At 30.9% G+C, this 143,284-nt stretch overlaps 15 protein-coding genes across 32 annotated transcripts; 4 read left to right on the top strand and 11 right to left on the bottom strand.

The window, feature by feature from the left end:
• Nucleotides 1-1,365: 1,365 nt before the first annotated feature.
• On the bottom strand, nt 1,366-4,501 carry LOC106760820 (WAT1-related protein At5g07050). Its single transcript, XM_014644249.2, has 7 exons — nt 4,172-4,501; nt 4,013-4,075; nt 3,811-3,927; nt 3,223-3,484; nt 2,961-3,122; nt 2,721-2,872; nt 1,366-1,823 (listed from the first exon to the last, which is right to left on the bottom strand). Exons 1-7 carry the CDS (start codon nt 4,378-4,380, stop codon nt 1,619-1,621), a joined length of 1,170 nt encoding a protein of 389 aa, XP_014499735.1. The 5' UTR covers nt 4,381-4,501; the 3' UTR covers nt 1,366-1,618.
• Nucleotides 4,502-17,049: 12,548 nt separating this feature from the next.
• LOC106761192 (RING-H2 finger protein ATL52-like) lies at nt 17,050-18,322 on the bottom strand. 2 transcript variants are annotated; one of them, XM_014644717.2, is made up of 2 exons: nt 17,292-18,322; nt 17,050-17,206 (listed from the first exon to the last, which is right to left on the bottom strand). In XM_014644717.2, exon 1 carries the CDS (start codon nt 18,068-18,070, stop codon nt 17,339-17,341), a length of 732 nt encoding a protein of 243 aa, XP_014500203.1. In that variant the 5' UTR covers nt 18,071-18,322; the 3' UTR covers nt 17,050-17,206; nt 17,292-17,338. The 2 variants fall into 2 exon arrangements, with proteins under 2 accessions (XP_014500203.1, XP_022637206.1); XM_022781485.1 differs by having other exon boundaries at nt 17,050-18,164; nt 18,258-18,278.
• A 1,742-nt stretch (nt 18,323-20,064) lies between these two features.
• Nucleotides 20,065-35,935, bottom strand: LOC106762553 (DNA replication ATP-dependent helicase/nuclease DNA2). Of its 4 annotated transcripts, none has more exons than XM_022781481.1 (34): nt 35,391-35,929; nt 35,023-35,188; nt 34,661-34,794; nt 33,521-33,589; nt 32,797-33,006; nt 32,643-32,696; nt 32,501-32,562; nt 32,235-32,367; nt 31,505-31,615; nt 31,244-31,340; nt 31,013-31,095; nt 30,419-30,484; nt 30,046-30,201; nt 29,844-29,899; nt 29,703-29,760; nt 29,409-29,519; nt 29,269-29,325; nt 28,591-28,725; nt 28,253-28,492; nt 25,976-26,050; nt 25,755-25,870; nt 25,578-25,650; nt 25,376-25,480; nt 25,095-25,262; nt 23,645-23,714; nt 23,408-23,559; nt 22,977-23,054; nt 22,801-22,893; nt 22,571-22,708; nt 21,931-21,970; nt 21,776-21,849; nt 21,050-21,199; nt 20,729-20,848; nt 20,065-20,453 (listed from the first exon to the last, which is right to left on the bottom strand). In XM_022781481.1, the coding sequence occupies exons 1-34, from the start codon at nt 35,748-35,750 to the stop codon at nt 20,295-20,297; spliced, it is 3,969 nt and encodes a 1,322-aa protein (XP_022637202.1). In that variant the 5' UTR covers nt 35,751-35,929; the 3' UTR covers nt 20,065-20,294. The 4 variants fall into 4 exon arrangements, 3 of the variants coding, with proteins under 3 accessions (XP_022637202.1, XP_014502014.1, XP_022637203.1); XM_014646528.2 differs by having other exon boundaries at nt 20,066-20,453; nt 34,637-34,792; nt 35,024-35,188; XM_022781482.1 differs by lacking the exons at nt 34,661-34,794; nt 35,023-35,188; nt 35,391-35,929 and adding an exon at nt 34,526-34,630 and having other exon boundaries at nt 20,067-20,453.
• A 1,463-nt stretch (nt 35,936-37,398) lies between these two features.
• LOC106761250 (sister chromatid cohesion protein DCC1) lies at nt 37,399-42,375 on the bottom strand. 2 transcript variants are annotated; one of them, XM_022781484.1, is made up of 5 exons: nt 42,224-42,375; nt 39,981-40,153; nt 38,955-39,878; nt 38,774-38,875; nt 37,399-37,607 (listed from the first exon to the last, which is right to left on the bottom strand). In XM_022781484.1, coding segments are annotated over exons 2-5 (1,188 nt in total). In that variant the 5' UTR covers nt 40,142-40,153; nt 42,224-42,375; the 3' UTR covers nt 37,399-37,606. The 2 variants fall into 2 exon arrangements, with proteins under 2 accessions (XP_022637205.1, XP_014500267.1); XM_014644781.2 differs by lacking the exon at nt 37,399-37,607 and having other exon boundaries at nt 38,663-38,875; nt 42,224-42,373.
• A 15,318-nt stretch (nt 42,376-57,693) lies between these two features.
• Nucleotides 57,694-59,149, top strand: LOC106759924 (probable carboxylesterase 15). Its single transcript, XM_014643310.2, has one exon. It carries the CDS (start codon nt 57,925-57,927, stop codon nt 58,933-58,935), a length of 1,011 nt encoding a protein of 336 aa, XP_014498796.1. The 5' UTR covers nt 57,694-57,924; the 3' UTR covers nt 58,936-59,149.
• A 3,060-nt stretch (nt 59,150-62,209) lies between these two features.
• On the bottom strand, nt 62,210-66,818 carry LOC106761051 (TMV resistance protein N). Of its 2 annotated transcripts, XM_014644527.2 has the most exons (5): nt 66,242-66,818; nt 65,001-66,102; nt 64,606-64,875; nt 63,714-64,517; nt 62,210-63,641 (listed from the first exon to the last, which is right to left on the bottom strand). In XM_014644527.2, exons 1-5 carry the CDS (start codon nt 66,742-66,744, stop codon nt 62,283-62,285), a joined length of 4,038 nt encoding a protein of 1,345 aa, XP_014500013.1. In that variant the 5' UTR covers nt 66,745-66,818; the 3' UTR covers nt 62,210-62,282. The 2 variants fall into 2 exon arrangements, with proteins under 2 accessions (XP_014500013.1, XP_022637201.1); XM_022781480.1 differs by having other exon boundaries at nt 62,210-64,517.
• Nucleotides 66,819-70,442: 3,624 nt separating this feature from the next.
• LOC106762124 lies at nt 70,443-77,832 on the bottom strand. Its single transcript, XM_022781479.1, has 4 exons — nt 77,682-77,832; nt 71,994-72,755; nt 71,788-71,904; nt 70,443-71,704 (listed from the first exon to the last, which is right to left on the bottom strand). Exons 2-4 carry the CDS (start codon nt 72,741-72,743, stop codon nt 70,973-70,975), a joined length of 1,599 nt encoding a protein of 532 aa, XP_022637200.1. The 5' UTR covers nt 72,744-72,755; nt 77,682-77,832; the 3' UTR covers nt 70,443-70,972.
• Nucleotides 77,833-78,704: 872 nt separating this feature from the next.
• LOC106761271 lies at nt 78,705-81,640 on the bottom strand. 3 transcript variants are annotated; one of them, XM_014644804.2, is made up of 3 exons: nt 81,496-81,640; nt 79,796-80,092; nt 78,705-79,373 (listed from the first exon to the last, which is right to left on the bottom strand). In XM_014644804.2, exons 2-3 carry the CDS (start codon nt 79,904-79,906, stop codon nt 78,921-78,923), a joined length of 564 nt encoding a protein of 187 aa, XP_014500290.1. In that variant the 5' UTR covers nt 79,907-80,092; nt 81,496-81,640; the 3' UTR covers nt 78,705-78,920. The 3 variants fall into 3 exon arrangements, with proteins under 3 accessions (XP_014500290.1, XP_014500291.1, XP_014500293.1); XM_014644805.2 differs by having other exon boundaries at nt 79,796-80,191; nt 81,496-81,621; XM_014644807.2 differs by having other exon boundaries at nt 79,796-80,071; nt 81,496-81,589.
• A 1,145-nt stretch (nt 81,641-82,785) lies between these two features.
• On the bottom strand, nt 82,786-87,112 carry LOC106761141 (50S ribosomal protein L15). Of its 2 annotated transcripts, none has more exons than XM_022781478.1 (6): nt 86,981-87,112; nt 86,800-86,861; nt 85,744-86,213; nt 84,039-84,122; nt 83,855-83,944; nt 82,786-83,408 (listed from the first exon to the last, which is right to left on the bottom strand). In XM_022781478.1, the coding sequence occupies exons 3-6, from the start codon at nt 86,143-86,145 to the stop codon at nt 83,142-83,144; spliced, it is 843 nt and encodes a 280-aa protein (XP_022637199.1). In that variant the 5' UTR covers nt 86,146-86,213; nt 86,800-86,861; nt 86,981-87,112; the 3' UTR covers nt 82,786-83,141. The 2 variants fall into 2 exon arrangements, with proteins under 2 accessions (XP_022637199.1, XP_014500140.1); XM_014644654.2 differs by having other exon boundaries at nt 86,808-86,861.
• Nucleotides 87,113-91,032: 3,920 nt separating this feature from the next.
• Nucleotides 91,033-97,434, bottom strand: LOC106761828 (RING-H2 finger protein ATL46). The gene is made up of 5 exons (XM_014645396.2): nt 96,758-97,434; nt 93,240-93,291; nt 92,300-92,434; nt 91,128-92,210; nt 91,033-91,075 (listed from the first exon to the last, which is right to left on the bottom strand). The coding sequence occupies exons 1-4, from the start codon at nt 97,282-97,284 to the stop codon at nt 91,764-91,766; spliced, it is 1,161 nt and encodes a 386-aa protein (XP_014500882.2). The 5' UTR covers nt 97,285-97,434; the 3' UTR covers nt 91,033-91,075; nt 91,128-91,763.
• Nucleotides 97,435-101,398: 3,964 nt separating this feature from the next.
• Nucleotides 101,399-108,919, top strand: LOC106760877 (probable choline kinase 2). Of its 3 annotated transcripts, XM_022781477.1 has the most exons (10): nt 101,399-101,588; nt 101,672-101,735; nt 102,598-103,521; nt 103,769-103,890; nt 104,065-104,260; nt 105,242-105,359; nt 105,454-105,501; nt 105,815-105,915; nt 106,632-106,764; nt 108,666-108,919. In XM_022781477.1, exons 3-10 carry the CDS (start codon nt 102,673-102,675, stop codon nt 108,764-108,766), a joined length of 1,668 nt encoding a protein of 555 aa, XP_022637198.1. In that variant the 5' UTR covers nt 101,399-101,588; nt 101,672-101,735; nt 102,598-102,672; the 3' UTR covers nt 108,767-108,919. The 3 variants fall into 3 exon arrangements, with proteins under 3 accessions (XP_022637198.1, XP_022637197.1, XP_014499799.1); XM_022781476.1 differs by lacking the exon at nt 101,672-101,735 and having other exon boundaries at nt 101,400-101,588; XM_014644313.2 differs by lacking the exons at nt 101,672-101,735; nt 108,666-108,919 and adding an exon at nt 106,874-107,010 and having other exon boundaries at nt 101,400-101,588.
• A 2,559-nt stretch (nt 108,920-111,478) lies between these two features.
• LOC106761815 (protein RADIALIS-like 1) lies at nt 111,479-114,347 on the top strand. Its single transcript, XM_022781475.1, has 2 exons — nt 111,479-113,191; nt 113,316-114,347. The coding sequence occupies exon 2, from the start codon at nt 113,641-113,643 to the stop codon at nt 113,899-113,901; it is 261 nt and encodes an 86-aa protein (XP_022637196.1). The 5' UTR covers nt 111,479-113,191; nt 113,316-113,640; the 3' UTR covers nt 113,902-114,347.
• Nucleotides 114,348-116,764: 2,417 nt separating this feature from the next.
• Nucleotides 116,765-119,200, bottom strand: LOC106761454. Of its 2 annotated transcripts, none has more exons than XM_014645007.2 (3): nt 119,048-119,200; nt 117,024-117,230; nt 116,765-116,942 (listed from the first exon to the last, which is right to left on the bottom strand). In XM_014645007.2, exons 2-3 carry the CDS (start codon nt 117,210-117,212, stop codon nt 116,847-116,849), a joined length of 285 nt encoding a protein of 94 aa, XP_014500493.1. In that variant the 5' UTR covers nt 117,213-117,230; nt 119,048-119,200; the 3' UTR covers nt 116,765-116,846. The 2 variants fall into 2 exon arrangements, with proteins under 2 accessions (XP_014500493.1, XP_014500492.1); XM_014645006.2 differs by having other exon boundaries at nt 119,058-119,200.
• An 832-nt stretch (nt 119,201-120,032) lies between these two features.
• LOC106759887 lies at nt 120,033-122,992 on the bottom strand. Its single transcript, XM_014643267.2, has 3 exons — nt 122,613-122,992; nt 121,258-121,395; nt 120,033-120,563 (listed from the first exon to the last, which is right to left on the bottom strand). The coding sequence occupies exons 1-3, from the start codon at nt 122,781-122,783 to the stop codon at nt 120,195-120,197; spliced, it is 678 nt and encodes a 225-aa protein (XP_014498753.1). The 5' UTR covers nt 122,784-122,992; the 3' UTR covers nt 120,033-120,194.
• A 4,236-nt stretch (nt 122,993-127,228) lies between these two features.
• On the top strand, nt 127,229-137,558 carry LOC106761194. 6 transcript variants are annotated; one of them, XM_022781469.1, is made up of 13 exons: nt 127,229-127,358; nt 128,054-128,152; nt 128,627-128,770; nt 129,442-129,538; nt 129,629-130,320; nt 130,803-130,890; nt 130,980-131,053; nt 131,598-132,657; nt 133,008-133,294; nt 133,986-134,092; nt 135,207-135,357; nt 136,672-136,824; nt 137,312-137,558. In XM_022781469.1, exons 1-13 carry the CDS (start codon nt 127,302-127,304, stop codon nt 137,444-137,446), a joined length of 3,144 nt encoding a protein of 1,047 aa, XP_022637190.1. In that variant the 5' UTR covers nt 127,229-127,301; the 3' UTR covers nt 137,447-137,558. The 6 variants fall into 6 exon arrangements, with proteins under 6 accessions (XP_022637190.1, XP_014500204.1, XP_022637189.1 ...); XM_014644718.2 differs by having other exon boundaries at nt 129,445-130,320; XM_022781468.1 differs by having other exon boundaries at nt 129,442-130,320.
• The last annotated feature ends 5,726 nt before the right edge of the window (nt 137,559-143,284 follow it).

Genomic DNA, 143,284 nt, shown 5'->3' with positions numbered 1-143,284 from the left:
TTTACACCTATAACATATCAATTAATTAAATTTTAAACGTAACTATTAATTAATTTCACCCACTTATTTCATGACCTCAATTTCTGGCATGTCACACATACATGTGATCCGAATCATGCATATATATATATATATATATATATATATATATATATATATATATGGATTTTCAAATGATGTTGATTTATATAAGTACTCTTAATCATTCATATTTAGATGCATGTATTTTGGAAATTTGGCATAAGAAATTGAGATTGATGCACTGAGACTAGATTCACAACAATGTACAATGTTAAGTATCAATTCACAAAAAGTTCAAACCACTATCACCCTCGGTGGGATCTGAATCAGGGTGTCAGCTTCCATTAAAATGGAAAGTTGTAGAAAAAAAAAAATCCAAGATTGTTCAGACAATAATACACAGATAAAGATAGATATAGAGATAAACTTCATGATTAATTAATATCTATTTTAATTTATAATTAATAGTGGTTGCCTACAAAACAAAAACCTTATTCATTCTTTTTTATTAGGGACGATTTCAAAACTGTCATAAAAAAATGTAAACTTTTTATATCGTTTGTAACTACAATGGTTGCATCATTTGTTGTATTAATGAAAGTATAACATGGTGACATGCATGAAAAAAATAAACAAATGAAAAACGCCATCAAATTTTTAAAATAGGATAATAATTTTTTTCCAAATTGTTTCAATTACAAGATTGAGGTTAATTACTTAATATATGTCTTAAAAGTTCAATTTCTTGTCTTTGTTATCGTTTGTCTTAATTATTTGATCAAATTAAAAAGTTATCTGCAAATAATTCAATGTTAAAATTATTCAAGATACAACTGTTTGAGTAATTAATAGGTATTAAATATAATTTTTTTTGGGTTAAATATGTTTTTAGTCCCTATATTTTGGAGCGATTTTGGTTTTAGTCCCTCTTTCAAAGTAAGTTACAATTTAGTCCTTCAACTTTAGAAAACTCTGTTTTTAGTCCTTTTTACCAAATTTTTTTAACTTTATTTGTTGTTTTAAACGCGTTTCTCAGTTAACATTGAAGCAAAAATGTGTCAAGCAGTGTAAACAATCCAAATGTTATAATGAAACGTGCTTAAAACAACAAATAAAGTTAAAAAAATTTGGTAAAAAGAACTAAAAGCAGAGTTTTCTAAAGTTGAAGGACTAAATTGTACCTTAGTTTGAAAGAGGAAATAAAACCAAAATCACCCCAAAGTATAGGGACTAAAAACATATTTAACCCTTTTTTTTTTTATTTCAGACTTGTATTTACAATTTTCGAAATGAATTTTAGATTAATTATAATATAGTTACGAGCCAATTACTGGTAATGACACATTGCTCTAAGCTAATTAGTGTTATTGATAATTTCATGATACTCAAAAGACCCATCAATGACAGATGGTTATCCGGTCTCTCGTATAAACCTGACCGTACAGTCATACAAAAACTAAATAAAAGTACACTTATTAGAGATTTGCCGATAGATACTAAACATTGAGAAAACAGATAACATGATGATAAAAGAAATGAAAACAAAAAGGCTGCTCTATTCACAATTGAACTAGCTCTTATGTTTTCAAAGCTTGTGTTAACTGTTAGATTTGAATGGAGGTTCAGTGGTGACATTAATGACAAGTGAAGAGATGTTGTTGGAATCTGGATTATTTGATTGAAGCATTGCACCCTTTAAAGGCAAGGGAATATCCTCCACCACTTTATTTTCCACTTCTTCTTTGTGCTTTCCCCATAGAACTGAATATAACCCTATAACGATCAAGATCGCACCAACCACACTGCACACAAAGTCAAATTCATTCTCCAACAAGATTAGTGCATCATTATTAGGAATCAAATAATTCTTAAATCTATGCTCTCAACTTCTCTTCAAAGTTTCAGAAAGAGTCACCGTTTCATTCAATAAATAACTTATATATGTAATCGGCCATTAAAATAATAACTTGGGAAACCTTCTTTATTTATGATACTTGTACAAGTTTTCTTTTAAAAATAAGATCACAATGGCGGTCCTAATATATATGTTTTCTCTTTCTCTGTGTATAATCTTTGTGCTACAGAAAAGGTTGTGTTTTTTTTCTTAAGGTAAACGATTTATAGATGTAATTAGGAGTTAATCTTATGCATTTTAAATATTAGTGTTAAATATTGTTCTTTTGGGGATTAAGAAAAGGTAGTAAGTACCATTCATTCAACATTCTTTCTTCAAATGGGTATATTAAATTTTATATATATTCTCCCCACCGGGTTTAGGGTTCATAATTTGTCTCCATATTATATATATATATATATATATATATATATATATATATATATTCTTTTAGTTGTAAGTTTTTTTTTTTGTGTTAAATATATATGTATATACCTTCGATTCCATTGATAGAATTTAAGAGACAAAATTTTGTCAACATGTAAATACATATAGTTAGAGCGAGGCAAAAGCCAACAAGGGCAAGCAAAATTAGTGGTTTAATTTTATTTATTTATTTTTGGTATGATACAAATTATTAAAGACATTGCGTGGTTTTTTACTTAAGTTTTGGTGCATAGTTGACCTAATTTAATTTGAAAAATTGTTTCTTTTTTAATACTTTCGTTTAAAAGTAATTATTTTTGTGAGAAAGATGAGTAAAATAGAAGGAAAAAAGAAGAAATTAATGATGATAGAAATTTACCCTCCAAGAAAAATGTGTTCTGCAAGGATAAAGGAACCCATTATGGCTACAATGATCATCATGAGAGGGCTGAATGCAGTTGCAAAAACAGGCCCTTTCTTCTTAATCACCAACCCTTGAACATAGTATGATATGCTTGATGTAACAATCCCCTAATACAAAATTATTAAACTAATATTAGAGAAAGAAGCTATTAATTATATTATAAAAGCATCCAAAAATAAAAGAGTTTATTCTTACAGCATATGCAGCAGCAAGCAAGTTCATATCCCACCCAATAGTCCACACTGATGGATCGTGTTCCATAACAAAAGTAACAGCAATAGCTTGAATAGTGCCTAAGAAGCATATCAGTGATGTCAGGCTTAGCTGGTGATTTTTGTAGGTTTCAATAGCTTTGGCCTGTTCGTTAAAACATTAAAAATGAATCTCTCAAGTGTTGTGATAAAAAATAGAAAAAAAAAAAGATTAATATTTTTGATATATTTAGAAGTGGTCTTACTTGTAAAACAAAGAGGGATGCCCAAGCAAGTGTGGCAATGATTAGGAGAATGGAGCCTATGAGCCAATCTTTGTCTGAAGGTGTTGTTCCATTATTTGTTGTTGCATTATTGGTTTGGTTCTGATTAAGGGCATGTTTGGTCCAAACCATTTCCACCAGAGGTCCTTTGTACAAGGTCATCACCATGGCTCCACCCACAGTCACCAATGTTCCCACCACCTTTGCTTGGCACCTCACCTTCTTCATGTTCAACTTCTCCATCCTTCAGTCAAAAAATCATCAAATTTACCAAAATCTTCATCTCAGAATTAAAAGTTGATGTTTCTGTTTCAGTTATGTTAAGAAATAGACTTTAAACTTAACTCAATCATACCAATCTACAAACGGTAATGCATAATATGTGTAATACGAAATTTACACTCACTTGTATACTATAAATTCGTTTTATTATTAAAAGTTTTACATCAATTAAGATCATATTTAGAGTATATAAATACGTGTAAATCTTACGTTACAAATCAATCTTCTGAAGTTAAATTAGGTTTAAAGTTGAGTTTTTAACCTTATGCAATTATCTTAAAATTTTACCTGCATAAAACTGCCATTATAAAAGTCATGGCTGGAAGCACATTACTCATTGCACAGGAGAAAGTTGGAGAAGTTAATTTCAATCCAGCATAGTAGAAGTTTTGATCAATCACAGGCCTGTTAATACAGTAGCAATAAGCAACATATTCATACATTAATTAATGTATTTAGTTCTTTATATATATGGAATTATGGAACTAACCCAAGCAGAGCAAGGATGAAAATTTGCATGAAAATTCGGAATGTGATCCTTGGTTGAGCTTTCCTGTGGAAATTGAAACCAGGCATTAGCATTAATGTTGTTGTTTTGATTAAAAAGCATCATGTGAAAGCATATGCACATGTTTGTGCTATGATGAACCTTTCAAAGATGAAGGCAAATGGAACTATGACAGCAGTGGCAAAGGCATGGCGATAAACGACAAGAACATAATGGCTCATTCCACGGTTGAGGGAAACCTTGGTGATGATGTTCATGCCGGCATAGCCAAATTGCAGAGCAATCATGGCAAAGTGGTGTTTGGAGTTCTCAAGGAAGTTTGCACAATATCTAAGCCTTTGAGTGGCCATTTTGGTTGATGTTTTTAGAGAATTTGGAGAGAGGCAAGTTTTGATGAAAAGAGTGAAAACGAATAACCAAAATGAGACTAGTGTAGCATAATGGGAACAACACTTGGAAGAATCAAGGATTGTGTTTCTTCCTAGGAATAGCATGTGAAGGCACCTAGTATTTATACCAACATGGAATCAATTGTCTACGTCATATAATTTTTAAATTTGATGGCCTTTCTTGTCTAGTGGGATGGACGTAGGAATCACTTTCATGGGGCAGGTCAATATCCATATATTGGTGCTTCTAAATGCTTCAAATCTCACACATCCATACTCATAAAGTTAATTTAAAGACTTAGTTATTTGATCAACAAATATTATTATGATAAACTCTAACATAGTTTTGATATGTTAAGGAGTGAATTTAAGTCTAACTCAATCCCGAAAGATTTACACTCACATATATACTATAAATTAATCTTATCTCTAGTTGATGTAGGACTTCTAACAAAAACAATAAAAATAATTCAACATAAAATCTTGTTAAAAATCCAAGTATGAATCTAAGTTTCACATTGGATAGAAATGAGAAACTAGAGCACCATATAAGATTGAAGATCTATAAATCCATTGTTTTAAGGTTTTGGGTAAAGAATCCCTTATGTAGTTAAGCTCACATTTTATTGGTGTTGTGTATCTCTAATGGACCTCCTCCTGGTAGGCGGAATGGGTACTGGTGGGTAGAGATGGCAAAATAACTCGTACCTGCGAGTAAAATGCGTTACGGGTATTCAATACCCACGGGTAGCGGGTATTTTAATATCCGCTTGTTAACGAGTCGGGTTCGGGTATTACACTATCCGTACTCGCGGATACCCGCTATCCGTTTGAATAATGAAATTACAATTTTGTCCCAATAGTTTTTTTTTCTAACTCTTTAGTTTGTTGCAAAAATTGACCAAAGCTCAAATTCAATTTTAGGATTTTCTCTTCATATTAGAATAAGGAAAAAGAGTTGTCCCCATTCCTTCCCATCTGTAGGGCTGTCGTCAAACCCTAAGGAGTTGCCCCCATTCCCATTCTTTCTCCTTTGTTTTCCTCACTTCCTCACTAATTAGATTTTCCCCCATGTTTTCCGAAAAACGTAAGAAATCTCTCTCGCTCTCAAAGATGTTGCCTTTCTTCTTTCCAAAACCATAAAACCCCCAAAGTTTCACTTTGAAATCATCTAGTTTCATCCTCTCTCACCCTCGCGATCAAGTCAGCATCTCCTCTTTCCATTCTCTTTCTCACACCACACATCCCTCCCAACATCTTAGGGTTTGCGATTTTCGAAGAGAAGAAAAAGAATGAAACGAAAAAAAAAATGACTAGGATTTGCTTTTCTCCCCATAACTCTCATAGGATTCTCTCACAGGCGGTGTCAGCGACAGTTTAGGTCGACCAAAGGAGAACACGACGCTTCTAGGTGGATGGAAGACAATCAGTGAGTGGAGAAAAAGACGACTACTCTCTTTGAACTGAATACCCTAGGGTTTGTGAGTTCTGAATAAGAAATGAGAGTAAAGTTTGGGCCAGAATTTGGGCTTGGTAATAGGAAAACGGGTATATAACGGGTATCCACGGATTTTTTTTATATAAGTATCTGGTAGGTAGCTAGGCGAGTAATAAGTACAATTTTTTACATGCAGGTCAGGTTGTAGATAGACACTATCTGTACCCGACTTAACCCATTGTCATCCCTATTAGTGGGTCCTAATGTGAAAAAATGACTCTTCTTTAAGAAAGAGTTTGTATATTCAATTTATAATTGACTATTGAAAAAAAAATACTTATTTTTATATTATGAGTGTAGAGTTTTTTTTATTATTATTAACAAATCCCAATATGTATAATTGAATCAAGGGTAGATGATTTCTTCCAATGCTAAAATGAATTGGATTCTAAAAATAAATTAGGTTGGATAAAGTTTACTTTCATGATTTCAGTGTTCCAAAACCAATTGAGAATATCTCACTAAAAGTAAACCAGTACATTAAGGAGAAGAACATCGACCAAACTTCCATGTATACTTTAAGAAAACAAGCTAAGTTCATTTGAAAAAAAAAAGAAAAGAGATTATATATTTCTCTTTAGAATAAAGATTTCGTTTCAAAATATTCCATGGGAATAATTTGAGCATATCTAGTTCGTGAATCTCTACTGATTTTGAATTAATTATTTTATAACCTTTTTCTATTCATTATTTGTAAGTGACCCACTTCTCTAAGCATTCTCACAAAATTAACTAGTGGAGGTTATAATAATTGATAGTACTTTTTGTAACATTCGACTATTTAATTATTTTTAAATTAAGATTTGTAAAGTTTTACGTAGAAGAACCGGAACGAATCAAACTTTAAATATTAAATTTTAGTTTGTAAACTCTTAATGACTAAAAATACTTTTTTTTTGTCACTATGTTATTAATGTGAAATATTATTCATCACTTTTCACGATGGCTTGATATTTTAATGGAATATTTTCTTCTAAATTATTTTTTCTCTAACCTTAAAATCTAAGATATGCTTAAGAGATTCAAGCCTAATTATCCTCAAAGCAACGAAAGGGTGGTTTTATATAATGTTAACATCCGAATATTACACTAAAAAGTTAAATTAATTAAAAATTGAGGTTGGGTAAGAAAAAGGGTAAACTCATCCCTTAATCATATCTTATTTCTTATTCTAGGATACTATTTTAGAAAAAGAAAAGTATTAAATAACATTTCTTAATCATACTATTTTTTTTGGCATTATTGAAATGATTTGATTATCATAAAAATATTTAATAATAAAATACACAATTAAATAATTTGAAATTAAAATTAGATATTGTTAAAAAAAAACTATAAATACCTATTTATAATTTAATTGTTCAGCATAAAAAATATCATTATTCAATAGTATAATTAAAATAAGAACATATTCAACAATAATAATTAATTTTCTTATTCTTTTTCATTATCTTCATAATTTGGTACGTTTTCTTGATTAAACACTTACAATATAAAATAATAATTAGTCAATAATATATAAAAAAAATATTTCATAAATTTAACAATTATAATGAAAATAATTAAAAAATGATAAATTGTGAAAACAATTCATCTGATAATTTTATAACATAAATGTTATTATTATTTTTATTTTCTTAACTTATGATGTCAATAAAAATACTCGAAACAAAGTTTAGAAAGACAAGAATTAGAGGAAAAAAATAATATTTCATTCATAAACCACCGAAAATTTATTTTAAAAAAAATTCCTAACTTAACTACTATTTTAATAAAACCACAAAATATTTTTGGAGATTTTGCTGAAAATAAATCCCTCTTATATTACATTATTTTTTTGTAGTGTTTTTTTTATAATGAAATTATTATGAAAAAAAGTAATCTTAATTTTATATATAAAAAAATCTACTATATATCATTTTTCTTCTATAAATAATCATATAGGAAAATTTATATAGTAATAAAAGAATGTTCGTCTTTAATTAGCAAAAGATAAAGTTACCTATGCAAAGAGAAGAAAACTTATAAAAATAAAAGACCCCAACCTATGACTCATCAAACATATAAACAAAGAAAAATGCCAAATAAACATTGTATATACAAAAAAGCCAAAAATGAACATTGTGTACAAAATGAAACCACAAAATGCACAGTGACAATAATTGAGAAAACAAAATGTGGATGAACTGTTTCTTTCTCTCTCACACAAATGATGTCAGAAATGGAAGAAATCTTAATAAAATGATAGTAATAGGATGTTTTCTTAAATATGTGTTAAATTCTAAACATAGTTGTGGAGTCTGATACACCTTCAAGTGGATGACCAACATACATAAATGACCATCTAATCATCTTCAATCATTATTCATCATATGGTCCCAACTATAAAAGTCCAACCCTACATACACACCCATACTCATCTCAAGACAAATTACTTATTATTTATATTATATTTCTTTTCACAAAAACAGATAAGAACCAGATCAAAACATCATACTACCATGTCACAGATTTCCACAACCCACTTGGTTATATATAATGTTTGATAGTGTGACACCGACTAAGGTAAGGAGTGATTGTCGGTATAAGAGGTATGAAATATAAGAGATAGGAAGTATGAAAGATATAAACAAAGAACGATAGGTTTTCAGTACAAAGGATACATAAAATAATCAAATATACATTAAAATAAAAAAATCTATAGACAATATAAATATGAAACTATACAACTAAAAAGTAACTTAAAAAAATTGATTTGATTATTGATATAAACAAAATACATTTGCATTTGCATAGCATTTTGTTCTCTATTTACAAAAATAAATAATGATTAAGTATTATAGTTTTATATTTTTAAAAAGACTGGTTTGTTTTTAGACAATGTTATTTCTCCTTTTTCTCTCTAAGAATTAGATAATAAATGTGTAATAAAATGGATGATTGTATTAAAAAAATGTTATTTTGTCGATAATTATATTAATAAATATCAGCTCATAATTTTCTAAATGACGCCATCGCTGATTTAATAAAATAATTAAATGTTGAATCATCATTACTTTCTCATTTTACATCCTTCAAGCTGAAGCATTAATAGTCATGGAAATTATAGCTTTGTGTGACCTTGTGGAACATCTTTTATCTACTAAATTATCAGGCTTTAATTTTTATCCTTCATGTTACCAAAAATAGGAGCCTATAAAAAAAGTGTATTTTGATTCTAATTATTAATTATAAATAGAAAATAATAACCTGTTCTTAGTATTTATGTACCATTAAACAAATTTGTATAAAAATAATTAATAACAAGTAAATTTATTTCATTTTCTATTTATTTTGACTTTCTTTAATCTCACCTGTATTCTAATTTTCTTCTTTTCTTTCACAAACATATGTAAATGTTCCTGTTAGTGCTGTAAACAGACTTCACTTACACATCAAGTCAGCAAATATTCAAATGGTAGAGATAAAAAGAGAAAGTAAATACTGGGAATAAATGTCTATTCAATGTAACCAACCATCTCCTACTTTTGATCACATGTTTATAGTTGTTACCATGGATATGGGATTAGTAAAATTCTAATCATGGTCCATAGCTGACCCAATACTCCTAATCTCGTTTCACCTTAATTTAATCTCACTGTTTTTCTCCTTATGACCGGCCACTTCAAGACAGATCCTTACCTTCGTCAATTGGATCATCTCATATTTCTTCATAATCGACCACTATCGATCGTCCGAACCTTCCGGTACAATATGATTATTAGTTCAAAAACTTATCGGCAATATATAAACATGAAGACTAACAATCCTCGATTTCTAAAATAGTTTCTAAATTTGTCTGTAACAAATGTTTTTTTTTTATCTTGAAAAAAACTTTTCTATAATAAAATTTTTGTAGTCATCCCTTCAATTACAATACGAAGACATAGAAAATTGATGTTGTTGGTGTGGTCGGCCACCGAAACGAAGGAGATGGAAGTATAAAAATGACCACAATTTTTGAGTATGTGTTGGAAGCCATGGTGATACCACAAACAACAAACACAAGCTTGTGATTTACACTGTTTTCTTTCTAAGTGTACATGTCCTACTTATCTTTCTAGTCACTAGCACATATGTGTCAACCTATCTAGGGACAATTAATATATATTAATTAAAGTGATATTGATAATTTAATTTTGAAAAATTACATGTTTTTAAGATAATTTTATTACCTGGAAATGTATCATTATCTTCCATCTTTATATACTTATAATCTTTATTAATTATGTTAAATTATTAATGAAGGTTAGATCTGTTAATAAATGTTTTATTTTAATGATAAATAATCTCATTTTTATGTTGTTTAGACTGACATAATGGATGTTGTTGATTTTAGACCAACATAATCTATTAACTTTTATGTTCCCAACCAAGCTAAGACTTGGTATGTTCATGTGATACTAACCGAAGTTATCTCAGTCTACTACAATATATATATTTATATAATTTTTATAGATTGTTAAATCATCAATAATTTTAAATAAAAAAAGTGAACTTTTTTCAAACCAATATTTGAATCATATATATTATTAATTATGAATGTTTAAGTTTCATATTTTTAAAATTAAATAATAACAAAAAAGAACAAAGTGATTTATATTTTGAAAAATATATATTATATCCATTTTGATTTATATGAATGAGCATTAAATGAGTTTAGATTAATATGAAACATTTTTTTGTATAATTTACGTGAAAGAAATGTTTAATTGAATGATTTTTTTTGTATAATTGTATAGTTTAGATAACATTATTAAGGTCCATAAATCTTATTATAAATATCATTATAGTATGAGCAGTTTTAGAACTTTGATAAACTGTCTCATAATGTTAAAATACTTGAGACATCATCTGAATAACAACACCTATGAAAGATTAAATTCAACATTGAACTCCGCTTTAAAAGAGATATTTTTCTTCTAAAACTTCATTTAAGCATTCTTAGATTGGTACTTAAAATGTGAAACTTTGTGTATGAAATTAGAGATAAAATTTCTGAAAGTGTAATGAATCAATCAATCACGTTATCTTTTCCAAATTTGACTAAGCATATTTTTGAGTTGAAAGAAAGCAAGTTTTGAAATAGTGATGCATGTATAAATTATTCCTAACTCCAAAGGAAATAAAGTTCCTTTATGATCCACGTTTCGAAAATTTGTGTCATTGAAGTAGTAGTTTCAGAAGAAAATGCCAATTTCAAAAAATTCAAAAGTTATATGGTCAAAGATTCTTGTCTAAAGTTATATGGTCAATTATAAAAACTAAATTTTACCCAATTTTATGGGTCATATTCATTTATTGTTAAAATTCAATATTATCACTTTTAGTGAATAAAACATTATATTCTCTTTTCTTGTTTCCTCCTTCTTTGGAAGTCTACCATTACTTTCATAATGTCCAAAATTTCTTTATAGTAAACCATGTGAAATTAATTAAAAATTCATTCAATCTAATACACTATTATATATTTTTCTCTTTTTATGTAAATTTGGCCTAATGTATAAATATTATTTTCTACATTTTCCTCATCCTCCTCTAATTAGCTAAGGCACCCAAATATATATTTGAGTACTCTTAATTTTATTCATTTCACTTTAGAATTTTATTTAGTCAAATAATCACTAACGGGAAAATGGATTAATTACCTCACATGTACAATAGAGAATTAAACTCTGTATAAATGTGTCGTGATATTTTAGTAAATAAAAATAACTTTATGTTTATGATTAAATGTAAAAAGTTTCATTTACATCAAAATGCCTAAAAGTAAAAAATACAAGTATAAAATAAATAAATAAATAAAAAATATTATAAGTAAGATTCAAATTCAAGATCTCATTCTTCAACACACAATGCTTTTAACCAAACAAATTATCTCAATCTTTTAACATGATAATAATAATTTAAAAATTTATTACTATCTATTATCTATTTTATACCATATAATTATTTTTTATAAGTTTTACATTAAATAAAAAGAAAAGTAGAAAGTAAATAAAAAGAAAAGTTTTTAATTGATTTGATAAGTATGATATATAAATAAACATTTTTATTAATAAAATTGTAAGATTACAATTTTGTCCAAGTAATTAAAATTAATTTAAAATAAAAGAACGGAGAATTGATTCTCTTTATTTTTAACTTTGATTGTTCTTCATGGTTACTTGTAAATTAAACGATAATTTCATATTTTTTATGGTTGTTCAGTTGACTTTTCCTCCTCTTTCAAAAAATAGTGAGGTTACTGTCTTTATATTTCTCTTTCTCTGCTCTTACTTTCTTGTAAATTATTAAATATAAATATGTGTAAATTGATCTCGATGAACAATAAATCATACTAAAAGAACTTTAAAAGTTTAGTGTTATACATTGGTATAATTTCCCACAATGTCATTAAAAATACATTTGTAATTTTTAAATTTATTATCTAAAAACTATGGATTTTAAGAATCATTTGCTCTATTTGTACTTTTATTGAACGAACTCTAATAAATTTAATTTTTTTATTTATTTCTTGAGTGCATATGCAAAATGAAATCCAACTAGACCTTTGAACTTGTCTTGTCTTAGTGCATAATTAAGTCACATTAATTAAATCATGGAAGATCTTCCTTCTTCAAGCATATTCAATTAAAACATTGTAGTATAGATATCATTATTGAATAAGTCTTGATTTTTTGAACTAATTATGTAAGTACAACATAATAACACACGATCATATAGTATATTTATAATGGCCAAAGACACTCTAAATATCAAGTTATATTTATTTAAGTTTTTGTTGTTGATAAAAAAAAAAAGCATGTTAAATAATATTGTGGTTAACTAGAAATTACTTTTATTAATATTAAGAATAAAGTTAAATTATATAAAAAGAAGTACAAACCTCTCATTTTATAAGTCGATATATTTGTAAAATTGAGTTAAAAAAATATTAGTTTTAACTGAATTATATTTTAACAATAACTATTTTATTGATTCTTATATTTATAACGGATCAATCTTATACTGCTACATAAGTAATTATAAAAAATTATAAAAAATAATTATTAAGATAGATTTTCCTTTACTATATTTGAAATTAGACATAAATTCCCCACCAATATGTGAAACACAGTCACCTATAGATTTTGTTCACCTATATAGAAATTTGGAAAATATGGAAAGTAATTATTGCCCTAGGTTTCCTAAAGAGGTATTATGAGTCATCCATCACTATAACCCTATTTGAAAGGCAAGGCTTATCATAATGGAATTTTCTTTCTTAAATTTTCTTTATGGGATTCCAATAAGAAATAAAAAAGGTTGGATTGAATAAATATAATATAGAGTATATGTCAACTTGTTTATGTAATTAACGAAATTAGTGGTTGTAGTGGAAAATAGCTAATTTTGTTCCAAGTGTCTCTTCGTTATTGCTTCTTAGTCAACTGTATAGTTCTTCTCTTATCCACACATACACACACTGTTTTATTAAAATATATATTAACTTTCATTAAAATAATAAACATGGATAGTCACCTAATTCGAAACAAAAGTTCAGGTACTGAGTTGGATTATTCATATATTATAAGTAGCTACTTTTGTTTTCTTTTTTTCTAAAATTATATTGCACAATGGCGTCACGTGATTTTACATAATTTTTTTCTGAAAATAATAAATAATAAGAAATTTTGAATTATATAGTGAGGAGAGCATAATTTGGTTACAGTGTTGGAGACAGAGACATATGAATGTGTGTTTGTAAAGTGCAATTGAAGAACAGAAGCAGCATTTGGATAATTTGAGACAATAAGGAAAATGATATTTTAACACTTTGATACCATTTTGACACTGTATAGGTATCAAAATATGGTTGGACGATTTCAAATTAAAATAACAAACTTTGGCTTTTCTCTTCCAAATATACTTCTGTCTCAAATTAAAAAACAAACTTTGGCTTTTCTCTTCCAAATATACTTCTGTCTCAACTTTTTTAATTTGAAATTGTCCAATCACATTTTAACACGTGTACAGTGTCAAAATAGTGTTAAAAAATGGTGTTAAAATATATTTTCCTTTCAGACAATATCTTAATCCAAGAAAATTGTCACTGTCATAATATCTTTAAATCTGTGTTTTGTGATGAATCACGTAATTAAACAAAAATAATAATAATGTTGTGGTTTTGGGTAGTGGAATGCTCACAATTACCACCTCTTGCAGTAAATTAAGATAGATTTACTTTCAGAAAATGACAATGTTTTCATAGTGCTTCAATGATTAATCCCTTTTTAATACCAATAACAAAGTAAATATAACATCTAGTGTTAGTGTTAGTGACTTCCCACACATTCCATTTCATCTCATGCCAATATTCTTTATCATTTTGCTCACAAAATCCACATATTAATTACATTTTTTTTTTTACTAAATTGGTTGAAATCTTTAGTGGTAGTTTAGGGTAATATTTGTATCTATCTTTGATTTTGGAAGGTTTAGATTACCAAGTGCAACTGTCAAAATAAAGATATAAAGTCATAACACTGTGTTATAGGTAATATATTCCATTTTAATATTATAAACCACTAAACATAATTAAATATTTTGATGATTCATAGTAGCTAGGTAGATATATATGTATATATAAATAGATTATTTACCTTATGACTTACTCATACCAAGCAAGAGGATTTCATACCAAAATCAAGCAATCATGCCATTACAATATATAATATTAACAAACTCATTTACCTTGATTCAACATCTGAGTTAATCTAATTCAACTTAAACATACCAATTCAAATTATAAAAGTAATAAAACAGTAAAAAAAAAATATTTAGTTTTCTTTACTTGTCAAACGACCTAACAATTTTATAGAACTCCAAACAACTCTCACAAATCAAAGAATTTTATCTGTACCTACAAACGACGGAATCACGATCAGGATATACCATTAGAACCACTGATTAATAGAGAACTTAATGGAAGATTCATATGACACATACAACAGAAAAAAAAAAATTCTCACATGCATTGGGAAACGAGAAAACTAGAGAAAAGAATAGAAACTAACTTATTATTTTGTAATACCTGATGGAGTAGAGAAGTTTTAGAGAGATAGTATATTTTTAGATAATAAAACTAGTTAACTAAAATTCTATTTATACTTTGAACTTTTAATATTAAAATAAATGAGTCTCATTATTTAGTACATATTATTAATTCTAATACACTATTTTCTAAGTCTTTATACCATATTTATCTTAACCATCACACAATGCTATATAAATTAAAAAGGTAAATATCATATTTTACTAAATATAAGCATGGAGCTTCATTATAATTGTATTTAAGGCATTGACTCACGACAACCAGTTATATAAAAGTATAATTTTTGGAGTTTATTAGTAGTCTCTTTTGTATTATTCATCATGTCCTTGTGTGACGAGTGTATGAGTAATATAGAAGAAAATGAAGAAAAATACATTATTTATAAGGACATCACAAGCAGTTCAAAATAAAGATGTTATTAGTTAATAGAAAGAGTTCTTTTTTTTGTTAGGTATTCTATATGCTTGTAATTTTTATTATTTAGTTATTATATTGTCAGGTGTATATTTAAAGGAAAATGATATTTTAACACCAATTTTTTGACATCATTTTGACACTGCACATGTGTCAAAATATAGTTGAACGATTTTAAATAAAAAAAAAACTTTAGTTTTTCTCTTCCAAATATGTCCTTACCTCAGCTTTTTTTTTTTTTAATTTGAAATCGTCCAATCACATTTTTTAACATTATACAGTATCAAAATGGTGTCAAAAAATGATGTTAAAATATCATTTTCGATATTTAAAATAAACTTGGTTGGGCTTTCTCAAACCAACAAAAATGCAAGAAGAAGAAAAAATGGCCTAATTGAAGACCACCAAGTTCCATAAAAGGCATACCAAATAGAATAAAAGGAAGTATGAGAACTAGGAATTCATTCATTGTTAGATGAAGTTGATTTTTGGAATGAAGTTGAGAAATGATGATTCTCATTTTCAAATGTTGGATTATCTAATGAAGAATTAAGAAAGTGATAAAACCTAAATAACTATGTTTCCACTAAATTTTGTAATATAAATGTGGATTATCATAGACACAAATCAATTATATTCAAATTCAATATATTCCATGAAATGTGAATTATCTTTTGAATTACAAAAGAATGTCAAAAATTAATAAAGCATCCATAGATCCTTAGGTTTAAGCATTATGAATTATCGTATTAGTTTAAGATTGAATTTCGAAATTTAATAATAATCAATATAGCCCTATAATTCAATCAAACCGATTCAGGAACCAAAAGGAAATATCATCCAAATTAATCTAAAATATTCATCAAATTGAGCTATCAATTAATTACCTAAGTTCACTTTCTAACTCCCATAAACGCAAATCATTATCATCATTTAACGAGTCTGGAGTTAATGAGAAAATAAAAAAATAAAATTAGATAATTGTGAAACAAAAATCAAACTCTTATGATTATAAATTGATTGACGAGAGAAAAGGTTTTAACCTAAAACTTGAAAAGTCTAAAATGAAATCAGAAAAACTTCATTCTGACTATATGTAACTTCGTTTATACTACTAACACCTAACTTGATCCAGTGTAAGTAATTAGACCTTTACTAAGCCCATTAATGCATAATACAATTGGGCCAAAAGTCCAAAAATACGAAATCAATTTTTTTTTAGTAAATTTCAAACTTTATTATTTTAATTATTTGAAATACATTTCTTAAAATTCTTAAATTTTAATTTTCTTATCCAAACAACTGATTTAAAGATTTAAATTTACCATAAGTGAATTATTGGATGTAGTAAAAAAGTTTTAATAAAAAAAAAACAATTGATTCTAAAAAGTACTTTCAAAAATTGAAAATAAGTCAATACTCTATAGTTATCGTATCGAGTAATAATATTATGACACACTTTTACATTCATTATTATTTATTATTATCTAAAGGTAAAATGGTCTAAAAAGTATAAAATTTTGTAATTTTTCGAGAGTAAAAAGTAAAGATAGTATCAAATGAATGTAAAAAATTTAGTGTGTGAAAGAATCATTTCTTTGTTTCGTTTCCAAAAGGAGATTGATCAAAGCTTGACAAAAATTATCTACCAATATTCAGAACTATACAGAAAGATGTAATGTAAGGACATTCAGAAGAAACTTGATACTTGTGGAGTTCCTCTTGCCTAAACCAACTCTCTGCAAATTCACATCAACAATGATCTTCATGTTCAACAATTTCTGTCATATGATACAGATTTTACAGAGAACAATTGGTACATACCATGAATTTGGAAGAACAGAATCTTATGAACATAGATCTAAGTTCATCTACCCTTCAGTCTCATTGAAAGTGTGAGAATCAAAACTTAGCACCTTATGCTGCTGCTCAGAGCTCTGAACAACCACAACAAGAACATGGCTACTTCTATGCTGGTATTCCAAGGCATTAACAGTGAGTGTTGGTGGTGGTTCCATGGCAGGATTTGGGCAAACAATGGTGATGGTGGAACGGCACAAGGGGCAAGTGGCATGAGATTTGAGCCAAGGATCAATGCAAGGGAGATGAAAAGCATGGTTGCATTTTGGCAACAATCTCAAACTCTCATTCTCTTCAAACTCACTCAAACAAACTGAACAATCATGAGCCTCCACCACCCCTTTTGTGTACTTGCAGACTTTGATGGATTTGATGAGAGCCTCATCCAAACCAGAATTTGAGGAAGAAGAAACCTGACCCAGTTCACTGCTCCCATCTTCTTCTGGTGCAGAATCATTTGATTGCATGGTGCTGCTGCGTCTGCAGAACCTTGAGATGATGGTGTAGTATGTGACCAAGATGAAAGTGCTGGCTAATATTCCAATAACAGCAACTATGAGAGGAGAAAACTCAAATCCTGAAGGATCATCAGCATCAGAATCAGCACCAAAGAAGAGAGAAGGAGGAGGAGGAGAGTAGACTATGTAACACCACTGGGGGCAGTAGATGCTGCAGATTCCTTCAGAACAATCCTTTGGAGTCCATGGATATGGATTTGGATTGGAGTTACTTGCAGAACCCATTTCTGTTACTTTGTTCTGTGAATGAAGCTAATCATTCATCCATGGAAGACTCAATTATTGGTTTTTCTTCTCTTCTGTTACCCATTTTTTGGATCTTACAAGAGAAAGAATCAGAATCAGAAGATGGGAAATTTAGAGTAAAGTAATTGAGAAGAAAAGCAAAGATAGGTGATCACAATTTGCTTACTCATCTTATCTTCTTCACCTACTTTTTCATTCTACTTTCTTCTTTTTCTTCTCAAAATCTATACTCATAATTATGCTTTATAAAATTTATGAGATTATAATTAATGTGTGTTGAATGTTCATAATATATAGGTACATATAAGTGCTTAAAGTACAATTCATACTATATAAATACATATAAACGTTTTCTTATAAATTGATTTCAAATTTAAAATTTACTTTTTAATCATTTTCAAGATTATATTAACATTCTAATTTTTCTTTTAATTTTTTTTTTGGAAACTAAATGTGAAAAAGTAAAACACAATATAAAATTAAAAATTTTGGATAGAGAATAGTGTTAACTTTTTATTAATATATTTTTAATAGTTTGGAGATTGTTTTATTTATTTTAAGTGGTTGTACATAATAAAACAATGTCAAGAAGCTGCAAAATTAATTGATAGTTTTGTCCATGTGACAACTTAATAATTGCTTCTAATTTAATATATAAATGTTATAGTTGAATATTTTATAATTCAATCTAACCTTATCACATGGCTAGATCCCAATATTATTTATCAATTCTGCTACGTCGGTTTTTGTCGGCGGGGAAGATCGTCATTCTATGTACTCCACTCTCATAAAAAAAGGTTTAAAAATCTAAATTATACTAAAATAACTTTTTAATGTAACTTTATATAAAGAGAATGGTTTATATTACCATGATTATTCATATCAAATTTTATTATAGTTAAATAAAAATGAATTTAAAAATATGCATTATTTGTGTTTTAATATATATAAAGATGATATTAAATAATTTTATATGAATATAAGTATATAGTGATCAATGGGGTATTTGTTTGTTAGTTGAAGTAGGCCATGTTTGTTGATCTATATATGTAGCTTTGAGTAGTCTTTAAGACATGGTTGGTATGATCACACTCAACATTTTCTATATATTTTCATTAATTTGTCTTATATGTATGATATTTGTATATATTATGGACATTTTTTTTCCCTTTTTTTCTGATGCTTATTAGAAAAAAATGGAATGTCTTCACACCCACTGTGAAAGGGAGAGGTGTCTATATATCAAATCCATAGACTTTTTCAGGATGAATTTATTGTAATTTTAAATCACTTTCTATTGAAATTTCTTTAATCTAAATAACTCTTCAATCATTTTCCTTGACTTTGTTTTTCCTTTCTCTTAATTTTCTTTTAGTCAGTCAACCTTTTCACTTCCTTTTTCTTCTTTCATTTTCATCTCAATTCAAATCAAAACTTAATAAATGTTGGAAGAATATGGTGTATAAGCTTTAAGAGTTGAGATTTCATATGTATGATTGAAAGAGTTAACTTGCTTCTTCTATGGTTAGGCAGAGACCTACTAGGTGGTAGCATCTTAGTTCTGTATGATTGATACAACTTGAGATTACAATTTATAGTGATAAAACATATTTTTGTCAGCATATAGTCATAAACTTAGTTAACTTAGAAGTACTTGAAAAAACAATAGAAGGTAAAAAAGTAAGTCACAATTTTAGATGAAGTTATCAAGATTTACACAACCTTTTTAAACTATGTTGGGTTTACTTACGTTAGGATATACTTAGTACAAATTCATTGCGTAATAAAATATTTAACTTACAGTAACTATTTACCGAAACATAGAACTAGGTAAAAAACTGCTATAGCTTATATTAAACCAAACCACTTTTAAATTTATAACTAGGTCAAAAACCTGCTTGTACTAAATTATAACTTAACTGGGCTCACGTTCTAAAATAAATACTATTCATATTATGACATTCAAAGTGTACAATCAAATATATAAAATACACTATTTCATGTTTATCTTTTCCTAATTTTATACTTTTGGTTGCATTATTAGATCAGTAACCAATAATATTAATTTTGGAAAAGCAAAAATTGGAAATTGGAAAATGGTTTTGTACATTATGTACATTTACATTTCTAAATCACATAATGGATGTGATTTGTATGATAATGCAATAACCTAAGAAAATATGAATAAAAGAATTTGCATTGATCATCTGAGTTGGGAACATCTCTTGAGCTCACCTTTTCGATATATATCCTTGTTAGACAAACTTAAAATTCCAGATTGCTCCTCAACTTTGCTTATAAGAAGTTTCAGTAGAGGAACCTTTGATAGGGTTCTCCGAGACCCTACCATGATCAACTTTTTCTGTAAGCAAAAATCAAGGCCAAAACTAGTTCAGACAAAAACATGAATAGTTTTATATAACCAAACCCCTACGTAGGTTGATTTACAAAGTTCTTGTTATGACATGAATAATTATATATTAAAGAAAAAAAAATCATTTTTCAAACATTTTATGTATGCGTTTATTCAATAATAAGCCTAAAATGAATAATCGAGCTTAATTATGACAAAACATAGTGAAAATTGCTTGAGGGAAAAGTAAGAAACTAGAAAATGTTTGAGCCCAAGAGAACGACCTTAGCACGAGTAAGAGCCACATTTATCCTGTGCCAGTCTCCAAGCAGAGAAGCAGCACAGCTTGTTGGGTTTTCGGTAGACCTTACAAAAGATAATAATATACAGTCCTTATCTCTACCCTGGAAAAAATACAAACAAATGGCCATTTTATTGTGAGTGAGGAATGGGGATCTTTATCAGTGCAACGAGAAAAAAAAAATTAAATGAAATGAACAGAAGGAAACGCCGAAGTGATGCCTTAAATGTTAGAGAAATATTAAACAGTATTCGGTTGTATGACTTAAATTTACATAATACTTTGATGCTTGCTTGAGCCTAACCTGGTATTTGTCAATGGTATGTATCTCCAAGGAAGTCAGTATCGCCAAGGAAGTCGTGCAGTGGCGGATGACGTTTGCCTGTGAATTATATGGAGTAATAATGCCAATGTGTTCTTTTCCGATTCCATTTTTAACTAATTCCTTTGCAATCTGCAACATGAATAAATGAAAAAAAAAACTGATTTTATGGACAAGAAACAGACAAATGACACGAATCATTAAACAGTTAAGGAAGAAGGACCAAGGCAATCAACCCACGAAGTTCTTCAACTTTGGGGTTGTCATGTATACCGATATAATGTTCAAGTGTATTTTAACCAAACATAGAGCACTGATAAAGCAATAAGAAAATTTAACCAAATACAAAGACATAAAACCAATTGATTAGTTAAAAAGAGGGACAATAAAGCTATTTTATCTGCTAGTATATAGTATAAAAAGAGTTTCGTTCTTAAAGCATAATCACTGAGTTAAATCACTATTAGTTTGGTAAACATACTCAGACGACATAGGGTTACCGTAATATAAAATACAGGTTAATTAATTTTGTTTTTGTTAATCAGAACTATCAATGAATCGTAATTTTGGAAGAAATTACTCCTTCACAGTACAATCAATTCCTATGGTCTAACAGTCCAGAGTACCAAGGCTAGGGCAGCTTCACATGAAAAACGTATGAATTTGCTCGTAAAAAAAAAATCTATATCATCTTTGAAAATGACCTACCTCAGCAATTATTTGAGCTTCAATAGGGTTATTTACAACCTTCTGTTCTCTTGCCTCTAAAGCCGGCAACTTGTCTATGATGAAAAAGTAAATGTAAGCAATCTCATTTACAATGAACTAGAGGATAAAGGATGTAAAGGAAAATATGTTCAAACCAGTATCAATAAATATCACAGGTCTTCGAGGATTCAAAACCTGCACATGGTTATGCAAAAAAGAGACTTAAAAGACATGATTTAACTTATCCAAGCATAAACATTGTTATCGTATCTGTGACACTGACAATTTTTCCCTTAAAGATTGTTTATTTCACCCGCTCAAACTTTACCCAGAATACATTAATAATACAGCTTAATATCTATATTACACTATGACTATTCAGTATCTATATTAAGACTGACAAATACAGCTCAGCATAATTTCCCAACCTAGACTCTATTTGACACTGACAACCAAAGGTTGATATCAGCGGAAATGAGTTTCAGAGACTTTTAATGAAACATGGAAGAAGGATTTCTACATATTACTATTCAATTTTAATTTTTCAAGGTGAATTACGTTGTATAGACAATGCTAATAACATAATAAAGAGACAATGCAAGAAGAAAATGACTGTTAACAAAAATAAATAAATAAACAAGCACAGAAAAAAGGAAATAGGCTTTTCTAAAGCGTACTATCTGTTATAATAATTTTCAAGGAAGATCAAGCTCATATGAATAGATAGAATTAAGCAATAAAAGCAAAAATCATCCATCTATAATATAGTAAGAATTCAGATAAAAAAAGCCTCACATGTTCTAGCCAAGGCAAGTCACAGCTTAAGTCTGAAAACTCAAGTTTTGCATTAGCTACCTCCACTGAACCACACCTCAATCTGTCACCATATATCAAGGCATTTGAAAGGTCCATAATGTCTTGACACATACGATACTGCATATACCAAATAAGTCAAGCCACTAGACAACGGATCAAAAGGAAAAAAACAGAAGATTGTAATCTAATATCCATTAGCCATAACATACCTGACTCTGTAAGGCTAAAATAGCCTGTGGATGTGCTTCTGAGAGCCTACAGAACAAACTTATCCCCATGCCATTCTCTCGGGCTTCTGTACTCTAGGAATTATCAGATTAAAAATTTCGTAAGATCATATTATAGAGTTTTGTACAAAGAAAGAACAAATAGTTTAGGCACATACATTGACAAGTGGTGGCAGTTGATAATGATCCCCAACAAGTACAAACGCCGAAGCAAATGTCAGAGGACCCAAGGACACCTGCAGTGGAAATATTTACAGCCTAATTTTTGTGAAAGCATACAACATAATAAATACACGTGAACAATTGTTTCCTTTCTCTCAACGCTTCCTTATGTCATGCTTTGTGCCAATTAAAATTATGGAGTTTTAAATGCATAGGGAGGAAAAGAGACAAAAAAGAATAAGACATGAATTGATACAAATTGAGGTGTATCATATTTACCGTTATTTATACTAATCAAATCATGGTAAGAGAAGGAAATACAGAAATCAAAGAAAAAAATGATGAAACTAATCCAAGAGGACAATATAATTTACTTTATCTTGTGGAAAAAGTACTGTAAAATATACAAAAGGAAAAATAAGCTTACTGGTAAGGTTGTCTGTCCAGCTTCATCCATAATGCATACATCAAACCTTTTGTTGGCAAGCAAGGGACTAGAAATGCCAAGACAAGTAACTGCAACAACTTTGACTTGTTCCAACCTTCTTTTGATATCTTCAACACCTTGTACACTCATTGCTGAAATAGAAACCACTGTCAAAAGATTTATTACAAATCTTATTATAATTCAAATAGGGAGTGTACAAGCAATAAATTGGCAAACCTGAGAGGCAGTGTTCTCTGACCACCTCATTCACTACTTCTTGTCTTCCAATTCGTACAAAATCAATCCCCTACATCCACTTAAATTATAATCACATGCAATATATGACATCTAAAAGTAGACATTGAAGAATATACAGAAATAATAATCGTAATCATTTAGAAACAAGAGAGGCACGCATCAGTAAAATTGGTACACCATGCAGGACATCAATCAAATCAATTTAGAACAAGTTTCATGCTGGGATTTAGTACAGCAGAATTCTCAATTGAAGGAAGGGACGTGGCAAAAGCTACAGGTGCAGACGTAAAGTGACAATAGATTAATTTTAAGAGATGCCAATGATCCTGTCAACAATTCTCTAAAACATCACCAATGTGGACATGGCTGAGTATTTGTTGCCAGGACTTGAACCCCTGGTCTGCTTTTTCTTCTAGGTTCTTTGATGGTTGGGTTTTGATTGAATTTTCTCCCTTATCTGAGGGTTTCTTTGCTTTCTTGATGTCTTGCAAAATATCTTTCTCAGCATCCATACTTATCTTTCCCTCTTTCTTTCCTTTCAAGATATCTTGTAGAAATTCCTCTCTCCTTCCTATTTTTCCACCGTTAACTGAATTTTGATCTCCATTTACAGACCCTTGGTTGCCTTCTAATCCTTTTTCTTGGTTCTTGATCTTTTTCGTGAGAGCCCTGATCATGTCCATGACTTTTTGATGTCTCTCTCTAATCTCCTCCCTCGATTCCTCCAAAGACCTTTCCAATGTGCTCACTCTCCCTTCCGTTTCCCCCTCCAAGATCCGGCAGCTTGGACCTATTTGTTAGATTCCTAGATAGAGGAATCCAAGAACACTGCTGCAAAACACCCAAACTCACTGAAAAGATCCGGTATTATTGATTCTAGGCACCAAGAACAGCAAGAATGCCTCTAAAGGACAATGTTCCCTTCACACAGGATGCCAATGATCCTGTCAACAGTTCTCTAAAACATCCAAAAACCTCCCCTGCCTACAAAGAACCCCCCACTATATAAAGGAAGTCTCACTCAACCTAACAACCCAACTAATAACTAATTTTTAATTTGTTTCCTCTATCATACACATAATATCTTATCAGTTTCACATAGAGTACATAGTAAAGTTCACAAAGAGAAAAAAAAAGTTGGTAATTCAAGTGGCATTTAGTTCAGGTGTTTAGTTCATTTTAAGTTTTAACCAATCCTAGATGTTGAGTGCACTCTGACCTATATCCAAACTGCCAAAAACCTCTAGTGATCTCCATTTTACTTTGTTATACTTTTCTAAGCAATCTATCTTCTTCAGACTTATGGACTATTGAGAATAGCTGACAGTGGACAATTTAAATAAATGGTGTGGATTCTTTTCCAGCAGCATGGAGCCATATTTAATTATATGATATGATACAAGATGTTATAATATGTGGACATGGATACCTGTGCTTTTAATTTGATGAGTAAATTATCAACAGCAGAATTTGTATAGGCGGTTAGCAAAATGGATGTTCCTCTAATCAACAAGGCTTTCACGGCATGGACCAATGTGGAAGTTTTCCCTGTTCCAGGCATCCCTAATATAAGTGCATAATCTTTTGCTGTAAGTATCTGAAAATTAATAACAAAGCATAGTGACAGAAAAATCATTTTAGTGATAAACTAAATCAACTTGCACACTAAACTTAGAAAAGGAAGTCAAGAAATTATTGCTTCATGCGGACCTTGAGAATTGCTCTACGTTGGTCATAATTCAAACTCTTCTCAGAGCAAACATAGGATATTGCAGGATCCTGGCTAAGTATAGATCCACTGTCAAATCTAGGAGCCTAGATCCAGAAGACATCAACAAAGAGAAAAAGATGAAGTTGTTAGTCATACAGAAATATAGTACCTAATTCAAACAGCATATAGCAAGTAATCGACCTCAAGGTCAACAATCATTCGCCGCAAATGAGCACTTCGATCATTTTGTAGAAAAAGTTGTACAAGATTAAACCTACAAAAAAAATGCATAAATAATCATATACTGAAATAACTTTCAATAACAGAACACACTTTGCAAATTAAATTTGTGAAAGAAGCGGCAGTCAGAGAAGGTACCTCATAGTTGCAAAGGAAGTCACAGCTTCATCCTTGTCAATTCTCCAAACCTGCTGAATGAGATCATTTACAGTGGAAGAACTCCTGGGGATTCGTAATCGCTTTGAAAAGGAAACCTAAAGGAATTTGACAAAGTAAATAATTTGACAAGACATAGCTTTCCAACCAAGGATTGTGATGATAAGGCAATACACGAAAGAAACAATTAATAAAATACTCACAGATACATGATTTGGACTAATATCAGATATCACCCCTTTAGCAATAATTTGATGGCTAGATTGATTACGCAGTATCTAAGAAGTAAACAAAAGGTAGTTATAATTAAAAGATAATAGTACATATCAGTAACAAAATAAGATGCATAACACAACCCTTTTACAAAAGGAAGTTCTTAAAATATCCATTTGCTGGTAGGAAACAACATTCTCTCCTGAGTAGTATTACTTGCATGACTGACTTAAGGACTAAATCAAATAAAATGTCTAATGGATTGTCTAGAATGCAAAGCCAATTTCAAATCTTTATAAAAAAAATAACAGTGAAAATAAACAGGCAATCACAACTAAGTTTTGTATGATATAAAGTTGCTCTGAGCATTGCCAAAAACCCAGTTCTTTAAGATAGAAACTAAGCATGTGGAAATTCAACAATTTAATAAAAGAAGATTGACTATGGTGATAAAAAACTAAGAAAGAAGGAAGCTTAAGACTACATTTGGAATTAAATAATAGATTAGGAATTGTATAGTATATTGAATTGGGCCTTTGCTGGGATTATTTTAGTTGTTTCTATGTTTTGTAATTAGAACCTCTTATTGGGCATTGTTTATTTGTAGGCTTCTTAGATAGCTTGTTGGACCATTAGGTCTATTCAGTTAGATGGACTTAGTAGTCTTAGGTCCCCAGTAGTCATTTTAATTTTGTAAATGAGTCAATGAAAATTCACCATAAAAATCTCAATCTTTGATAACAATAGTGTTATGACAAGAACCAAGAAAATCCTCTCTCAATGAATCCAAAATTCAAATATTGACTATCAAAAGCTTTAGGCTCTTTGAGTTAGGATTAATCTCCCTTGTAAAGCACACATAAGATAATATATTTATAATAAAAAATGATACAAGTATATATGACAATCAACTATAAATCTACCAATATCAAACAATAGCAAAGGTCTGCACTTCTCTAAGAACCTAGAGTTTCTCTAAAAAAACATAAAGTTTCATTTACAAACGAGTTAAAACTTCTTAAACAAGCCAACACATGGCTACCAATACTATGGACCTTAAACTACTAGGCTCGTTTAACTAATTAGGCTCAATGGTCCAAAAAGTTATATTAAAAGCTAACTTAATAAATAAAAGCTAAGAGATCCTAATTACGCAAACATAGAAACAATAAGAAAAAGCCCAACAAAGACCAAATACAATAATTTATCAATCCTAATCTATTATTTATCTCCAAATGTAGCTTAAAGCCTCCTTCTTATGTACCTTCATGCATCCAAAATACAAACATTTAAAGTAAAGCTCTTCTAAGGCCAAGTTATAAGATTGTTGGAGATCTCACATAGACAAAAATAGCATGTTAAAGATCTCATGTCAACCAAAGATATGACTAAATTATAATACATTTAAGTGAGAGCAAACTTCATCTTATAAACCAATTTTGTAAGGTTGAATTAAGTTTAAAATCCACTCTCTAAGGAAACATTAGATTAAATTGATAGACATTTATCACCCGACTTGAGGGGAAATGTCAATCATAGAGCCTCAATTTTGGGAAATTCATTCCAACCTTAATTTTAGGAGATTCATTCAGGTTCACAACATCAATAGAATTTTCCATTTGATGATGTACCTTTATACATTATTTCGGTCTTCAGTTTGTTGCCTACTAAACGAGAATATATCTTCGAAATTTTGGGCATAAATTAACATACAACTATTCATCTAATCCATATTTTATATCTAGAACATGTAATCAATTATTCATTATGGAATGAACGTGTTCTGCAACACTTTTATGAAAATTGTGATGTGATTGATCTAATTCTGCTAAATAAAACTGATGATTAATGATTGTGAGGAGTGGCAAATGGGAGAAACTATGAACCTAAATGACAAATTTGATAAACCAACCAAAGCATTTTTGGGGTTGTCAGTGACACACTTATCCGATTTTATAGGGATGATTCATAGTACATGGCTTACCTAGATGTATTTTGTTTATATTATATTTACCCACTCTTGGGTTCTAATTATATATTGTATACATATAAACTAAAACCAACTAATTATGGATATTTATTTTCTAATTGTTTTCTAAACAGACTCAGAACTTCGGAATCCCTTGTGTACATTCTTCACTACAAATGCTGTGGGAATTATTATACCTTCTATACCGCATTGCAAACTTTACCTTGATCTTGTTAAACAACCAGATATCACAACTACAGCCAATTATTTCCATATAGTAATAGGAAAGTATACATACCACATGATCTCCACTTCGAAGTGTGGAATCTAAATCATTTTCCAATGAGACACTAGAAGACACATTGGAAACTTCAGAGAGGTTAGAAGAAGAATCTTGTTGTATGAAACGATAAGTGAATTGATTATCTTTTAGGGATTTCTCAAGAGGTATTCCTAGTGAGTCAAGAACAATAGAAGAAAGACCACTCCTGTTTGAACTCTTTGAACTCTGTGATTGCCACACCTCTTTCCTTAAAATCTGAAACAATGAAGGAGAGAAGTAAAAAAGAAGACTTTTAAACTTGTAAATTGATTAAAATAAATTTCAAGGAAAAAACAAAAGCACAAACTTCAAACCTCAGACTCTTTAGCTTCTAAGTCAATCAATCGATCCCATTGGCGGAGAAACTTAGAATGCGAAGAAGTCATGTGATTAGTTAGAGAATAAAAAATTTCTCCCAACCCACTGATTTCTGTGCTTCCACCATTTGCCTAAAGCATTTTATAGTAGTGACAAAAGAATAGACATGTTACCCAGAATAGATTCTTACAAAAATTAAGCAATAACATTATGATAAACTTCACAAAATTATTGTTTGAGATCTTTTTAATATCCTCATTACTATATTAAATATCATATTATATAACATTGTGCAGAAACAAATCAGTGCGCAAGATTAAAACACTATTTTCAGTAATAATGATCAGAACGGAAAATAATGCAGCAATTAACATTAGTGTACTGGTGGAATTGGCCAAACTAACAGTAATCTTACAGGGTTCTTAAATACAGAAGTAAAAATGCAATTGCAAAAAAAAAAAAAAAAGCTTCTAATTTATGTGTAGAAATCAGAAGAAAAAATAATCAATCTTAGTCACCTATGGTCCTATCCATTGAGAACATATCTAAGTAAAAGATGATTTCGAACCTTAAAATCACCAGCAGAAACAACCATAATAACCATAATAGGGTCTATGTCAGAAGAGGTAACTGTTTGCAAAGATTCTGCACTTCCCAAGGTAAAGAAGAAGTACCTTGTGATAAATGCTACAAACATTAAGATGGCGACAACCTCTGCAAATGCTAGGGCTCTACAATCAGCAAATGAAGGCTTGTAAAGCCAATACAATGAACTTGTTAAAAATACTTTATAAAATTATGAAAAAACTAGTACCTGTAACATTGGAGGTAGTTGTTGCAGAGTCAACGCCTTAAGAATATAACTTGCTAGTTCATTTCGTTGCATTATTAACCCAGTTAGGTCAGATCTTTGAACCACGATGCCCTTTGACAATAAAAATAAAACAATTGAAGTTTATTTCCACATAATTAATCAGAATATTGACTCCGTTAATCTAGGAAACAGCTGGATATGGACCTTTCTATTATTGGCTCAATATCCAACAACAATATTACCTTCTCTTAGCAGAAATAAAAATAACTGATAACTTAAAGGAATGGATTTTACCTGTGTTTGATCAGATTGGAGATAATATAGAAGACCAGAATCAACAGTTGTCTGATACCTATTAACATAATCAGGACAAAATAAACAAAATTTCAGAAATTTTTTCTATATACTGTTAGAAATTAATAGTTCGGTTTGCACCTTTCAGACATCAAGAGAGTGTACAAAATTACTTGGGCACTGTGCTCAACTGATGACTGCAGATATGAAATGGAAGAGTTGCAAGTGAAAAATACCACAAGTAGGTATTAATAAAATATTTCTAGTTCTTGTAATGTGCTCATTGGAGTATCTATCTGATTCACTTTTTATTGACTGAATTTAAGTGAGGACCACAACTTGCCTGGCTATTTGGTGTTTTTCCAGTCTTGAACTCTACTGGCATGATTTTTTCCTCTTGTTCATCCCTTTGTGATTGAATTTTCACTCTGACTGAAGCATCAATCATCCCTTTTAATCCATATTTTGGAGCCCACACCATCTCTTCAATATCAATTACCTAAAACATTAATTACGAATACTAAGTTTAAGAGAAACAAAAGGGCACAACAATAACCAAATTTAAAAAATAGATGCATTTTTGTGGACAAATAAGCAATTCATCATTAAAAGCTAAAATGCTCCCCCAAAACTTGTTAAGCTATAACAACTGTGCATCATCTACAAAATGTATATTCTCTGGCTAAACATTCTTTGGAGAATAGATTGGAGCTTGCCTCAGATATGCCAACATTCTTTGGTCCATTATCAAATCCAAATTTGACATTCGGCTCTTTTCTTTCCTGCCAAAACACTAAGTCATCAGTCACAATACTCAATGAATAAGAACTAGAGCAATAAGTGACAGGTTTAATATTTTCTAGTAACTCAGATTCCTTATGTATTTTTGGGATATGGTCCAAGAGCATTGTTCAGTTGATTCATTTGGAGATCACCTTTCTCAAAAATTAATAAAACTTCCCCTTTTGTTTGATAGGTATTACATCCTACCGAAGCTAGTGTCAAAACAACCTAAACTTCCCTTCTACCCTTTCTTTTCAACAAGAGAATATTCTTTCCAAAACATTGAACGCCACAAATCTAATTAGTAGGACACCTAAGATATAATGTAAATTATTTCTATAAATGCTATACCTATTGAGATTGCCACATATCATCAATCTGAAAATACATATTCTAGAAAAGCTACAAAGATACAATATGGCCTTGAAGTATCCAGTTACATTTGAAAACAGCAAAGGAAACACTTCTATGACAAAAGATAACGATAAATAAAGTTTCCGAAAAAAGGATAAAATGTTTTGAAGTACCTCCATATTTTTAAACCGCATGATCCAACTTAGTAATCTAGGAATAGCATCTCTCATGGTTTTGCGAATGTCATTCTCATTTACTGCAACGTACATATGCAAAAGAAATGATACAAAGTCAATATTCGACAAGTTATATTGGAGAAACTTTTGTTGGCAAAGTTCCAAACTTTAAACGAGATGTGTACATACAAATTTAAATGTCATACATATAAAAACACAATACCACACCTCCACATGCATACAAACTTTCAATGTTTTTCTTTAATACCATTTCCGCATAATCTTCCATGAAATTTACTGTAGGATGGTCTTTTGTTAGCCCAGCCTGCACCAACATACAGCACCGCAATACAAGATAAAATTTTGAAGAATAAATTTAAAAAGATAAAAAGAAACAGAATCTTACAGTATGATTCAACAAAATGAGAACATGTGTGTGTTTGTATGTATTTTACATTGTCTTATGGGGTACGGATGAATTTTAGAGACCTGGAAAATTTGGTGCAGCATTGTTCCAGCTAATGCTGCAGTTGAGTAATCATTGTTTTTCAGCCTCTCGTCTAAGACAGTTCTCCTTTGGCAGCTAAAACTGGAAGCAACCTGGAATGAAGTATCACGTTAGAAGTAAACATCCACAAAAACACACATAAATATAGGTCATAGAATACATTGAGCTGCATATAAAGAGCATTTACCACTCAAAACAGCCTGGAAAGAGTCCATTTCCTTACATTTCAAAGTCATGAATGGTGAAAGACGATTAAATTTCAACTAGAAAATAAATTGAGCAAATTTTATAAGACTATACGAATTGCACTTGACATATTAAAATAATAGTTAGCAGGAATGCAGGTTAATGTAAACATCTTTGTCAGAACTCCCCTTTTGCTATGCACTATATTACAATACTATTTACTAATAACATCGCTTTTTTCTCTGCTTCCTTTCAATAGCATGCTTAAGTTACTAATAGAAAGCTATGAGGGACTTCAAAGTGGAAAATACGCTAACAATAATAAATACATCCAACACTATCTTTGAATGTCTTCAGAAGCACAGAAATAAGTGATGTAAACAATAGTAACCCTGCTCGGTTAGAAAAACTGACACAAATAAACCTTTTAACATTGTCATGGCAAATCTATATCATATTTCCCACAGTAAATCAAGGCTAAAGTCTGAAGTCATAAATGGAAATGAGAGAGTAATAGAAAACTACCCGCGTTCCAGACATTAGAATATCTGGGTGTACAATCAAAAAGTTTTTATCACGATCAATATCACAATTACCCCCTTCATCAAATTGTCCTATTACATGCACAGTATCTCCAGGTGAAATTACACAACAAGACCTGCGATCATATATTTAGAAGAGGAATTAGAAATACTAGAAATATTATAAATAGAAAGAGAAAAACCGACAGTAATAATTATAAGATAGGTACTTCGATATATGCTTAAGTACACTAAAGCACACCACCTTACCACTCATTCCGTAGGTTTACAGCTCGCTCTTCCCCAGTTTGTTCATTTAGCAAACGTAGCACCTGGAAAGCAGTGGACCAACTAGTATTATTAGTCAGATTCACAGAAGTAGTAGAAATTACAGCAATGATCCTCACAACACCTTGTATGATGAGCATTGAGCAGCAGATGAATCAGCAGACCTAAGTTCAGATACCTAAATTAGAAAGTAAATAGCAATAACCCTATCAGAATTTGTTTTCTTTTCTTTTTGTGAACCCAAAAACCATTACAAAAGCTTAGTTCCAAAATCATACCTCCAAAACCAAATAATTAGAATTGGAGAAGACATCAACACCATCTTTAGGTAAATATGATTCGGTTCTTTCTACTACAGGTCTGACTTTGACAGGGAGCTCGTAAGCTTGATTTTGAGGTACTTTAAAGGAATAAGTGTTACTATTGAAAACTGGAGCATCATCAATAGCAATGGCATCTTCAACTTGATCTAGGAGTTCAAGCAAGGCCTATAAAAGTGAACAATCAAATTAATAAGTGGCTTCCAAAGTGCTGAAGTTTAAGCATTTCACAGAATGACAAGTAAAATGCCAAAAAGACTCCTCCATGAAACAAAAAACGCCACAATGATTCAGACTTCAGAGGGGTCCTTTTCATAGTAATACGGGAAACAAGTTTTATTAAACTAGTTTTCATTGAATGGTAATAAAAATACAGTAGCTCATTGTACAACTTTAGTAGCACAAGGTTGACAAGTTCAAAAATATAAATGAGGCATGAAAATGTGCTAAAGCAATTGAGTGTGGCTTTGCTATCCGTTCTTTTCAGGTTCCAGTTTCTCTCTCCAACTCTATCATGCCTAATGGTTTTGGATACCATTCTCTAGAACTATGTTTCAGTCATATTAAAACTTATATCATGCTCACTTTTATTCCAAAATTAAATAATTTTTTTCTTCTCAATCCAAACCTTTCTTTAATATCTTCTTTACCAAAAGGTATATGAGACCAGACCTAACCTAACCTTTTTGTTCTGTCTTAGCAAAGGCTGGTCGCACAGTCTCTTGTGTTCAATATCCTTGCTCCGCTGCACCTGCAAGAAACAAACACAGAAGAAACTCAAACGAAGTAGTCATTTGATTCACAAGAAGAATACAACAAATATTCATGAGCATTAGTCAATCAATGAAAAGGATCATTAAGCACCCATTTCATTCAAAACAAAATTCCATGAACAACAGTCAATCAGTAAAAAGGAGTGACTTTCCAAAAATTCTGCAAGAGTGCAGTGGAATAACCAGAAATAAAGGCAGAGTGATGTGGGATCACCATAAATAAGATTTAGGCCCTTGGCTATTTTGTTGAAATGCATAAAAATTGTGTTCATTCTCCAATCAGAAACCTGTGTTTTCTATCCCAAAGTACAAAATTGCTACAAGACCCAGAAAAAGGGTTCAGCCTTACACAGCATCATGTGTAAAAACAAGATTTTTCCCCAGTGAAGAACAGCATCTGATATGGCCAAAGTTCTCAAGGATGCCAGTAGCAATTCAAATGTCACTCAAACAATTCATAAAACGCAACCCGTAACTCCACTAAAATTTTTTGTAAAAATAAACTAAAATTAGCACAAGAAAAAGTCTGCAGGTAGCTAACAAAGCTTTTCCACATCAATACTAAAGGACAGACTAAAAGCAATCCATGCCAAAACCTTAGAGAGAGTGATAAAAAGAGAGGGACGATGATGAAAAGGCTTAGAGGGACGTGACTGAAATTAAAACACCTACAACTACCCAAAGCCCCTGTGTTTCTCCTTCGTATCCCTATTCTATCCCTCCTAAAATATTTAACTGTTATTTTTTCTAAAAATAATCCAAACATTCCCAACTTGAAATTCCTGAGAAACCAAAAGCTTCCTTCTTATCACACACCTCTTAAGGACAGGACAACAACTTCAAACGGAATCAACAATTTCAGAATTACAGCATACCACCACCCAATCCCCATACCCGTGCAACATGGTTCTCACCTGAACAAAACCAATACTATAATTCAAACCACAAAATGGAAACTCCTGTTGTACAAAACAAAATTCCAAGACCATTACTTGATCAAGGAAAACGAACATGTAAGCACCCACATTTGTACACAGGACATCAACCACCTTGTCAGGCCGATAAGACAGAGACGGTGGAGTTCTGAAGGGGCTCTGTCCGATCACATCAAGGGCCGAGTTTATCCTTTTGAAGCTCAACGGCACCTTGGGAGTTGGCGAAGCAACCTTATCCAGACAAGTCTGCACCACAATCAAATTCATTCACTAACATTGATAATTAGAATATGCTAACAAGTAGCAACATACTCGTTGACACACTCTGGTTAAGACACTTAATTATGGGTTGAAATATAAAACTTCAACCCACCAAAAAATTGATTTTCAATAACTTTCGGCCAACAATAAAAGTGTGTTGCAAGCATTTCTCACATCAATAAATATCAAATTAAAAGGAACAGAGAGAAAAATTGCCTCGCCACTGTCATTGCGAATTGCCGACAAGTTCATTTTGGAAGAGGCAGCCAACGCTTTGATCACTTCAGGCGTGTGTTTGGAAACAGCGAGAAGCCTCTCATTCACGGGAGATATTTTCCAGGTGACCTCGTTGACGGCGTCATCCTGGCTCTGCTTCACTAACTGAATTCATACAATGTAGTTAATTTCCGAAGAAATCCAGAAAATAAAAATAAAAACGGTCACTGGAATCGTGCTAGAATCCGTTTGGATGCAAATTAAAAGAATTTTTTGAACTCTATATTTCAAACAGATGAGCTCTCAAAGTACTTTTAGCTTTATATCCAAACAAACCCTTAGTGGGTTAGTTAGTTAGCTGTGCTACCATTCCAGGGGAGAAGTTGAAACGCGACTGCGAAGACACTTCGTCGGGTTGTTGTGGCGAATTGATGGTGGAGGTGGTGGTGGAGGTGGCTACAGCGGTGCTGGTGGAGGTGGCGACAGGAGTGCTGGTGGAGGTGGCAACAGCAGTGCTGGTGGAGGTGGCGGCAGTGCTGATAGATGTGGTGGTGGCGGCAGTGCTGGTAGAGGTGGCGGTGGCGGCAGTGCTGGTGTCGGTGGCGGCGGTGGTGGTGGCGGTGTGGGGTTGAAGGTGGTGGTGTTTCTGAGAGGCGCGATCGAAGAAGTGCTGGATGCCGAACTTGGAAGGTTGCTGAGGATTGAGTTTCTTCTTCTTGGGAGGCATTTTCCGATTACTCTGATCAATGAATGGATGCAAAGGTAGGGTTTCGACTTCTTCTTCAGCCCGCGAAAAGACACGTTTTGGTTTTTAGTATGTTTTGCTTTGTGTTTTTTCCCGCCTGGATTACACCTCTCTGTGATTACGAGATTGTCCTTTGTACTTCTTTCTTTCCCTCCCAAATGTTTGGGCTTGATGTTGGGCTTTTTCTTTTCTCAACGGCTATGTTATCGGGTATTGCTTCCTGCACCCTATCAAAGTTATAAAATACCATCGCGATGGTGTGGCGCTTCCCTCAACGTTGACGATGGCTGGTTTAAAGTTCTCAGCACACATTTCTGCAGTAGAGAAGAATGATCATTTTCAAAATTTTGTGGTGCACATAGTAATTGTGGGAGGGTAACACTAAAAATATTAGATATCAAAGATAATAAATTATTAGAGTGTTTGCTTGCTTCCTGTTACAAATTGGTAATAATAAGAGTAGCGTTTAATGAGTTAAGATCTAGTTACACGTTTAAATAAACTAATGAGACGTGTTTATTTAGTATATAAAAATACAAGTGTTTATCAATTATATATTATAAAAAATTGCAACATAGATAGGTAATAAAAGAATTTCTATGTTTCAAATAAGGATTATTTTTTATTTATAAGGTACACTGTTATACTTAATCATAGTTATTGAGATCATTATAACAAATGTATCTTATGATTAAACTAATCCAACGATATTTTTGAACATTAAATATTTTATATATAACATGTTTATTTAATTTATTAAATTTTATGAAATATTAATTACAATCATAATTAACGTGACTCAATTTATAATAAACATTTATTGTAATGATAATTAGTATATTAGTAATGATAAAACAATGTGAACTTACCTTGAATATCGTAGTGTCATCATTGTGAATTATTAATTCAATTATATATTTTATATTATAAAAGAATGTGGGCAAATGTCACATGTTACCATCATATTCAATTTTTTTTATTTAAACATTATCAAATTAGCATTTGTAGTTTTTAAAATTTTATCATAGGATTATACTAATTACAGTAATTATAAGAAATTGAGTGTATTACTTGTATTTTGAATTCGCTTTCTATTTGGGAGTAAAACTACCAGAGAGATGAAGGGAAATTTGATCACGCTATCTTTTACAAATGGTGCAATGAGAAACTCAGGAAGGGAATCCAAAACCTTGAAACATGTGCATATGAAGTGTTACAAAGATAACACAAAATATACAAAAAAACATATTGCAAAAATTTTAAATTAAATTTAATATACATACACACACACACACACACACACACACACACACACACACACACACACACACACACACACATATATATATATATATATATATATATATATATATACATATAAAATAATAAGAAAAAAACCATTCTTTATATATTAAAGTGTGTTCCAAGTAGGGCATATATCCATAAGAGTAAATACTATAAACAAAAAAAATAAATGAAGAATAATAATATTTAAATAAATTGGGTAAGCACAATAAAAAAAATATGATTATAATATGATCAACTCAATGTAATAAAAATACAAAATACAAAAGAAATATAAAAACATAAATGCAAAATCACTTACACTGGTTTAAATAGTATGTTTTATGATATTTATCACTTTATACTAGTTTCTAACCTTTCTTTTATCATATATATACTCTGTCTTTAAAATATTGATTAAATTTCGCAACTTTTTTTTTTTTCTGTATGGTATAATTTTAACTTATCCTATTTCTTAACAGAGCTAACTCTATTCAATAAAATATGACAACATAAAAAGCTGCAGAGTCTTCAAAGCGCATGTGACCATGAAGCCTGAAATATCACATTTAATTTGTATAGGATCACAATGAGATCAAACATAAGAGTTTTCTGTCAGTCCAAAAGATTTTAGCATGCAAAAACAGGCAAGTAATAGAAGAAAAGAAGAAATGACTATCATTTAAACCAAATTCAATCTATGATAGTCTTATGGATCTTGAAAAATCCTCAACAGGCACTATCTAGAACAAATTCAAGATGTTGAGACGCAGAACCGGGCACAAAGAGTTCTGACAAATGGTTAAAATGTAAAGCTTTCGAATTGCAATTCTGCTTTTGATCACCAAAGCATGTTATGTTTTTTCAACTTACAGTTACAGCACATGTGGAAGCTGTTTATGCTTGCCCCGATAATAGATAAAAGAAAATTAGACCCCTAGTTATGACAAATTATTATAATAGGATATGTACATCAAAATAAAGACTAGACAAGAAAAATGGTATATTATCAGAAATAATTATCTGCATTCACAGATTAAACATTTATCTTAAACAAAGACTTGAACCTAAACTATTCACGGAAATTATGTGCTCGTCTATAGTACAGTTTGATTAAATATCTAACTTCTCAAATATAATCTAATTATTCAATACATGAACAAGACAGTTATTTTTCCATGAAATGATACTTTGCAACAATGACAAGATCCAACATTAAAACATAGACTATATAGAGACGGACTCTGACAAGAGTAACTTCATTTCCATAAGTCCGGGGATAGGCCATTGAAAGTTTGTGTCAAAAATAATAAAATAAAAGGCAGTTATACTATATCTATGGAACAATTATGATTTTAGATGTGGCAGTTATTTTTGGTAACAATAGGCAGTTATTTTCTCAGACAGGGGTAGACACAAAGCATATCACCACATGATATTTCTACTAAGCATGTTTTAAATAGTAAATTATCGTAACAAATCTTGATTTCACAGGCACGAGCTACATACATACATATACATACACATACATACATACATATATATATATATATATATATATATGTGTGTGTGTGTGTGTGTGTGTGAACACACATGAATATAATAGGAAATAGTAGAAATAGAAAATAATTATAAACTTTATATAAAATTACTGAACAAGGTCAATCTAAAGTGAGGAGCAGGGGGGAAATAATGACGGTTGAAAGTACTTAAGTACATACTATCTTGCGCTGAAAATTGGTTCCGCATCAGGTGATGGTTGTGTCCTTCGAGTGTATTTGAGTAGCAAACCTTCTGAAGAAAGACCTGGTATCTTCAGATCTCTGAAACATCTCAAAATAGGTTAACTCAAAGGCAAGATATGACACATTTTAAGGTAAAAAAAAATTATGGCATGTTCACCTGACATATGGCTGCAGATCTTTCCATTCCCATTTTGTCCTCTCTCTGAAAAGAATGGCAAAACGCTCAGCCGGAGTTGAAGGCAAAGATGCAACGCTGAAGGCACGAACCCATGTCTCAACTCCAACTCTCTCTATTAATACCTCTCCTTCCACAAGATCAACAGTGGGCTGCATTCCATCTGGAACCTTCTGCCTCCATTCATCCAAGAAACTCTCTAACTTCCTTTTACCCCCTTTCAGGATTTCTCTTGCAAAATGTATACATACTCGCTTCTCGTCCAATTTCCAGGCACAGCCAGGCATGCCTTCATTTACTTTGGTGCCATATGTACGCAAACAATGCCTTGCTAGCACCCCAGGAAATCCATCTGATACCAGTGTACTGACAACTTCATCTTCGTTTAAAGCATTGAGTGACCAATCATTTATCACCGAATTTTTCAAAAGCATTCCAAGAATCATGTCCATGTAACTCCCATCTACTAATCTCCAATATCCATTAATCTCCACTGCAGAAAGAGCCTGCAGTCCAGACCTTAACTCCTCATCACTAGCTTGGATATTGTCTACAAGATCATTCCAGCTATATAATCCTATTGTAGATTCCTGGTTGTCTTCTAAATTTTCCATATCATATTCATCAAAATTGTAAGTCTTTTCTAATAGAAAAGACTTAAGTTTATCAAGTCTGGGGGCTGCCTCGACAAGCTCAATATTACCAGATACAACTTTGATTACAGGTGCAACAACTTTCTCTTCTTCCTTATTACTATCATTGTTTTGTGGATTTTCACAAAATTCTGAATGATTCGCTGGTGGTATAAGCAGAACCGAATTGGAAGTTCCAACAAACTTCATAGCATATGTTTTGGATTGAGTACAAAGAACTGCATCTTCATCAGGCTGTCCTCTCAAGACCACCCTGAAATAGAACAAAAATCGTATTAAAGCTAAACAAGTACAAGTTGGGAAAGCTGAGGGCAGGGAAAGAGTTACAGGCAACTGATTTTCAGTTAATGAATACCTTTCATGCAGAACATCTGGGAGAAGTTTCTCATCAAGCTCTAGAAGGATGAGGTCATCATGAGGTCCAAAAAGTGGGTGATATTTAACAGCAATAGATGAACCAGGAACTACGTGTTTAAGAGCTTCTGCTCCTCTTGAACCTGGCTGTGGCGATTCCATTACTCCCTCTCACTAAGTACAAAGTATTGGTTAAGGAAAAACATGAAGATTTCTTCACATACTACTCTATATTGACATAAGTTAAGGAAAGAAAGGCACAAGTTTTCATCTATAGCATAGTATAGTATGGGCCGTGCTATTCAGCAAGAATACAATGAGCATGAATCATACGAAACAAAACGTGTCTTGCAGAGATATTTTTAAACAAAATTGATTATTAAAAATTTAAAGAATTATAGTTTCCTTAAATACAAATCACCCTTGGTCTGCATTGCAGAAATATTAATTCGCAAAGTTTACCAATTCCCTTGAGTATAGAGGCTTGGTTCCTTCATTTCTAGATGCATCTAACAACTTTACAGAAACACTGCATAGTTATAATGCATAGAAATCTATGAATTTCTGTTTTCAAAGTGTATATAAATATATCATTGATATTAAAATCAAAATAATGACTTAAACATGTCTTTAGACTTTGCATTTGAATCCTGTAGTTTAAAAAAAGTTTTAGAGTCTCTCTTTTCAAACACCGTTTCTAGATAAACAAAGTCAAAATGAATATATGTTGAAAATAAAACAAACAAATAGTAGGATGTTCAATGATAAGAATTCAAAATCAAAGAAGGTATACAAATTATATAAGTGAAATCCTTAACCCCAATTGGGCAAAGGGACTAAATAAGAATTTTTCAAATTACAGGACTAAAATATATCAATTTTAAATACAAAAAAAAAAAACTCTCTCAACATATTCAAACCTTAATAGTTTGTCTTGGCTGTAAAAAATGAAGTTTTTCGGAAGAAAATCATCAGAAACTCAAACGACAAAAATTAATACTATTAAAGGGGTAGCAAAACCATCACTCAAACTCTCCCCGCAACAACAAAAAATCAGTCTCCTTTGTCCACATCATCAACAGATTCCTCTTTTATTTTTTCGGTACTAAAATTTGAAACACTCGACTTCTAAATCCAAAAGAATTAGAACTATTACAGTGTTATTCTTTCAGTTACACAATAAATTACCACATGAATATATGTAATGCTATCAGTCTTGAGGGATAAAAAATATTTTACAAAAAAAAAAATCAATTTGAATAAATAAATGAACAATTGAATCAAATTTGAGGAAATATATGTGTGTGTATCTAATGTAGAGTTATTGATAATGGACTTATTTTAGTCCAGCTCGTGTATAGCTTATATGTATATGGGTGGTTTAGGGGCCTCCACAAAGAGGTGTTGGATTCAAAACTTCGTGTGGTATGGTGATGGAAACATAAAAAATTCTTGTTAATATGAGCTTAAAATCAAAATATTGACATAAGTAAGTCTTTAGTTTTTCAATTTGAGTTAAGATTGGTTTTGGTCCTTTAGATTTAAAGTTGTTTTGTTTCAGTCCAGCAGTTTGAAAATATATGTGTGTGTATCTAATGTCAAAATGAATACACTGAAAAGAAAACTAGTATATAGTAGGATGCTCAGTGATAAGAATAAAAAATCAGAGAAGGTTATCTTATATAAACTAACTTTAATTGTCTGCCTTATAAGTGAAATCCTCAACAGTAATCAGGACAAATGGTCTAAATAAACAATGTTAAAATTACAGGCGCTGAAATAAATCCATTTCAAATATGAGAGACGAAAAACAAACTTAGTCAAACAGATTTAAATCTCAATGGTTTATCTGGGCTTTAACCATTGAAGATTATCAGAAGAAAATCACCAGAAACTCAAATGAGAAAAATGAATTAGATAAGGTATAGCATAACCATCCCACCAGTCTCCTTTGTCCACATCATCAACAAATTCCTATTTTATTTTTTTTCAGCAGTAAAATTTGAAACACTGGACCTCTAAATCCAACAGAATTAGAACTATTGCAGTGTTATTCCTTCAATTACTCTAATCCGTGCACGTTTATTAGTAACATTTTAAAATTACTTGACAGCACAGCATAGCAATAATCAAGCACAGAAACATGCGATAAATATAAGCGTTCCTTCAAATATCTCAAATTGAAGTACAAGGATGCGTACATGTATGCGTGTTGGAGGAAAAAGAGAAGAAAAAAATAAGAACCTGAGATTAAGAAACGAGATTAGGTTGAGGAACTTCTGTTAACGGCGAATTCGAACGGAGAAGAAGAAAACCCTTCTCAGCTAAAGGAAGTGTGTGTGATTTTCTAAACGCGCCACTTTCCCTCTCGAGATATTTCGCTTTCAAAATCATATATAATTTTGGAAATTTAAATCATATTTCCAAAATCTTTTAAAAATGATAACTCTGTAAACTAAAAAGGGCTATTTCAGAATCAAATAACTATTGAAATATTAAAGGGACAAAACGATACTCTTAAACTCTGAGATTACGAAAGTTTCTTCCAAATTTGATGAATAAAAATAATTTTAAAATTTGAAGGATTGAATAGATCACTTTTAAATTTAAGAAACTAAAACATCACTTTTAAATTTAAATAACTAAAACAAGTCTTTTAAATTTGAAAGATTATAAATTTGCTTTTAAAATTGAGATATTGAAAAAACAACTTTTAAATATGAAAAACTGAAATACTAATTTCGCTTATCGTTTTGCAAATTATTTGTTATTGTTTTGCTTGTGTAGCAAAGGCATATGCAATGAGATTCCTTGAGCTATTTTACGACAAATTGGTCTTTGAGTGTAAAATCCAGTTTTAGTGACTTTCGCTACGAGGTTGAAAAATTCATTAGGTTGAATGATTTCATATTGTGGTGATAAAAAGTGCATGTTCTTTTGTTCATAATGTAATTGTTTTTAACCTTGGTGATAAAGTGTCTAGGCAATTTTTGAAAGAGAAGATAACATTGTAATTGTGGGTAAAGGTTGAGAGGTTGTCTATGACAAAATTTTTTACTTACCATTTGCATTTAAAGCAAATGTTTTATTTCTAATGAAAAGATAATTGACGAACATATAAATGAATTCAACAAGTAACAAGTTGATTTTTATCCTAAAGAATATCGACTTTCATATTGATAATGAAGATGAAATATAGTTGTTATGTTATTATCTTAAGATGCATGATCATGTGAAGGAAATCCTCTTGTGTGGAAGATAGAATCTTTCTATCAAGGAGGTTAAGGCTAAGTTGAATAGTGAATTTGATGCAAAGGATCTTGGAGTTGCTATGAAGATTATGGGTATTAAGATCATCAAATGACATGATGTGAAGCATTTGTATGTGTCTTAAAAGATACCTTCAAAAAAATTCTTCACAAGTAAGGGACGACAAACTTAAGTTGTGTGTTCACACCTCTTGATTCTTACTATAAGTTAATTAATGAACAACTTTCTAAGATGGTGAATGAACATAATTACGGGGATGGTATTTCGTACGTAAACATTATTTGTTTTATAATGTCTGCAATAGTTTGCACTTATCCTGGCATAGTCAATGTTGCGAGTGTTGTTACCAACTTCATTGGATTGAATGATTTCATATTGTAGTGGTAAAAGGTGTGTTCTCTTGTTCATAAAGATACTGTTCTTAACCTTGGTGACAAGGTGTGTAGGAAATTCTCAAAGGAGAAGACTACAATGTGATTGTGGACAAAGGTTGAGAACATGTACATGACAAAGTCTTTGATTGACCATTTGCATCTAAAGCAAACATTTTACTCATAATACAAAGGAAATTGGCAAACATATAAATGAATTCGAAAAGTTTATTCTTAACCTGAAGAATATCGACTTTTATATTAATAATAAAGATGAAATATAGTCATTGTTGTGTTATTATCCTAAGACGCATGATCATGTCAAGGAAACCCTACTATATGGAAGCGAGACTCTCTCTCTTAAGAAGGTTAAGGCTAAGTTGAATAACGAATTTGATGCAAAGGATCTTGTAGCTTATAGGAATATTATGTGTATTAAAATCATCAAATGACATGATGTGAAGTATTTGAATGTGTCTTAAGAGATACCTCAAAAAAATTCTTGACAGGTAAGGGATGACAAACTTGAATCTTGTATCCACACCTCTTGCTTCTTACTATAAGTTGATTGATTAACAATTTTCTAAAATGGTGAATGAACATAGTTATATGGATGGTATTCCATATGCAAGCATTCTTTGTTTTATAATGTATGCAATGGTTAGCACTTGTCCTGGCATAGCCAACATTGTGAGTGTTGTTACTAGGTTCATGTCAAATCCTGGATAAGTTTTCCTAGATATATTAGATCATTAGATATCTTAGATAGATATATCATCCTTTATCTTGAGTTTTTTGTTATTATTCCTTACTTGTAATTTAGGCTTAACCCATATTTCTTCTATTATAAATAAAGTACCCTATATGTATATTCAACATAAGTGAAATTAATCTCATACATAGTTTTTACTATATTGAACAATCTCTCTAGCAAGTTCTTGAGTGGATTCTTTGTCATATAAAATAATCTTTTTAAAGGTTTTTTGTTTAAGTGAGAGTTAAATAAACTAGAAAAAATGCTCCCATAGAGGATTATGTTGACTCAAATTATGTTGGATGTTTGCACACTAAAAAATCTCTCACGAGTTATTTATTTATTGCATATGGTACAATAATAAGTTGGAAGACTAGTCTACAAAAAAGTAATGGCTTTGTTAACCACTGAAACAAAGTACTTTGCCATGACAAAGCATGAAGAAAGTATCACTTCTAAGAGGTCTAGCCAGAAGGCTAAAGGTGTAGGACCATGTTGTCACTATTTATTATGACTATAACAACATTCTACAATTATTAGAGTAGTTCTGTGTCATTGTGAATTGTGTGTTGGGTATGTGATGCTTGGATTAATGGTTACAATAGATTAGAGGTTTATCAAGTTCAACATATAATTGTGTTGTTTTCCCTTGTGCATATCAATAGGAATTGCAGCTTTGTAGTTGCAGAGTGCATCTATAGCGCAACAACTCCATGCCGCCTTACAACAGATGGAGACAACGAACTTAACAATTGATCTCAATAGCAACATATTGTTGCTCTACAATAGTTGGACGCTAACATGGCTATAGTTGGGGCTTGTCAACCCTAAAACTCACAAGACAAGTCAAATTAGTGGATGGAGAATTTGAAAAGGGTGTTTAATGCTAAAAGATGCTTTAAGGAGAACCAATTAGCTTATTTTGTGTATATGCAATTAGGTGAAGCTGAACATTAGTGGGCAAGCATGAGCTTATAATGGAAGAATAGGGAGAGGATATTTCTTTAGAGATTTTCAAGAAGAAGTGTTTGGAGGAATATTTCCAGTAAGTGTTAGATACTCTAAGGATGTGGATTTCCTATAATTGACACAAGGAGAGATGATTGTGGCAGAATATGCAAAAAAGTTTAAACATCTAACATATTTCTATAATTTGCCCATAAATGAAGAATGGATGTGTAATAAATTTAAGAATAGGCTTAAGTCAGCAACCAAGAATGCGGTGATACATCTCTCTATTAAAGAATTCCTAACTTTAATAGAGAAAGCACAAATTATAGAAAAGCTGAAGGCAGAAGATAAGGTGCATAAGACTCCAATCGGAGGATCATCTAGGAGTAAGCCTAATCATGAAGAGAAGAAGAAGCCTTACTCAAGGTCATAACCTTAAAGGTTTGAACACTTCCCAGTAATTCCAATAGGGAAATTTTCAGTGTCATTGTTGTGATGGACCTTATTTTTTGTGAGTGCCCTCAGAGGAGAGATTACAAAAGGTGTAACCTGTGCAAAAGGAAGGGACGTTATGGTAGGGATTGTCTCATCAGGGGCATCCAACGTGCCAGTTCGACAACAACAGGGTAGAAGAGGGGGTGTCAGACCCCAAGCAGCAGGCAAAATGTATGCAATCTCTAAAGTGAAGGCTTCTAGGATAGGTAATTTGGTTTGTAGGGAATGTATGATGTTTGGTAGAAGCTTGAACATTTTGTTTGATTCAAAGGCAACACATTCTTTTACGTCTAAGGTATGTGAGAGATTTGAGTTTAACAATCAGAAAGTTGTTGTATGATTTAAGTGTATCAACTTCAATTTCTAATGTTTTAACCATGACTTCTTTTTATGTAGAATCTCCCATTGTCGTAGGGGGGCGAAGGTTCAAAATCAATTTGATATGTTTATATCTTCATGGCTTGGACATAATCTTAGGAATGGATTAGTTATCTATCAATCATGTTTTCATAGATTGTGACCAAAAGAAAGTGTTATTTCTAGACTCTAAGAAATTTAATAAGGTGTTATCGACACAACAAATTCTGGAAGAATTAAAGAAGGTACGTCTTGTTATATGATCTAACAAAGATGGAAGTTGAACATGAGAAAGGGGATGATTAGGTAGGAGAGTGGTTGAAGAGTAAATGGATGTGTTTTTAGATGAAGTTTGTTTTAGCTATTTCACAATACGCCTCCCAAAGAAGAAGTTTTAGTTGAACTAATATTTTTACCCAAAACTAATCAAGCAACAATGACGAGACACATGGAGTCATCAAATTGACAACGTGCTTATGAAAGACATTCTTTTTAAGCAAGTTGCTTCTTATAAATTGATTTTAAAAGTCTAACTCAGTCTTATAGAACTGGCTAATAAGATGGAGTTTGTATCCACTTATTATCTCTTAAATTTTTCCTGTCTCTGATATATATGTGGGATCTTCAAAAACCTTTTTCATGTCGAAGAATATACCTATTGAGCATAAAACTATTTATTTACAAGTGATTCGATAGCAGCCGATAACTAATGATATAATAGATCCAACAAATAACATATCTCATTGTAATATATTTTTAAATGACTCTAATATCATCTTAAGAACTAAACTCTAAATCTGATTCAACCTTACATAATTAATTTGTAAGTTGTGGTTATCGTATACTTATATAATATAAATTTACCTTATTTTTAATTAAGGTGAGATCTTCAATACTACTAATGTTTCTGGTTGCTTTCATTAATTTTGAAATATGTTTTTTTCAAAATATGAAAATGTGTTTTTAAAGATTGATGAGAAATATTGTAAAAACATAATTTCAATTTATGCACCACATTTTATAAGGTTTTTGTTGTCTTAAAATTCAATTTTGAAGAGACACTAGACTGCTCCCTACATTTCTTTTAGAAGTTAGTTGTTCAGTTTTGAAATGGTATTGTCACAAGTCCAGCCGTTGAAGCCACAAACTAAGGTACACTTATTCTTTTTAGAGGAATCTATGTTTTAGGAAGGTGATGTTTGAACACAGTCTAAATATGGAGAATATTATAACGTTGTTTCTGTTTACTCTTATCCACAGCTTTAGACACAATGCAATCCACATATATAATTGCCCTAACATCTCTAGTTGACGCTCGTTCACCATAAAATAGAGAGAGAATGAATGAGAACCCATGAATGCATATACAAACATGTGTTTCTTTTGATGTATATATATAGAGAGAACGAATTCTATTATATGTTTTAAGTAACAGTGTGAAATAGAAAGCCTGAAAATATTAGAAAGAATGCAAGCTGTGAAAGAAAAGATAATGAGTTTGAATGCTACACGAAAGGCAAGACAAGAAGCAAGAGCAGAAGAAAGGGTAATAAACATATATACTCTATCTCGAATGAATGTAAAAATGGAATGAATGTAAAAATGTGTCATGATATCATTACTCATATATTTACGAATGGTTTTGTAGGTTCGAATGAACGTAAAAATGTGTCATGATATCATTACTAGTATATTTACGAATGGTTTTGCAGGCTGAGAAAGAGATAGCAAAAGCTAGAATGGATGTGGCTCGTGAGATTAGGTTGGCAAAAGAAGCTGAAGCAGAAATGGATCTTCATGTGGCAAATGCAGGAAAAAGGGTTAACCAAGAAATATATAAGGTCGCTGCTAATAATCCTGGTCTCGTTCAAGAAGCCACTCTCATGGATCAAGCTGCAAAATCAAAGCCTGCAAATGTTACCACTTACACAAACTAACTCAAAATCATGTATATATATAGATTAATTAACTTATTTTAAACAAAATATAACTACATGCTTTATATATGTAAATTAAGACAAATCTCGATGTACTCCACCTATCAAATCTTTTTGTAATCTTATCACTAATCACTGTCTTTATATTCTCTCTATAAATGTATATTCCTTTCTCTTTCTAACAGTCTTCTTTTCTTTTTCTTTTTCATTTACAGATGAATTGTTAGCAAAAATGTGTATATATATATATACAACGAGGTTTAAGTTTATTTGAAAAAACTATATATATTTTTGTCAACATCACTATTTTGCTCGAAAAATTCATAATATTAAGATAATAATAATATTAAGATAATATCATTAAGATCTATCATTATGTTTTAGATATTTATTTATTTTCATAAACTCTTATTACAATTATAAAAATATATTAAATTTTTAAAAATATATTTAAATTATTTTTTGATCTCAATTTTTAAAATGATATGAAAATATATATATATATATATATATATATATATATATATATTAATTTCATATAAGAAGGTTGAAATAAGTTTTACACCTATTTAAATGATAATTGTTTTTTTTCTAAATTTGATAAATTATAGAATTTTGATTTAAATATATATGAAAAAAATGTTTAGCTGTATTTTCTTTTTCAAAATATTATATTATCCTTTTCAACTTATTCTTGAAATATTTTAAAAAATTTATTTTAGTCATTTAGAGCCTCTCTTTTTTTATCCTAACAACCACATGTTCATCACTACATGTAATAACATAACATGATGCATACAATTTTTTCATACTTTGGATTATGTAACGTGTTCTACTACCTGCCACATAAACAATAAAATTGAAATAGATAACAAAAAAAATTAAAATATTTATTTATTAGACATCTCAAAAAAGGGAAATTATTTTATTCAAAGTGAAAAATTGATCATATATCAAGGACTTAAAATTTCTTCAAATCTAAATTATTATCTCATTCCGTGCAATCAAAGAGACTTTTTTTTTTTTCATAATGTTTGTTTTAGACTTTCGATTAAAAAATAGCACCGACCAGACAAGACAACAAACTTTTTCAAAAAGATTCCTCTTTTACTTAAATATATTTGCAATAGCGAATCACTTTCTTTTTTGCTAGCAAAAAATTGCTTATTAAAACGTAATTTACTTGAAAAAAATTAAATTGTTTAACTTAATTATCAAATGATAAATTATCTTATAAGAAATACTAGAACACTCATTAGGCTTAAACTAAATTGGTAGTAAATTCACCACATTAACATACTAAGAGATTGATATCTAGCAATACGGATAAGATGAAATAATACTTTATATTCTTTTAAAGAAATAAAACAATATGTCCTAAAATCTTCATAATTTTAAATTAACTCTAAAATATGGTTTAATCGTAAAATTTTATTAAGTTGATATGTACTAAAACAACAAATATTAATTGTAAAATCACATTTGATAATATAAAATTACTAAATAATATAAGGTGGATAAAACAAAATAAATAACTAATATAATATAATATATATATATATATATATATATATATATATATATATATATATATATATATATATACTCTTAATACAATTATCTCAAAATAATAACCATAATAATATAATATATATAAATAAACTTGACTTTTTAAAAAGTAGGTCCTATACAAAAAGATCATTATACATGTTATGGAACTACTTTGTAGTATCACCAATATTTTTTTAGAGACACATCACCATCTATTTTCTCATCTGTTTACATTGGTAAGTGATCATTGCAAAAGAGACAAACAAATACAACACACACTGAAAGATAAACTAGTAGAAAAAACTTATCTAATACTAAATAAGTCATGTTATAGATGTATTTAAACACAAGACTAATTAATCCAAACTTAATTATCTAAATACATGTTATTGACATCAAAATTCACTAAAGGCGTACGCTTGTGGTGGTCTCTGGTGCTCTACATAGCCATAACCAAAGGGGTTATCATCCTACCACGCAAGGTTAATCTCCTTCACGCATTGGGCCAAACAAACTCATAAATTAAGATCTTCTACAACTTTCACCACAAAAACAAAGGTTAGAATTTGACTCCCCTTAAACCAAATCCTGACTTGAAACCAAAATTGTGCTATTTGTATAAATATGATACACATTATCCTATATGGTAAAAAAAAAATCCACATGCAACCGATAATAGAAAAAAACTAAAAAAAGGATTAAAACTCAACTTACAAACGAAGAAACTAATCGATCCAAATTGAATAGCTTAAGGATCAACCCTACTGTCTGAGTTCTTTAATCAAATGAACAGATAGAAATAAATCTTAGAAAGAAGTTAGAGAAGTCTAGAAAAATGACTTTTAGAGATATGATGACCAAACTTGTTTATACAAAATTATTTATATAAAAATATTATACTATTAAAATAATCAAGTCTCATTATTTTTAAATTATTATTTGAAATCGTAAATCATATTAGTTTGTGTATTGAGAAGTTTATATCCTCCATGAAATAACCTCCTAAATATCATTTGATTTTTTGTTTGAATAAAGAAAAGTAAAATATATAAAGATGAATGAAAATAGATAAGTATTAGAATTTAAAATGTATTTTCTACTTATTTTTTTTCCTATTGTACCAAATGATCAATGTAACTTTCACTTCCTTGTTTCCATTTCTTCTCATTTTCATTGTGTCAAAACTTCATTAGGATCTTGATCAAAGTTTTTAAGTGATACAAATATCATATTAATTTTAATGTGATAAAAATGATAGTTTCCGATAAAAATATTATTTTTACTATCTTCCGAAATGAGAAAAAAAAAATGCTCTAGATCATGTAGAATTGAGAATTGTAATAAAGTGGCTTTTGGAAAACGACGAAGACCAAGACTGAAAATGATTGAAGTAGTTGGTGGCGACTACTTAGTTTTATTTATTTTTTCTTTATGATATTTTGGAATTTTAAAAATAATTTATTTATTTATAATCATTGTGATTAACGAAAAATAATAGAAAATAGTTTATATTTATTTTTAAGCTAAATTATGATTTTGTTTTCTTTCTCATCCTATATTTTAGTTTTTATATTGCCTATATTGATTTCCAGATTTTAAAAAATATTCTTTCTTATTAAACCTTTTTATATATTATTTTTAATTTCTTATAACTTTGTTTAGTTTTTGGCACATAAATTCCAAAAGGTGTTTATACGCTCAAACACATTGTTTTGTAAACTAAAAATAAATATTAAGTTTAATCGCATATAGCTATGATCAATTTAAAAAAATATATTATTTTTTTAATAGTTTCTGCCTATTATTAGTTGCTGAAAAAACATATTTTATTATAACTCAATAAAATTTTAGAGCATAATTAATATGACTTTTTCTAATTATTTTATAATTAAACTAAATATCAATTTTTATTATTGAATAATAAGAAAAAAATATAATTGTAGTAATTTGTGATCTTCGAACTTAATAAAATAATTTATAATACCAATAACTGATATATGTAACAGTTTATTAGTTATAATTTATATTATATATGTTTTATGACAAAAAAAAAATTTACAAAAGAAAAAAACAATATATTTATTTATTTATAAAATTGGTCCTAACTTTTCCTTTCTTCCAAATCTATGGGATCAAAACGTAAAGAAAAAAGAAAAAGTAAGAAAGAAACATTTTTCGTATGTTCTACGCAGCCTCTCAAAGTCTTCTCCCACTTTCTTCCATGAAAGTGAAGTGTGGAAAATCTCACTTATTCAATTAATTTATTCATAATAATTAACTTTTGCTCTGATTTGAAACAAATGTTTAATAAAAAATTTTAATTTATTACTATATTAAGCGATTTAATAAATAAAAAATTCAGCCGTTTAAGTAAAAGATAAGTAAAAATATTTTTTGGGTTCTTAATTGGAATAAAAAAATTATTTTATAAAATTTCACAAAAAAAAGAAGATAAATAATTCTGTTTTGAAATGCTACATTAATGGAAGTTACTTCTTTTAAAATGTATGATGAAATAAATCGTGCTAATATAATATTTATAATTTGACGAAATAATAAATATATAAAATGACTAAATAGTTTTATTACGTAATTTATGATTTTACGAAAGCTGGAATAGCTGGTGATAATTATTAATTGAAAATGAAGAGAAGGGGAATATAGAATAACACTAATTATATTATAATAACGTGTTAACGAAGTTTGAGAATTTAAATTATTTATAGGCTTAAATAACTTTATGTTAGCAAATATTAGTTTTTTTTTTCGAATATTCAATAATTTTTTTAAAACTTGATACCTTATAAATTATAAAATTTTTGTTAAAAAAATATTTATTTACATTATTATTATTATTATTATTTTGAATTTCTAAATTTATCCTGAAATACTTCTAGATTTTTTAGTTTATCATAAAAATATTTTTATCATAATAATTTTCTATTATATACAGTTATGCACTATGTCAGAGAGATCACTTTTACAAATATTAAAAGACAGGGTTTAAAGTTAATTAATAATGATAATTGAGTTTTGATTTAAAAATATTATATACGAACATTATAAAAATTGCTTTTCATTAAGTATTTTCTAAAACTTAAAATTTCTAACTTTTTTATTTTATTTTCTTTATTTATTCTAAAGTTTCTTTATTATCTTATTTCTTTTTTCTAGGAATGAATATTATTAAAATTGATTGTAAAATTTTCTCCGAAAATCTATTTTCTAATCATACCAAGTTACTTTCTATATCCTGTATCATTAAGTTATCATACATCTAATAGTTGAGATTATTAATCTTTAGAATTTTAAATGTAGTATCAAAATATAATTTATTGGATTATTGGAAAACCATATAGAATAAATGTCCAAATCTTTGTAAAGAGATGGAGTTTAAAGTTATTAGTATTAAAAAAAATTATAGTACTGATAAGTTGAGTAATATATAAACTCAGGAAATAGAAAGATTATTAAATGGTGTTTTGTTTTATTTTCTACGTTTAATAGGTTCGGAGGTCCCTATATTTGGATGTTTGTTTCAATTGGGTCCTCCAATTTTTGAAGTGATCAATTAGGTCCCTAATTTTGTCAATTTGAATAAATAAAAGTCTTTCTGTTAAATGCAGTTAACGCCGTGAAGTTTTTGAACATGTGGCACGCTGACGCTTCCAGGTGGCATCATTTCAAGTGCATAGGTGGACTATAAAAGGATGAAATCCTAAATTAAAAGGGTGTATTTGAAGGTGAAATCCCTAAATTAAAAGGGATTTCACCCTTTTATAATCCACCTATGCACTTGAAATGGAGCGTGCCACATGTTCAAAAACTTCACGGCGTTAACTGAATTTAACGGAAAAACTTTTATTGATTCAAATTGACAAAATTAGGGACCTAATTGATCACTCTCAAAATTGGAGGACCAATTGAAACAAATCCTCAAATATAGGGACCTCCGAACCTATTAAACCTATTTTCTAATATTAGTATGAAAGTTTATTTTGTATTATTTGATTATGAATTGTTTTGTCCGTCACGATTGTTTATTATTTATTAATTTTTTATTAATATTTTTTATATAGTAATGAATGGTAAATATAATTTGATGTATCAAAATAGTTAAATGTGAAATTATATAATCATACCTAACATAAGCATTTCTTATTGTCGTTTTTTAAAACACATGTCTTTTTATATTACATATTTTTAATAACAAAAGATAATGAAATTATAATTATAAAAATAATTATATATAATTTTTATTTATTTAGTAGATATTTTTTATTTAATTTTAAAAGTAACTAAAAAATTTAAATAACACTGTAATTTAAAAATAAAAATGAAAAAAAGAAGAAGTGGACATAGAAAAATCTCCTTCATATAGATAAGATATCAAGTGACAAAACTGAACCATACGAATAATGCAATTATGTGAAACGTGAAAAGTAAAGAAAATTGTAATTCACATCCACATGTTTAACATGTCGTTTGTTGTATACTATTTCATGAAACATGTAGTACGATTTTTTTTTTTTCCTTCAGATTTTAGAACGCGTCAATATTATTATTATTCTATTTTTTTTCAGATTTTAGATTTTTTTTAAAAGTCTAGAAAATAGAATATTATAAGTGGTAGTGTTTTAAATTAAGACATTCACTTATTTCAATATTAAAATAAAGATTCAATACCGTCCTTTTTTTTGGGAGGGTTTGTTTATAGTGATTCTCTTTTTTTTTAAAAGTTCATTAAAATCTCATCTATTTTGTACAGTTTTTGTAAAAAGTGGGATTTTAGTGAATTTTTTAAAAAAGAGACCACTTTGAACAAACTCTCCCAAAAGAAGGACAAAAATATGTATTAAACCTAAAATAAATAATGTATAAAAAAAATTCTGGTTAACGATTTTATTATCTAAAAACACTTGATTTCTTTAAAAAAACTATTCTCTGAGAATTCTTTATCATTTCTCTTATATTTCTAATAGTTGAATTATTTTTTTAAGATTAAGGAGTGTCTTAGTGATTATTGCGGCAAGATATTCATTTCTATTCGATACTTGTTGCAAAAGAATAAGTAAGTTTTTATTTTTTTCTTGAGTTTGTTCGTTTTTCTATGCATGTGAGCAGTTCTCAATTATATTTGTCTGTCTAGTCTTTTATTAGGTTCTCTATTGATTAGTGGTCTCAATCACGTACCCTGGTCATGATTATGTGGTTGGTAAGTACAGATAAAGTCTCTTGATATGGGAAAACAATTTTAGGTCCTTTGAAACTATTTAAGCATCTAACAGGTAATAGAAGCTAAATATTTTTTTTCTTTTGATAATTTGAGGTAGTATGTTGGAATTGTATGAATTCATTATTGAAACTTGTTTGAATTTTATGATAGTTTATTGTGTGACATGTTGAAATTGGTAATTGATACGGTGATATCTCGTTGTAAACAAGTTGATGAATTGTATATGATTCTTGATGATATGAGAATGTTGATTGTTGTTTAATTGGTCACTTTTGTTGCTGAATTTTGGTTTGATAATAAGTTAGAGTAACGGTTGGTTCTTTTGGTCTAAATTTTTGGGGTTTTGATAGGTGAAATTCTATAGGGATTGTTCTTTGAATAAGTTTGACATTTGGATCAATTTTAATCGATTAAATTATTTCCATAATCGATTAAAACAGAGAGCTAAGCTTCCTAGTGTGCATAAGAAAATTTTAATCGATTGAATTATTTTTTTAATCGATTAACATTTACACAGTTTTAATCGATGAGATAAGTTTCTTAATCAATTAAAACAGAGAGCAAAACACTAATTTTGACTACTCAGTTTATATCATCATACAATCAACACATATTGATAACACATACATTTTAACATAGTTTTAGAGCTTTTATTAATCAAGCCAGGAACATTATTCAACATTATAAAATAGAATCATTCAATTATCATTAAACCGAGTTAAGAACATGTTAATCATTTAACCATTTAGGTTACTTGTATTTAATGGCTCCCTCTACCAATATTCTTTTTCCCTTAATTTGTTGGGCGAGGGGTTATCTCGCTAGGCAAGAAACCATGCTCGTTGGGCGCCAAAATCTTGGCACTAAGTGCCCTATTTCAGGTCTTTTAGATGATTTCCTTGCTTTTGATTCCTTGTTTTATTTGAACTGGTTATTTTGTTTCAGTGTATAATTGTTGGTACTTATGGATATTCTATGAATGGTAATAATCAATGTGTAAATGGATTAAGTATGTGGTGAAAGGGATTTCATGGAAAAAATTCTTATGTTGTGCTATAATGTGATGTATTGTTGTAGGGACTTCGAAATGGGAGATGATCCTGACATTCCAATAACTTCTCAAACTCAAGTAGAGAAGGATGGTTATATCATAAGGAGTAGCATGAGGTCCCAGCCTAATGATATTTCTTGGTTATAGGTGACGAATTAATTGTGTAGTAGCTTGGGTGAGCAAGTTGTTCCACCACACAGGTGTAGGTTCCTCAAGAGTTCAACATCAATACATATATCTATATGGTTGAGTCTAGAGTTTATGAATTTTCTTCTTTAGTGTTTGATTTGAGAGTTATTTGTAATATTCTTGATTTAGAGTTTTATGTTTACTTCTTTATAAAAATTAGCTCACTCCTCTCCTTGTATTTGTAAAAAAATTAAGTGGAGTAATTGTTGGGTAGCAATGATATAAATGTATAAATGGTTAGAGTATATGTTTGATGTTTTGGGAAATTTTAGTATATGGATAGACTAATCTTAGTTAAAAAGTTTCTTGTATATAAAGTTTGATATTTTAGTTATGATTGGATGATTGTAATTGTTAATTTATATGTTTTCTTTTAAGTTAAATATTTTTGCTTAATTGGATATGTAATGTTTTCATAATAATGTTAAAACTATAAAATGTTATATTTTTTTATCTATATGAGTTACCTTACTCAATTTTTTTTGTCATTTTTTGATTTGTTTCACAAATATCCTGTATAATTTATATGTATAAGTTCTTATATAAAACCATTTTGCATCTTATTATTTCTTCTATTTCTTATGCAATCTTAAATTCACCATAATCAGGACTATCAGTCATCTTAGTTTATATTTCTTATAATTATATAAGAATCTTATATAAAAACACATTGTGTATAAAATTATTATTTCTTATTATATTTTTGCAAATAAATTGTATTGTCCATGCTCTTCAAATCTGTATCCGACTCATTTATTAAACCTATCTTAGTTAGAAAGCTTGAATTTGGTTTACCAAAAAAAAATTACGGTTGAGCGTGAATATTCTTTAACTCATTTATAATATTTAATTTTTTATAGGCAAAAAAAAATTATAATACTTAAATAATTTTATTTTAAGGATTTTTTTAAAATTATTTTCCAACTTATCAATATTTTAGTACTACTCTAGTAATAGAAAATACGCATAAACTTTATATATAAAAACGATTCATGCATTAAAAAAAAACCCGAATATTTTACTCATGCAACTTAATAATAACTCAGATTCTGAATTTGAAACAAATGTACAACTTCTCAAAAAATTTAATTTATGTTTGTGATCGTATTCACCATTAATTCAAGTGGGTTGTTTGACAATGACACAAACGTACACTGTGGTTAAAATTGGAAAATAATGCATTATTCCATCACTAAATTCCAATGAGATAAAAAAATTTGGTCAATAACACCCTTGCAAGATGACAAAATCCAGAAAAGCTAATCAGAAAATGACACAACTATATAATAAAAAAAGAAGTGTCGAGAAAAGTTGATTAGTCAATCATGAAGATAACCACTAAATTTGTTCATACAATTAAAATAGGATTATCCAATTTAATCATATTTTCCCCGTTCCAATTTATTTATTCATCTTTACATTATAACAATACTTAATTCCATTAAATTCTCCAAAAGGGTGTGCATTAGAAAAGCTAATTATTAATTAGAATCGAAATTGCTTTCGGTTTCTGGTGATTATATAATTGGTGAATGATTACATGAATTTTCAAACCAAACAACACTACATAGTATTTAGTGAAGACTTTGATTTTCTTTACAATGTCTAAGTCTCACACACCTTTACTCGGAGAATTCCAAGAAGCTTCACTACTTTATCCCACTTTTCACACCAAAGCCTAAAACTCACATTTCTTCACATTATATAAGACCAACCCAAATTGGCTTAAACTACTACAAAGTTTCTTTCAACAATCCAACCCTAAATTTTCCATTACAAAAACATGGTGCAGCAAAAGAAGCTAGTTGATGAAGTCTCCGGTTGGCTCAGAATCTACGATGACGGTTCGGTCGACCGGACATGGACCGGACCGGCTCAGTTCAAGTTTTTGGCTGATCCGGTTCCTTCTCATGAAAAATTTATAGATGGTATCGCTGTTCGTGATACCATCGTTTCTCATGAAGGCCATGACCTCCGTGTTCGATTATACTTGCCGGAGAAAGCGTTGGAAAATAAAAAAAAATTACCCATCATTCTTCATTTTCAGGGTGGTGGGTTTTGCATCAGTGAACCGGACTGGTTCATGTACTACCAAATTTACGTTCGAATTGCCCTTTCAACTCAGGCAATTGTGGTTTCTCCTTTCCTCCGCCGTGCACCGGAGCACCGTCTCCCGACCGCCATTGATGACGCCTTTGACACCCTCCTCTGGCTCCGATCTGTGGCCCGGTCCGGTTCGCGTGAACCGTGGCTCGAGCAACATGGGGATTTCAACCGGGTTTTTCTCATAGGGGACAGTTCTGGCGGGAACGTGGTGCATGAGGTGGCTTCAAGGGCCGGTTCGGTGGACCTAAGCCCGGTTCGGGTTGCAGGAGCGATCCCGGTTCACCCCGGGTTTGTCCGGTCGGAGCGGAGCCGGTCCGAGCTGGAAATGCCGCAATCACCGTTTTTAACGTTGGACATGCTCGACAAGTTCCTAGAGTTAGCACTGCCTGTCGGGGCGACGAAGGACCACCCAATAACGTGCCCGATGGGAGCGGCGGCACCGCCGCTTGAAGGGCTGAAACTGCCGGCGGTGCTGCTGTGCGTGGCGGAGATGGACTTGGTGAGGGACACGGAGATGGAGTACTACGAGGCCATGAAGAAAGGCAACAAGGACGTTGAACTTTATGTGAGCCATGGAATGAGTCATAGTTTTTACTTGAACAAGGTTGCTGTGGACATGGACCCCAATGTTAGTGCAAAAACCGATGCTTTCATAACTAGGATCAAGGAGTTCATTCAGGAGCACTGAATTATTGCATAAGGGTTTCATCAACTTCATTATTCAGTTCCAGTCTTAAAAAATATAACTTTTTTACCACCTTCATCCAGAATAACTGTTTCTAATGGAGGATTACATATTCCTTAAGGACTTTTTGAGTATGGAATAATTTTATAATAATGGTACGAAAGCTCTTAAATTTTGTGGAGTATCAAGGATGTCTTGATATTTGTTTTGGTTAAAAGAAGATAAGTTTGAAATTATATTTCATTATTATCTAACTCACAAGAAATATATTATTGAAATTTTTTTATTTCTAATAATGTGTAAGATTTTTTCAAAAGACAAAAGTAGAAGAGACAGGTAACACTTTAAGTAACAATGATGCAGAGAAAATAATTGATTGAGAATCGTTAATCAGCACACATTTTTCATTTCTAATTTATAAGATTTTCAACTCATATTTATATTTTTAATAATTTGTTGAACTAAATATAAAAACAATGAGTTTGATTTATCACATATTACCAGTTAATAAAGAGGTATTTTTAAAATAAAAGAGTTATTATTTTTTATAAACTTTAAATTAAAGAATTAAAAATTCTGTAATAAATTTAAGATTTAATAGGTTCAGAGGTTCCTGTATTTGGATGTTTGTTTCAATTGAGTCCTCCAATTTTTGAAGTGATAGGTCCCTAATTTTGTCAATTTGAATCAATAAAAGCCTTTTTATTAAATGCAGTTAATGCCGTGAAGGTGCATAGGTGGATTATAAAAGGGTGAAATCCCTAAATTAAAAGAGTGTATTTGAAGGTGAAATCTCTAAATTAAAAGGGTGTATTTGAAGGTGAAATCCCTAAATTAAAAGGGATTTCACCCTTTTATAATCCACCTATGCACTTGAAACTTGCCACCTGGAAAAACTTCACCGGCGTGCGTTTAATAGAAAGGCTTTTATTGATTCAAATTGACAAAATTAGGGACCTAATTGATCACTTCAAAAATTGGAGGACCTAATTGAAACAAACCTCAAATATAGAGACCTCCGAACCTATTAAACCTAAATTTAAAATTTTCTGTGTTTTAATATTACTTTTATCCATCATGTCATTACATAAATTATAATTTATTTCATCCATATTATCATCAAGCAATTCCTCAACCTAATAAATTGACTTCACTTTAGTTTTGAGCCATTAACTTAGCATCAAAGATGTGAGTGATTACTTTTTCTTGTGAACCAAATTGTCTGAAAACAAATCATATACAGTACTCACCAATAATCACACATATTATATTCAACTTTATTAGTATGGAAAGGATGGAGGATGATGGAAGAGTGACAAACTACAATGCTTTTTCATTCATTTGGTTTCGTAAAAATAGACAAAAAGAAAAAGTTAAATTGTGATACTTGATGATATTTTTTGTGATGGGTGTTTCGACAAATGATTATGTAAGAAACATAATCAAATTTACATATAAAATATTAATATTATTCTAACAAAAGGTTTAAAGAAATAATTTTTTATATTTATTTTTATTTAATGTGAAAATCAGTCATATCTAGATAGATAAACAATTTTTTCTTTGATTACAAGTTTTTTTTTTATTTATATTTTTTTTTCTTAAGTTAACAATGAATATTTCTTTATTTATATTGTTGTTCACCATGAGATACGTTTGTCCAACTCTTTATTAAAAAGATTATCAACTAGTTGACAACGAGACTTATCTTTCATACCATTAATGAGTTTTTTAAAAATAGATTTTTGAAAAGATACAACATCAATAAGATACAAACCAAACACCATTAATGAGTTATTTGAGAACAAATTGTTGGAGAGAAAGATATCAATGAGATACAATTCAAATACTATTTCCATCCAAAAACATTAAAATAATGATTTATGTGTCTTCTTCTCTATAAGGTGCTCAATTTTCTCAACTTTACTAAAAGTGAAACTTAGACTCATACTTTAATAACCCAACAACATCCTCCTTAAAGTGTGAATCCCTTCACATTACACTTCCTCTCAAGCTAACCATGTGTAGTCAACAAGGCACGCTTGTCTGACACTGTATTAAGAAGACTTTAGATAGAGAGAGTTGTTTGAGATGTCTACCAAGACTAACCTGAATTCGATACTACTTATAAGTCTTTCAAAGAAGAATTGTCACTGAGATACAAAATCAATAAGATATAAATCAAATCTACGTAAGAAATTGACACTACCTTTAATAAAAAAACAATGAATTTATGAGATTTCTTTCTTATATGATATTATTTTTTTTATAATTTTTACTCCATATAAGATTTAGATTCGTATTGAGTAACCCAATAATAAAATATTAATTAACTACTTTTTGTTAGATAAAAAGAATGAAATAATTATTCTAACTTAACTATGATATAAAGTTGATGTATCACCTAAATATATAAAATCACTTATATTTATCCATCTTAAAATGAATATTAGATATTACAATTTTAGAGTGATAAAAATCAATGAAAAATACTTTCTCAAAATTAAAATCAAAATCCACATTTTTTATTAGAAGAAAAAAATGATTTTAAATTTTTTAAATGAAAAACAAAAGGATCTTTTTATTATAGAACCAAAAGCCAAAACTCATAAATTTGATTGGAATTAAATTTAAAAACATGTCTAAGTGTAATTTTAAGGACAATGTTGAAATGAATTTCTTTTCATATGTATTCTTTTAGAAATTAAGAAAAAGAAACGAAAGTTTTTTATAAAATAAAAATTAATGTAAATATATAAGTTGAAAAAATATACTTTGAAAACATAATAATCTTTGTAATAAAAAAATTAATTTTAATTTTCAAACTTATTTGTTTCTCCTAAAAATAGTTACAGATAGATAATTTATTGTCTGAAAATAATATTTTTTCTTCTAAAATAATTATGCAAAATGACACTTTTAGAAATGAATTTTAAAATATAATAGTATTAGTAATATAGTTAAAAGATCTAATAAAGTTTATAAGGTGACGATATGAATGGATGGTAGCTATTCTTTTAATAAATTTATTTAAATTTGTATGAACAAAAGATGAAGAAGAGGCACAAAAAAGAATTAGCAGCCTTGAAGACTATCCATTAGCGTTTAATCTATATATTTAAAGGCTAAATTATATTTAAAAATAAATTGTTCTATAACTAGTTTCCTACGTTCTATTTACTACACATGATGGTGATATCATGATTTACGCATACATGAAGTAAAATTAAGGAATAAAATATGTTATATCATCAAACAGTCAACAAATGCAGTAAATTCAAGGTATGAAAGTATGAAAACAAGGCATTAATGGTATATTATTAGTTCACTCATCTTTGACTTAATTAATACTAATCAATTTTTCCATGCCTTAATCCATAGTTAAATTTTTCACCAAGCTTTGACCATTCATCTCTGATATTTGACTGAATTTTCTTGGCCAATTCCTGTTCATCTCTCAAGTGTGGCACTTGTTCCCTCAACTCATCTCTTTCAGCTTTCAAAATCTTTGCTTTTCCAAAGAGTTCTCTTTTTATTTCACTAGCCATGTTCTTAGCTGCTTCTGAAGCAGAGATGTTAGCTTTAACAGCATTTATCTGCTCTTCTAGCTCTCTCTTTCTTTGTTCCAAATGGGCCAAATCATTGCACAACTCATTTTCCATGCACATCACTTGCTTGAAGTTAGTCTTATTAGCTTCAAGACACTTTTCTAGTTCATCAGCTTTCAACAACTTGGCTGTGGTAGACTCTATTTTCTTGTTCTCAGATGTGTAATCCCTACTCCAACGAGTGAACTGTCTTGAAACTTGTATTATTAGAGATCTTATTTCCACTGATATTTCATCTTCTGCTGGCAAATTTGTGAGGTACTCTAAGGTATCATTCACTGTACTGTATTCATTAGGGCCCAGCAGAGCAGAAAATTCTTTAGTGACATGGGCTTGAAGTGTCTTCAATGCTTTCTTTGTCTCTTCACTTGGCCTTTGGTTGGTCAATTTAGAAACCATTGTTGAATCATTGTTAAGTGACACCACAGAGATCTCATCATCCAGAACAGCATAAAATGCTTCCATGTCTGCATCATTTACAGTCAAACTGGTTTGAACTGTTGTTGGCAGCACAATTGTGGAACTGTTATTATTTTGAGGTGTCTGTAGTGTGAAGCTTGTGACTTGGGATTGTGGTTGAGCTTTCACTGGATGATCAGAAACTAGTGTGTTTGATCCAGAAGCTATAACTGAATCTAAATCTGGATCAGGATCTGTAAGTAGTATATCCTTCATGTTAGCTTCTTGCTTAACCACATGAACTCCACACCAACTCACAGTCAGATTTGATGCTCCACTTATCTTCTCACATGAAATCTCAACCTGATTCCAGCCATCCATCAGATACAAATCAAGACTGCGCCAGTTGATAGATGAATGAGTTCTCAAGTCATAGAGCCACACATGATCTGTCACCATATCTGAAAAGCCTCTTGGAATTTGCAATTCATAAACTTCTTCACCATTTATATAAAAGCGGATTTCACAATTGAAAATTTTCTTCATTTCACTCTCAACCTCAAGAACAAAACATATGATAATAGCTGGAAACCTTTCGCGTACCCAAAATGTCATGTATTCTCCTTTGGTGATGTGGTCAAACCACTCTGGAACCATTGTTCCAGGCACCATAGCCTGTAATTCCCATCCCTCAAAAGTTTCCTGCACAAGAAAGTTCAAGTGAAAATGGGTGGTGACTAAAGAAAGCATAGAAGACTTAAAAAAGATGCAAACCTTGTTAAATAATAAATTGGATGACTCTTCAGACAATGATATACAATTTTGTGCATTAATGTACTGCATGTTAGGAGGAAATGCTGAAATTTCTTGGATGTTTTTACAGTTGTCCAAGTGAAGTAGTTCCAAGCAAGGACATTGTTGTATGCAGCTTGGAAGAGCTTTAAAATGATTTCCCGAGAGTACTACTGATGCTAAATTTGGGAAATTATTGAAAATTATGGGAAGATCTTCATCTATAAGGCCACAGTTTTCTACATTCAGTGACAGAATGTTGCCAAAGGTATGTGTAGATTCTCCCATGTTTGCCAACTTTGTCAGAAAGTTTCGGAGATGTGGACAGCCCTCCATATCAAGGTTTGTAAGACTTTGAAGCATATCAAAATTGTGAGGCAGTTCCTTGAGGTTTAAGCAAGATGTCATGCTTAACTCTTGAAGACTAACAAGGTTTCCAATGGAAGGAGGCAATTCTTTTATACCAGTGCCTTCTATAGAAATGGAAATGAGGTTATCCATTTTCCCCAAAATAGCTGGAAAATTTTGAAGGCTTGAACACCAATTAAGGATAAGACTTCTCAATGATGTCAACCTGATAGCATTTGGAAAAACCTTAAGCTTGGTGCATCCATAAGCCCTAAACTCAACAAGTTTCTCAAGGAATCCAACAGATTCATGAACTTCTTCTAAATTTGTACAATAGTCAAGAGTTAGCTGTGTTAGATTAGGGACTCCTGCAATTTCAGGTAGTTTTGTCAACAATTCACAGGAACTCAAGTCCATAGAAGTCAAGGAATCCAAATACTGCAAAGAAAAAATATAGTTTAGCACAATTGCTGGTTATGTGAAAAAAGAAAGAAAGAAAAACTACCATGACAGAATGAAACCTGACCTTAAATGGCTCTTGCATTGTGAAACGACTGCCTGACAAGTTGAGTACAACAAGTTTCTTTGGTTGAAAACTAGATGGCAAAGACGAAGGATATTTCATCCAATCAAGCAACCTTAAGCTGTTTGGAAGATGTTGGGGGCTTCCAAAAAAGTTTCCATTTCTAACTATGAGAATTTTAAGATTTTTCATCTTCTTGAAGGAATCATCTTTCAAGTGTACCATGTAGTCATCAGGGAGGTCAACCATCATGCCCTGAATTCTATAAGTCCCCTTTTAACCAAAGCATCCATAAAACTACATTAATCTAGAGATTTTGACTCAAGCATGTCACAGTTATGTTGTAAAGTTTAACCAATCACTTTATCAAACAAACAAATAAGAATGTAAAGTTTTACCTTATTTTCAGTGAGAACTTCAAAAACATCTTCATGATACCACAATCTACTCCTTTTTCCAGGTTCTAATGGTGAAACTTCTCTAACTATTTCCCTGCCCATGTCTTGAATTAAATCATGCATTCTCAATCTGTTATATTCATCAATACTAACAAGAGATCTATCAATAAGTACACTGATACCAATTGTTGGATAAAAACCACAGCCTTGCAGTGTGTTTTCTACATATTCCACTGTCTCTCCCTTGAAGAAGCATGCCACATCAAGGAAAATTTCCTTCTCATTCTCTTCTAGATTATCATAGGTTACTCTTAGCACATTCTGAACCTCTTTGTTAGGAATCTTCTCATATTTTCCCAACGCAGACTTCCATTCCTCCACTGTTTTACCAAACAAATTAGACCCCATTATTTTCAAAGCCAATGGAAGGCCCTCAGCATAGAGAACAACACGGTTAGAAACCTCCAAATAGCCTGCATCAGGTGCCTTCCTTTTGAAAGCACTCCAAGTGAACAGTTCAAAAGCTTCACCATAGTTTAATTTCTTTACCTCATAGGTTTTGTCAACCTGATGAGCACTCAGCAAATGCTTATCTCTTGTTGTTATGATGATCACACTTCCAAAACCAAACCAATCGCGTCCTCCTGCCAGGGCTTGAAGCTGCTCCAACCTGTCAACATCATCAATGATCAAAAGTACTTTTTTGCAACAAAGCCTTTTCTTGATAATAGGGATTCCTTTGTAAATGCTTCCCAGCTTGATGTTCTTGTCCCCAACAGTATCAAAAAGAAGTGATTCTTGAAGCTGCACTAGCCCTTGTCTTTGATTTGAACTTTCTCTTATGTCAGAAAGGAAACTTGTAGCTTCAAACTGGTCTGCAATCATGTTGTACAATGCCCTTGCAATTGTTGTCTTACCTATGCCTCCAAGTCCATAGATCCCAATGACACGAATATCTTCACCCGGTTCAATCTGCAAAAGAGGCATCACTTCAGATATGCGAATCTCTATTCCAACTGGGTATTCAGCAATGTGCAAAATGGTGTGGCTTAACTTTCTAGAGGCCTCCTCAACAATATCTTGGATTATCTGAAATTCATACCTGACAAGTAACAAGTTCAAAGAGTGAGAGAATTGAAAGTCTTTGAATGTAAAAAACGACAATGAGAGTTAGTACTCTTGCTTATTACACAGTTTAAAGAAACAAAGGTAGAAGATGCATAGTACTACTTGTTACATACCCGTTTTCTAAGTTCCAACCTGAGAAATTGGATGCTTCAAACAAGGCTTTCTTCCACTTCTGCAACTTTTCAACATTACCCTTGAATCTGACTTCATGTTGGGCCATTGCTGTTTGAAAAGTTCCTCTCTGATGGCGCACCACAGAAGGGTCGACATGGAAGAAAACTGGCCACACAAGTTGCCCTCTTGTTTTGTAACAGTCAATGATCTTTGCAAGTTCATCAAGACACCATGTGGAGAATGCATAGTTTTGAGAGAAGACAATGATGGCAATTCTAGACTCTTGAATGGCTCCAAGAAGAGTAGGGGATAAGTCTTCACCTTTCCTGAGCTTGTCATCATCAATGAAAACATTGATACCCCTTTGGCACAAACCATGATACAGAAACCCTGTAAAGCTTCTCCTTGTATCTTCACCTCTGAAACTCAAGAACACATCATAAGTCCATCCACGGTCAAAACCAGAAGATGAAGAAGCTCCTTCACTCAACGTAATTGCCATTAGAAGCAGAGTTTCTGGTCAAAGAAAACATGACCACATATTCTTATGCTTAAGTTAAGGAGGAGGCTACAAATTAAAACTAGTTCAATAAGAGTTGAAAACAAGAATTTGACAGTGATAATAAAAATACTATTGCTTTTAACAATTAGCTTATAGAAGACGCAAACATGTTGAAGAAATTATTTAAAGGTTCTATCTAAACTGATTTGGGATCTGAATTGGTGGAAGTCAAAGTCAAATTGAAGCAGTTTGGTAGAGTGGGTTGACTAAGATCTTTCAACGTCTCTACCAAACAATCACATTGTGTTCTTCAGCCACTTGTGATGATGGTGATTATTGTTCTTACCACCATTCAAAGGAGTAAATTTTATTATTGATGCATTTAAATGAATGGTAATTACTATGAAGTATACATCAAATTCAATAACTTTGTGTTTGTACATTGACACATTCCCATATATTATAAGCTCACAGACATTTCAGAAAGGATAAAGATACTTACACAACATTTTTTGACAACATTTGAACATCATCGTACGTGTCATTGTGTGATTGGTTCATGGTAGTGTCATTGTGTCATTTGGATCAATATGACACGTATGATTGATGTTCAAATATTGTCAAAAAATGTTGTCTATGTATCATTACCTTTTCAGAAATCAACTCTTGATAGTAACATATCTCTTGTTTAGAAGAATAATGATATTTTAAAATTTTTTTTACAACAAGACACGTGTCACCATTTTATTGGTTTGTTTGAATTTATTCTAAAAAAATATTTAAAACGGACCAATAACAAACTGTCACGTATATATTATCAAAAAATTATCAAAAAAAAGTAGTTAAAGACACTTTTTCCTATTTCTAATATTTCATGTCCCTTCTCAACATTTTATAATGAAGAATCAATAACAAATTTATTTTCTAAAACTTAGAACATGATGATTTGATCAATAAAAGATAAAAATTCGAAAGGACAAATCTTATTACAGACGAATAATTAGATTCTTTGATAAAAAGAAAATATCATCGACCATAATCAATCAATATTATGTGCCATAACATGATTGAAATTAGATAATAAAATATAAAAATGAAAAAAAAAAATTTGCTTTTTTGTTTTTAAATTTTGTCAAACATTTCAATTTCATAAATTAGTCATTTTATTTAAAAAAACAATTGAATTAAATCGTTTTATCGTATTTAAAATTAATACTTAGTAATTCTGGCAAAGCTTGAAAAAAAAAATTCTCATAATATTATTCTTTGATGAATAAATAACCCACCAATATGTAGTATAAAAAATTAAAAGTATATTTATTTCATTTTGAAGAATTTAAGAGGACAAAGTTAAAACATTATTAAACCAAAATATTGTTTTCTCTTATTAAAGCAAGAGAAGGATATTTTGGATGTTTCTTTTTTAAAATTATATAGTAATACCATATATTCAAATATTAAAATATTTTTATTTTCCGTGTGTGACACACTTTGAAAATATTTTATTTTAGTGATCAATAAAATTCCCTTTTCTTCACAACATAAATAGTAAGACATGTCTCTAAAAAATTATTATTATTATAATTATTATTATTATTATTATTATTATTATTATTATGACATGAATAAATTTGAATGTTTATCATATTTTCTTTGGGATGTGTGAGATTGGTGACAAACATTTTTAATTTTAAGTGTTTAAAAAATATATTTCATTTTATTTCAATTTAAATATGTTTTCTATCAACATCTTAAAAAATTAATAATATAACATACATTTAAAAATAGTTTATAATTTTTTTTATATATGTGTTTGTTACATAAAAGTGGCCCCTAACAAAGATTCTGTCCCTATGTAAGACAGGAACTATCATACTAATAACAAATAAAATAGATTTATTAGGAATATATAAATACTTTCAAAAAGTATAGTTGTGAGGAAAATGTTAACATGTTGATGTGGAAAAAAATGTAAATTGATCATATATTTGGCAATAAAATTTATAGTGGTAGCTAATAACATAACTCCTCTAAAAAATTACATATATAATTCATTTTGAAATCATAAATAAATTTGGACATTTATAATTAAGTTTTTATTAAAAAATTATTTTACTAAATATTAAAAAATTCTATATTTCTTAATTAAATTTCTATTGTTTAATATTTAATCTAAAAGAAACAAAATAACAATTTTTTATATAGACATTTAAGGTTATAGAGATTTATTGTCATTATTGTCAAAATTTGTGATACTATGTTTAACAGGACAAAATCAAATAGTAATGTCTCTTCATGGTAAAAACTAAATTGAAATTTTTTTAGACATTTCATAAAAGAAATTAATTTAATAAAATTAAAAAATATTTAAATTTATGAAAAATTTAATATTTAATTATACTATTATTTATTTATTTATTATATAAAAACAGATAAACATTGATGATATAAAGTAATAATCATATTATCTTAATTGACAACAAAATCAAATAATAAAAAAAATTAATAGAAAATATAAAACTTTTAAATATCCAATAAACATTTTTTTCAATGAAAGTTTAATTAACCCTTTTTAGAATTTATGAATAATTAAGTAAGGTTTTGTAGTTATAGATGATTATCATTAACTCTCAATATCGTGGATAGTCGTCAATTTGGAAAAAAAAAACTTAAAAAAAAAAAACTTAATCAAAAATTTAGTTGTATATTTAGATCTTGATTCAATTTTGTTTTAATATTGGTTTTTGAATAAATTGAATTATTAATTTTATAAAAATATTCAATATAATATTATTGTTAAATTAGTGTTAATACGTTTAAAAATGTCAAAATATAAATTTGTCATATGTCAAAATTTAAATAATTTTCTATCTTAGAATCTCATAATCTTGACATGTAACACTTTAAAATAAAAAATAACCTAAATTTAATATATAATAGATGTAAATTTTAATAAGCAGACGTTAATCTCAAATCAACATAATAAGTCACATTAAGTCATATATAAAAAGTAAAAACTTAATTAAATACAGAAATCGAATATGAAATACGAGGTTGGTTAAACTCCAACCTTACAGAGAGACTTAGGTTGCTTTGAGAAAAAACCAGAAATTGAATATGAGATACTTTGATCCTTTTCATGTGTCGTAGTTGAAACTAAGTCACAATGTTCATCAACAATCATATATTCTACTTCCTCTAGTTACCAGGGATCCTATATTACAGCCACAAGAGATTTCACAATCTTGAGTTATTCTACAAGGCATCCAACATATTCCTCAGTTTTTGGTACATTGAGACAACATAGGTGTAGAACATGCAACTTGAAAGAATCTTTCTTATGTGCAAAACATTTATCTTGATCTCAACCTGAAAGGTAAGGTTGATTTTAATAGGAAAGGTAATGTCACAAGTGGTAATAGCATAAAAGGAATTCAAGAAAGGAATTTGGAAGAGAATAATTCTATTAGAATAAATAGGCACGTGTCAAGTAATCATATAATTATGGACGACTGAAAAAGTGCAACGATGAGGAAAGCCAATTCACACATGAAAGGTTATATGTGAAATGGAAATAGTTATATAAAATCTAAGAAGGAAAGAGAAAAAGGAAGGGGGAGAGGGTTTTTCACATTCTGTTTTCTTACTTTGTCTCTTACTTCGTCTCTGTAATTACTATCATTGTGTAGTAACCTTCATTCCTTATGAAAATAGAACTTTCAGCATAATAACACTTTCAGAGAAATTGCCAAACAATATTTTGTCCTTTTGACCTTTGCCACTACAAAATAATACATTTTTTAGGACAGAAACACTGAATTATACAGAATATCCATATTCATACAGGGTGTCCAAACAGATCCTAAAGAAATTATAAGCTTGCAGACCATAACATCCTGACTTTAAAAAATCAATTGAAATGTTGCTTGCATATGTCCCTATCTGCCAAAGCAGCAAATGACATGCCAATTAGCCATAAGTCACAAATAGTGAAATTTGCAAAGCAACTGGGGTCTGCAAGGAAAATTGTCATTGATTATCAATGGCACTTTGCACATCAAATCTCAAACACAGTGAATATGACGCTTTCCCAATTCAGAGTGTTGCCTAACCGAAAAAGTATGTAGGATTCTTACAGTTCTTTTAATGAAATTGAGTCAGTCCCCATATTAGATGGTAATCTTAACGAACATATTATAAAGGGAGATTTCAGAAGAGGTTGTTTGATTTAGCGAAGTGAATATGAAGGACCAGCAAAAGAGTAACGGGATGAAACTGGCACAGCGGTAGCTTCCAAACTATCCTGATAGTGCTGCATCCGATTGTATTCAGACAAAGCATCAGCAGCAGAATATGTTGAGTAAAGCCTATCCTGAACAGCCTCTCTCCTTTGCAAGCTATCACTTTGAATCAAGGTTCTTCCCCCAGCCAAATAGGAGCCTGAAGGGATTTCCTCTCTAGGTGGAAAATATGGATCCCTTGGTGAACCACCTGGGTGATACGGGTTATATGGATCATCTGCGTGTTCAGAAATCCCACCACGCAAATATGTCTGATGTTCACTCTCATTCAAATGACGACGATTTAGGTGAAGACTTTCTCTGTGAGAAGGAACAATTGTACGGTACAGAGGGTCCACATGATGAAGGTGATCTCGATCTCTTTCATAATCCCTCTCATAAGGATCCAGTGTAGGATTAACATCAGACGCTGGTATCACATTCCTTCTATCTCCATGGAGACCATAAGCTCGGTAACTCTTCTCAGTAAGAAATAAATCACGAGAAACCTCCTCTTGCCGTTCTGTTAGGGGATCACCTTTCCTATGCAAATGGGACCATGATCCCCTAACATCGCCACGAGCATTCCTATCATGAATTATTGCTTTAGGAGGGGAGCGAGCAGGCTGCAATCCTGAACGAACATCCACTGGTCGGAAAAGTTCAGTGAGCTTCCTAACCTGAAATGTGACATTTGGATATATCAATGATGAAGAACAAAAGGAACTTAAACTAGCCCACCATAGGCATATTTGGTTCTCACTTGTCGAGCAGTAAGCTCTGTTTTAAACTTGTGCTTCTCATTGTAATTTTCCTTGATCGCCTTCTTGAAAATGTTCTCCGGTAGTGGAAAACAATCAGAAACAACATTAAACCGCACCTGAAGGTTGTACCATCAGCACATGATCCATAATAAAAAAGACAAGATTGGGACAAATTAGATAGGAAAAGTAGATGAGAGCAAGTAACCTGAGCAGGAAAGCCACCACCAAATGCTCGGGGTTCAAGTTTCATACCACCAGAAGATGAAGCTTTGTAAATCCCATACAACAGCCTCAGATCAAAATCGTAAAGAAAAAGCTTAGTTCCTGGCTTGATACTTAAAACAATATCTTTCTTAGTAGCTGAAACACCCATGACGCTATAGTGGAAACAGTCTGGCTTTGTTTTCCCACTGCACATAAAGATGAAACCAGCAATTTTTTCTCTCTGTTTTTCACGGGAACTGGTATTGTCTTCACCACTATGATTATTTTTGTTTATTCTACTCCCAGCACCTTGGTCCGACCCACTATTCTTCTGCTTCTGTTCACTCTTGTCAACCTTAATGATCTTATTTTTTTCAGCCCGATGGCTCTTCTCAGTAGGACTTCTTTCATTAATGATGCTCCTATGTTGACTTTCCTTCTCGTTATTCCTTCCATTCTCTGCACTCTTATCTTTTGGCAGTTCATCACTATTGCCCACTACTTTTTTGTTCTTTCTGAGCCTTCTCTTTCCCCCAATCTGTTGAGGACCTTTATTTATCATGGTCTTTAACTTAGCACCCTTGATTTTCTTACCAATTTTAGATTTAGCCTTCAGGGATTGTGGAGTATTCTTGTTACTCTGCTCTGGTTTACTAGATCCTTCAGCAGGATTAGTATCCTTAACTTTTTCTGATGATTGAGGATTAGAAGTCCCCTCTTCAGGATTTTTATTCTTCCCGTTTTGTCCCATATTATACAGGTACTGGAGTAGAAAAATCTCAATGGTAAATGTTACTGAAACCAGTAAGCAAAAGCAACAGCAATTCAATTAAGGAGGCTAAGATTTAAGAAGAAAATAGGGAGGGGGGAAAGAGGTGTCAAAAGAATCTCGAGCTAAATTGATAGTTCAATAATGGCTTAAGCATAGCATATATAACTTCCACATTTGTCAGAACCCACGAACTAACTCATAAAACAGGACACTCCAGATACAAAAAACTTCAATTGCAGAAGACTGACAGTAACTGTTTAGGATATGTTTCGATTACATTAAATAGGAAAAATGATATGCTTTTATTGCATCAATTAAGAATATATTAGTTAAGAAGTGGACTTTACGCCTAACTCAACCTCGCAAAACCGACTTGTAAAGTGAGGTTTGCACCCACTTATATACTTTAAATTGATTTTATCTCTAGTCGATGTGAAACTTCCAACAATATCTTAGCAAATATTTCCCTTTATTGGTTATTGATTTTGTTCGTTATTATTGTATCCTCTCCTCATTATAAATAAGAGCATTCATGTGTTCACAAGAAACACAATTAATAGCAAATCCTTTCAATTCGGTATCAAAGTCAAGATCCTCCAAAGCCCCAATCAAATTCACAATTGACTGAGTCAGAAACTATAGCAACCGCCACTCCACCCTCCAAGTGTTAGCCATTGAATTCTCCAAGCATTTTTTGCTCTTCAACAGCCACCGCAGCCTCCAAGAACTTTAGCCCTTCAACACCACCATGCTCACCAACTGTCATCGCATTCTTCAAGCAATTTTACTCTCTAATGGTTATTGTGCCCTCTGATCATGTTTGCTCTCCAGCAGCTGTTGCAATTTTAGATGTCTGACAAAGCCTTTCAAAAAGAACTGCCCTTCTCCAAAAGCCACTAATATCTTAGTCAAAGCCAACTGGTTCCATGTGTCTCTAGTTCATTGAAGATCTTCACACACCTGCACCATATTGATGTGTGAAGCCTTCTCACTTGGTTGGCTCCAACAACCAATTGGTTGACATGTTCCCTAAGTCTCCCAAGGGGTCTTGTGTTGATGACACTTGCAACAAACTTGACTCATGATACATATGTATGTTCAAGTTTGAGAGTGTTAAAGATATGATTTGATTATAGGAAATAAGAGGTATGATATGATTTCCTTATACCAAATAGGAAAATATCTTAACAGGTATTTTCCATTATTAGTACTTAATTTGTTACTTATTGGTATCTCTTACTCACTACAAATAAGATTACTCACTTGTGTGAAAGATACACAATAACAAGAAAATCCTTACAATAGTAGTAACTAAGATAAGTTTATCTCAATAGGTCAAGTAACTCGAACAATAGTTCAAGAATTCACTTCACTCAAGGGCCAAACCTAATGCTTGAAACAAATTCAAGACAAAAACTTTAAAACCAATGAATATATTCTTCAACCTCAGCTGCACCAACTCCATAATGAATTAAAAAATATGGTTCACATAAATTCTCAAACACAAAAACGAAAAGAAAATGTAAAACAAAATCATACTATTTAATAGTTTATACTTCACAATTATACATTATAAAAAAAATGGGTGTTCTTCAGTTCAAGACAATCTATAAAAGCAGAAGTTAACAATCATAAAGAAAATACATGACTGCCAAGGGCATGAGAGCGTAGGAATGAAGAAAAATATAAACTGATATTTAAAGATTGAAAACATGGATTTGCAAATAAAGGAAAAGGAGGTCGAATTTGTTTGAATGGAAAAAGGACACCAAATAGAGGCTATTTTGAAGTCATCACGGCAGTGGAAAAGAATCAGAGACTTGTACTAATGAACAGAACATAGATCAGAGGGACTGAAATCAAGCTGACACGTGAATGGGTTCACTATAAGCAATGTGGAACAAGCTAGTCAAAATTGAGATCCCACCTAGGATTAGAAATTAAAAAGGAAGATAAATGCATAAACTGTGTACCGAATGTAAAAAGATAAATATAACAGATAATATAAAATTACATTTGAACAATGTGCATACACACACACACACAAGATAAATAACCTTTAAAATTTCTAAAATAAAAATTATTCATAAATAAAAAAATACCAAATTAAAATTACACTACTAAAGTAGTAATAATATATATATATATATATATATATATATATATATATAATTATTTTAAAAAATATAATATAAATTAAACTTTTATGTTAAAAATTAAGAAAAGCAACTTTTTTAAGAGTCACCTAGACTTGGCTAGTACCCTCCTTTCAACTCCATCCTTCTAGTCATTTCTAGCACTAAATTCCAAGCATGTTCAGAGGAACAACTCATAAGCACTTGGAGAAGCCTCCCTTTAAGGACTAGCTATTAAGACAATAGAACCAAATCACTTGAGTACTCCACCAAAAATCCCATGCTACTCAATGTGCAACTTAGGCTCCCCATAGTACCAAACTCTATACCATAGCTTTGTCCCTAGAGTTGATATCCCAGTGGCTGACACTCCATGACCCATCACTCAGCCTTTCTGTCCCATCCCTTTGTAGGTAGGGCTTTCCATGTCACTAGCAACCAGCTTTGATACCAATTGACAAGCACTTGGGAAACTTACCCTTGAAAGCAACATGTCAAGGGGGACAGAACCAAACCACTTAACTACACCAAATATCTCATCATAAATGATGCAGGATTTAAGCACCCCATATAACCAAGTCCATATCACACACTTTCTCCTTCCTATTCAAAACCAACTCCAACCTCAACCAAGACTGTTGCTATCAACCTTTGCAGCCTCTCTAACTTGACTTCCACCATGAAATTGAAAAGATTTACAGGTAACAGAGCAGAGTCCCAATGAAGATAGAAATAAAGTTCCAAGGGTTGTTTGCAGATGGACCTCTTCTAAAGATATCCTTGTGAGTTGCACAAAGGGATCATCCAATACCCCAAATTCAACACTTAAGATCATGCAACCGTACCAGAATTAGTTTTTTAAGGAAATCAGGTTTGTAGCTTAGATAAAAACTTGTGAAATTGAGTAATCATATGAGGAATATCANAAATTTGAATGCAATGATGTAAGTAGCACTGACTTTTCAAAACTTCTGCAAGAGTGCAGTGGTTAAACAGAAACGAAGCCAGACTGATGTGGGATCACCAGAAATGAGAATTAGGCACTTGGCTGTTTTGTTGAAATACATAAAAATTGCGTTCATCCTCTAATCAGAAACCTGGGTTTTCTATCCAAAAATATAAATTGCTACAAAACCTAGAAAAAGGTTCATCCTTACACAGCATCATGTGTAAAAACAAGATTTTCCCTGTGAAGCATAGCAGCCGATATGGCCACAGTTCTCAAGGATACCAAATTGCCAGTAGCTTCATNACCAATAAAAACAACAATATACGAAACAAAACTGGTAGAGGCCACAATATAACTAACCACCACTTCACCACTATAGTGGTGCAATCATGTTTGATTGATAAGTATGAATATTAAGATCAGATTTTAAGGATCTTCTCGAACTAAGATGAGAAGATCTACAAACAGTAATAATTAATACCAAAGAAGGATGATCGTTGCATCTTAAAACAAAAGAGAACATACTAGTCAGGCAAATAGTTCGATCCAAGTCATGAGAAAAACTNTAGAGGAAGAAATGCTTTTAAACCCAGAAGGGCACTACCCATGAAACTTTGAGAAGCAAAGATAGATGCGTAAGAGCTAAGACCATGTCCACGACTGTTGTTGAGTATAAGCATAAGCATGACCTTTATAACTAGCATTAATATGTAAAGCTGCNAAAATTGAAGCTATGAAAAAGAACAATCTAGCCAGTTTACTAATGCTTACAATAAAACTTTGTTACATGGAAACTTTATATTGAATCAGGTCCAACAATATTTAAGAAATCACTTCGTTCAAAAGTTCAAGCTAATACATGAAAAAATTCAAAATTTTTCAAGACCAATCAAAATATGTTTAACTTATGAGGTACTTTTTCAAACCAAAAGGAGCAGATTTACAAATAGTAATAACCAATGAAGGTCCTCTAGTTCATTCCTTTAAAAACAGTATTTTCCATTAATCAGTTCCGTCAACAGGACAGGAAAATAATTTGGCCAATCATAAGACCATAGAACAATCCGACACTACACCAAAAGAATAAAAAGGACAANTTATAGACCATCTAAGCATGCAGTTGAATAAAATATACACAAAAAGTTGTTGCTTTACAGAGTATATGAGGAAAAAAAGAAAGCCACGNACCAAGACTCCAGGAACAAAGCCGAGGAGAATTATATGCCTTGAAATCCCCGAAATGCATAACCAGTGACATAATACAACATAGATGNAAATAATTTATTTTCTCACATCCAGCATCAAATTTGACAGTACAACATGGGCAAAGGAATAACCATGACAATATGGAAACTTAAGAAGTACGAACACAGAGAAGCCATAAAACACCGCTGCACTCGAACAAAACCCTAATTCCACTCAAACAATTCAAAAAACGAAACCCCAATTCCACGAAAAAAAATTGTAGAAGTAAACTCAAAATTAGCACAAGAAAAAAGCTCTGCAGGTACCTAACGCAGCTTTTCCTCATCAATACTAAAAGACAGACTAAAAGTAATTCATGCCAAAACATTCTCCCTCGTCTCAACAACCTAAACAAAAAACCCATTTTCTAGNGATGCAAATCATCAAACGTATTGGAAACGAGAACCTGCAAATTCTACTGCAATTCATCAAATTAAGGTTCANGTGTTCCTCAACTAACAAATTGGAAGAACAATTAATAATCTAAACCACACCACAAACAACGAAGGAGCTACAATCGATATCGAATAGTTTAGTAGTAGTAGTAGTAGAGAGAGAGAGAGAGAGAGAGAGAGAGAGAGAGAGTACCTTGGAGAGAGAGATCGAAAGAGAGGGATGAAGATGAAAACTCAAAACAGGGATGTGCCTGAAATTGAAACACCCACAATCTGTTCGTTTCTCTTTTCTATTCCTCCTAAAATATTTTACTGTTTTCTTTATTCGGGTATTAATATGTTTATTTCTTCACCAAAGGACACTATCAATCATAAAAGTATTTTTAGTTCCTCTATGCTCTTTTCTCACAAATAATTATCAAACTTAAGAATATTAACTGATAACAATTTTTGCATATAAGTAAATCAAAATGTTATATTCGGTGGACCACTTATTTTAAGTTAAAATCTTTTAATTTTAAGTCAAAGGAATTTGCAGATAAGTATTTGTTTCTATATTAGAAATATTACAATTTAAAAATATTAAATTTATTATTTTTTATTAACTATTTAAATATTCTAAGTTTATTTTATATATGTAAAAAGGCCATTAGCAAAACTAGTTAATATTTTTTTATTTAAATATTTAATAATATTTTTATTTTATTAAATGTAATATTTAATTAAAATTATTTTCAATTCCTTAAATTATTTTAAATTCCTTAAAATAAAAATTATTTACTCTGTCTTTGCAAATCATTTCAAAGCCTAAAGGAGCAATCAAATATTTTAAAAATTGTAAATAAGTGTAACTTTACTCAAATGAGTTTATTAGAAGTTATTTTATATAGATATTGCAGTAATTAAAAAATATTTAATAAACATTACTAAATACATAATTGACAACTTAAATTTTGAAATATATAATTAATATTCAATTGTGTTATCATATTATTTATATTCTCTTTGTTATTCTTAAATCGCCTTTCTCTTATCGTCATTACGATTACCACCAGGTTTCAACCTGCTTTCATAATCAAGTATATTGGTCAACAGGGTTATGTAAACTTTAAGGAAACAAATTACACTATAACAGTTATTTGAATTTAATAGATTTTTGAAATATAACTAATAATATTTTTTGTGTATTAAACAAAGTCAACAAAAAAAATACAGATTTATATTATAAATTCATAAATTTCCTTAATGCATGTGAAATTCATTACCATAAACAGTGCTTGTCCACCTTCCTATCCATAAAAGCAGTAACTAACTAGCCACAAAAGCAAACCAGTAATCACCAATTGACATCTCAAACTGATAGCCACAAAACCAAACCAGTGATCACCAATTGATATCAAACTGATAGCCACAAAATCTTGAGTTACTGAACTCAATCAAGGTAAACCTTGATATCAATCCCATTATCAATGAGTGATTGAACTACAGCTCTGATTTTCCCTTCAAACTTGTCCCTTTCCCTTGGAGTGTAGGAAGCAGTGTAAACATCAGCTTCTCTTGCTCTTTCAGATAAAATCTTACCGACGGATATGCATGCTGGTATGTCTGACCGAGACCTAAGAACAGCTTTTATGTCCTTGGAGTTGGTACCAGCAACTGCAACCTGTTTGCTTGTCACCCTGTGAGTAAGTGAAGCTGATACAAAGCGTTTTGAGATAAACACATCAAGTGTAAACGGCTCCATGTACGCAATCGTTCTTTGTTTGAAAGATATGTGCTTGTTTGGATTCTTTGACTTCTTCCCTTTTTGGTATGTGTAAGGTCGGCTATTGTCATCATCAAGGAAATCCTCTACCCCAAAAAAGCTTCTAGGTGCCATATCTGCCTGTATAAAAGAAATGAATTAAAAATGAGTATTAATACTACACAAATGAGTATAAAACTTTATAAGCTTCAGGATTTCATACTTTGTTTGAAACTTAGCATCTGATAGTCTAATTTATCTATGAAAGGAATTATTTCAATTAGAGGCAGTAACGCCCATCACACCATATTACTTGAAACAAAATGAAACTGAAGTGTTCATTATCATTTGTTTTCGACACATATTTGAACGGTTTTCTCCCATATGTTGTACTCAAAGTCTTATTCTTTATAAACCAATGAAGTTGCCCCCAAAGTCGGAAACTTAAATCAAGATTCAACCAAACTCTACAATTTATTAAACAGACAAATAGGAAATTCTACAGAAATATATTGAAAAAATAATTCAAATTGTGCTTTGAAAGGTAATATAAGAGACTTTACCCGTCCATTGTGGAACAAGCATGAAGGCACATATATCAAAGGCAAAACTCTGTTTCCTTCAAAAGCATAAGCACTGGTTCTGCATGTCCTGCCAATTATTTGTTTCAACATGTTTCCCGGAACCCTATATCCCCTCCTAATTAGCTGAAGCTTGCTATAGCCTATGGAGCACAGGATTGTATTGGTGTCTTTCTAAGGTCGTTTTAAGTTTCGACGTTCTGCTTTGAGTAGTCCTGGACTTCTGAGCTCTCACTGCACCCGTATCCTATCTCTTGTCTGTCCTCCTCAAAGATTGGGCTACAAATTAGTGAGTTGGGTTATATTAGAGTTTATGCGTGCTTTTACTCTTCTCTTCTTGACATTTTGGATTGTTGGGGCTCACTTTAAGTCCAACATCTTTTATGCAAAACATAATACATATAATAGATCAACTCAAGTGTAATGATACAAGTATAATAATATTAGAAAAGTATAAAAGAACTATTAAATAATATGATCAACTGATAACAGAAAAACAGTAAAAAAATACGAAAATTATTTATAGCATAATATAGTACAAATATTTTAATATAGTATTAAATTATTATATTATTGACCGATATTTTAATACAGTTTTATACAAGCAAACTCTTACAAGTTTACAATTCTAGTGTACGAGACAGTTTACGAAGCTCTAACCACGGTATGTGTAAACTCTAATAACAGATGCACTTTTTCATGGGTATTTAATTACTTTGAGAAGAAAAGATAAAAGCTTAAGAGTTAAGACCATGTCCACAATATATTCATATATCTACCCAAATACCTAAACATTTTACCCTGACAACAAAAAACACTATCATCAAAAACAAACCAACCCCACCGGAATTCGCATTGACAACTAACTTTCTTCGCACCAAAGCATTAATGTAAACATTTTATCAAACACCTGGTGACCAGAACACAAAGCACGATCTTGTCACACAACACGCAAAAAAAAAAAAAAAAAAAAAAAAACCATTTTCCCCTTAAACTAATCTAGTTACTAAGTGGTCCTATGACCACTCCGAGCCTTTAACCAATCTATCAAAACCATAACGAGACACCGTCTTTGAAGCTAATAATCACAAGAGGAAAGTGAAAACCAACAGTATTAACAAACAAGTCAGAGCCACTGTGTTTCTCCTTCGGATCTCTATTCTATCCCTCCTAAAAATTTAGCTGTTAATTTTTCAAAAAATAAACCAAATATTCCCAACTTGAAATTCCTGTGAAACTAAAAGCTTCCTTCTTATCACACACCTCTTAAGGGAAGGACAACAACTTTAAACAAAATCAACAATTTCAGAATTACCGCATACCACCACCCAGTCCCCATACCCGTGCAACACAGTTCTCACCTGAACAGAACCAATACTATAATTAAAACGACAAAATAGAAACTCCCAACTCCCTACTCAGTTTCAGCATCTCAAGACAAGACACGGAACCATGACCTCACAAATATCCCAAAATTCTATTGAATGCCAACCCCCAACAAACAAGAGACACGTATACATCCATCACAACGTATATTCTCTATCGAGCCACTCAAACAAATAAGCAAACACTTGGTGTGCAATGAGAAACTATGCTACTCAGAATCCATCATATTTCATACACTTAGTAGCCAAACAAAATAAGATACCAAGCGAAACGAAGGGCTCCGGAAAGAAACTTACTCAGTGAACAAAGGGAAAGAAAATTGAAGTTCTGTTCGCAGCTGAGTAGAGAAGCAAAAAACATGTTACTCGTTGCTAACGACCTCTTCAGGGTTAAGATGAGAGACATAGACACAGAATTTTCATACGATAAAAAAAATTATAGAATTTGAGAAAAATAATTAATGTCAACAATTAAAAAAAAAAATACTAGTTTATATTATGTAGAATCATACCAACAATTTTTAAAAGAAACATGTAATTATACGAGAAATCATTTAAATAATTTATATATTTGATCATATTTTAATTATTTTTTATTTTTAGTTATTCAAAATTCATATTTACGTAAAAAGGAAAACATTATAATTATAGTGTGAGGTAGTCTTGTGTGAGAGGAATGTTTATCTTCACTATTCTTTTTTTTTTTAATATTAAAAATTTAAAATATAATTAAAAGTAAAATAAAAATATAAGATGTATGTATAACCGGGAATATTATATATTGCTATAAATAATTTAAATATGCGTAAACATTTTTTGTAAATTTTTTATTATAAAAAGAAATAGTCTCTTAAAAACTCTTTATTAAGCATATCCAATTTAGTTTTATAAAAATTAAACCTAAATCAATGCCCAAATAAAACACCCTAGTCATTAAGGTAATAGAACTTTACCTAAAATTAGTGTTTATCTATTCATTCATACTGTCATATATTTTAATTTATTATTATCAGGATATTAGTTATTTTAGTATGAAAATATAATTTTGAATTTAATGTGTTGATGGATTAAACTAATCATTTTAATATGTTTCATTAATAAATTATATTTTATTATTGTTCACTCTAAGTTCTTATATATTTATAAATCCATGTTAAGAAATTTTGTTTATATTCTAACAGGATTTATAAAATGTAATATACCTGAAGCTATTATGTGGACACAAGCAAGGATACCACTAAATAAATAAGCAAAAGTCTAAAAGAAATGTTTAAATGTGAATTTAGTCCATTATTTGGACATAAAATTAAAATTTATTTTTATTTTAAACTTAAATATATTTTTATTTTTAAATTTTAAAAATAATAAATATAGTTATTTTAATATAATTATGTTAATTCTTTTTATATGATAAACAATATCATAAGTTAACATTTAAATTAAAACATGTCACATAAGTCAAAAGCCATAGAATGGAAACATTTCTAGGAAGTAAAATTATATTTATATATTTACTTTTTGTTGATAACATGATAAGTCAATGACATCAAAAATACAGAAATAGAAGTCTGATTTCATCAGACATTCTGCACAAAAAACAAGTCGTATATTGATAAATTCGGATCGAAACAATCGTCCATTTATGAAAATTCAACTAAGTCAGTTTGACAAACACCATCCATACCCAGAGAAAAGTAAACAGTGAAGAGTGTTCTTGCAAATTACCCTTAATGAAGAAGCTAAGATTCTATTCTCAGCACAGAGAGAATAACCTAAGGCTCTTCTCAACTGAGTGTGACAAAGATCAAATCTTTAAAAGAAATAAAGTAATAAACAAGATTTTCCCTTTCATCTTTGTCTTCAAGGAATTCATTTATCTAATTCTGAATTAATAACCTGGCATTGCATGAACTGCATGAAAAACTTGTAAGACAGACTGTTATTTAACTAAATGGCTGAACTGGAAGATCCTTGGTTGTTTCAACTAAAAATGGAATTGGCTTTGTTGGTGCTGGCAACCGACCAATGCTATCAACTTTATCCTTTTGCTTTGGAGGAGGTCTAGCTGCTTTAGGCAACAATCTTCCTTTCTTTTCAAACCACTCAGGCTTCAGCAGTGCCCTCAAGCCCAACTTATTGTAATAAACCCTTCTCACAGACCCACCAGCTGCTTCAACTGCTTCCTTAGCCCTAACAGTAACCCTTGATACCTGTAAAATCACTGTGTTAAATTACCCTATGGTATTCAAATTTTAACATTTCCAATTATAGCATAAATCTCAAACTACTACATTTTGTTTGTTTATAGGAACGTAAAAGAAAAAATACAAGGTAAAAGAAAATTAGCGCATAAAAATGTCAAGTTAGACACCCTACACCCCATTGTACCATTTCAATTACCAAGGTAAAAATCTTGATGCGCCTGGGTAGTTTATGTTGCTAATGAAGAAAGAATTTCAAGCCACCATATAACTAATCATAAAATATTTAGCAAAAGAAAGAATGATGATTAATTATGACCATGATGAAATTTAAGAAATTAGATAAAGATAAGTTTAAAAACTGATGAAAAGATATATTTCCAAAGTTAAAACTTAAGAATCAAAAAGCGTGATTATGATCCTCAAAACACGTCTACCCTTCATATAAGGTCTACCTCTAGATGAATTGGCCACTTGATTTGCTCTGAACCACGCCCCATCAATCTCACTCCATCTTTCGATTGCTTCCCAAGTACCCCTGCATCCTATGGTAATAATAATGACCACAAGAATGAGAAAGCACATGAAGCAAAAACCAATTCCAGAAGAACTGAAAAGGTGAGGTAGCAGTTATAAAACCTTGAGTGTCTTCATTGTAATCAGTTCGGAAGAATCTATCTTCCCAGCATTAATAAACTTTGCAATTCTACCCAAACCTATTGGCTGCAGAAAAGATGCATAAAAAATTTAACAATGTAGACATATAAATGGCTGATAGATTATGGGTTTCTGAGATTAAAATGAGAACAACCAAATCAAAATCAACAGAAATTTGAATAAAACTGAGCTACTCAATGGTCATAAATCCAAAGTGAACTCCAACAATCAAGGTATAGAATACCTTACTACATCAACATCAATATTCAAGTATAAACAGTTAAGATATAGGGACAATCTCTTGAATACAATAAAGATATAAACTTTGAAAAACATTTGCTGTCAATGATTACAATACTTTTAGTGAAATCAGACATATATATTCACAGGAAGTTTCAGAATCTTGAAAATAAAATTAGGATCAGAGATATCGCATTAAACATATCAATTTAGCTTCGGTGTCAGGCAATGTTTCCCACCTAATAATTCACTTTTTAAAGTGGGAGAAAATACAAAGAGAGAAACCAATAATGATAACAACATATTGTGTTTGGAATGGGGAAGGGACAGAGACGAAACGAGAGCAACCTTTACAGGTCTATCGTAGAAGGAAAAAAGGGGCTAATTTGTAATTAGCTGTAACCAGGTAGTTACTTATGTGGTTTTGGAGTAAGAACCTAATAAATAGGTCCTAATTTGTAATTGGGATTTTTAGCTTTTGTTTTCTAACACTGGTGAATCAGGTTTTTTCAAAGTGAAAAGGAGAATGCTCCTTTTGGAGGTAATATGGTTTACCCTGTTGCTTTGATTTTTATGAAGAAAAAATGTTCCTTTTAGTCACACTATTTTGTAACAGAGAAAGTAATATGGTGTTAGGCCTTCTGTTTTTGGATCCCAACAGATTGATCCTACACACAAACTCACACAAAGGTTTAGTTAATCTTTCAATAACATAACTGCCTCAGAGATCTTAGATCATCCTTGCGATTGCGATAATTGAAAATTGCATCCAAATGTTATGGATTGTGCTCCGAAAGACAATTGCTATATATCCCATGTTCATTGGTAGCTCCAAATACTTGAGTTGCAATCTACTTTGAAAGACCCCTATAGCACTATTGCACAGCAGAATTTCTCAAATCCATGACTGCAACTCTGTCCCTGTTGCAACTACTATTGTTGGTGTGGTTGTGGCACGAGTCCTGCATCTTCTTGTCATCTTTGACAAGTCGTCAGCCTATTGAACTTTTGACTAAATATCATGATAATTTTATGTTTTATTTTTACTTGTACGCATAACTAAATTTTTTAACATATATATTTGATAAAAATCATTTATTCTAACTGTGATGTGACTTCTGCTATAAGCTCGCAAAGCTATCCACTAGATGATATGACAGGTTATTGGCTTTCTGCCATTTTTCACAATTTGTACCTAATAACATTAAACACCATAACAAAAAGATTGGCATCAGACACAAACTGTCTTTTTCTCATTTTTCTCCATTATTCATACAATATTAAAGTTCCAGTCTAGTGGGAAAGAATGCATTTTTAGAAACAAAAACAAACTTGACCAAGTGCATTTGGTCCAAGAATCAATTTTACCAAGTTCAAGTATTTTGGTTTTCCATATGTTCTGCATTATACAAAAGTAAAAACAATAAATATAAAGACGAAAACATACCTGAAAAGTGAGGCTAAATGGGTTCTTGAAGCCACGTTTGGGTACTCTTCTTCGAAGAGGGGTCTGGCCTCCTTCAAAACCCAATTTTATACCTTTTCTAGCTCTCTGACCCTTGTGACCCCTCCCAGCAGTCTTACCCTTTCCAGACCCAATCCCACGCCCTTTCCTTGTTGGCTGCTTCCTAGGAACCTTATCTCTCAAATCATTCAAGCTCAGAAGACTGTATGCTCTAAAGCCTTGAAAATCTGGAAATTCATAACAACTAATTGATCGATGAGCATTGGGAGAATGAGGGAGCTGAAAGGGTTGAAATTGGATAGATGGGCATCTGAGTATGGGTTTGCTATGAGTTGAGCTTTTGATGATTGACGTTGAGAGAACAGATAACCTTCGTCTAATCATTTTTTTTCTACTCTATTCTTTCACTAACACAAAATCAGTGTTAATCTCCAATGGCAACAGCTTCAAACCTTAGGAGAACCAAAACAGAACAATGTCAGAAATCAAACTTGGAGAATAAAGCCAAATGAAACCCAAGCTACCAGTGAAACGAAAGTTCAGGCTACATACTAAATTTAAATGCCAAAACATGAAACCGGCCTTACACATAAAACAAAAACTGAAAACTAAGAGAATGCACCCACAAAATCACACAAACCAGAAAACAGGATGGAAAAAGGGACAACTCACAAAATTAGGCAATAAACCAAATACCACATAAGCACTGATCATAGCTAAACATTTTACCCAACAAAAAAAAACACTATCAACAAAATCAAACCAACTACACCGGAATTCGCATTGACAACAAACTTTCTTCCCACCAAAGCAATAACATATTGCACATGACAGTCAATCATTTTATCAAACACCTGGTGACCAAAACACAAAAACACGTAAAAATAAAAATACCCATTTTCCCCTTAAACCAACCTAGTTACTAAGTGATCCTATGACCACTCCGAGCCTTTAACCAATCTACCAAAACCAAAAAGACATCATCTTTGAAGCTAATAACACAAGAGGGAAGCCAAAACAAAAAGCAATAACAAACACCCTTTTACCCGCCCTTGTGTGCAATGTTGAAAAAAGCTAGAATGGGCTTCAATGGCGTGTTCCTAAACCAACAAATTCGAAGAGCAATTAGTCATATAAACCACACCACGTAAACGAAGGAGTTACAATTGAAAAAGCAAGCACTTACAAAGAGAGAACCAGAAAGAGAAAGATAGAGTACCTTAAAGAGATATCAAAAGAGAGAGGTGACGATGAGAAAGCACAGAGATGTGACTCAAATTGAAATCACACACAACAACTCAGACCTCTGTGTTTCTCCTTCCTATGTTATTATGTCCCTCTTAGAATATTTAACTTTTTTTTTTTATTATTCGGGTATTAATATGTTTATTTATCCACCAAAACTAAATATCTGTATTTTATTACGGTCTTAAAAGCATTTAAAATTTCTCACGTAAAGAATAATCAAAACTAAGATTATGAACAGATAATAGTTTTATATGTAAATAAACAGTTGTAAATATAAGTAGGTATTAGTTAATTAGATTCACCTTGAGTTTTACTCAAATTATATTAACGAATTTAAAAAATCTTCTATTATAATTTAAAATTAACTTAGTTCACTTAATAAAATAATGTTATTATTTTTGTATTATTATTATTATTATATTTAGAAAAATTATACATCTAATTCAAGAGATTTTTATTTTTTATAATAAGGTACAGTTAGGTAAACTAATTCGTTTTTAACTCGATTTACAATCATAAGTCATATGAATTAATTTAATTCACTTTAACACTCAATAAGAAAATTGATTTAAACAAACTTGTGAGAAATGTAAATTTTAAAAACAAAAGTGCACAGCAGGATAATATTAAAGTAAAACTACATTATTTTGTATTAGATGGGTTTAGGCAAACGTTTAAAAAAATACATTTTTTTCAAACCTATTTAAATTATAAGGATAAATTTAAGTGGTTTTATTTGAGTATTAATAAATTTTTATAGTTTTTTTATTAAGAATATATTATTTAATATCTTCTATTAACTGAGTGATGGATAAAAGTTTTAAATGTGACTTTTTTTTATTGAAAACATGTTAGATAACAAATTTATTATTTTTTATTGACTTTCACGTCATTGTCTATAGCAAGTAAATGATTGTTTTGTTACTATTAATGGATTTGATTTTTGTTGTTATTTAACACATTTTTAATAAATGTAATAAATATAAGGATTTAGAAAATGGTATTGTAGAATCGGTAGTGTTTTAACAACAAGATTCGTTATTTTAATATTAAAACATTAAAATATAAATAGAAATGTGATAAACAAATTTTTAAAAATACTTTATTTCTTATTTAATTTTTTTTTACTTTTTTAATTTTTTTAAGTCATATACACTTAAATCATTTTTTTTTGAAGATCTAAGATTATTAGTGTGATTTTTGTGACGAGTTTTTCATTTTTGTTTGATCAGTTTTTTTATTCAAGTAAGTTGATTTTTTGTTCCTTTTATAGGTTCAACCTCCCTTGTGTACACATGTCTTTAGAGTTATCTATATAATTCTTTATTTGATTAGTGATTATAACGGTATGATTTGATAATGTTTTTTATGTTTGTATCTGAAGATATAACATTGTGCGAGAGTTAAGGTATTGAGTTGTCTTTGAGCCTCTTGAGCAAGTTTTTTAATTGGAAAATGATATATGAACAACAGTTTTCAACAACATTTAGACACATTGCAGGTGTCAAATGTTGATTGGTCCACGTTGCAAAGAGAGAGAAAATTACAAATTTGTGAAGATGAGCTGAGATGTTGACGCGTGGCAAAGAGAGAAAAATTTCATTTATTCTGAAATCCTTTCCAGATTCAAATTTCGAACCACATTTCGCACCACATTTCGCAATCCCCTTTCGCACACCCATTTCGCGACCCCGACGACCTCTGACCATCTCGTGCTCTTCCGGGAAGATTGCCGTCGCACTGCGCCCTTGCCGGACACCGTCCGCCCATCCGCCGTCTTCCATCCACCAAGAATCGCGGTTCGATTGAGTCGACGGCAGAACCGTAAACCCTAATCCAGGTGAGTCTTCACTTTTTAAATTCATTGCAAAAATTTCTCATGTGTTTGAGTTTGTGGAGTTTTTAAATTGCTTTTTTGCTTTGTGCAATGGGGGAAGGCTACATATAATTATCCTCCCTCGATGCATTTGTGAAGTGAGGAGCTTCCACGACAGGGGTTTGTAGGTTTTATGAATAATATTTGGGGTTTGGCATGGTTGAAAGTCAAGATCTCTATGTTATTTATGAGTACGCATCACAATCTTGAGTTTTTCATAATGTCATACTCGTCCCTAAGATACTCATATATTTGAGCATACTTAGCATCCCTCCAAGCAATTTCGGATCTGATTAATCAATCCACAATAAAACATTAAGCAAATCTTGTAATTGTTGACTAGGATGAATTATTCTAAATACCAAATATTTGAAATCTTTTCGGATACTACAACAACAAAAGTCTTTTCCAACTAAGTGGGGTTGGCTAGGGGATATACTATGATAAGAAATTTTCCATATATTATTACATCAGTGGGGTTGAAAACATTTATTGTTTTTATTCAAAGGATTGAAAACCGCCTACCCACCTCCAAAAGCAATGAATGCAGGTTAATTTTTTTGTTGTCCCCAAGATTGACACATTCTGCTATCCTTGAATATGTAACTGATGGGTATTGAGAATGTTGAAAAAATTTATTGCTTTGTTGAAGGGATTGTAACCCAACGGACCTCAACCCAATGTTGTGAATGCAGCCTAATTATGACCCCATTTGAATTGTGTTTGACGGGTTTTTTTAGGGACTTATCATCAACACTCCTCATTCTTTATATAAATGTTTAACATGCAGGCCTCTGCAGAATTAAAAGAGGCAAATATTTAGGTTTTGCATTTTGAATGAATGGTTGCATCAACCTCGGTGGGAACATCAACAATCTTGTGGAAATTTGGATCCATCCACTTAACTCATNGGGTAAGGATGTTNTTNTTAATTACTTAACTTTGATGAATGTTACCTCATGTAAATTACAACTTGTTCAGGACTTTGGATACGTGGATAGGCACTTTGTTGTGGCATTTCAAAATGAATTAGGACCGACTTGGTCGTTGTTGGACAACAATGGTCACACCCATGTTGTCACTTATAACATGGATACCATCCATCCTAGAATAACTAAAGGGTGGGCTGAAACGAAAATGATATACCCTCATAGGTTGGATGATGCACATATAAGCTTCGAATATGTCGGTAATAACAATTTCAATATCACAATATATTTTGGTGCTTGCTCCAAAGAAAATAGGGAATCATTCATTCATGTTTCTACCACATATCCTGATACGTCTCTGTTTGCGGTGAAGTTGACAAAATCACAGGCACAAGGAAGTCATTTGGTACGTGATGAATACAAATTTTTTTTTTATGAAATCATCACAAAATTGACGTCATTTGATTTATATTTGTTATTGGACAGGACTTGCAAATTGCATTTGGAAATTTGGTCAAGACCAAAGGATTGACAGAGGTCTTCCTCCTTGGACACAAAGATGGAGTCTTGTGCAAAGTTTTACTCTCGCAAACACACAATTCAATCAAGTTTGGAAAAGGATGGAAGCAATTTTGCACAGAATATGGCTTGAAGGAGGGAGATGTTATCGTGTTCGAGGTTGAAAATTGTGCAATTGATGATTTAATAGTTGAAGTTTATATTAATGGATGTTCGTGTAATGTAATAGATCCAATTTCAATGTAAACCACAAAGTACATCATGAATTTAAGGTCATGTTTTTCATTATTTATGTTTGAATGAAAATGAAAGTATTACTTCTTTGTCTCAATTACGGAGGTATTTCTAACTTTGTTTTACTTCAAAGGTATATTATTCTTATAATAGTAATTAATAATTTATGTCGAACATGTATTAAAATATCGTTTAAAGGTTTTTTTTATTACCTTTCATATGAATTATAGTAACATCACTCAAAAACCAAAAAATTACGTCCTTCCATACATAGGGAATTTTTAATCAATATGTTTTGAATGTGTTTTATTGTTTAAAAAGAAAAAAAATTAATTACTCACAAGTAATAAATTTGGTTTAAAATATGGAATTTAAGTCTAAATTTTGTCTTCAAATAATGAAATATAAGTTCAATATTTTTAAGGGGGACTATAGTTCGAATAAGTGGGTACGTGTGTTACGAGTTTTGCACACAGGGGTTCATTGTCTTATCACTTCATCTTTCAACCTCAAAAACATTTATTATCCTGACCATTACCATGTTCTTANCATCTTTCAACCTCAAAAACATTTATTATCCTGACCATTACCATGTTCTTAAGACAAGGACACATTGGTGTCATGCTAATATCAACCCAAGCCCCCAAGTTATGAAGTTAAACAACATAAGTAACTTTATAAAATCAAGTGGGACTATAGCTCGAATAAGTGGGTACGTGTGTCACGAGTTTTGCACACAGGGGTTTATTGTCTTATCAATTCATCTTTCAACCTCAAAAACATTTATTATCCTGACCATTACCTTGTTCTTAAGACAAGGACACATTGGTGTCATGCTAATATCAACCCAAGTCCCCAACTTATCAAGTTAAACAACATAAGTAACTTTATAAAATCAAGTGGGACTATAGTTCGAATAAATGGGTACTTGTGTAACGAGTTTTGCACACAGGGGTGCATTAACTTGTATATTCATCTTCTAACCTGAGAAAAATTGTGTATNAAATGAATATTACGTTAACACTTTTGCACACAGACCTTTTATAAATTTTGTAATGCTCCACTACCTTTTTGATAAAGATTTTGCACTTATAATAACCACCAACANTATNAACAACAACAATTTTCATATTCAACAACAATTTTAAACAACATTCCAAACATAATCATTTTAAATCAAAAGTACATTGGGAATTCTAGTACAAGTTAATGAAGTACTCATTTTTTCTTGTAACATTTTCGGTATAGGGAGTTCTTCTTGCCAGACTCTTAATCCGTTTTCGAGGAGCAGCTTTCATCCGGTCATACATCGTGGTTTGTTTCATTTCAATACCACCATCAACCATCGGGGTTTGCTGATCATCTTGAACCGGTGTGCTTTGCAAATGACCTTCACTTCCAAAAAATGGTTGTTCGACAAAATCTTCACTCTTATCTTCATTGCTGGCCTCAACCGACTTCTTTAATTTGTCAATACTAGTTCGCATGTCGGCAACAACTCTTGTTTGTTCATCTACAATAGAAAATAATTTCTCCATTTCTCCTCTATTTTGCTTGNAATATGGAAAACCATGTTTTTGCACAGCGTCTTTGACCACCCCATAACTAAGCTCCTCTTTGGACACACCAACATCAACAACAACCTGTAATGTCATTAACAAATTTCGTGTAATAAAACATCAAATATTAAATACATTGCATCAACACACTCCTCTAACGAACGACTACTCACCGATCCCTTTGCCAATGCAGTTGCTATAAACTTCTCCCCAATATTGATACCAATCCAGTTCAACAACCTTGGGAATTTAGTGATTCGGGTACTGTACATTGACTTTGATGTAACGAAATGATGACAAAACCAAACCTGCAAATTAGAAATCAAATAACCTACAAAATTAAAATGATGGTAAACAATAATAAATCATTGTCTTTAATTAACAACTACAAAACAAACATGTACCTGCAACAGGTAAGCACATCCTTCAACATGGAAATTACTTCTAGTANTATCATTCTTCATTGATGTTGAAACATTACAGACACTTTGAATAAAGTAATGAAATACTAAACTGCCCCAAGTGTACTTACCCAAAGAACCCAACTCCGAAACAAGGTAAAAAATAACTGGAAATACTAGTCCACTCCTATTAGGAAGCAAGAACTCTGATATCCCAACCAATATATACAGGCTGCAAAATTGTTCTACACAAAAATTTTCATGTTCCTCTAACAAAAATTCATAAACCATTTTCACATCTACTTTCCCATCAGGGAAGTAGTCCCTACAAACACAACGATGGCCAACTTTATTTAAATCTATCATTTCACCAACAACAGGCAGCCCTAAGGACATACATACATCAAATTCAGTAAACCCAATAACTTTGTCTCCAATATAAAACCCTCCCATGTTCTCTACCCAACAACCACATAAATGAGCTAACAAATTCCTACCTATTTTAATACAATCTGGCAAAAATAACAACCAACCAAAAACAGTTTTGTCAATGTANGTCTTCTGTTCAGTATTCAAGCGTTCATTCAAAGCACCTATGAAGTTGGTCTTGCAAAAGTGTCTAAACACTAACTGCATAAAAAAAAATACTTACTATTTAAATACATTACAATAGAANACTAATTGTATGCAAATCAAATACAACCCTACATACCTTCTTCCTAGTGTCAGAAGCTTTACTGTGTTCACCCACTTCCTCCATGACACTGAACCAAAAACAATTACGACAATAATTAATGTGCAAAAGAGTTTGGCATCAGCATAGAAAACAAGTTGGCATCAATTGTTTGGTTCAACAGAAAGGAAGTAAATTTAAGGAATGGAAAAAGTAGAAGAACATTACTTATGTTCACTTTATTTTTATTTCAATCAACCAATCTAAATTGATCCGGTCTGTGCCCATTACCAAACAAATACTTTGGGCTTCTGAATTGTGTTTACTAGGTAATAATATACTGATAAACTAATTAAAAAGTGAAACTTTAATCAAACCATTCATTAATATTTAAATAAGTAGAATTTGTAATTGAATCAAGTTCAATAATTTAGGCAAACAAACACACAAACTTATAAACGAAGTAAATATGATTACAACTGACATAATCAATAATGATGAAATCTAGTTCCAAGTGTGTGCATCAAAATAAAATTTCTTGAGACTTTAAAATAATTACTCTGGAACTGTCTGCGAATGCATACCCTTAGTTAACACAAAAAGTAGTTATCAAAAAGATTACAAAGTTTTTGGTTGGAATGACACTAAAGTGAATCCAAGATTTAAATTATAAAACTTCCTGAATTGACTCAAGACAAACAATCTTTAGCTCTACTTCACCATCCATGCTTGGAGAAATTATCTAAAATGAAGAATGAAATTTCACGTGTCTAAGAAACATACAAACCCCTGTGTTGGATGCTCCTAACTTCACAAATGTACCGAGAGGGTACATTTAGTGTTGTATCAAGGATCTCCCTCCATATTTCATAGATTTAACACAATAACAGAAAAAATTGAAATATATCTTAATTATTAAATTTCAGAACACAATGGGAACAGAGAAGACTTAGCATAAATGATTTCGAATGTCCATCAAACATAAAAGATTAAGCACAACTGAATAAACCAACTCCAAAAACTCAAGCACATGATAAATTTTTGCAATGAACGTTAAGAGTGAAGACTCACCTGGATTAGGGTTTAGGGTTCTACCGTCGAGCAAATGGAACCGCGCGATTCTTGGTGGTTGGAAGACGGCGGACGGTGTCCGACAACGGCAGTGCGGCGGCAGTCTTTCCGGTGAGCACGAGAAGGTCAGACGGTGGGGTTCGAAATGGGTTGCGAAATAAGATTCGAAATGGGATTCGAAATGTGGTTCGAAATCCTTCTCAGATTCAAATTTCAGAATAAATGAGCCATTTCTCTCTCTGCCACGCATCAAGATCTTAGCTCATCTTCAAAAAGTTGTAACTTTCTCTCTCTTTGCAACGTGGACAAATCAACGTTTGACACCTGTGGCATGTCTAAATGTTGTTGAAATTTGTTGTTCATATATCATTTTCCTTTTTAATTATATGATCCACGTCTTCTGACTCTTCGCTTCTTGGGATGGACGAATACCAATGTATTATGTGTATCTTTCCCAACAATTGTAACTTTCCTCAACTGTCACATCGTCTCAAATCATGGTCAATTGTTACAACCATTTAATCCATCACTCACAAAGACAGTTAAAACTTCCCTTAAGCGTCCAACATATTTTGCAACAAATCCCTTTATCTATCACGATAATTCAAGCTTGGAGTCTATGTACTGTATGATCGTCCGACTATCCTTGGAACGATCCATGTAGTCAGGAATATCACGACGACCACCCAAGAAGTCGAGTTGTTGTATCATACATAACCCCCTTAAACAATTATTAGATCTTATGAAGATTAACTTACGACAAAACATTATTAGCACGAATTGGACCACAATTAAACCATTAGTAATCCAAAGTTCATCCCAAAATTTATAAATATAAATTTGAGGTAAAGAATTGATTGTATTTATTATGCATTATTTGTTGAACTTGTCATATTTTTACTTATTTTGACATCAAAATATCTTCTACAAACAATTTTCAATTTGACCCAACGATTTAAATGACAAAGGATGATAAAGACAAACATCATAACATATCAACAAATAATCCTAATTATATAACCCAATAAATTCTTACTAATAATTTCTTGTTCCCTAATTTCTTTAGTTTTTAAAAATAAAGTTAAACGTGAGCTTATTATTTCTGCTTTTCACATCTTTAAAATTATTGGTCAAACATCAGTAACTGAAATAATATTTCGTGGTCATGCTTAATATATATTTTTCAAAAATATAAATCCTGTTGTAATTCTAGTAACCAAATAAAAATGACTATGCGACGGATATATAAATCTTTAAACGTATAGGATGATATATTTTACAAAAAATATACATGAAAATTAAATAATTTAATTATAGTATATATGATACTCTATTTTTTATTATAATTTGTTATCACCAGGTGATTATACTTAAAAATATATATATACGAGGCATATATAACAGTATAGATTGGTTTAATGATCTTAAACCTAAGCAGGGATGTTGAATTTTAAAATGTCAATATTTATATATATTTGCTTTTTCCTTTATTCAAATATTTAAGGGTTAAATATGTTTTTAGTCCCTATACTTTGGAGTGATTTTGGTTTTAGTCCCTCTTTCAAACTATGATACAATTTAGTCCTTCAACTTTAGAAAACTCTGGTTTTAGTCCTTTTTACCAATTTTTTTTTAACTTTATTTGTTGTTTCAAACGCGTTTCTTAACATTGAAGCAAAAATGTGTCAAACAGTGTAAACAATCCAAATGCTACAATAAAACGTGCTTGAAACAAGTTAAAAAAATTTGGTAAAAAGGACTAAAACCAGAGTTTTCTAAAGTTGAAGGACTAAATTGTACCATAGTTTGAAAGAGAGACTAAAACCAAAATCGCCCAAAATATAGGGACTAAAAACATATTTAACCCAATATTTAATAATTATATACTCCACTTTTAATTTATTAGGTATTTTTATGTTGATTACGTTTGTTTATGGCATACATGTTATTAGGCATATTGAATTTTTTTAGGACGTTGCAAATATTTCCTCATTCTCACTTTTTAATAATTTTAATTTGTTTCAAAACGATTAATGTTTTCAATTTATAATGCACTACTCATATTTTCAAGTTTATCTTCACAAATTATCTCAGTAATTAATAAATAAGTAAAGGACAAGACTTACCTACCTTCAATGCTATAGGTATTATATTATTAGTACGGGCCTCCAATCAAATTTAAAATTTCACTTTCATATTTAATAAAATTTATGAAAATTAAATTCCAAATTTAATTATTAAAAAGCGACATATTTTAAAATTTTAAAATAAATATAATGTATTTATGAACTAGACTTAGTGAAAAAAAAAATCAGATTCCATCACATCAGATCTCATCCAAATTAGAATCCGGAATCCGAATGCTAATTGTTTCGTTGACGAAAGAACGAACGAAAATTTAACGTTCAACGAATTTTCTTTCTTTCTCGCGAGAAACACAAAACAATTAGTTATACAATTAAGACAAGAATGAACGAATGAATCACCTGGCGTGGAAAGCCAGCGGAACGAGCTCCGAGAGCGGCGTCGGTGACGGCGATGGTGATGGCGCCGGGGAGTTCCGGCAGAGCGGACACGTGGCACTCATCTTCAGCCACTCGTCCACGCAGTCCGCGTGAAAGCAGTGGTAGCAGCTCGGAACGCAGCGTACGGTGTCCTTGGGAAGGTAGTCGCAGAGGCAGATGGCGCAGGAGCCGCTGTCGTTGGGCCTAGGGAGGCGGCCGCTCTCTCCGACCACGATCTTCGGGTAGGCCTCGATGGCAGGCTTTTCCAGGCCCAGGACGACGGGTTCGGGCCCACCGGAGTCGTGAATGCTGTTATTCTGTTCCGTTTGGTCGTAATAAGTGTTGTTGCGAGTGCGAGGAGAGTTTGATTTGAAGCGGACGCAGGCGTAGGAGGCGAGCATGATGGAGGAGATGAGGACGAGGATGCTGACGGCGATGGCAATGCCGTAGCCGAGACCAACGCCGGCAGTGGTAGCGGGGGCGGAGGGTGGCGGAGACGCCGCGAACATGACAGAGAATTAGGGAAAGTTTGGTTGGTTTTGGTTTGGAAGCTTAATGGGAAGGAAGAGTTTAATTGAAAGAGTGAGAGAGTTGGAGTGCGTGATCAGAAGCGCGTTTCGCGGGAAAAAAATTAAATGACTTCAGACAGTGTGACATTGACATTCCATTATAATAAAACCCTAATAATATATTTCTCATATTTTACGTTATAAAGAAAAAAAATATAATATATATATATATATTATATTAATTTATTTATTATTTATTTGTTAATTTTCAACAATGTGAGGGATCTAGGGGAGACATGGAACTTGTTTCATTTGAAATCATAATGGATGAGTTTTTCTTTGATTTCAAGCAAATTATGGGATCTTTATGTGGATCTAGGGATTTGTGAGATTCAAATTTAAGCTTAATAAAAGCTTTAATAAGAAGTTTATTTTCATAATTTTGGTGTAATTTTTAAAGATGAAAAATACACTATAAGGTAATAAAGAACATTGTTATAATAATTTAAATAGTGATATATGATGCTCTAACATTCCAATAATTAATGGTCATCAAATTGACTTTGAAAATATTTATGAAAGAAAGAACACATTAGTCAAAAACTAATTTATCTACAATCGAAATTTAACTTAAAATTATGTGTGAAACGTTTAGGAAAGAGGCAGATCTTAATATAAGCTAAGGTAAGGGGGCTTTTAGTCCTCAACTGTTTTTTCACATATATAAAATAACATATAAATAGAAATTATTTTTTTAAAATTTAATTTATTATATATATTTACTTTCTTTAAATTTTTTGCAAATCTAATTTGTTCCGTCGAAAATATTTTCTAAAAACAATTAACGGGAAGAGGTAATAAAGAAAAATATGATAAATATTTTATTTTATTTTTTTTTGAAATAAAATGTTGATAATTGAGCCAAGTGGTTTGAATGATGAAGTTGAAAAACATAATTTTAATATCAAGTTTAATGGGTAAAACATTATAACCACACTCTTTAACGTTCTTTTAACGCATTTTTATTAATTAAAATTTATTATAAAGTTAATTTTTAATTAAAGATTAATTTATTGATTACCCACAAATATTTCCTTGGAACATTAGGCAAATTGTAAGAATCCTTATTTTCACTTTTTTTTAAAAGAAAAAAAACTTAGTTGTAATAAAATATAAGCAAATTTTTTAAAGCTAAAGAATCAAAGCAAATAGGTAAGGCAAGCTAAACAAGTAAAAGTTGTTTCTAAAATTGATTTGAATGACTGAAAAATTCTTTTTGTTATTTGAATAAAAACTTGGGGGCTTTGAGATTTTTAGGTTGCAAATATGGGTGGGTAAATTAACAAGATTGAAAATTTTGCAAAATAATTTATTCGAATGTTTAATTTGTTATTGTTGTGAATATGTGATAAGAAAATATTGTTGATAATCTACTGTGATAAACTGTTAGTGTTACGAAACTGTGATTAAATTAGTCTATTGATGACAATTGAATAACTGTGAATGAAACATATAGTGTTGATGTTGGAATGTTGTAATAAAGGTGCATAATGATTTATAAATGATGAAAGTTTAGTGAGAAAATGTGATGATGCGAAATTGTGAAAGAGATTTTGTTTGCGATGGAAGACATGTTTATTCAACATGGTCTTGGTATTTAGAGGGTTGAGGCTTTGAATTGAATGGTAACCCATAAGTGATGAAAAAAATAATGTATGATGACAACTTAAATAAGCATATAAAATAAAGAGATTATGGTAATGAAAGTTTATAAATTAAACTTATATGTGTTGTAACATTCTTTATCATTTGTTTATAAATTAAATAGTTATTTTATCCTAAATTTATTATTTGTCATTTTTCTTAAGATTAGAAGAGTGAAATTCTTCTTATTTTTGAATTCTCATAATATCTCGATCTAGTTTTTTTTCTCTGAATAGATGTTGTAATATTTTTTTCTTAAATTTGTCAATCTAATCCGAAAACAATATATTTTTATATTTTTAAAGAATTTCTTACTTAAAAATTTTTTCCAATTAAGAAATTTTTCCAATTTAGATGTAAATTTTAGAGTAGAGAAAGAAAGAAATTAAAGCATTGATGTGGATTTAGTATCTAATTGAATTTTACAACTTGACCGGATGAATAAGAAGTTATTAGAGTAAAAAATTAAAGCATATTGATAGATATATTATATTATTAGATATCTTAGATAGATATCTTATTTTTTATCTTTAGTTAATTTGTTATTATTATTTATTTGTATTTTGGGTTTATCTCATATTTTTTTTATTATAAATACAATACCTTATGTTAACATAAGGGAAATTAATTTTATACATAGTTTTTACTATATTGACTTCTACTTGTTTCAATCTTTTGCGTGTATTTAGTAAACTCATTAATGATACACCTGTTTTTGTTGATGATTCCTCTATGTTGGTATCTCAACATGATGATCACAACCACTCTCATAAGTCAAGAAAATGACGTCACAAGTGTGACCATTGTGGCAAGTCAGGCCATAAGATTGACATGTGTTATACATTACATGGTCATCCTCTTATATATGCTATTGTTGTTTAGATTGCTCCTCATTCGTAATCATCTACTAGGGATCCTCCTTCATCTGTTATTATCGACGATTTTGTTATTTTCAATAATTTTTTCAAATGGTATAAAGATCAACAACCTTCTAGTTTCAGTACATCTATAGCACGGACAAGTACATATTTTATTGGTCTCGCTTCATCTTATTCTCTTGGTCCTTGGGTTCTTGACTCAAGAGCTACAAATCATATTACTAGTAAAAAATCTTTGTTTTCCGCTTTATCTTTTTCTAGATATTTTACCTTTTGTTATAATGGTTGATGGATCTAGAATTTTAACTCGTGGTATTGGGATTATTAATATTTTTCCCTTTTTCTTATCTATTGATAATGTTATTTATGCCTAGGCCTTATTTTAACTTATTATTCATTAGTCATCTAACTTGTTCTTTTGATTGTGTTGTTTTTTTAACAAAGATTCTATTTATTTATAGGACCAAATTTTGAGACAAGTGATTGACATTAGATTTGAGTCTCATGGTTTTTATCATCTTCGTCCTTCTACACATGCTGACACAATTATGAAGTCTTCATTTCTTCTTCTTGCTTAGTTAGGTTATCATTATCTTATCAAATTACAATACCTTGTTCCTAACTTATCCAAGTTGTTCAATTTAGTCTATGAGTCGTGTCAATTAGAAATTAATTTAGAGACATTATAAAGATGATGAAATTGTAATTATTTTTTAGAAAAACTTTGTTAATTACATAAATTTGAAATACTTATGTGTTAAATAATGTATTTTGGAATATGTTAGATTTGAAGAGTAAAAAATATGTTAAAAAAAAAGAAAATATTTATTTTTCTAATATTAAAATTTGTATGAAACTTATTTTGTATAATTATATATACATCATGTAAAGATCAAGAATGGATATTTAAAAAAAATTAAAATATTTAATACAATAAATATAAGTACTTTTTTGATAAAAACTAAACTATTAAATATAATTTTTATTATAAAAAGTCGATTTTAGACCAACTCAATTTTGTTATTAAGAATTGTAATGTGAATCACGTATAATCATTAATCATGCATGACCAAATGATAATTAAGTACTATTAGATGTTTGTTATATAATTTTTTATTGTTAAAGAAAATATAATTGAAACTTTTAATGATAATTATATTTCAAGAACCTCCAAGAACTAATACTAATTTTTATTCACTTGCTCTAACTCAAATTGATCAAATAAAGAGTACTATAAATTACTTTTTGAATGGTTTAAATTAAGAAAAGTGACATTTTAACTATATGTGAAATTGCAAACAATTTTAATTTTAATTATTCAAAAAATAAAAATACTCTTCACCCAATATGACTAATAGAATAACAGTCAATTTATAATTATAGAAATCAGCAATCTAATTTTAACCCGAATAAAAAAATAATCGAAATTGAAATTAATGTGTAGCATGCAGAAGCAGCCAACACCACCTTTTGTTTCATTGGCGGTGGAAAAGAAATTAGAAACCCTTCACCCTCTCGTATATATATATATATATACTTAAGCCCATTTCCCTCGAAATTCTCAACCGTTACTCTCTCTTTCTCTCGCTATTTTCCGTTCTCTTCATCGAACAACTTCTTCGCCGGCGGCGATATCTCCGGCCGCCGCCTCGCGGTTCCCCTCGAATATTCCGTTCATTGCTTCTCATCTTTCTTATGCGCCGTCAATCTTTGTTTGTCCAGGTTCGTGTTTATCATGATCTTCAATTTTATTTTAATTCTCTCCTTTTATTCATTGCTGTGTCCGGCTCCAATTATCCATTCAGGTTCGTGCTTTGTGATCTTCATTTCTTTTGATTACTCAATGCCGTGCCTGATTTATTCGTTCAGGTTTGCGTTTTAATGATATTCAATTATTCCAATTGAAATTATCTTCAGTGCTGCGTGTTTGGATAAATTTTCTCTGTTTTTGTGGCGTTTGAGATCTGTCTGGTGTTTGCTTTTGATTACCTTTCTATCTTTTCGGATGTGTTTTCACGTTTTCAATCAATGCGTCGTAAACAGAGAGCCTAGTTTGTTGAATTAGGGGAATGTGAAGTGTTTTGTTTGAATGTGTGTTTCTGTGTTTATCGCGTTCTTCGTTGAGATTTGAGAAAGATGACGCAATGCTTGAAACTTTGTTTGGACGCTAAGATATAGGATAGAAATTAATCGACACCCTTCTCGGATATTCGATAGCGTTTTTGTTTACCAGCTTGATGTGTGCTTTTCTGGAGATTTTTGGTTGTCGAATGTGTGCCTTTTATCTACTCAACTTTCTAATTTAAAATTTTCGAAGTTTTATATTGATTGTTCCCTAATCTGTTTTTTTATTTATTTATTTATTTATTTTTTATAAGAATGGCATCATGTCATTGGAGTGACTATTATACAATTTAGGCCTTTGTTTTATGTCTTTGCTAAACAGAAAATAAATGAGATACTGACTCACTTTTTACCAATTTCAATGCTAAAAAAAGATCTTGGGATTAATTTTCTGATTTACATCAGTCTCGGATTATTTCATTATTTTGTTTTGAATGAAGAACTTATCTGATTATCTATATATGATTATTTCTTTAGTCCTCCATTTCTTTTTTTGTCTTATCTTTATCAAACTATCTATTTCACGTGGAAGGAGCTTGGAAGGAGAGAGAATTTCTTGGATAACATTTTGGTGATTTAAACGTTTGTTTTTTCAACTACTTTTCAGGTCTTGAATTCATAAAGGAAACTTAATATTTTAAGTTAGTCTTTGCTGTACTCGAAGTTTTGGAAGCTTTTCATAATGAGTGCAGCTGAAGATCTTGTGAACAAAACAGAAGGTGGTGGAAAAGAAAGCCAGGACAAACACATCACAGGTCTTACAGAAGATCCCGTGAAAAACAATGATGGTTCTTCTGTAAATCCTGTAAATCACCAGACAGCAGATGGTGATGAAAATCCTGCAATCGATCAGTTAAAGGGTCCAGTAAATATTGTGAACTACCAAGCTGGTGGGGCAGAAAGACCTGTCAGCGACCAAACAGATGTTGAACGAAATCTTACTAGTGAGCAAGTGGGTATTGCAGGAAATATGGCAAACAACCTAGCAGGTGTTGCAGAAACTCCCTCAAAGGAACACATTGCTGGTGGTGCAGAAAATTCTGTACACAATGAAGCAGGGGCATCAATAAATGGTATGGAGGACGAAGCTGGTGGTGTAGAAAGTCCTATAAACAGCATTGTAGTTGCTGCAGAAGTTTCTGTAAGAACCCAAGCAAATGCTACAGCAAACAGAAAAGAAAATGCAGTCGAAACCCCTGTAGCCTGCAAATCAGATCGCCTTCCTGAAGAAGCACAGGAGATACTGAAATCATTGGCTGGTCAATGGGAGGATGTACTTGATGCAAATGCATTGCAGGTCTTCCCTCTCAAAGGAGCAATGACGAACGAGGTATTTCAGATAAAGTGGCCAACTTCGACAGGAGAAACTTCACGAAAGGTTATTGTTAGAATTTATGGCGAGGGTGTGGAAGTGTTCTTTGATAGGAGTCAGGAGATTGAAACATTTGAATTCATGTCAAAGAACGCTCAAGGTCCTCGTCTACTAGGACGGTTTGCAAATGGTCGTGTTGAAGAGTTTATCCACGCACGGGTAATTTGATATATTTTATAATTTAAGTCCTAATAAAGATGTTCCTCCAATTGCCTGGAGATCAGTTATTATCTGGTCCATGAATGTAAACTGTAGATTTAACGCATTGTGCACAACTTCTTTAAAGTACACCCGCTAGTATAAATGATATGTAAATGATATGTAAAAGTTGAGCATTGTTCCTTTCTTTTTTAATTGACCTCTGTACGGCAGTTAATACTCATATATTTGATGGTGAATTTATCAGACATTATCAGCAGCTGATCTACGTGATCCTACCATTTCTGCTCTTATAGCGGCCAAATTGAAGGATTTTCATGATTTAGACATGCCTGGTGAAAAGGAAGTCCACCTTTGGGATAAATTGCGGTATGTGCTATTTTAACACCTGATCCAGCATCTCCATTAAAAGTGTACACAAAAAAAGTTTATACATGTTGAAAAGGCAATAAGGGACCAGCTCTTTTATAAATTTTATTTATATATTATCTTTTGATACTTCCGTATTTTAGTTACTACTTGATGATTTCTCCAATGTTTCAGAAATTGGCTTAGTGAAGCCAAACGTTTATCATCCCCTAAAGAAGTTGAAGCATTTTATTTGGACACAATAGACAAAGAAATTGCCTTGTTGGAAAAGGAACTATCAGGCTCACACCAAATGATAGGATTTTGTCACAATGATTTACAATATGGTAACATAATGCTTGATGAAGAGACCAATTCTGTGACCATCATAGTGAGTTTCTCTTTGTGCTAGTTTATGGGGGAAATGCTGTAAATATTTAATGTTTCAAGGGTGCTTCTATGAGGAAATAAGTAGTTCTTCTATCATAATTGAATTTCTGGAAGTTTCAATTTTTTTTCATACATGTTCATAAAATCATTTTCTCAGCAGTAGCAATTTTTTGCATCATAAAATGTCTTGTGGACCCAGTTTATTGATATGTACCGAAAGTTATGGATGAATTGTACCTGTCAAAAAGACTAATTGCACAAGGTTACGGGCAATGGTCCAAAAGATTAAGCATGTTTTATGACTATAAGTCCTGCAACTCCCCGCCAAAAAAGTGTGTTTTGTTCCTTGCTTAAAAAATTATTCATACGAATGTGAATTCAGAATGTAATATTCCCATATTTGATATTTGTTGTGAGTTTTAAAAAAATTATTAGTCTCATAATATTTTTCATGTCCAAGAATGTAGTAATACCTTGGTCATTCTTTCCCATAGTGAGGGTTGGCAGCTGGGAACTTTATATTCTCTTAGGAAAATGGGAAGTCATGTTCTAACTCAATTGTAACTTCTGTTTCCACTTTTACTTTTTATATTATCATTATGAATTGTAGAAATATATGTATTTATCCTTGATCAAAAGTGGAAGAAAAGGATCATTATGAAGGAATACCATAACGATGATGGTATTTTATATGTGGGTGCAAAACTTTGGGCGATCATAGTTATAGCTTGAGGAATGTTACTGTTTCTTTATTGCTCGTGCTCTCTTGTATATTTCTTTGGAGAAAAGGAATCTATTTAACTGATGTCATGTATGTATGATATGAGATTGTGAAATCTGAATGATGATATATATCTTGTACTTTTCCTTTGTTTTTGTTTATTTATTTAAATATATAAACTGGTTTATTCTTAGTATTATTTTTAAGGGATCAAGGGACCACAGTCAGCAAATACCATTTAACGACACTTTTTTGTAATAGGACTATGAATACGCTAACTACAATCCAGTAGCATTTGATATAGCCAACCACTTCTGTGAGATGGCTGCTAACTATCACACAGAAGAGCCTCATATCCTTGACTACAATAAATATCCAGGTATTGGGCCATCTGGATGCTATTTTACTTGCTTTCGTTCATTTTTTCTTTTTTTGTGAAAAAATTACTTCTATTTCAATGGTTCTCTTGACAGATTTTGAGGAGCGTAAAAGATTTGTGCTGGCATACTTGAGTGCCTCTGGTAATGAATCACTTCAAATCACTCTATGATGTTAGAAGATTGTATTGCATTGTAGTTCTTTTGTCACTGAAATTGATTGATTTATATTCTACATCAAAACATGAAATGAAAAATTGGTGTTTGCTGTTAGTTTGCGGATATTGATGAGCTATTTGATGATTGGATTAACCAAGTTGTATCATTCAAATTAAACAAACTGTAGAGAGATCAATCATAAATATGTCCTTGTTTTTTATCACCTGTATAACCATGCATCTCCTTAAGGACTGTAATTATCGTGTCATTTGCATGAAATCGTGGATCTTGAGTGCAGGTCAACAGGGCAGTGACATTGAAGTGGAGCAACTACTTCAAGAAATTGAAAAGTATACACTTGCAAATCATCTATTCTGGGGCGTTTGGGGAATAATCTCGGTATATTCCATTTCTCAGTTTATTTTTGGTTTAAATTATGCTCCTTAGCAGTCTCGGATGCGTGTAGCCGAGTCCTTAGAGAGGGAGAAGTTATTCCATAAAACCGTTTCCATAAATGTGCCCTATTTCAATAAATATAAACATTATGGGTGGACTGCTGAAAAAGTGGCGGAATTTTTCCGATGTGTGCATTGTTTTTGTTGGTAGTGTTTATCATCATTACAGCTGGTGAAACTTTTGGCAACTGAATTTGCTATTGATGCGTCATAAGTTCCGTCGAAAGTTTTTATGTTAGGTGTCTCTTTTAGATGTGGGTTTAAACAAGGCTTTTAATTTTTTTTTGGGAAAAAGTTAAAGTTGGAGCTCTTAAAATTTAAAATAAACTTTTATCTCTTTGAGGCTATCTGAAATGCATTTTATTTTGAGGCAATCACTCTATATAGAAATGACTAACCCAAAAGATCGTAGTGACAAGAAAGAATTATTGCACTGCATAAACGGGCTGCAGTATACTGTGTTTGGGTCTTTATTAACTTCAAAATTCTCCCATTTGAGGTGCACGTATTATGTACTTGGTTGCCACAAGCAAATGTGAATTTCTCTACATTTAACTGATAGAAATCCAATGTATACTAAATATTAGCCACCGAGTAGTAAAGAGGGTGGTGATTTTGTTCTAATTCTTCATTGTCTCGTCTTCTGATTAAATTGTTCAGGCACAAGTGAACACAATCGACTTTGACTACAAGGAGTATGCTAAACAAAGGTTTCAAGAGTACTGGGCAAGAAAACCTTATCTTTTAATAAACTCCGAATCACCTTCTCCTTATAATGCGCCCGAGGGTACAGGTATTTGATTCGAATTGTTTTATGTTACTGCTTTGTGAATAGAATCAATAGATTGTTGTATCTTAATGACGGTAGTCAATTTTGTTGTGCGATTCGTAAATGTAAACAGGTAACGTTCCCATCATGGTAGTTGTGTTGTTTGATTCTTAAATGTAAGCAAATAACGGTACAGTGATGGTAGTCGATCTTGTGATTCTTAAATGCAAGTGACTTGGAATGGAAAGTGTTAGCTGATGATGATTAGTATTGTTTTAGCATTACAAGCCATGGAAAATATGAACACAATGTATTATCTGTAGACTCAAGTACAATTTGGTTACTGTTATCTATTTCTTTTTATGTCTCTATTAGTTAGTTATTATTCATAAATGATTTTAGGTAAATAGTTTTATAGATAAGTTTGGGTATGCATGGACGAGTTTCTACTATAGGAGAGAAAAATAGGAAAAGAAAGTTGAAATTGATTTTTCTACTACATGATTTTTTTTTTTAATTCGTGTATAATTCAAAAGCTGTTTTTTTTTTTCTTTTCTGAAAAAGTAAGTGCCAAAGCTCGTCCTAATAGATTCTATGCGAATATTAAGAAAAATAACCAACAGTTGTGATAGGTTTCAAGTTTGTGTTGGAAAGACTATATTGATAGTTGATAGCATTTTTCTTAGTGCTTGGTATGATTCACAGCATTATATAATGTAATGCATTTCATATGCGCTGTATTGTATATTTCGATTTTGACGGAGGAAGTTGATCCATTTTGATTATGGGTTTGTACTAGCATAATTAAGGAATAGGATAAAATAGATTTTGATGTCTTGGAAATTTTCAAAGATTAATTTAATTCTTCAAAAATAGTTTGTCCAGATTGCGTATTCTAATTTTGAAATGGACTTCTTTACCCCTCCAACACGGGGTTCAATACTTCTCATATATATATATATATATATATATATATATATATATATATATATATATATATATATATATATATATGTATGTATCGTTACTTTTTTATACTTTTACAATTGAATGAGTTTAATAGTTTTTATTAGTTTTTTTTTCTTTTTTTTTTTGTTCTGAAAGGACTCTAGACATTGGTTAAACAGTGAAATAGTTATTTATATACTTCTTGAAAAAAATATAATGATGAAATTAGAGACAAGAAAAATAATGGAAAATGATATTTTAACACTAATTTTTGATATTATTTTGACATTGCACACGTATCAAAATGTGATGGGACGATTTCAAATTAAAAAAACTGAGACAAGGGTATATTTGGAAGAGAAAAACCAAAGTTTCTTTTTTAATTTAAAATCGTCCAACCACATTTTGATATGTGTGCAGTGTCAAAATGGTGTCCAAAAATTGGTGTTAAAATATCATTTTCCAAAAATAATATATTACTTTCTCAAGACGAAAATGTACTTTGTCATGTAACTTATCTAATTTTACTATTCTCGTCCGAGAGCATTAAATAATTTTTTGTAATTTTTGTAACAGTGATTATTTAATTTTATTTCAGTAATGTATTATTATTCTCTCACAAGACCATTAGTTATTTGAGTATGTATACTGATTTATAATTTGTTTTTTTTTTTTTTGTTTTGTTCTTGACGTTGTGTTTTAAAGTTCTCTAGTATATATATATATATTTTTTAATTTTCCTTATAAAATCAATTTTGAATTAGTCTATATTCGAAACATTTTAGAATAAAAACAAAGGATCAACATAAGATAGGGGTTAGAATGACAAAAACAAATTAAAAATGCAAAAAAATAATTTAGGGAAATTATGTGAGTAAAAGTTTTAGGAATAAAAATAAATAATAAGGATTAAAAATGTTTTAAAGGAGGTTTATTAGTTTTGTGATGATTGATTGGTAAATAATGTAATGTGGCAGGAGACCTAGCATCAGCTCCCACCCACAAATCGAGGAACTCTGGTATCTTCAGGAAGATGAAGAAAGTTTTGGGTCTGGGTTTGTTTAGGTCCAAGACCTAGAACATTTCATTATTCAATATTTCGATTACACATAAATTATTACATTTCATTCCTTTTCTTTCTTACTTCTTTCTACTACACATGTAATGTTTCTGCCTTGTAAGTATTTATTAAATTAAAATTTAGTTTAAGCCTACCTTTACTGTATTAAACTTATTTATTAATACAGTTGCTAAATGCAATAAATTAATAACTTTTATTTACTTATATCAAATTTAAGTTAATTGATTACAATATAGTTTTAGATCTTTATATTTTACTTTTATTTATTTTCATTACATTATTAATGAAAACAATATGGCTAATAGGCAGGAAAAACTACATTGTTAGCCTAATCATGAATGTCATCAAAACTCTGTTTTCACTCTTAAAGATTCCTCACAGCACTCATTACCAATTTTCACCCCATTTACCACTCTATTTAATTACCACTCCTTGACCCATGTAATACTTAAATACTAATATAAAACATACACCTTTTTAATTATCAACAAACGTAAAAAATCTAACAATGAGAATCTTAATCTTAATAAAGTAGTTCACAATAGGAAAATTTTTTTTAACAATTTTTAGTTTATAATTTTTTGACAATATGATAGTTTGTGATTTATTCGTTTTAAATATTTTTTAAAAATAAATTTAAATATATTAATAAAACGATGATATATCTTATTATTAGAAAGTTATTAAAATATATTTGACAATATTGTCTTGTTACACGTTCCGTACAACTAACGACCACTTGGTTTGCATATGATGACGTGATTTAGACATTCACCAAATATTATTATTCCTTTATATTTTATGCCTTTCCCTTTTCTATGCTTTTGCGGCCACTTTAGGACCACAGTAGATGCTACCTACACTTTTTTTTTCTCTTTATAAATTTATAATTATCATTTATTCAGCTTAATACCATATATAATCACTTTCTTTAAACTATTAGCCAACAAGAAAACGGACAAAAAAACTGTAGTTGTCATGTTTCATGCATTATTCCTGACTATTACATTTATTGGAATCTACTAGTTGACATATAAGGTCCTATGTTAACACTACATAGAATAATCTTTGGAACATATAGCTTTTACATTACATATAATAAAACATAACATACTTTATTAAATACTCAATAAATTATAAAAATTTAATAAAGATTCAATTAAAAGTTTTTAAATTTATGAGAGACTTAAGTAACAATTTTTAATTTCATTTTATTATTTTGGATATTTTTGTTGTTTTTCTTAAATGAATGAATTTTACTACAGTAACATAAGCAGAACCAGATTAAGAAAGAATGAAAGTAGTAAGACAGTGACAAAAGTGGAATGAAATGAAATTAAGAAGAACGAAACAAATATGGGAATAATTGACAGTAAAAGCTATTGAAGTAAACTCAGTATCCATAATAATGCACTTCAAGTTGGAAAAAGAAAGGATATTTGGTTATGTGAATGATGATGAGCTAAACTATCTGATAATTGGTAAGAAAGGACCACTCTGAAAAGAATCTTCCACATAATGTGTTTATATAACTTTGTACTATTGTTCTCAATTGCAGTGTAGATTTTGGTGATGATGAGGCACATCATCCACCATCTATTATTCATCACAAAGATTCCTTGAATCCAGAATAATTCTGTGGCCAGGATCCACTGACCATGACTCATGCAACATTCAACACAACTCTACACACATTATCTGCATTCACTTTCCAACTTCCATGCTGCCTTCTTCAACACTTCCTCCTGTCTTCCATTATAATGCAACAACAAGATTTTTGTTTCTCTTCACATAAATAATGAGACTGATCCAACATGCCACCAACTTCAATGTTTGGAGTACTTTCACAATTTAAAATGGAAAATTTTAACTCTCACTACCAAATTAACTTTTACATTATGAAATAAAAGGAATAACATTTAGTACTTGGGAATTCCAAAATATCTTCAACCATTGCTTTGGACTGGTTTAGAAGAATATACTATACTCAAACCTACTTGCTAGATATTACAAAAACAATAGTTCCATAAGGGGTGGTGCCAATCTAAATCTGAAACAAGTTGCTAGCATCACTGTACCGACACAGAAATATGCTGTGGCATGCTTTAGCTCTATTCAAAGATTCAGATATTTAGCCATTGCCTAGCAAAATAACTACATTTTTATTGGTATTGGAAGAATAATCATCGACTCTCATATCACTGATGGGTCTTTCCAAAAAGACAATACTAATGAAATCTGAACTCTATGCACATGAGAAATTTAACTTCATTTCTTACCCAAAACCTTAAAATAACAAGTTTATAGATCTTTTTTCTTATACGTTGTTCAACTTTCTCGTTTCTATTCAATGAAGAGACTTAAAATCACACTTGCAATCCCAACACATTTATATTTGGTACATACAAGAGATTAAGACCATAAGAAACATGTTCATGCTAGCAGCTCTGCCTCATTGTATGAATGGCACACAACAGATAATGATCATAGTTTAGACTTTTGGTTAGTATAAGGTACTGGTCAACCAGATCATTAACCAAGCTTTCAAGTTGTTTTTAACAAAGGATCTTTCCATATACAAGGACCTGAAATTGAATTTCTGGTCACAACTTTAAAGGACAATGCTATCAAATTTTGGTTTAGATACATAAAAAGCAAAAATATTTTTTGTACATGACAGCATCAGTAGTTGAACTGTCAAAATGAAAATTGAAAGTGTGAAATTGAAGATCAGAAATATATACTGTTGCTGAGATGAAGTAAAAGTAATTTGCCATAAGGCTATTTGTAAGAACTAGCAAGATCTAGTTTGTTACTCTAAAAATAAACACACACAACAATCAAGTTGAAGCATTAAATGCTTGAAATTTGGTTGAAACTTAACTAAGATATGAAAAATCATGCAAGATGAGGAAAACACTATATTCTGCTCTCTGCATCTCTAATGCCAAGATTTAAAATCTCTCTTTTGGCTGTTTTCTCTGACTCACTAACACCCAGAAGAATGGTCATTTGTAATAACAAAGTGGTCCAAAAGACCTGAAAAAGTTTAATGCCTCCTGCATCACAGTGTGCCAATAAATAAGCCTTTTGAAGAACAAAAGCTATGGCCTAATCATTCATTACTGCTTTTGGAAAAAAGAGTTAGTGAAAGTCTCTTTCACTTGCTCATGAACAGACATATATGACTAAAATTTTACTATAATTGTTGTGGAATTTGTGGAGCTATCTTGGATCAACCCCAACCCACGTGTTTACTTTTTTGCCAAAAGCTCAAACTCTTCATTGTAGTTATTTGGTCTATTCTCTTAAACTAATCAGGACAAAGAATAATTAATAATTGCCATCAGCAATTCCCCTATGAAAAAGTCCTTTAGCACTATGAATTATTTACTCTCTTTCCCATGTCATGATGTTAAGGTTACACACTACAGTGCTAAAAACATAGTCTAAATTGATATTCCAATGTGTTTCCCACACTGATAATGGCTACTCTTCAAGGTTATGCCTCTCAGATACTGATAAGACATATTGCTTAAGCTAAACAGAAACTAATGTTGTTACTGTTAGATGAAAGGACACATTGGCCTCAGTATACAAGACACTCCCGGTCCCTCTAAGTAACAATCATCAAACACAAAAATAAGAGAAGAAAACACAAATACAAAACAAATTTACCTTTGTTGTCAGTTAAAATGAACTCATGCATTCATTTTTACAGAACTGTTTTCATCTATCAGTTTCAAAAGTTGAAATGTATGAGTTAATTTTGACCTATAGAAGAAGTTCGATTCATTTTATCTAATAAATCTTTTCTTTAGCAAGTGTTTGTGAAAAGGGTTATCCAAAAGAACTTGATCTGAAACCTAGTAGTGAGGGGGGCTCCACAGCAGAAAAAAGTGTAGTAGGTAATCTATATAACCTATCCTTCTGATTTTGAACAAACAATAATCATTGTACGGCTGAAACTGGCCAGCTAGAGTGTTGGAATGTTGTTAAGGACAAACTACATTCACAATTAAGATCACCTGAGGTGATGGAAAACCAAAGGGGGGGATTTTTCTTTGCAATTGTACTATTCTGAACAAGATATTGTGGTGTGTGATGCATTGGTGAAAGCTCTGATACCTGCTGAAGATTGGACCCACTTAAGACCATGCAAGAAAGAGAATAAAATAAAGCTAGCCATTAGCTGACCCAGTTGAGGGGTCTCTTACATACGTTTTTAGTATCAGAACCACAACTGAAAATTCACTGTTTCATACTAAGAAGTTGGTTGGTCGTGTCCATTTGCTCAACCAAGTGATATCTCTAAGGTGCTAAACACATTCAGATCATCAACTTGAGGAAGTGTCTCAACTCAACTCAACTGTTTCTACTATCAAGGTGTGGAGTTTCACCACCTCGAGACAGAATAACAAAGTACAATTTTAACTTGATGTGATTTGTGTTTTTGTGTGTGAAGAATAAAGCAGCCAAAGAGAGATTATAACAAGTAATTTTGTTAACCTCTTTGAATTCACTCACTCATTTTTACTGTTTGAAGATACTGATTCTCCCATGATGCTGCTCAATTTCTTGGTCCTGCTCTATTCTGTGGTTCCTGAGGAGACAAATCATTCAAATTCTACTTCATTTTGGCAAGATTTGCATTCCAACTGGCTCTACCCCACTTTAAACTCTCCACCTCTGGTTATAAAAGGAGCACACGTTGTTTCCTCTCTTCAGTATCATCAGTTCATCTTCCAATTCCTTGGTGTCTTGTTCTATTGACTCAATCTTTTCTACTTTTTCTTAACACCCTTTGAGCTATACCATTTCCTAGAGCAAACCTCATACCTAAACTCTTTGCTAATCACTGCCTTCTGCAAATGGCATCAAGCTCAATGTCTTCCACTGGCTCATGGAGTGCCAAGGACAACAAAGCCTTTGAAAGGGCTCTAGCTGTTTATGACAAAGACACTCCTGACCGCTGGTACAATGTTGCTAAGGCTGTTGGTGGAGGGAAGACCCCAGAAGAAGTCAAGAGGCACTATGAACTCCTCCTCAGGGATGTTAGGCACATTGAATCAGGACAAGTTCCCTTCCCAAATTACAAGCAAAGTGGAGGGTCTCAAGAGGAGAAAAGGTAGTGCTGCATTCTATGTCTTCTATCAGTTTATGCTCAGTAACTCCTACAAAACTTCTTTTTTCAGTTTATGTTGCAATGCTTTTCAGTAAACACCTTAATCATAAACACATTAACTAAGTCTGAGTTAAATTTCTTAAGAAGTGAACTTCAAACTTTAAAACTAGTTCAACTTACAGAACTGGTTGCACCATGTAAATTTACCTTATTTCTATATGAAATCTTCAACAAACTTATTCACATGTTTGACCCCTAAGCATACTGATATAATCATTGGAAGGTGATAATTCATGAGCTACTTTCACAAAGCTCTGCATGAGTTTTTCTAAATGAACACTGATGTTCATGAACTATGCAAAACATCCATAAAATTCTAGGAAGAATGATTTTTTCATCACAGAGCACAAGTTGGTATAGCAGTGGTTAATCATAAGCACAGATTTATCAAGTTACAACAACGAAAGTACCTTTTTATTTGGTTATGATGAACTTGGTTTCTTCATGTCTTAACTTGCAGGCTGAGAAACTTGAAGCTTCAGTGAGATGGTGGCACCAAGAACAAAGAATATTCTGATTTTGAGTTTGTAGCAAAATTTCTAGAACCTAGTGTTACGTAATAAGTAATGCTAGCGACGTAGTAGAATTGAACTTTTATTCATAATTAAGGATGGTGTCGTGTCCCATGATTCCATGTTGTATTGTCGTTGAAGAATCAATGACTCTGTTTTACTTTCCATCACTAATAAAACTTGATTTTCATCAAATTATTTGTCATTTATTTATGGATAATGATATTTTAACGACTCTTTTTAATAATTTTTTTATAATAGAACACGTGTCATTATTTTATTGATCTGTTTGAATTTATTCTAAAAAAATATTTGAAACGGAAACAATTACAAATGCGTTGTCAAAAATTTGTAAATAAAAAATTGTATAAAATAAATTGTTAAAAAAACTTTATTTCTTTATTTAAGTGTGTTAACACGTGAATTCATGCACAAAATCTTCTTTCTTAAACAATAATATACTAGCAAATTCATTATTTAAACTAATTTAAAACATATATATCAATTATATCAAAGAATATTATAAATAAAGATTGGCAGTAATTTTCTAATAAAATATGTTAATTAATTAAAACATTTAAAAATAATAATAAATACATTTTTCAATTAGGAATCTTATAATAAATGATAACAAAATTTCTAAAAATGATATTACAAACAGAGAAGTGTGTGTGTTTTAAATTAATTGTGTTTTCACAAATTGATGCAACAAATATTTATTGATTTTTGTTTGTTTAAAAAAAAAAAGAAAAAAGTTTTATCATCTTTTTGTCTCTTGTGAGGGCCATGCGACATCTTTCCGTACCACTTATTATCATTGCCCACAAAATTTTATGCTTTTAAGGTAATTACTTTTTCTTTTCTCCACAGATTAATCTTTAGCCACAAGTAGAAACAACAAATGCCTACAAAATGTTAAAATATTTTCTATAACATTATTTAAATAAATTTTATTTTATTATTATGATATTTTTAATTTCATTTCAACATTTTATGTTATTATTTTTTATTATTTTATTGGTATTAAAAATGATACATGATATAAATTATAAATAATGCTTAATGATTTAACGAGTAAAAAAATAATGAAATTGAAAAATATATTGTAATTGAAAGTAAAATCTTTTAAATTTTGGAAATAATATGCATTTTTTTATGGATTTCATTTTAATATTGAAAAATCTCATAAACAAGAATTTATAATTTCTATAATAATAAAATATTAAAATAAAAGTGTTACTAACACAATTAGCTACAAAACAAAATAAGTAGGACAGAATGAATGGACCGTGACAAACACACCAGAAGGGATTTTTTTTCTCTCTTCATGTTATTCCCTTCAAAATTGATTATTCTGCACCCCATTTAAAAGATAAATAGGTATTGTTATTTCAGAATATCTATTGTATGATTAAAATACTAATAATATATCAAAAACAATTACAACATATGTTGATGGCAACAAATAGTGAAAAATATTTTGAAAATTAGAAATAAATTTGAAGAGTTATAAAATAAAGGAATAAAATGGTCAAATCCATTGAAATTCCAGAAAGTGAGTTTCATGAACAAACCATGTTTCAGACACGTGCCCTGTTCTTGATGAAATAGTAGTGAATCTTTAGATCTTGTTTACTTGAGTTGATTTGGGAGATAGTAATTTTAAAAGTAAAATTTGTGAGAATTAATGTAGAATTTAATTTATATGACAGAATAAAAAAAACTTACTTTTAAATTCACTTTCACTTACCTCCAAATCTGTTCAAATAAACAACAAAAAATTTTATCATCAAATCTTCTTAATTACTCTCTCTCAAATCCACTCAAATTAACAAGACCTTAATATTGTCTAAACTGTTATATTTTATCATTGAAATTGCTACTATAAAAACAATAGATAATTATAAGTGAAGTAAGAAGCTACATTAGTTAAGAGAATCAAAATGTAATTTAGCCACAAATAATGTGTTTTTCTCTCTTGAGCTTAGGTTTATGGGTTTTTTTTTTTTTTTATAACTCATAATTTTTTTATAACTCTTGGACAGTTACGTTGACTTAAAAACAAATGCTGCAAGTTTTGGTGCAAAATATTTTCAAGTCAGCTACAAATTATTAGAAATCCCAACTTTTTCGTTGGTTTCATTTTTTATTTAACAAATGTCTTTCCTATTTTCATAATTATGAAATTTTACAAGTAGTCAATATTAGGATGTGTTAGAAAAAAATGTACTGTGAATACTCCTTTGGTTAAACAGTACTCATAAAAACAAGTCATGAATGGAGTTGTCACAAACAAAATTGTTTCACAAACAACTATTTATACGAGTGGTATTATAACGACATGCTTCGGTTAAAACCTAGTGTTTCATAAACAAGAAATCTAGTCCTGTACAGTTGTCCTAAGAGGTAGAGAACTTTCTACTTCTTTGGAAGCATTGGAGTGTCCTTCTGTAACAGCCTTTGACAAACCAAACATCTGAAATTGATCAAAAACCACTCTTTATCAGCAAATGAGAAAGGTTGGAAAGATTTTTATCAATAAATTTCAGGTACCAACCTTTTGAATTGTTTTCTTAAAGCAACTTTTGTGTTCATCCACAGAAGCACTTAAAAACTCGTCAATATGTTCCTTCAAATCTTCCAAGAAAGCAGCTTCTTCATTCTTCTTCTTTCGACATGAAGTTACAACCGGAGGAGTTGCTGTGGAAGAGGACTGGTTTTCTGGTTGGCTTTTCTGAGTGTCCATGCTCTCCAAGACTTATAGCTGAAACAATTTACACACTAACAAAATCATCATCCGGAAATTTAGGAAATCATTATTATCCCACACATACGCTGCGCTATCATCATCAACCAAAATATTAAAATGCAATAACAAATTCGATTTAATTCATTCTAATGAGGAACCTTAAATTTATGGAGAACTAAAAGGCAATGGTACACCATTTGAAATTCTATGAATAATACTCTAGAAAACATAAGAGAGAATGTTATCACTAAGCCATTTAGAATGACTGCAAGTCATTCCATGCAGGAAAAGAGAACAACCAGATAAAACCAAACACAAACTAACACGAACAATGGCTTTTTACAACGGTTTTTTGAAATTTGAAGCAAACACTAACTAATAGTTGTTGATTCTTGAGATATATCAAAGTCTCTACAGCCAAGTGGCAAAAAGTTTAATCCTTGCTACCACCCCTACCCCAGTTTACAGCCAAAGGAAAATAACTAAATGCAAAACCACTAAACTCACGTACAATCCTTACATCCCTATAGCGAGTCTTACACACAGATCCCTTTCCCACCCTAGCTAACTAACTGCGACTGTTTTCCCTCGTCTCTAGCTTTTTTTTTTATCTTCCTACCCTTTCTAATTTATGCTTCAATCCTTTGGTCCATCATTGCTCTTTGTACCACATCACACGTCGTCGTGATTTTGGTTGGTAGCAATAAACAGTGCATGTTAGCACAGCAACTGATGGTAGCAACTAAAATTTTATTGCTGACAGAAGAATAACCCCGTGCCAATAATGCAGAACAGGTCTGAGAATAACCCGTTGGAATAAGGCATGCACCAAGTAAAAAATTAAAAATGAAAAGCCCTGTGTATTGTTAGTTTGATTTCCAGAGAAAAACTCAATAATAGTCCAAATTCACTGAATTAATGAAGACATCGAAGTTGATCCAGAGACTCAAACCACAAACTTAGATGGCGAGAAAGGGTTGAAATTGAAAAGACAAAAAACAAAACCTTTATGTATAGATTAATTTAAGGCTTAAATAACTTTTTGGTCCTCATAAATTTGCAAACTTTGCACATAGCCCTCGATAAAAAAAAAATAAATTCTAGTTTCGGTTCTTGATAAAAAAATATATTTCTGGTTCGGTCTTTTACCCGTTTGCGGACATTCGTCAAGCGATGACATGTCCGTAAAGTGCCACTATATTTGGCTACTGCAAGAGTGAGCAACCAAGGTCTGGTTCTTAGACCACCATGAAATCAGATCCAGGCCAAGATAAAATATGCAATTTACTTGAGAAAAGCTCTTGTTACTCTTGCAATTTGCTTTAATAATCAGAATTAACCAGAAAAACATGACCCTAATTGATTTGACAACTGAGCAGAACATTTGGAACATGGCCAACGGAATTGTTAGCAGCAAAGAGGAACAAAGTGATAATAGAAGGGTCAGTGTTCGATTCTTCATATCTCACAGACTGACATTTAAGGAATATGAACAAAGAAACTTATACAATTACTCCTCCAATTCACATTCAAATTTTTCTTTTCTTTTGCATTTGTATATTGGCGATAAACTAACAATGAGAAATCTAATAATACAGAGTTTACATTTAGTTAAAATTGGGACAATTCAAAAGTATCTTCAAGTAATAATTTTCATTTGTTCATCCAAATTCATAATTATATAATTATATATTAAAATTCATAATCATACTTTTCAGTTTTTCATCCAAAGGCAGTCTTAGCATTATTCTGGAATGCAAACGAGTAGTGATTTCCAAAGTGCAATATATTTCTGTTATGGGAGTTGAGCGAAACGGAAAAATAATACAAACCAAACTAAACCTGCGGTGGAGTCGACGGAGGTCCGGCGAAAAGCAAGATCGCGGTGGAGTCGACGGTGGTCCGACGAGAAACGGGAATCCGATGAGATGCAGCACTTAGGATCTGGGGAAGGGTTCGAAGAAAGAGGCAAGCGTGTTCTAATGCAAAATATATTTTCTTATTATAAAACTTTATTTTATACATTAATTATTAATCTATAATTCACAACGTTAATAACAAATTTTCTTTTTATAACTATGTTTTATATACAATTTTTATTACTGGTTTCACCTATCTTATTTTTCATAATTTAAAAGTTTTTTTTTCTTTCTATTCTAATAAAAAAAAAAGTGGGTTTAAACCTGTTTTTAATCTCTAAAATAAAATTATAATTTTTGTTTGTCTTCCAATTTTTTTACTTGACATCAAATTTCAATATTCTAACTTATTATTTTATTTTAATCATTATAAACATGTTTTTCAGTCCTTACAAATAATTTATGTTTAACTTCAATGACAAGCATTACAAAAAGAAAATTTTAAACTAAATAACACATTTTATACAAAAAGAAGTATAAAAAATTCCACTTAGCAACCAAAATCAGTTTTAAAATTACATTTTTCTTCACTTATTAAAATTTAAAGATTTTAGTAATCAGTGTAGCGACTGATATTTTTGTGTCAATAGGACCTTATGAATTTGATCACTTAAATTTTCTAGAAAGTAGTATTCCTTTATATTATACTAATATACAGATCTAATAAAACAGAATATAGCTTGAATGCAAGCACTTACCTATAAACCAAAACATTGATGTAATAAATGTAAATTTAATAAGGTAATATAAGGAAAAATTATCAAATTGTTGTATTTTTTTAAATTTTATTAAAATGGATAACTTTCGAAAAAATAATACCAATATGAAAGGTCATATTTACATTATACTATTTCATTGTTCATACGTTTTTCTGATAAACATGGTGACACACAGCAAAGGATAAGCAAGAAACACTAGGATACCAAGAATGATGTTTAACAGAAACATTTGCATCCGTTGATCTTTAGAGTTATATATGTATACATTGGCTCATACTATTGACACAAAAATAAATTCTTTGATGTGTCTTTTGTAGCAAAATGGCAACCATTTGATACACCTATGATTGAATGTTCACATCTGAGGTCTCTGGCTGGATTTGAGCTTCGACCTGAACCTGGGAAAGATCGGTGGCCGTGGCCGAGTCTGGTTGAACGGCCGCCGATGGTTCTGCCTCGCTCCGGACGGACACTTCAGTAATCTCCGGTGGCTTGAACTTGTTGATGTAGTAAGTAAGTGATGGCCCTGTGTATTCAGTTGGCTGGATCTGAGGAGGAGCATTCTTACCAACTTGTAAGAGTATTGAGGATGCTGCAGCAACTGAGATCAGGGCAAGGCCTGCAACAATTGCTGCAGTGTTCTCAGCTCCATCAGAAGAAGAGCCAGCACTTCCTGAACTTATAGCACTTTCTGCCACATAAACTGCTGGCTGAAAAGATCACAAGGTGTTAGACAAATTGAATCATCATGTTTCTCTTTGTTTTCAAGTTCAAAACAAGCAAGCTTATGCTGACATGTGTTACAGATCTCACATGAATTACTAATGTGGTTTAAATAGTTCTGTACAAGAAAAGTATGGCCAAATCCCTTACAAATCAAGATAGTAGAAAACATTACAGTTCAAAGCAAGCCAGCCGACATTGAGTTGGTCCTCTCAAAGGCTTCCCATTCATTCAAATCATTCTAAACCTAAACCATTCTCATGAGAATAATTAGGTTTATAAGTATTTAAGTATTGGTAAAGCCTTTCAGTTGGCCAAGTAGATCTTGGCCTACTCACTTTGGACCATTATGTCTTCTAATATCTTGAAGGGTATTCTACCATATCTGTTTGATGTATGTATAACTGAAGACAGTTCTTACTTTACAAGTTAGCTTTTGAGGTTGAGTTTGACTTAACTCAAATTCTAAAAACATGAATGCTTCAATTTGACACAAGCTAGTAATACCAATGACTAGCCTCAGAATTCATGTATAAGACTAGCAATGTATGCATGATTGCCCAAATAATAGTCCCTTATCAGCTATCGTGTTACCAATGTTTGCTACTCATTTTCATGCTTACAAAACGAACATTAAACTTCAACAAATCAAAGAATAAGTAAAAAAAGATCAATACTAACCTCAACTGAGTAAATGTTTGTCTGCCCAGCAGTGTCCTTCTCAACATACCCGGTCCAACCCGGCTTACGACGTGGTGGGAAAGTACCGACTACCTTTGTCTTCTCTCCAGCTAGCCATTCCACACTGACCTTTCCAACCTGAATCACCACCAACAGAGAATTGATTAGCTTCCTTTGTCTGTGATGAATGCAGAAGCTAAACACACATGGAAGATAATGATACAGCACTCATCTTTTGTTAGTGCATGAATATGTGCAGGATACTTCAATTACAAAGCCTAGCCGAAGATAATATGGTATAATATTGGAAACACACTAAAGATTAGGTGAAACAATGGCGCAAATTTCACTACCACACTGACATAAAGTGGATTTTCTAAATTATCCTCAGTATTATTGCATACATAATGTCTTTCAATTCTGCTAATTACCCAGAAACAGTGGTTTTTGAGACAGCTTTTATAAAATGGCTCCTTTTTTTCAAAGAATTTGCATTGAGCACAAAAAACAAAATTGTGCTAACTAGAGAACAAACTGTTGGAACTATGTTTTAACATCAAAAAGGATAAGAACACAACATCCAGGTTGTATAAGCTATATAAGAAATGTCAATCACAAATTGCTCAAAACAAAAATATGCATATAAAAAACTTTGAATCTAACTTAACTTCCTGCTCAATGTAAGTGGGGTGTTCCTTGCATAGATCTAATGATAATAATCCTTTTCCTAAGAAACCATATAAGAAACCATGAAACCAATTTTAACCCAAAACCTTAAGGCAATGGGTTTTTAGATCTTTTATGTTATTCATCTTGCTCATTTTTACCCAACAAGAAACTTCCACCTCATCTTGAATTCCTAAGAGATTTTATCATATTACACACACCGAGCTTCCTTTTTCCATTCAACATTAACCTCTTTAATTGTTAGATTAGTAGACATAAGGACATTTGACACCAATAAAAGTAAACAAACCCATATATAAGAGATTCAACGATGAGTTTGTGGTGTTTTAGCTTCTATCAGCTCATCATTCTTATCTATCCAATGTGGGAATTCTTAGTCAACTGGAATTCCTAACAGTTATGAACCTTAAATTGATCAAAACAAATGAGCACAAGTCAAATTCTTCTTCTACCAACTTCTTCCAAAGGATCTTTATGGAAAACAACAATGTTCAAAGACAACATGTAAATGTAATTATAAAACTAAAAGAACTTATTTCTCATTATTCCATTTCCAAAATTTTCACTATCATGTTTTTCCTCAGTTACCAAAAGGGCACAAGAAACAAAACCAATGGAACAAAACACCTAAGAAACTCGAAACAGATTAAGAAAACTAAAGAACTCACTTCCTTTTCGGGGGCACATTCTTCGTCATTGCAGTCAGAGTCATCAGAGTCAGCTCTAACAGTGAACAAATCAAACCTTCTCTTACTGGTTTTTGGGTGCTTCAAGGAGAATCTCCTGGAAGAAAAGGCACAACTGTTTGCTGCTAAAGTTGCATGAAATGCACAAGCCATTGTTGGGGTCTGAAATTGAAGTTCAAACCAAAATGGTCTCAAGAGAAAAACAAAAACAACAAAAGGGTTCTTAGAAATTTAGGATTTTGAAGAGGATCTTGGAGTTATGGTTTAGTGGGTAAACCCTTCAGAGAATTTTGTGTGTTGAGGATTGGTGTTTCGTGGTTGAGCTTAAGCCTTGAAGGTAGACAATTTGATTGAGATATGCCATGTGTGGACACATAAAAAGTACTTCTATTGAGTTGTTGGGAAAATATCTGGTGGAAACAGTTCCAGCTCAGAAAAAATGTTCTTGTTAAACAATTAATTAAAAAGTTTTTATTAATAAAAACCAAATGAATCAAAAATCTAAATTATTAATTAGTTCCATCATTAAAAGAACAACTTTTATGTAACTTTAATCCATTAAAATCTTATTTTAATTAACTAAAATATTTGTGGAAGATCGTAAAGTTATGTTTTAATTTTAAAACAATTTTTAATTGGTTAAAATTTATATGCTTGAAAAGTTTTGTGTTTTACTCCTTTTAAATACAATTACTGCAAAGTTTAACAGTAATGAATTTTTTTCAAAATAGTGTGATTGAAAATGATTTTTTGTGAGTTTTTCTTGAAGAATCATGCAAATCAAGATCATAAATTGATTGTCTTACATTTAAATCATTGTTCTTTCTTTTCTTTTTAGTCTGAGCTGAAACTTATTTAAGTGATCTTGTTCCATGTTTTTTCCAGTTGCATTGTCCTTAACTAGAGATGTCAAAAGTTTTCTATTGTAATAAGATTTCACAATATGAACTTTCTGCAAAAGTTTTTATGTATGAATGCTATCTCTAGACTTTAGCATGAACAAATGTTAGACATTAAAACAATTCATGCATGCAATGTTTATATGAGACATACACCATAGTTGTAATCATAAATATTTTCTAAAGTTAAAATAAAGCTTAATTTGGTGAATTTATGTGTGCATATGAGCTTTAAATCATTAAACGAAAAACAATTTACATAAAAAGTTAGATTCTACAATATTCATATTAGAATTTTGAAAAGAAAATAAAAGAAACTTGTGAAATTATCAATTATCTCTATGTTCAGGAATGCGTGAAGCAAAGAGAATTGAGACTTTCCACTAAATCATCGATAACACAAGAAATGCAATACAAAATCTACGTAAATGATAAAGGATTTAATGCAATGGTTTCAAAATGGAGCAAGGCATCAATAATCATTTATAAACAACATGTATAACTATTTCAAGTTGCAAGAGAATAACATAGGGTTATAAATTTTTTTAATATTCATTAACTATTAAGTGTTTTAAGTGGAAAAGTTATAAACCTTTGTATTACCCTAATCATGAATTAATCTTATGAACATAAATTCCCTTTATCTGTGAGAGTTATTTGTTTACTTGTTTTGAATTCTTAATTAAGGTTATGATAGAATAACCATGTGTGGTTTATATACTTATGATAACTAGGAATAATGCATGTGTTTGTTATTATTGATTTATCAATAGAAACTTTAAAAATTTATTTTAACAAATAATTGAACGTAACACGTAAAATTAGATGAAACTATTTAAAATTATTTTTTTATTTTGTCTGACTTGTTTTTTAGATGATATAGTATTTTCTTTTTCACTAAAAGGAGTCTACGACTCTACTCAATACTCCCTCTAAAGACAATTGTCACAATAGAAAAGTTGTCGTTCTAAGCGAGGTTTAGATGTTCACCTTTAAGAGTTTTGGTCAAAGTCTTAAGAGCTATATTGTTTGATCGATATTTGTCATAATCAATTGATACCTTTTTTGTTCTATAAACTAATCTTTGGTTCAAGTGAGAAAGGGAATGAATTGATTTTCTCTCTTCAAGAGGTATATTGTTGAAGTGTTGACAAGATGTTCAAATGATGTGACTTATCACTCAGCAATACATTAGAGTTTGACAGATGAAGGTCCTACGAGCTCTCTAAAGGGTAATATTATAAGTCAAATTCATTTTTATGTTCATTTGACCAATGTAAGAATGTGATGTTTTTGAGCTAATATTGCAATGTTTAACTTATATTTGCATTATATTATATGACTTTAGTTGGATTTACGTATCTAAGATGATATATTAATTAATTTGTGATATATATATTCAAACACCTGTGATTAATAAAGATCCCATCGCTTTATTGATGATCTAAATCATGTAGATTAAGACACTAGGTAGTGGGAAATTGAGAAAGGATTCTTGCATAAACTCGTAGAAACATGACTATGGATGTAATGAATTTAACTCTATCATTTATTATGAGATTTACTTGTACATCGAAGCCTTGAATACTAATATTTTGTAAGTTTTCAATTTATTACTATCTATTGGATACTCGTATGTTGCATAGATTTAGATGTTCATCTATAGTCTTAAAAGTGGGTTAGTAACCTAAAAGGAGCTAACACATGGAAGATCCATAAACTCATTGCCTTAAGGTTTTGGGTTAGAGATGTTGTTAATCCCTTGTACGTGTGTTAGACTCATGTTTCATTATTGTTGCTTCTCCCTACTGATCCTCCCTCGAAAGATCCATTAATTGTTCCGTGACAAAGACTAAGTGGATTGAGTTATAATTGAATCGTAATACGTGAACTGCTACACTATTGAGTAAACCAAGTTGCAACACAATTATCTACTATAACTTTTGACCTTATGGTAAGCTTGATCCAACAATTGTTACTAAAGCCAAAATCAACAATTCTATGATATATACCAGGCGGATTAAGTCGAAAAGAACTAAAGCCTAACAAAATAAAATGTCTTAATTATTCAGATGGTCCCCTACTTTGGTGGAAAAGTTTCAAGTTGGTATTCACTTGATTTTTTCTTTCAATTGTGTTCCAACTTTTGAAAAAAATGTCTCAATTAGGTTATTTTTTTAAATATTAACGACATTAAAGACATGTCACATATCAATATGTTTTTTTTTTAATTTTTAATTATTTTTTGTAAAATTTTTTGTTGTTTACATGTCAGGTCCCTTGTGTGACACATGATAATGTCAATGTCAAATAGTACCATAACAATGTCACATGTTAGTGTCAGTGTCAAGCATCATTGTCTTAATTTCAATTTAGTCTTTATTATGTCTCATTGATTCAATTTAGTCATATAATGTTTTTCAAAAGGTAAAATATTTTCCCTCACAAACCAAATTTATTATTTGTATTATGGTGATATTTATATTTATTAAAATTAATTTTTAAGATGTTTTGTATATATATTTTTATCATATACTATTAACTCATATTTTGTTAATCATTAATAAATTTTAATATGAATATTAATATAACATTTAAAAAAATAATAAATTTGGTGTCAATTAAAAGATAATCAAATTTATTATTTGTTTAATGTTATTAATTAATTTATTCTTATAAAATACATGGTTTAATAATATATTAGTTTTAGATATTTAGAACATTTATACTTAATTAGTTTTAATGTTATGAGAAAACAAGGATTAACAAAATATAAGTTAATAATATACAATAATTTAATAGGTTAAAAAGTTATTTTAAATAAAATTATTACTATAATATTTATACAACTAATAAATTTGATGAGAAAGAGATACTATTATTTCATTTTGAAAAAAAAAAGGACCAAATGGAATAAAAAATCCTAGAAATTAAATTGAAATAAAGAGAATGACACTTAACCATTGACAAATACCATTATCTCTCATACAGACCACATGTCACAGAGAATTTATAGTTCCATGTATCATAACATAAATCTGACATATACACAACAATTTTATTTTTTATAATAAGTTAATAACATTAAAAAATTAATAAAAAGTTAAAAAACAAACAATGTGATATATTATTAAAAACAACACTATTAATTTTGTTTTAAGATGACCCAAGAAACTTTTTTTTATAATTGAAACACAATTAAAACGAAAACAAAAAATTAAGTTAATATCAACTTGATACTTAGTAAGATCCATCCCATTAATTAAACCAAAATAAATACTCCGAGAATAAAATTATATTTAAACTTTTGTTCTATATTAATACTACACTGGATCTTATGTGTAAATCCTTAACAATTAATCACTTCACACAAACAATCTATTAAGAACCTGTTAAAAGAATTTTTTAATACATTGAATATAAAAAATGTAGAAAAATTATATGAAAGAAATTGTTGAAATTAACTTGCATTTCAACTTATTGAAGAAAATTTCATTATATATTTTCCTCTTTATGGAAAAATTGTCTAAAAGAATTATGAATTACAAATTCGAAAACATTTTTATTTAAAAAGGACAGAAGTTCATGTTTTTTTAATTAAACAGATGATCATATTTAAACCAAATAAATGTTAAAAAAGCAGAAATTTATTTCCTCAATTTAAATTGTGACTATGACTGTTTTGCCATTCTCATCGACGCAAAGTTAACCCGCGAGTTCTATCCTTTGGCGCCAAAACGTGTTGAGTTCGCTCTTGCTTTGTCACCGAAACATGGGAGAAACCTCTTCCATGGCAACCCTAGCTTTTCGTCCTCCTCACTTCTCCGAGGTTTGTTGCGCTTCTTTTCTTTCGATCTTTTTTGTCTTTTTATTTATTTGTTTTTATTTTCATTTGTATGATACACGAGAAAAAAAAAATTCGATGCCTCAATAATGGCTGTGAAAATCTAAAGCGGACTTATATGGGAGCTAGGCTGAGAATTTGTTTGTTCGATTTTGGGTGGGTGTTTCTTTTTCATGGGGATTTATTTATTTTCTGTTGTTGTAATATTAGCGATCTTGTTTTTACTTGATGATGATACTCTGATTTATGTTATTAATTCCAAATTTCTTCAAATGTTGGGTTTTTGATTTTTGGGAAATTTATACTTGTTTGTAAGTGAAGTATGGATATTTTGAAATTATTGTTATAGTTTTCAATCGCTGCTCACTGTAGTAATTGCGCGGATTGGGAGGCCTTTTCATTCACATCAAGCTTGCAATCGTCGCTGCATTAGCCACATTTGCTGGAAAACTTATCTCCGCTATTATAAATTATAATTGTTGTGTGTGTATCTGCGTGTTTATGTATTTATCTGTGTTCGTCCTAATAACTGATTTGGTCTTTGTTTACAGTGTTGCATATAAGACAGGTTCTGTGATTATTATCTTATGCATATATATATATATATATATATATATATATATATATATATATATATATATCTTCGATTTGTAATTTTATGTTGCATATGCATATTGCAGGAAGTAGCTTGGCTTCCATGCTGGCTGCAGAGTCTTGGAACTAATGGGTCTATTGAATTTGTTAAGGAATCTCAAGCCCATTCATACAAAGAAGCAAAGGTTAGAATTTCTCTTTCTGAAATTATGCTCTTTTTTTTTTTCTTTTTGTGTGAGCGCAGTTGCTATTATATTCAAGTACTCTTCAGAGATGTTCAATATCTACATATCACAAATGAATATCACAAGATACATCATTATACCACTCTACCAGTTGTTTCATTTAAATCAGTAGAAGACCAAATCATAGAAAATAAAAGTTTATAACATCTAGTATATGAGTGATTGATGATTGGTTTTGTATGTTTAAGTTCTAGTGATGTCTTAGTAAATAGTCCGTCTTTACATGGATAGAGGATAGTCAGCTGTACAAAGCTGTTTTTTTTGTTTAAAAGTTTAAAGTCACAAATATTGTTTTATATCTAATTCAATTTCCACTCACTGCGTCTATGTTTGTTCTTCAACTTTGTAAGTCTATGGGAGTGTTAAATTGGTCAATTTTTTTGTTGATGCATTCTCTTCTTTGGAATGAACAAGGATCCGGGACCTTCTGAAGAAACTGGTAATGTTGGAGAAGATTTCAATGCAATGTCAAGGGAAGAAGGTCGATATAGAAGTTGTCATTTATTCTTATCTGGAGATGATAGTTCACCTCTTAGTGTTGCTTCATCTCCTGAAAATGTGAGTTTATTTTTCTTTTTGATCGATCAAATTTTAAAGAATGGTACATCTATTACATATGTCTTCCTTCTATCGAGGACTTTCCTCCTTCTAAATACTACAAACCAACAAACTAACTCAACACGTTAATCGCCCTTAACATGTTTTGTAACAGCACATATATAACACCACAACAGTTACATGCATCCATAACTTCCTAAAGACATAGATATCAATAAGATACTAATAATTTTAATCCTTATCTGCCTAAAGAGTGAGAGTATATTTATCTGTTTATTCTCCTCAATTCTTATCTGCCCAAACAGCTTTGTGTTTTGTTTACTTATATGCTACAGCAATATCAGCTAGCTAGTTTTTATATGTTTTTCGTCTTGTGGCTAAAAGGACTCAGTGACATTGTTGTGCTTGAATTTGTCACTTGTAAATTGTAATAGCAAGCATGGGTTCTGAAGTTTGAAGGAAGTGACAGAAAAAAATGCTTTTAGAAGATCAGTCCTTTGCTTATAGTCAATTCTCTCAGTTGATTAGATGTCACTGTTTTCCACAATATACACTAGCACACTTATGTGAAACGTGTCTGTTAATTTTATTCTTATCTACTGGGGAAATTACTTAAACTGTTAAATCTATTAAGACTAAGAGCTCCTTGATGTATTGATAATTCATTGAAGCAGGTGTTTCACTTTAGTCTTCGTCTTTCTTCAGACATTGGTTCACTCTTTTGCCCGACCCAAGATTTGAATGAATCTCAAGATCTAGTTGCACCAAGTACTGTTTTGTCATTGCAAGCTATTCAACCTTCTCTTGATTTTAGAGAAAACATGCATTCGATAATGGATCGTCTTACCTGTGAATCAGATTTGCCCGCTGCTTTCATCCCTGAAACTATGGAAAAGGATGCTTCAAAATCTCTAGTTGCTACAATTGATTCCGTTAAAGATGCTGATGTAAGTAGTGCAATAGAACTTTCTGTTGCTGCATCTGAGGCATTGGTCATACATGATTTAGTGAAGCTGGACTCAGTTTTAGAAACAATGCAAACAGAAGCTATACTTGAAGTTGCACTTCGTGTGAAGCAGGCACGTCTTGAGGGATTGGAAGACGGCTTCCAATCCTCAAATGAGGAATCTGACTATAGTGATTCTCTTTCTGATTTGAATGATTTCATCATGGAAGATGCCTATGAAGATATAGGGCTGCCTATTGGTGTTCCTGTCGAGAATACTCTCTGCAGTTCAACTATATTTGAAACAAAAGGTGTGTCTGATGTTCAAGAAGGTAGAGAATGCATTAATAAAAATAGTGATGGTATGCACGCTTCTCAGCTTCACAATTTTGATGATAAATCTAAACACAAGCAGTTAGAAGTTAACGTGGAGAAGGAGATGCAGCAAAATACAGACTCACCTCATCATTCTTTACGTTGTGAAAAGAAGACGCATTTTGATGATCCTGGTTTGGGTGAAAATACTCTCAAACATTTTGATAACAGTCCTCCTATTTCTCATCAATGCATAGGGAACAGTACCGATGTTTTGGCCCCCGATCAGGTAAAGTATCTTTTCCTTTTGCTTTTATTCCACCTATCGACACAGCATTCAAAATTTAGCTTCTCATGAACCAACTATCACAAAAGGTTAGGCTATTACGTGACGGTAGATTATTGGCTTTTACTTTATATCTTTAACATACCCCCTCATGAAAGTGTTCTTTGGGCTTTAAGCTTGCGTAGGTCCACCAACCTTAAATTGAAATATATCATTTTGGTAGAATGGGGATGCTTGGTTATTGGTAACCAATGACCGCCTGGTTGTAGAGGCCTCTATATCAATTATATTGAAGGCTTAAGGGATAGGGTGAAGATATACAGGGTGGTTTGTATTGAAAAGAATGATTTAATGAATAAGAAAACAAATTAGCAGTCTCACTTTTGGTATTGTTTATCTCAGTTGTTTCTGAGCAGCATTATGTCTCCACTATTACATGATTTTGATATTAAGTAATTGATGCTACGTTGATTTCCATTTTCCAGACAGTTGGGTTGACTATGCTTGACTTGACTTCTATCAAGCCACCAAACAGTGTCAACTCGTCACTTGTTGAGATTTCTGGAAATTTCAGTGAGTTTTAATATCTTACTCATCATTTTCATCTGCTTTCTTTGTCCAGTGTTTAAAGCTTATCTATTTTCTTTTGTTAAACGATTCAGAAAAAGAGAATTGGGCAACTTACCCAGCTCCAGAAAGGTTTAGAAGTCGCTGGTTAGGGGGGTGGACATATAAGGTGTGGCGTTTCTTCTTTTTCCTTCACCTACCATTTCTGTTAGTCATGCAAGAAATGTGTTAGAGCCATGGGCTATCTATTCATGGCTGTTGGTTGCATTTCTCCATCAAGAATGTGTCAGCGCTTTATTGTTGCCATCACTCTGTATCAATGTTATTTAATGAACACTTGTCTGATGGAACAAAAAGAATCTAAGAACATCTGATTTTCTACATATTTGGATTTTCATTCATGTCGATGGCATATAAGCCACTGTTTCTATCAGTTGCTTGTGTGGTTGTGTGGAATTCTAAATTGTTATCTGTAGAAGGGGAACTTCTGATATGATTGGAGGCAAATTTCCTCAAAATTATTTTCTTTCTTTTACTACGTGTCTGCCCTTTTTGTTCCTTTTTTACTTTCTGTACTCTATTCCTACAGTTTGTGTTCATTTAAAAAAATTTGCATTCCTTTTCTCATTATTTATATTGTATTTGGTTGTATTCATTCATGGATTTAAGCATCTTATTTTTCATGTATTTTTACTCTGTTTCCCTTTTGGAAGGAATTAGATTCATCTTCATTGAAAGGAAAGAATGCAGAACGTATTCCAAATTTTCTTGTTAGAGAGACAAGCTTTCTTACAGAATCCGTAGATATTGTTCCTGATGAGAATTCTCGTGTGCTGAAACATGATCCCAACTGTGTCATTGGTTCTCAACTAAGTGTGCCTTCTGAAGACTCACACAACAAACCTAATGAGAGCATATTGCAGTCTCAAGATGTGATAAAATGTTTTAGTCCATCACTGACTGATCCTCTCTGTTCATTTGTTCCGTGTAGCCTTTCCTTAGAGCATGGCAATTACAAAACTCATATTGACAAAGGAAAAGATTGTGAGGATTTTGTCCCATCCGTCTTTGAATTTGAGGTGGATAATTTTCAAAGGATATTGGGAAAGAATTTTAATTTTGACCGTAGTGATGAGAAAGTTACGTCCGTGCTAGATAATAAGGATCTTCCAATCACTGAAGCAAGGATGGATGAACAAGTCACTCGGAAATTAGCAAGGGTTGAACACACTTCTCTTAAGACTTATAGCACAATTTTACCAAACTATAATTTGACAGCACTTCCAATTGATGAGAGTATGGGTAGTGCAGCATCTTTGGGCACGAAGATTTCAGAGAGCCTATCTGCTTCAAAGCACGCAGATGGAAACAAAAATAAAGAAGATAATCAGCATTTGGTTGATCATAACTCAATTATTGAAATAAAGAATGACAAGCGTAGTAATGAGTTAAAACCAGCAGATGAAAATGACATTTCAGCAGAACCAACACAAGATACACCTCTTATTCTAAACCATAGGATACGCCGGTGTTTGCTAGGCCCTATGAATGTTGCAAATGATGTCAGTGCAGAGAAAATTAGGACGGAACTTGTGGTGCCAGAAACTGTCGTTCAAAATGAACAGAACAATACTCTTAATGAACTGCAGTTTGAGAGCAAGAAATTCCCCAGTGAACATGTTAGAGTCAGAAAGAAAGTACATTTCTCAGAAAAAGTGGAAGGGCTTCATCCGAAAAGGAAAGTATCAAAGTTGGAATCCTCACATAAAAGATGTAAGTCTTTTGTTCAGTTTGTGTAATTGCTAAGAGCCCAATTAACTATCCCAAAAGCTTAATCTGTTAGGTAAAGACGTATGAATGACTTAAATTTCATGGTTAGCATGTTCCCTCAACGAGTTCTTTGGGCCTAGCTTGTTGATAATGCACAAATCCACCTTCATTGTACTGATATTTTGGGGGGACCACTTGGTCTTAGAGACTCTAATACCATATCATGAACCAACTATCCCATAAACCTCAGCTGTTAAGACATGCAAATGGTTTTATATTATATCAATATTCTGTAGTTGGAATGTATCTTTCAGTTTTTATATACTGTTTTACTTATTTTTTGCTAAATGTAGGTTCATCTGTCAGAACAAAAAGGCAACGAGTTTCAAAGTCATTGACCAATTCTGTGCCAAGTATGAAACATTCTTTGACAAATTATTGCAGAAACAGAGTGAATGAATGTATATTTCAAGGTATAGAGTTCCTTCTAACCGGATTATCTAGTGAGAAGGAAAGGGACATGGAAGCACTTATAAGGAGTTCTGGTGGAGTGGTTCTTTATGATATTCCCTCTCAAAATTCCAGGGGCAGGCGACATTCAACTTTATCGCATTTTCCCATTGTTCTATGTATGAGAAAGGTTTGTGTTCAATGATCAATATAACCGTTAGTCTTTTATCATAATACTATGCTTAAAACTTCTGCTAATTATGCTATTGCTCTCTTTCTTCATTTTTGTTAATCTCTTCTTTCCCGCTTTATGGCACTAGGGATTCATTTCAATGATTAAAGTGTACCCGAACAACTAAAGTTACACACAAGATGCCAATCTAATGATAAAGAATTGATTAATCTTTATATCTGTGACTTATCATTAAGAATTAGGTTCGTACTTTTTGTTAAAAAACTATAATTTACGCACTAGACACCCATTATGAGAGGCTTTCTATTATTAAGGTTACCAAGGCCTGGTAATTGCTTGAAACGGATAATGGTTTTTGGGTTGTCACCGCTCATTCTCATTCTTAATCTTCCCATGCATGCCAATAGCTATAGATACTTGTGTTTCAGAAACCATTTGACCAGAAGGCTTATGCAGTTTAATTTTGCACAAACATTAGCAAATAGAGCACGTGGAGCAACATAGTAACTTAATCAACGAAAGCTTAATTTCGTGTCAAAGAAAGACTGCACCTAGAAGCATTTTATGCAAAACTCAGAATATTTCTTTCCTTGTTAAAATAACTAATGGGCAAATTATACAACATTAATTATGTTTTTGTTATATAATGATTGCATTGTTTGATGGAGTCTTTGTTCGTTTGTCTCAGCTGCAAACCACCAAATTTTTATATGGTTGTGCTGTTGGTGCCTCAATACTAAAAGTTGACTGGCTTATTGATTGTGTTGCATCTGGAACTATTTTGAAACCTGAAAAGTAAGTTGCATAATCACTGGTAATTGACTTGTGCTTCGCTTAAATTTTATGTACCTTGTTATGGGATAAGTTGTCATTGAAGTATACTGATGTTATCGAATTAGTAACCAGTGTCCTGGTTGGTCTAGATAGTCTAACACACTGCCCGAAGATGCTGGGTTAGGGCCTGAGATTTGAAGCCAGCACTATAGGTTTGACGCTCTTAGAATAACTATTAAAATCGGGTAGAAAGTAGTTGTGTTGGAACTACTTTCCTGTACCTACAAGTTGTACCTAATTCTATACTTATGAGTTTAGTTTAGTCTTTTGATCTTCCATTTCTCTTAATATCAAATTTCTATCATTAAAATAAAATGCCCTCTTTAAAATATATTCTTCTCTCTTTTTTAATATATTATGAGTATATAATTATGACATGAGTTTATGTATTTAACATAGGCGAGTTTATGCGATTCTACTTGTAATCCATCAACCGTGTATCGTGACCAGTTCAGTAATTCGTCCGAGTTTTATAACAATATCTGTCTCGAAGAAAGTTTCTTTAGTCTCACATTCCAAACTATTTCTCTTGAACAGAATTCTCTCTATATTCCTCCTTACCTCTGCTGTCTCATTGGTGTCTTCAAGAGCACGCCCTCACACACATGCCTCTTCTGTTTCCTTTTCAACCAAAACATCTAGAAGGATTTGGTTTTTGACCGAGTTTAATATCTAATGATTTGGTTTTTTACTGAGTGTGATGCCATAATTTGATCTATATAGTGAACTCACCTAGTGAACTAATATTACTGTTATTGTTGTTGGTTTCTGCTGATAGCTTTTTATACTGCATGTGCCAATCGTTGTGGAAAGATTTATACAATTTTAGACACTCAACTTACAGATTTTGGTAATTTGACTTATTTGCAATCATATTTGATTTGGCATTTAACCACAGATCTAGTATTATTTTGCAATGACTTAGGTGATGTAAGTTTTGATTTTCTTAATAATAGATCTCTTGCTTAAAATGTTTATTAATCGGGAAATATTTGACAGTGTCTCCAATTTTAAATATACGTGCTGTCTTCAATTCCTTCTCCATTGTTTAATGATTCTGGTTTTGTTTTATTAGATACATGATTCTTCCCAATCGAAATGACATGAAGTGGTCCAGGATTGGGACGGCAATTCATCCAAGAAACCAGAGACATATATTTGAAAGAGTACGAATTCTGCTTCATGGGAAGCCTAGTTTCTGCACCAAATTGGCATGCATCATCAAGGTATGATCCTTCTTTTTACCTTTTTCTTTTTCTTCACTCATCTTAAGTTGTTCCTTGATATGTTATATTTTTATTGTGTAAAATTTTCACTTTTTATTTGTTTTTATGTTTTATTCTATTATGAAAAGAAGTAGTTTTTCTTTTTGATTTAGTTGATTGCAACTTTAGTTTTAATGGTTGTTTCTAAAACTAATCGGTAGCCTTTTGTTAATTTACATATACATATTGGATAACTTAGGAATGTAATGAAATCTAATGTAATTAATATATCTTCTATGGGTTGAATATAACTTTTTGTTGATATATCATGTTAAATACAATATCCTATGTGTATATTCAACAAAAAGAAGATTAATCTTATATATAATTTTTATTATATTGAACATAGTATCTAGAGCTCAAGATTTTTTGGAAAAATTTTCATCACTTCGGCTCACTACAACCACTATTGTTAGAGTGGCCATTGTTGGCAGTGACATTGTTAGAGTTCCAGTTTTGATCGGTGATCACACTGTTTTGATCTTCTTCGTCAGGCGAATCTTGGATTTTTTAAATTTTTCTCTATCGTTCATTCATGACTTCTTTCATTGTTTCATAAAGAGATTTATATGGAACAACCTTCCAAATTTGTTGGGATTGTAAACTGAGGTTTGCATCCACACACACACACACACACACACACACATATATATATATATATATATATATATATATATATTCTAAATTGGTCTTATTTTTAGTCGATGTGACTTCCAACACACTCTCCTCACGCTAAGGTACATATGTGCGTGAGATTAGACATTAATGAGTGACTTGATAGCGGCCCAATAGTTGGTGGAATGATATGTCTAACAAACATAAATTTTGTTAGGATAGACTCTAATCCATAACTCTATGATGTTGAATATAATGAAAAGTTATGTATGAGAGTAATTTTTCTTATGTTAAATATATATATATATATATATATATATATATATATATATATATATATATAAGATACTCTATTTATAATAAAAAAATATGGACTAAGTCCAGAATACAAATAAAAAATAATAACAAACTAAGTAAAGATAAAAGATAAAGATAAGATATATAAAATATCTAATATATCTAAAACTGAGTCTAAAACTCCCAACAAATATCAATGCCATACATGTCTAATATGAAGCTATCTAAATCTACTTTAATTTAACAATGTAGGTATAACAATGCAATGTAGGTGTGTAAGTACTGATACAGATTATAATAATGGTCTTTTGATACAATATCTCAACATTTTCTAAAATGTGGATTCGTATGTTTGTTTTGCAGCATGGAGGTGGACACGTGTTCAAAACGCTTCAAGGGTTAGTACGGATCATTGATGAGGAAGGGACTTGGGTTGAAGCTATTGTAGTTGAAGATAAAGCTACAATATCTCGTCACCTGAAGCATTGTGCCCAAGAGCGGAATATTCCAACGATGGTAAGTAGTAATTCCGTATTTCAGATTTGAAGATTATTTACGGTGCTCCATATTTTATTTAAAATGAAGTTGCTGGTTGTGTATCAACACGCTCAAGAATTTTTCCATTTTCTATCTCACTATATATATATAATGATCACATGACCTCTTATAAAAGTTAAATGACACGGCTCTAATCTTATCCTTGAATGATCTTTTATGGTTTTAGATTTAATAATCACATAACCACTAAAAGAGTGCACCACTTTAATTTAATTTTAATAATCCAAGTGTAGTTTAGATTTCCTCTTCTCACCCTCTCATACAAACACTTTTCTCACTTCGTACGTTCGGTGTATACACATACATGGTTTGTCATGTGAAAATTCTTGACATTTCAATCTTGGATTTTTATGATTAACCTCTCACTTGTCTCTATTTTATGTACTTAATGTATATTTCTGTTAGGTGTGGGTTTTTCTTATTTTTCTGTTGACTTCTCATGCAGCCTTTTAGCTGGATAATAAAGAGCTTATATTCTGGAAAGTTGCTTCCTTTTACGGAAAAAAAGACCATACATCCTTTGCCATTTGTTAAAGCCTCCGAACTTCCCAGTTCTTCTGATATGAGTCAAGAAATATAATTTTTTTTAGCAACTATGGTGACCATTTATGAAGATTTATGTAAGGGCAACACAAGGGAGGATTCGGAAATTTTAAATTTCAAAGGGAACAAAACTAATGTATATTAATTTCTGGCAACATATATATATATATATATATATATATATATATATATATATATATATATATATATATAATGTATTGATATTTTGATACATTTCAAATTGTTAAGTCAATCTGTAAATATACATATCCATTGTATTATTATTATTTTCTCTAGATCCCTATGGTTAATAAATGCTTAATAGATCCTATTAATGTGTTTAGGTTTTTATGATTGTGATGAAAAAACGTAATTAAAGGAGGTGATTGTGCAAATAAATTGTTGAAATTCGGTATATAAATTTTTTAACGATATCATAGGATTCGGAGTTTTGTCCCGGGGAACATATAGTCCAATTTCAAAATTAGATACACATCTACCGCATTTGCAAATTGAAACACATAATTGGATTCTATCTTTCGAGATCCGTTTTCATAATCGATTCTCATAATTTAGAATCAATTCTCATCAACATATTGTGGTATCAGATCACATATTCAAACTTAGGCATACCGAATCAAAATTGAATTGAGGCTAAAGCTTTCTGCACCCCACTAAAAGTTCCTGAAAATGTTTTCCATAGGAGGGGTGATTGATTTTCTCAAAAAAAATTCAAAAATTGTTTATGATAGGGTGTAGGAAAAAAATATAGGGTGCAAGAAATAATTGCGTTGAATTGAATCACACATTCTCATGTTTATGTTTCTAAATTTCATGTTAAATCTGTTGTATTTTTGCTAGTAAATCAATGAATTGTTATTTGATTACATATTAAGTGACGCTTAAAAGGTGTTTAATATAACAATTTACATTGATTTTGATTATCTTTAGTTTGTCTTTATAGCAATGTCTTTGTGTTAGATATATTTTATCATAATTGTTGTTACATATGTTTTAAAGACAGATAAAAATTCTTCTTTCTCTTTTTCTGATGTTGATTCCACATTAATAATATTGATTGGTTCAAATTGATTGATATCTAACTTCTTACTATCATCTTGATTACAATTTTTTAATAATTAAAGCAACATTAAACTTTTTTTCATTTCAAAGTTAAAATTAAGCAAAGATAACGAATTAGATAATGTTTATACAAGTTTTCTTAAACAATTAAAAAAGTTCATCATAAATTAGAATTAATTTATAAACAAGTTAGAAGTAAAAGTTTGAATATTTTTAAAAAAATTATACTTCGTTTCTTTTTTACAAAATAACTTAAATTAATTTTAATATATAGAAATTTAATTGTATTATTTTCATTTTTCAAAAGTTGTCAATTGAAATTTGTCTCTATCAAATAAAAAGATGATGAACTCTTATATAATAAAAAGGACACAATGAGACATGAAACAATCACATTTTATTAGGAACTAAGAATACATGTGAAAAGGAGGTTGATAACAATTTCATCTAAAGAAGATGACTCAGTTTGAGGATGCATGATGTGGTGGTGGTGCTTGGTGGTGATGTGAGTGGTGGTGTGGTGCTGGTGCTTTATGGTGATGTGAGTGGTGGTGTGGTGGTGATGCATGGTGGTGATGTGGGTGGTGGTGTGATGGGCCATGGTGATGTGGTGGTGGTGCTTGGTGTGGTGGGCCATGGTGGTGTGGTGGTGGTGCTTGGTGTCGTAATGGATAAATGATTCCTCTTGCTTCTGTCTTCATCATGCACAAATCTGCATCACAAAGATCTAATTAAGAACAATGACAACTTAATTTTTCAAATAAAACAGTAATCCTAATTCCATACAAAAACTAACTGAAAGACTTGATTTCAATCTGAAGTGTAAAAGAATAAGACTCATTTGAATTGAGAAACTAAAGAGAGTGAAAAGAACATCATTAATAACCTGAAGTCATGATGAAAAAAACTAACAACAATGTCACATTAACAATAAAACATTTTGAATACTCCATGTTGTTCACTGAATGTGTTCTTCAGCTACAACTATTCATCTATTTATACTCAAACGATGACAGTCATTTCACACTAAAAGACAATAAATAATTATATTCTTTAATTAGTAACTCTCGTAACTCATGCACATTAAATGTACATTTAATTAATTTTTAATATTTAATTAGTAACTGACTAAGTAATGCACATTAAATAAAAATTTAATTTTATAGATTTAATTATTTTTCAATATTTTTTTTTGCTAAATAAAGTATGATACTTTAATTTAGATTGTACATTGAGACATTAGATGCATATTCAGACACGTATACACTTTAGAATATTTTATCAACATTTATTAATAAAACAGTATTGTGATGACAATAATTAACGAATTTTATTTTGGTCATTTTTAATACATATAATTTTAATTTATATATATATATATATATATATATATATATATATATATATATATATATAACAACCATATATTTAAGAAATGGATTAAATATGTTTTTAGTCTCTATACTTTGGGGCAATTTTGGTTTTAGTACCTATTTCAAACTAAGGTACAATTTAGTCCTTTAACTTTTAGTAAACTCTGATTTTAGTCCTTTTTATCAAATTTTTTAACTTTGGAACAATTTTTTTAACTTTATTTACTGTTTGAAACAACAAATAAAGTTAAAAAATTTTTGTTAAAATTGACTAAAACTAAAGTTTTCTAAAATTTAAAGACTAAATTGTACCTTAGATTAAAAGAGGGACTAAAACCAAAATTGCCCCAAAGTATAGGGATTAAAAACATATTTAACTCTTAAGAAATTTTGTATGTTTATCGTATTCTATAATTTTTAAATAAACGTATCAATGTATGAAATACAAGTAGTATCTTATACAAATATCATATCCCTACATTATAGATACCAATTTTATTTAAAATAGTGTAAAGTTGGCCATTCTATTAAATTAACTTTTGGTAGTTTCATGTCAGTTACTTGAATTTATACTTTTTAATATTTTTAGTTCATTTTTTTCGAGTATTTTCTTTTTGATTTTTTTTTACAATATTTCATCTCATTCCTCTTTCTCTCTCATATTATCCCTCCAGTGCCTTTTTTTTCTCCTTCCATCTCCTTCTTTCTCCACAGGAAGAACTATAGTGGTTTTCTAGTCATGAAAGTCTGTTGTGTGGACCTCATAAAACACATACGAAAAAATGTATCTAAATTAATCAATCAATAATTGTTTTTTTCTTTAAAATGGTGTTATTTAATGATTTTTTTTTGTTTTGAAAATAAATATTTTTTTCTTTAAACAATTATTATTACTCCGCTCATTTAATCTAAAAATATTCTATAATTAAAATTAACTAAATAATTTAAAATTTAAAAATGTGAAACAATTTTTTTTTTATAAAAGATTGAATATGTAATTATATCGTTTAACTTTTTAAGTAATGTATAATCAGCTCTTCCTTTAGATTTGAAGTTAATCAAGTTGTTCATATGAGCACTTCTCTAAACAAAATTTCATTTGAATTTGAAGATGAAATTGAAGATAGATTTGAGATAAAAAGGAAGTGAATGTATAATTGTTTAGATTAAGAGAAAAATGGTGTGATTGGAATGAATTTAAGATGAAAATTTGTGAATGATATGATGAGTATAATAAATTAAAAAAATGTTTTAATATATAAAATTAAATTATTACTATTTTACTATTGAAAATAAATGATATAAATACTAAAAATTATGTTAAATAAAATTAAAGTTATTATTTATTATAAAAATACTATTATTATTATGATTGTTAAAATATAAACCATTACCTAAAACCTCACATATGCATAAAGAGGAGAACCTATTCTCCTTCATTCATTCATAAACAATTTAATAGCATTTTCCTGCAATTTCATAATCGACTCTCACAATTCAGAATCGATTCTCATCAACATCTTGTGGTATCGGGGTCACATATTCAAACTTTGGCATATTGAATCAAGACTGAATTGGGGCTAAAGCTTTCTGCACCCCATCAAAAGTTACTAAAAATGTTTTCCTTAAAAGGAGCGTTATTGATTTTAGAATTTTTTTTTCAAAATTGTGTATTGTGTTTTGAAAAACAAATTCAGAAAGTGATAGGGTGTAGGAAAACAAATATATATAAGGTTCAAGAAATGAATTGTTATTTGACTAAATATTAAGTGAAACTTACAAGGTGTTTAATATAAGAATTTAAATTGATTTTGATTATCTTTAGTTTGTCTTTAGAGTAATGTCTTTGTGTTAGTTATATTTTATCATCATTGTTGTTGCTTGATCATGTTTTAAAGATAAACAGTGATTCTTCTTTCTCTTATTATGAAGTTGCTTCCTCATTAATATTATTGATTGATTCAAATTGATTGATACCTTAACTTCTTATTATCATCATCATCCTGATTACAATGTTTTAATTATTAAAGAAAAATTAAACTCCTTTTCATTTCAAAATTAAATTCAAGCAAATATAACGAATTAGATTATTTTTGTACAAGGTTTTTTCAACAATTAAAAAATTTCATCATAAATTATAATTAATTTGTATATAAGTTGTAAGTAAAAGTTTGAATAATTTTTAAAAAATTATATTTTGTTTTTTTACGAATTTATTTAAATTAATTTTAATTTATAGAAATTTAATCGCATCATTTTCATTTTTCAAAAGTTGTCAATTGAAATGTGTTTTATCAATCAATCCAATCTAACAAAGATGATGAACCATGAAACAATCACATTTTATTTAGAACTAAGAATACATATGAAAAGAAAGTCGATGACAATTCCATCTGAAGAAGATGACTCAGTTTGATGATACATGAAGTGGTGCTTAGTGGTGATGTGGTGGTGGTGCTTGGTGTGGTGGTTGATGGTGGTGTGGCGGTGATGCATGGTGGTGATGTGGGTGGTGGTGTGGTGGTGGTGCTTGGTGTGGTGGCTGATGGTGGTGTGGAGGTGATGCATGGTGGTGATTTGGGTAGTAGTGTGGTGGGTTGTGGTGGTGTGGTGGTGGTGCTTGGTGTTGTTGCTGATGGTGGTGTGGTGGTGGTGCTAGGTGGGGTGATTTGACAATATCAGTATGAGTTGAAGTTAGATGTGGACACTGGCAAACATGTTCAATGCATAATGCTGCACAACCACAATTTGGATTATGACATCCAACTTGGCACTGCTTATCGTTATCACATGGTGATCGATAAATGATTCCTCTTGCATTTGTCTTCATCATGCACAAATCTGCATTACAAAAATCTAATTAAGAACAATGCCAAATCACATTTTCACTTAAAACAATAACCTTAATTCCACTAAAAAAACTACGTGAAAGATTTGATTTCATAAGAAATTAAATGTGAAGTGTAAAAAAAAAGAGAGATTCATTTGAATTGAGAAAATAAAGAGAGTAAAAAAAATATCATTAATAACCTGAAGTCATGATGAAAAGAGTTAACAAGAATGTCACGTTGACAATAAAACATCTTGAAGAACCCATATTGTTCACTCAATTTGTTATTCAACCACAACTATTCATTTATTTATACTAAAAGGGTGGAAACCGTTCCACACAAAAAGACAACAAATAATTGTATTATTTAATTAGTAACTCTCTTGACTCATGCACACTAAATATAAATTTAATTATATAAATTAATATGTTTTTTAATATTTTAATTAGTAACGGGCTAAGTCATGTACATTAAATATAAATTTAATTTTATAAATTTAATTATTTTTTAATATTTTTTTTTCTAAATAGAATATAATACTTCAATTTAGGTTGTATATTGAATATTTTAATTAGTAACTTGGCTAAG

The sequence above is a fragment of the Vigna radiata genome, chromosome 5, assembly GCF_000741045.1.
Source record: "Vigna radiata var. radiata cultivar VC1973A chromosome 5, Vradiata_ver6, whole genome shotgun sequence".
Classification (NCBI taxonomy): Eukaryota; Viridiplantae; Streptophyta; class Magnoliopsida; order Fabales; family Fabaceae; genus Vigna; species Vigna radiata.
This window is presented reverse-complemented; position numbering and strand designations above follow the sequence as displayed.

Excerpts from the sequence above, each read along its gene's own strand:
- LOC106760820 (XM_014644249.2), bottom strand. The coding sequence starts at position 4,380 with ATGGCCACTCAAAGGCTTAGATATTGTGCAAACTTCCTTGAGAACTCC. Across the intron at positions 4,076-4,171 it reads TTTGCCTTCATCTTTGAAAG|GAAAGCTCAACCAAGGATCA; the intron begins GTTCATCATAGC and ends CAATTTCCACAG. Across the intron at positions 3,485-3,810 it reads ATAATGGCAGTTTTATGCAG|GATGGAGAAGTTGAACATGA; the intron begins GTAAAATTTTAA and ends TTTTGACTGAAG.
- LOC106759924 (XM_014643310.2), top strand. The coding sequence starts at position 57,925 with ATGGTGCAGCAAAAGAAGCTAGTTGATGAAGTCTCCGGTTGGCTCAGA.
- LOC106761192 (XM_014644717.2), bottom strand. The coding sequence starts at position 18,070 with ATGGGTTCTGCAAGTAACTCCAATCCAAATCCATATCCATGGACTCCA.
- LOC106761250 (XM_022781484.1), bottom strand. The coding sequence starts at position 40,141 with ATGGAATCGCCACAGCCAGGTTCAAGAGGAGCAGAAGCTCTTAAACAC. Across the intron at positions 39,879-39,980 it reads CCAGATGTTCTGCATGAAAG|GGTGGTCTTGAGAGGACAGC; the intron begins GTATTCATTAAC and ends GTTCTATTTCAG. Across the intron at positions 38,876-38,954 it reads GATCTGCAGCCATATGTCAG|AGATCTGAAGATACCAGGTC; the intron begins GTGAACATGCCA and ends GAGATGTTTCAG.
- LOC106761454 (XM_014645007.2), bottom strand. The coding sequence starts at position 117,212 with ATGGACACTCAGAAAAGCCAACCAGAAAACCAGTCCTCTTCCACAGCA. Across the intron at positions 116,943-117,023 it reads TTAAGAAAACAATTCAAAAG|ATGTTTGGTTTGTCAAAGGC; the intron begins GTTGGTACCTGA and ends GATCAATTTCAG.
- LOC106761815 (XM_022781475.1), top strand. The coding sequence starts at position 113,641 with ATGGCATCAAGCTCAATGTCTTCCACTGGCTCATGGAGTGCCAAGGAC.
- LOC106762553 (XM_014646528.2), bottom strand. The coding sequence starts at position 35,750 with ATGCCTCCCAAGAAGAAGAAACTCAATCCTCAGCAACCTTCCAAGTTC. Across the intron at positions 33,007-33,520 it reads TGCTAAGACAGAACAAAAAG|GCCTTGCTTGAACTCCTAGA; the intron begins GTTAGGTTAGGT and ends TCACTTTTATAG. Across the intron at positions 29,326-29,408 it reads AACTACCTCCAATGTTACAG|AGCCCTAGCATTTGCAGAGG; the intron begins GTACTAGTTTTT and ends TGCTGATTGTAG.
- LOC106761271 (XM_014644804.2), bottom strand. The coding sequence starts at position 79,906 with ATGTTGAAACAAATAATTGGCAGGACATGCAGAACCAGTGCTTATGCT. Across the intron at positions 79,374-79,795 it reads GCTTGTTCCACAATGGACGG|GCAGATATGGCACCTAGAAG; the intron begins GTAAAGTCTCTT and ends TCTTTTATACAG.
- LOC106761194 (XM_022781468.1), top strand. The coding sequence starts at position 127,302 with ATGGGAGAAACCTCTTCCATGGCAACCCTAGCTTTTCGTCCTCCTCAC. Across the intron at positions 133,295-133,985 it reads TTGTTCTATGTATGAGAAAG|CTGCAAACCACCAAATTTTT; the intron begins GTTTGTGTTCAA and ends CGTTTGTCTCAG. Across the intron at positions 134,093-135,206 it reads ACTATTTTGAAACCTGAAAA|ATACATGATTCTTCCCAATC; the intron begins GTAAGTTGCATA and ends TTGTTTTATTAG.
- LOC106761051 (XM_022781480.1), bottom strand. The coding sequence starts at position 66,744 with ATGGCAATTACGTTGAGTGAAGGAGCTTCTTCATCTTCTGGTTTTGAC. Across the intron at positions 66,103-66,241 it reads GGTTGGAACTTAGAAAACGG|GTATGAATTTCAGATAATCC; the intron begins GTATGTAACAAG and ends GTTACTTGTCAG. Across the intron at positions 64,518-64,605 it reads CAATGCAAGAGCCATTTAAG|TATTTGGATTCCTTGACTTC; the intron begins GTCAGGTTTCAT and ends TTTTCTTTGCAG.
- LOC106762124 (XM_022781479.1), bottom strand. The coding sequence starts at position 72,743 with ATGGGACAAAACGGGAAGAATAAAAATCCTGAAGAGGGGACTTCTAAT. Across the intron at positions 71,905-71,993 it reads GTGGTGGCTTTCCTGCTCAG|GTGCGGTTTAATGTTGTTTC; the intron begins GTTACTTGCTCT and ends TACAACCTTCAG. Across the intron at positions 71,705-71,787 it reads CAGAGCTTACTGCTCGACAA|GTTAGGAAGCTCACTGAACT; the intron begins GTGAGAACCAAA and ends GTCACATTTCAG.
- LOC106759887 (XM_014643267.2), bottom strand. The coding sequence starts at position 122,783 with ATGGCTTGTGCATTTCATGCAACTTTAGCAGCAAACAGTTGTGCCTTT. Across the intron at positions 121,396-122,612 it reads AATGTGCCCCCGAAAAGGAA|GTTGGAAAGGTCAGTGTGGA; the intron begins GTGAGTTCTTTA and ends GTGGTGATTCAG. Across the intron at positions 120,564-121,257 it reads CAAACATTTACTCAGTTGAG|CCAGCAGTTTATGTGGCAGA; the intron begins GTTAGTATTGAT and ends TGATCTTTTCAG.
- LOC106760877 (XM_022781477.1), top strand. The coding sequence starts at position 102,673 with ATGAGTGCAGCTGAAGATCTTGTGAACAAAACAGAAGGTGGTGGAAAA. Across the intron at positions 103,891-104,064 it reads CACCTTTGGGATAAATTGCG|AAATTGGCTTAGTGAAGCCA; the intron begins GTATGTGCTATT and ends CCAATGTTTCAG. Across the intron at positions 105,360-105,453 it reads TGACTACAATAAATATCCAG|ATTTTGAGGAGCGTAAAAGA; the intron begins GTATTGGGCCAT and ends TTCTCTTGACAG.
- LOC106761141 (XM_022781478.1), bottom strand. The coding sequence starts at position 86,145 with ATGATTAGACGAAGGTTATCTGTTCTCTCAACGTCAATCATCAAAAGC. Across the intron at positions 83,945-84,038 it reads TTACAATGAAGACACTCAAG|GATGCAGGGGTACTTGGGAA; the intron begins GTTTTATAACTG and ends TTATTACCATAG. Across the intron at positions 83,409-83,854 it reads AGTGGCCAATTCATCTAGAG|GTATCAAGGGTTACTGTTAG; the intron begins GTAGACCTTATA and ends GTGATTTTACAG.